The sequence below is a fragment of the Chiloscyllium punctatum genome, chromosome 46 (genome assembly GCF_047496795.1).
Source record: "Chiloscyllium punctatum isolate Juve2018m chromosome 46, sChiPun1.3, whole genome shotgun sequence".
NCBI classification, from domain to species: domain Eukaryota; kingdom Metazoa; phylum Chordata; class Chondrichthyes; order Orectolobiformes; family Hemiscylliidae; genus Chiloscyllium; species Chiloscyllium punctatum.
The window spans coordinates 29074514-29218692 of record NC_092784.1 but is presented as its reverse complement, the minus strand read 5'-3'; positions in this window follow the sequence as shown (position 1 = coordinate 29218692).

The window sequence follows — 144179 nt, the reverse complement described above, 5'->3', positions numbered from 1 at the left end:
CTGAATTAAAAAAGGCGCTCCAAAATACGCCAACACTGGGGATTCCGAATCCAAACAAGCCTTTGTACAAACGGTGGATGAGAAGCGTGGCTGCATGACATCTGTGCTGTTACAGAATCAGGTGGGAAGATTGAGGCCGGTGGCATATTTTTCGACTAAACTACACCCCGTAGCGAGATTTCCGAAATGACTGTGGCCGCAGCTGAAAAAGCTATTGTAGCTTCCATGGATATAGTCGGCTATGATAAATTAACCCTTCTGGTCTGATATGCAGTATCCTTACTGCTTTCAGAGCAAAAGACCGCACACATGTCAGCAACAGGTTTGCTCAGATGTAATACTGTGTTATTGGGAATGCCTAACATTATAATAAACATATGTAAAGTCCTTAATCCTGCTAGTCTTCTCTCCACAGAAGGAGAAGGAGACCCACATAATTGTATCGCTGTAACTAATGATACTTGTAGCCCTAGGCCCGATTTGCAGAACTCACCACTTCAGAATTCAGATATGGAGTTTTTGTGGTCAGGTCAGCATTCAGGAACAAGGAGACAGGCCAGAATTGCGTTGGGTATGCTGTAGTGACTACCTACGAGATAGTCAAAGCGGGATCACTCACTTCCCATCTGTCAGCGCAATCAGCAGAGCTGATTGCCTTGACTGAGGCATGTAAAATGGCTAAAGGAAAGACAGTGCATTTTATACCTGTAGCAGATATACATTCGGGGTTGTACATGATCTTGGAACCCTGTGGAAACACAGGGGCTTCTTGACCTCCATTGGAAAGCCCATCACACGCCGTGGAAGCGGTTCTGTTGCCTAAATCAATCGTTGTGTGTAATTGTAAAGCCCACACAAAAAAATAATCATTTTATTTCTCAAAGCAATGCAAGGGCAGACTCAGCAGCGAAAACAGCAGCCCGGCAGCCAATAAGTAAGCAGATTGACATGTGTACGACAAAAATTTGTACTCTAGCAGTAGATGTACGGGAGTTACAGTCACAGGTCACACCACAAGAAACGTGTAAGTGGACGAAAGCAGGATGCAGTATGAGTGAGGGAGTATGTTGTGGTCCCAATGATAAACCCTGTCTACCACGATAATTATTTCCATTCTATGCCACACTGACACACGGTAAGGACCATGTGTCAAAAGGGCGGATGTACGACAGTATTTCGGCACACTGGTACATGAAGGGATTGACTCATTTCTCCCAGAAATATGGTGGGCGTTGTGTTATCTGCGCCACTAATGATGTGGGGAGGGGAATACAGATGACTCAGGCAGCAGACCACCAACCCCAAAAACTTTTTGAACATTTACAATTGGATTTCATTGAACTAACGCCCAGTGAGGTGAAAATATATTGTCTCTTAACAGTTGATATATTTTCCAAATGGGTGGAAGCGTTCCCCACGTCGAAACAGGATGCCAGTGCAAAAGACAAAGCTTTGCTAACTGAGATGATTCCGAGATGGGGCTAACCTGAAAGTATCTGTAGTGACAATGGGACACCATTTGTTAATAATGCTTTACAGCAGATCAGTGATTACTTGTGAATACACATGAGACAACACAGGGCCTAACACCCAGCGAGAGGTGGTGCAGAGGGAAGAGTAAATGCTACTCTAAAAAATAAATTGACAAAATGTGAGGAACGAGGGGTGACATGGGCAAAGACACTTACAATTGTGCTAATGTATATGAGATCTAGGAGGAGAGGAAGAGCTAATCTTAGCCCGTTAGAGATTTTGTTGGTCAACCGCAAAATACAGGAATTGGCCCAAGACCTAAGGTAAGACAGATAACAGGGCACGGTGAGGATGTGATGTTGTGTAACTGTATAAAACTCTCTACACTTTTATCTCAAATACAGAATCAAGTGAAAGCAGCACTTCACCGACCAGCAGGAGGGAAGTGGCATGATCTAGAACAGGGAGATTGAATCGTGGTGAAATACTTCGGGGCAAATACTGGAAGGCGAAGAGGTCACTTGGACTGTTTTAAGTGCTCATTGCAACACAGACTGCAGTTGAAATCGCAGAAAGAGCCACGTGGACACAAGACAGCCATTGCAAAGTGGAGCTGGTCCTGAGGAGATGTCGCACAGCATTGGAACTAATTAACTGCAAGTAGTGATTAGAAGCCTCATACGAATATCGGGCTGCCCCATCTCACACCTTTAGCAAGCGCCCTTGTAGGACTATTCATAAGGGCAGGGGCATTGCGTGGACCACATCCTATCATGGCTTTGACGAATGGGACGTGTAAACATGGGCTGTGTACCGGTCACACCAGAGCAAGTTACAATCCCACCACAAAGCTGTGTATCGGGTAGGTGGTGTCTGAGGAAAAGGTCTGGTGTTTCCTGAACATTTTCTGATGTATAACTATTCTGGCTCTGTCTTTTTTTTATTGTTGCTGCAGTTTTCCTTGTTGTCATAAAATGACATAAAGGTGGAATCGGAAAGGAAAATTATCAATTTACTGTGAAATTAATTATCCATTTACTGTGAAAAATAAAGTGCCAATTTTCAACCAATGCTGTGATAAGCTTTGCAAAACGATGCTTTGATGAGGGTTTGCAGCTAACTTATCTCTGTTTGAAATCTGTAAACAATTATCTCGACCTTGCAATAGTCGAACTCTGTGAAAGCTGAATAACTGTTATGTCTAGGACCAGAGGATGAGAGGATAACAACTTAAGTTTCCCCAGTCTCTGACCTTGAGAGTGTGATAAGGAATGCTATAAAGGCAGACGGCCATGTAAATTTTCCATTCTCATTGCATTGAGGCATCTGACTTAGTCTAATGAGTCAATCTTGCAAGATTTTTAATAAAGACCGTTGCTTTGCTCTTGCTAATTATTGAGTCAAGTCGTTTTAAATTCCACGACAATGAGTCAGTGAATTCCTTCCCTCAGTGGGATCCCTCTACTGTCTCAGCAGGGTCGATGAGTGAGTTTTTTTGTTTTTCTCACATGGAGCAGGTAAATGCTTTCTGCCCACTGCAAACTACCTGGTGTACAGAGAGTTTAGATGATTGCTTGAAACTATTCCTGGAATAAATACACTTGAAACGTCTCTCACATTGCGAAAATGTCGATGGGACATCAGTTCTACAGAGACTGGAGAGCACATCCCTCATACTGTATATTTGATAGGTCTCTCCTCAATGTGAAGACGTTCATGAGAAACTGTCCCCAGGAATTATATAGTGATTAATGTCTTTCCTCAGTGTGAACGCGTTGATGACAATTTAGTCTCCAGGAACATGTGGAGCACTTCCGCAGTGAGGGCATTTAGAAAGACCTGTTAATACATTCAGCAAGGTGATGAGCCATCCGGTAGCTTGGACTTTTACAGCATGTCTCACAGATTTGGAACTGAAGATGTCTCTCTTCCGGGTGAGCACCTGGTTCAGACTTCAGGTCTCGAGAATTCTTAAAGGTTTCTCATTCATGTCAGAATATTTCTCAGAGATGAAGCACATAGAGGTTTGATAACATTTTCCAAAGTCTGGAATGATAAAATGTTACTCATTAGTATGATCGTGATGTTCGGTTATCCAATCACTGGATGTTTAAAAGCATTTTTCACAATCCAGACATTGAAATGGTTCCTCCTCATTTTGAACGAGCAGGTGTCGCAGCAGGTCAGAGAGAGTGAATCCCTTCCCACACTCTGAGCAGGTGAATGGCTTGTTCCTGGTATCATTGCGTCCATTGAAATTCTGCTCAGATAAGAAAATGAATCCCCACTTTCCACAGTCTTTCCTCAGTATGACTGTAATTGTGGTTTGTGAGCTCTGATGATGGGGGGAAACCTTGGACACACATACAATAAGTTAACGATTTCTCTCCCACTGTAACCAGATAATTTTTTTCTTTCCTGTTCCAAATCTGATCATGTTCTATTTGTGACAAAATGCGCGACTTCATCAGAGCACGGCGGAGAGGTTGGTTTGCAAATCTTCCCCTTCTAATATCCTTCGAAATTGTTGTTGTCCAAAAATGAGAGTGGGAAAGCGTCTTTCATAAGACTCTGGATTCTATCTGAAGATATGGTCTGAGGGTAAGGGATTTTGGAACGTGACCAGAATTTTGTTAAAATATTTCATGCACACAATGTCCAACGCATACAGCGGGCAGGTCAGCAGGTGGATATGAAGACGACCACATCCCTGTTACCTCCAGGTCAAACGCTGTCCTGACTTGTCTGACATCCAGTTGTGTCGGAGCAGACAGTTCTTACAATTGAATCATGACAAAACTGAGGCTTCTGTCTTCAGTCCCTAACTCAAAATCCACTGCCTTGGTAATGAGTCAAAAGTGCGATGCTGGAAATGCACAGCACGACAGGCAACATCCAAAGAGTAGGAGCATCGACGTTTCTGGCAAGAGCCTTCATCAGTAAAGAGGCTTGTGAACCAAGGGGGTAAAGAGCCAAATACAAAGGGATGGGGCTGGTACAAGGTAGCTGAGAGTGTGATAGGTGGAAGGAGGTGGTGGTAATGGTGATAGGTCATAAAGCAGAGTGAGCGGATAGGTGGGAAGGAAGATGGACAGGCAGGACAGTTCATGAGCCCGGTGAAAACCCAGGATCTGGGTGAAGTTAGCTGAGTGGGTGCGAGAGTTGACGTGTTCGACAAGGGGCAAGTGGTGTTGTTTGGTGTGCGTGTCCCGGAGATTTTTCTGAAGCGGTCTGTAATTAGGCATCCTGTCTCCTCAATGTAGAGGAGACTGCATCGGGAGCAATGGTTACATTAAATGACATGTGTAGAAATGCAGGTAAAATTCTGATGTATGTGCAAGGTTCTTTTGGACAGAGTTGAGGGCAGAGGTGCGGGTGGAGGTTTTGCAAATTTCGTGTTGGAATGAAAAGGTGCTGGGAGGGGAGGGTGGTTTGGTGGGGGGCGTGCACTTGACAAGGGAGTCGAAGAGGGAATGCTCTTTCCAGAAAGCGAAAAAGGGGTGGGGAGAGAAACACATATTTGCTGGTGGGATTCTTTTGCAGGTGACCGAAATGTCGGAGGATGACATGATGTCCACGGAGTTGGCGGAGTTTGGAGTGATGAATAAGGGCGTTGTGTCCTTGTCATAGATGGAGGGGTGGTTATTGAGAGCGGAGTTGCGGGAAATTGATGAGATTAGCTGGAAGGCATCATCGATCAAGTGCAAGGAGAAAATTCCTCGCCACTGGCTCAATATTCGCCATGGCAATTGTCTTGAGTCTGAAGGAGACACGTCATAAACAAAGTGGCATCCTTTACCTCGTGATGTGTTTTCAACCACATATCCCCACAATCACTATGTCAGCCTACTTGCACCACATTAACATCATTAACTCTTCCACGTCTGCTCCTCTGCAACTCAAACTCTCATCCATTTTTTTGGACGAAACGGTGGCAATACACTGCACCCCGTCCTCTCAAATTCCCTCTCAGGTCTGTCTATTTCCCTCTGTCTCTATTCAAGGGTGTTCTTGCGTTCTGTTCAGTGTTCATGTTCCTTATCTGAAAGACATTTTTACCACAGCCCATTTTCCAAACGGGCGCTGCGGCCTTCGCAGCTTTATCTTCCCACACGGGCTCCCACGTGGTGGAAGGCAGGAATTGCGGGTGATTCACCGGGCAGTTAAATTCCAAAGATTTCGTAATTTTCTGCAAATCACTTGACTGTCTTCGCTCTATCTTTCACTGTCATGTCCTCCAGCCCACTCAAGAGCAATTAGAACTGTTCAATAGATGCCAACCTAGCCAGCGGACACGACACCCAAGATGTTGTTTTAAAATGCACTCTCAGATACCTGCATTCCTTCGAAATCCGAACTCCGGAGTGTCTTCTATTTGAACTTTTTCACGTTTGGTGCCTAAACGTCATCTACCAAGGCCATAAGTTTTGAAATCTCTTCACTATGTAAATTGCACCATGCTATAGGAAAGGAATTACTCACCAAAGGATGAAGAAAAACTGTAATGCATGCTGAAATCAAGGGAATTTAAACAAATTTTGATCTCAGTCACATAATGAGACATTGGGAAGCTGACATAGTGTTATTTCAAACAAGTGATCAAAGAAGTTGGTTTCAAGTCATATATTTAAAGACAAAACGAATCTTGCATCACAAACTTCGGATAACCGAATTTGTTCTACTCGAGGTCATCATTTTTTGCCAGTCTTAAAAGGGGTCTCTTGTCGATCGCTCGGTAACTCAGTGGTTAGAGCCGGGGTCTTGTGTTCGTTTTTTACTGATACCTTGCTGAATTTTCGTAGAAGTATTGCAGCAAACATCCAAAGGTGCATTCTCCATGTTGTTTCAAATTATTTCTGAATGAACATCGTGAAGTCATTTTCCCCGAGACCAGGCCTCATCTGCTTGAAATTTGAAGTCCACATCCGTGTTTCTCCTTCGATTAACATGAGGATGACAAGCTTCTCATGCAAAGAATGCTCTAGTTTGGCAGGAAGAACAACGTGACTCACAGAAGCAGTAAAGTAACAGTGAAAAAGTGGAGGAGGAAAACGTAGAGGGAAGCAGCTGAATGCTTCCGTTCATTGTGTAGAGACAGGAATCTGCTGGAATCCAAATTAAACAGGTAGGAGGCTGGAAGCGCACAGCTGGCCAGGCTGCCTCAATAGGTGGAGAAGTCAACGTTTAGAATGTACCAATTATTCACGACTGGGCTAGTCCTCGAAGGACAGCCTCCTGCCTATTTACCCCTTTGCTAATTTAAAACAAAGACTCGGGTTTTAAAGCTTGAAGTGAAGAAAGAAGAGGTCAAACGGTTCAATTCGTCATTTTATGAAAGTTGGGCTCACCTGAGGTCTTTAACATCTCACAAGATATGTCTGTATATTTCCCTCAATGCGTGAAAATGAGGTTCAGTTCTCCCGTAGATCATGAAAAAATTTAATGGTATTTAACTTTAGTCTCATTCGTTGGTTCATTTCAGATAAAAACTTTGCAGGGAAAGTCTCATTGAAGTGAACACTTCAGACCTCAGGCTGCGGACCAAGTACTCGAAACTGGAAATGAGAATGGAAGACTGTTTGGTGACTGATATTGGCATAATGCATTATTCTGTTATGTAAAAGCTTGATGTCACGAACATTTTTTTTGGAAGAAACTTCTCTCCGCAGGAAACAAAAAGCTATGCATTAAAGAGAAGATGATATTGCACATGTCGTCCTAAATGTCAACTAGTGCTTATGATTCAGCGCTTTCACCGCTATGGTTTGAATTCATTGCGTGGTCTGATAAGGACAATAACAAAAGCAGAGCATCTCTGACAGTCATTACATTTCACACGCATCTGCATGTGCCTTGCAATATGGCTGCAGGGCCGCAAGGTGCCTCACTGGTTAGCACTGCTGCCTCACAGTGCAAGAGATATGGTTTGACTCCAAAGGGGTCGACTGTCAGTAAGGTGCCTTATTCAGGAGCAAATTAAGAGTAATAGGGTATGGAATTGTTCTTGAGGGTTTATCCCTGGAGGGTCGGTGTGAATTTGTTGCATCAAATGTCCAGTTTCTCAACTGTAGGCATTCTGTGCTCCCAGACTGTGTTGCTTTTGCACATGTTCAGAGAGGGGAGAAAAGTGAGGAAAAACTGTCATTACCCATTGAGGGATTGATCCACTGTGTGGCAACCAACGGATCCACCTGTGACTGAACTAGCTCCCATCTTCCCTACACTGGTAATAGCAGTATACAACATTCGAGCGGGTTTTCATGTGTTGCTTTGGACCAGCATCCTTTATCAAGATGGACTTTACTGGAATATAAAGAGATGATAAAACAAACGGGTGGCGATGACAGCAATCAAAATACGTCAGGAAGAATGGACAGCGTTTACTTGGAAACAAAAAATATGGAAAGTAAGTTCACGAGGTACTGGGGAATAACGCTATTCGAAAAGACAAGGTTGAGTTTATTGGGATGGTGGAAGAGACAAATAGATCATGTGGCGTGAAACCAGGTAAAACTGAGTTGTGTCCATATGAAAATGTTCCAAATGATGTGTATTTGGTGAGATTACATAGGAGGGAAATTCCCTCATTCAGATGGATCTATAACTGGACTTTCTAACATCAAAACCAATGAAGAAGGACAATGAAAATTTTGGAGCACGGTTTTTTTTTCATTGTACAGTTACTGAAATCGAAAATGATTTTTTTTTCAGGAAAAATGTTTCAGAAGCTGATTCAAAAATATTTGTAAAGACGCATGCAGCCACACAATGAGTGAATTCACTGGGCGGCCGGTATGAGTACACGTTAGGTGCACACTCTCTAATTGGTTAGCGTTAATTGGAAAGAAACCACATAACACCTGCAACCGAGTACGACTAAGATTTGAAAGAGCTGATTGTGAGGAAAAGTTTACCAACTTGTTGTATGTGAACTTCTCCAAATTGTAACATAACTGAGCTGTTTGTGTCAGCTCAGCATTAAAGGGAAGCCTGTTAGCTCAGTCCGTTGCATGACTGGTTTATGATCTAAAGTGATGCCAACAATGTGGGATTAATTCTCTCAATGTCTCAGATTATCATCAGGATCTTCATCTCCCCACTCAGCTAACCCTTCATACGATAGTGACAAAGCGTAATTATATTACAGTGAGTTGGAACTGACCTGTCATTGGAATGCACCTTTTTTTTATCTGTTGCCTTGCACTTGTTACTGCAATCACAGAGATGGGAGTAAGTCGATTTGCTGCTCACCCATCTCCCCCAAAATTATCCAGTGACAAGATTCGAAAAATGCACCTGTACGAATCCTGTAATCTTCATAGCAGTATTTTTAAAAAATCTTTATCATTTCGATTCCAGCATTTCCAACAGCACTCAAATTGTCCAATTAGATAAACCTGATACTTTTTGGATTGTATCAATGCCCTGTGCGAGGTTGTAGCAAAATCAGTAATACGAAATGAGCTAAACATCATTTCCAGAACATAATGCAGCGCAGGATCAGAGATATGACAAACGTCTTCAACTTCAAATGTCACCTCTGTATCTCTTTGAGAGATGGATATTCAGTCAGGCAGTATTTCGAGCTAGTCGTAAGTAACTGATGTATTTCCTAAGAACAGAACACTCCACAAAATTATAAATTGTTTTTTTAAGAATAAATGCCCTTTAACTCAACGTTCTTTTGCAACTTTTAAATATATATGCATACACACATACATGCAAGCGCATACACATTTTTATATATATACATGCATGTGTGCATATATGTGTGTGTGTGTGTGTGTGCATGTGGAGAACATTAGGAATGGATGGTCGGACATTTGAATATTCTTCCTGTAGAATGTGGGAGCTCAGAGTCTTCAATAAAGTCCCTGATATCCGCATCTGCGGGAAGTGCACGCAACTCCAGTTCCTCCGCAGCTGCATCAGGGAACTGGAGCTGGATATCAGATCATTCGGGTGTCTGAGGGGAATTCACATGATTTAGGAAGGCACTAATACTTCAGGAACCAGAAAAAGGTCGATGGCAGAACAGGCAGACAGGCAGTCAGTGCAGGCATCCACTCTGACCGTGTCCCTCAGTAATAAGTATACCATATTTGCTAAATTTGGAGGCGATGACTTACGAGAGGTAAGCCAAAGTGTACAGGTCTCTGGCACAGTGTTTGTCCCTTTTGCTCAGAGGGTATGTGAGAGAGGAGGAGAGCATTAGTTACTGGGGACTCCATATTGAGGAGCACAGATTACAGATTCTGTGGGTACAGGGCAGACTTATGATTGGTGTGTTGTCTCCCAGCGACCAGGGTTTGTGATGTTTCACATCGTGTTTCACGATTCTTAAGGTGGACGGGGAGCAGCCCCAAGTCATGGTCCACACATGCACCACCAACATAGGTAAGAAAAGAAATGAGAATGTATGGTAGAAACTCAGGGATCTAGCGTGGCATCTTATATCTAGATCACGCAGAGCCGTCCTCTCTGATTTGTTACCCATGCCACATCGTAGTGAGTTGAAGAATAGGGAGAGAACAGTTGAAAACGTGGCTACAAAAATGGTGCAGGAGGGAGGGATTCGGATACCTGGATAGTTGACCCTCATTCTGGAGTCGGTGGAATCTCGCCAACCAGGATGATCTTCAGCTGAAACAGAAGAGTATCCATATCCTGAGGGGATAATTTGATAATGCTCTTCAGGAGGGTTTAAACGAATTCAGCAGCAGAGTGGAAACCTGAATTATAGACCCAGATTGCAGGAGGTTGTGAGTGGTTAGGTCATAAATAGCTTTTCAGGTTTGCAAGAGTGCACTGGCACGGATGAAGTTGATTTTAAAGTGTGCCTATATCAACGCCAGGCGCATCTGGGATAAGGTAGGCATCATGGGTTGTTACCTGGGACTTCGATGTTATGGCCATTTCAGAGACATGAGTGGAGCACTGAAAGGAATGGTTGTTCCTGTTATCTCCATTTCGATTTTTCAGTAAGAACATGAAGGTCGTTTCAGAGGGGGAGATGTGGCATTATTGGTAAAAGACAGTAATATGGCAGCAGAAAGAATATTTGCTGAGGACTCTACTGAATTTGCTGAGCTAGAATGGGCTCTAGGGATATGAAGGAAAAGATTGAGAAGATGATCCTGGATAGGAACGAAAGTAACAGGGTAGCTGTTATGGGGAACATTAGCTTTCCAAATATTGATTGAACATGTTATCGTTTGAGTACCTCTGATCTGCCAGATTTTGCCCAATGCGTGCTTAAGAGTTTCCTGACACGGCATGCAGACAGGCCAACAAGAGGCAGAGCCGCATTGGATTTGGTACTGGGTAATAAACCAAGCCAGCTTTTCGATTTGGAGGTAAGTGAGCACTTTGGTGATAATGACCACAATTCGGTTATGTTTATTTAGTGATTGATAGGAATAGGTATATTTTGCAGAGCATGAGATATCGCTGGGCGAAAGGCCATTATGATGCGATTAGGCAAGAGTTAGTTTGCACTGGATGGAGAAAGTAACTGTAGGGGTTGTGAGCAACTGAAATATGGAGCCTGTTCAGGGAAGAGCTATTGCATGTCTTTGATAAGTATGTATGCGTCATGCAGGGAATAAGAGGTCGAGACAAGGAGCTGGGTTTACTGAAGAAGTTGAATGTCGTCTCAAAAGTGGGAAGGAGGCGTATGTAAACATGAGATGTGAAGGCTGAGGTCGGCCGATTGAGAATTAAAAGCTAGCCAGGAAGGGCCTGAAGAGAGAGCTACTTAGAGCTAAGAGGGGACATGAGAAGTCTTTTGCTGGCAGGATCAATGAAAACCTTAAAGCTTTCTATTGGTAATTAAAGAATAAAATACTGTCTAGGATATGATTAGGGCCCGTCAAAAACAGCAGTAGGAGGTTGTAAGCGGAGTCCAAGTGTAGGATAGGCGCTGAAAGGATATTTTTTCATCATATCACAATCGAAAAAGACAATGCTGTCGAAGAGAATATTGAGATGCAACGTATTAGAATAAACGAAATTGATATTCATAAAGAGGAGTTGTTAGCAATTCTTGAAAGACTGAAAATAGATCACTTACAGTGTGGAAACAGGCCCTTCAAGTCCACACCGACCCACAATTCCTAATACTATGGGCAATTTAGCACGGCCAATTCGCCTAACCTGCATATTGTTGGATTGGGGGAGCAACTGGAGCACCCGGACGAAACCCACGCAGACACGGGGCAAATGTGCAGACTCCACACATTCAGTCGCCTGAGGCGGGATTTAAATCGAGGTTTCTGGCGCTTTGAGGCAGCAGTGGTAAGCAGTGTGTCACCGTTCCAACCATGGCTTTGCCCCCTGGGCTTGATGGAATGTATCTGAAGATTCGCTGCAAATCGTTGGAGGAGATTGCAGAACTTTTGAATATGAACTTTATTTCGTCAGTGTTTATGTGATGAGTGCGAGAAGACTCGAATTGAGCAAAAATTGTCCCCTTCTTCACAAAGGGAATAGAGACAACGCTGGCAATTATAGTACCGTGAGCCTTAGCTTCCTTTTAGGTAAAGTGTTGGGAAAGATGATGAGAGATAGGATTTATGATCATTTAAAAAGGAAGAAGTTGATTCGCGATAGTAAACACAATTTTGTGAATATTAGGTTGTGCCGCACAAACCTTATTGAGCTCTTTGAGAAGGTGAGCAAACAGGTGGATGAGAGTTAAGTGGTTGATGTGGTGGAGATGGTTCTCAGTAAGGCAGTGTCGGCTGCTACAAAAAAAAATACAGAGACTTGGGATTGAGGGTAATTTAGCGGTTTGGATGAAAAATTGGCTCGCTGAATGCAGACAGAGTGTGGTCGTTCATGGGAAATGCACATCCTGAAGTTGAGTTACTCATGGTGTACCGTTTTGGATCCACTGGTGATTTTTATTTTTATAAATGACCTGGATTACGACTTGGAATTATGGATTAGTTAATTTGCAGATGACATTAAACTCGATGGAGTTGTCAACAGTGACAAAGTCTGCTGAAATGTACAGAGGGACATGGATAATCTGCAGAGCTGAGCTCGGAGGTGTCAAATGGAGTTTAATGTGAAAAAGGGTGAGATCATTTACTTTTGAAGGAGCAAGAATAATACGGAGTTCTTGGCTATTTGTAATATTCTTGGAAGTTTAGATGAGCAGAGAGATCTCGGTGCCCATGTACATAAAACTCTGAAAGTTACCACCAACGTCGACAGGTTTGTTTGCAAGAAGCATGGTGTGTTAGTTTTTCCTGGGAGTGGGATTGAGTTTCAGATCCAAGTGATCACCTTGCAGCTCCAGAAATTCCCTGGTGTGGCCGCACTTGTAGAGTTGCGTGCAGTTCTTGTCGCCACATTATAGGAAGGATGTGAAAGCATTGGAACGGGTGCAGAGGAGATTTGCTCGGACGTTGCCTCCTTCAGATTTGTATCACAGATCGGAGCAACATGAGGGCCAAAGAAACTTTACTGCGGTGTAATATTCGGTGTTTTAACTGTTTTTCAGCTTGGAGTTGTTGTCATCTATGGTCACTATCAGTAAAACCAACACCTGGCGAGAATTGAATGTGGATCTGCGTCAGCTCACGGATTTCCATGCTGCCGTGCAAGTGCACCAAACTGACGAATTGCACCACTGGCGCTGCCGTGTAGTGATGACTAACGGCTCCTGATTTTAACACTGGGCCCCACAACACAATTACTCAACTTTTGCAGTGGATCTGAAATGAAACATTGCGCAGAGGAGGTTATACTGATGATGGATCATCGATTATGAAGAATGAGGATCAGGAAAATGACAGAAAAATGTGGTGAAAATAAGCATTATTGAATACGGTGTACATTTACCATGGCTTCCTGCGTTGATCACAGGCAATATTATGTCGCCAGAGTACTGGGAGTTTCTTTCTATCGGCTTCAATTCAACCGGGAATTCGATTCACTGATACTTTACCAACTTCCCTTGGAATGTTCATACGACACAATGACCCACACTTCACACAACGTCAACAATCTCTCGGGCTACTACATCCAACAGCACGTGTCATTTTTAAATATGAATAGTGAAGATTGAATAATGCTATGCAAGGGCAAATTGAATTTCAGTTTAGTTAGTAAAGTCGCAAGAATCCAGAGTAAGATGCAAAATGTCAGAAATTCATTTACATTACCTTGGCTAGAAATCCAACCCATCAAAGGGGAATTCTGTCCCTCAACTCCAGCATCCGTGTAATCACTTGCTTCATGTGTCCAATTGGAAACCGATGTGAAGGAACGTACAGCCTGACAGAGAACTTGTGAGAATCCTCCACTGTTTGATCTAAAGCTGAAACAGGAGCTATCTATTCCAGCTGGGAGGGAGGTGGATTTGGGACCAAAATATTCCTTGGTATAGATTTACATTGTCCTCATTGTGATTGTTTACAAACCTGGGCCAGAAATGGTACTGACAGAAAGGAGCAGAAGGAGGCCATTCTTAACACCGCTCCTATCCCGCCACGACATTCGAAATCATCATGGCTGACACAACGTTTAAAAATATTTTTCCAGCCTATGCACATCATCGTGTTGCCTACTGGCTAACAGATACTTATCGAACGCTATTCTAAATAGACATCGAAATTGTTCAACAGTTGCGTTTCTGCACGAATATTATCGGTTTTGCAGAGGAGCAGACGAGTCTGGTCTTACCACCTTTCAAACGATAAAGTAAACTCGGATGGGATGCGGCTCCCCAACCTTTGAATAGTGTCTGAGAAGGCTAAGGTGGAGGTGGGCAGCCCACAAGTTACAGGTAAACCTCTTTGCTTTCTGCTTGGCAACAAAGACTCCCTGATGCTAACCTCTTCAACTAACCTTACAGGCACTGAAACGTCCCAGCTTTAAATTGAGCTCTGAGATTGTGAAGCGTGGATCATATTTTCAGTATAATGATGATGCATATAAGTCAATGCCTACCTCTATATTACATGAGGAAGGTGCCCCAGTTACCTTTTTGGCTGATACAGGGGCAATATATTCAGACTTTAAATCATGGCAGTTCAAAGAGTCGGTGCAAATAAAGATGAGTGGAAGGTTCCTGAACTCTGTGGGTGCATCAGGAGTTGTGATACGACAGAGATTAACCGCAACCCTATTGTGCGAAACCAGTAATGGGGAAATATTCCAATTCCCATTTCTGTTATCGGAATTCTGTTCGGTAAATCTGATGGCTCGAGATCTCATAGTGAGTCTGTGGTTGGATTTGCGCACTTCTCCGACGGGCTTGCAGGCAATACAAAAAGAGGATTTACCAGTGCGGACTGTAAAATACGACACACGACAACTGATGCATGTCTATGCAAGGCGATTAAGTCAGAGAGTGATAAGTTCAGTGAGCGATTTACTCGCCCAGGAAGCAAGTAACCATGTTAATCCCACTAACACGGAATTTCTTGCTGAGGATATGCTGCACTGCACAGCAAACATACACCACGATGCCCCTGACAAATCATATGAGAAGGATTGGTTCAGGAGATTGGTGAAACCAGATCAGTTGTTATTGTGCGAATTTTATTGGAATGATCACAGATGTACAGTCAGACAACACTTATCTAAAGTATCTGTGACGGCAAGTCGACCCTGTCTTTCTGATGTAGAAGGCTACATTCCTCATGTATCATTGGCAAAGACATCCAGCGACAGGCGGCAGGATTTGGGACCATGGACATAAAAGGCACAAAAAACGAAATATTGTGGCTTCAGGGTCGATGTGGGTATCTGCTTCAATGCGGATATAAGGACATATAGGAAGAAACTATATTGGCTAACTCAAGTGGATGGGCAGTCCAGGAAACCCTCGCCAGGAGAGTAGTCTGGTGTTTACCGATGGAAGATGTCTCGGCCCCAAGATTAAGAAGGGTTCCTGCTGAGTTCAGGGCAAAAATCAAACGTAATCTAGGCATCATACCAAGCAGTGAACCCATAAGAATAACACCGAAGTTTGAGTATCATCCTCGCAGAGCACAAGACCCGTTAAAACCCGAGGCTGTGGAAGGAATTACTTCAGTATTTGAATCCCTCCTAAAGTCTGGTGTGATAATCCCCTGTGGATAATCACCAGTGAGAACCCAGATTTTTCTGGTCAAAATGGCAAACATTCCAAGTGAATTGGTGGAATGGAGGTGTGTTCAAGACCTGCAGGTAGTCGGTAACGCTGTTGTTCCACGCACCCCAAATGTTTACAAACCCTATAGGAAATTGACTCAATTTCCACTAGACAGTAAATGGTTCTCTGTTATGAACTTAGCAAATGCCTTCTTTAGTGTACCGGTACACCCAGAAAGTCAATTATAGTTCACTTTTTCATTCAAAGGCAAATTGTATACTTTCATGCGACTTTGTCAAGATTATTATGATTCCCCCATCATACATAATGATGCTCTACGCAGGAGTCTGGAGTCTCTTGTTTTAACCCCGGGATCAGCGCTTCTGCAGTCTGTAGATGAATGCTTAATAACAGCACCAACAGAGGAACAATGTGCAAAAGACACGCTTGTGTTGCTCTGCCATCTCGCTAGGGATGGGCACAAAGCTAGTCTCGCAAAACTTCAATTTGTGCAACAGCAGGTGAAGCTCTTAGGTCACTTAGTATCTGAACAAGGGAAGGCCATTGGTCAAGACAGTGTTCAAACAATCCAGCAAATTCCAAAGCCTCAGGCGAAGAAACAATTGCTATTTTTTTTGGTCATGCGCTCCTACTGAAGAAAGTTAATCCCACATTACGCAAGCATTCAGGCATATCAAATGGCTAAGAGTTGCAGAGCCAGAGTCCGTTAGAGTGAACCCAGAGGCCGGTAGTGCCATTGTTGAATTGAAAATGGCTCTCCAAACTACACCTACACTGGGGATTCCGAATCCAAACAAGCGTTTTTTACAAACGGTAGATGAGAAGCGTGGCTGGAAGACATCTGTGCTGATGCAGGATAATGTGGGAAAATTGAGGCCGGTAGTTTATTTTTCAGTTAAACTTAGGCCCCGAGGCGGCAAGATTGCCGAAATGACTGCGAGCCGTGGATGCAGCTGGAAAGCCTGTTGTAGCAATCATGGACACCGCCGGCTATGGTGAATTAACCTTACTGGTCCCACATGCGTATCCATAATGTTTCCCGAGCAAAACAAAACACACATGTCGATAGCACGTTGGCTCAGATACAATACGATGATTTTGGAGATACCTAACATGGAGAAAGTGAGGACTGCAGATGCTGGAGATCAGAGCTGAAAATGTGTTGCTGAAAAAGTGCAGCAGGTCAGGCAGCATCCAAGGAGCAGTAGAATCGACGTTTCGGGCATGAGCCCTTCTTCAGGAATCTTCAGTTTCCTGAAGAAGGGCTCATGCCCAAAACGTCGATTCTCCTGCTCCTTGGATGCTGCCTGACCTGCTGCACTTTTCAAGCAACACATTTTCAGTGGAGATACCTAACATTGCAATAAAGCGATTTAACGTCCTTAATGGTACTCGCCTTCTCCCCACAGAAGGGGAAGGAGAGCCACATGACTGTCCCTGTAATTAATGACATTTGCAGCCCTAGACCAGACGTGCAGGATTCACCGATTCAGAATCAGAATATTGCATTTTGGTGTGAGGGACGAGGGGTGACATGAACAAAGGCACTTCCATTTGTGTTAATATATATGAGATCGAGAAGGAGAGAAAGAACAAATCGTAGCCCGTTTGAGATTTTGTTTGGGAGGCCGCCCAATACAGGAATTAGCCCAAGACCTAAGGTAAGACAGATAACAGACCACTGTGAGGGTGAGATTTTCTGTTACAGCATAAAACTCTCTACACTTCTGTCTTAAATACAGAATCAAGTGAAGGCAGCACTACCCCACTCAGCAGAAGGGAAGATGCACGACAGAGAACATGGAGACTCTATAGTGGTTAAAGTATTCAGGAGGAAAAGCTGGAAGGCGAAGAGGTGTCTGGGTACGTTTTAAGGGCTCCTTATAGCACAGGCAGCTGTTAAGTTCGCTGCAAGAGCCACGTTGATGCACGCCAACCATTGCAAACGTGTCGGTGGACTTCAGGAGACATCGGACAACACCAGAACCAAATAAGTGTAAGTGGTGATTAGAAGGCTCATACAAATATGGGGCTGCCCTGGCAGGACGATTTTGGAAGTCAGGGGCGTCTGGTATACAGCTGCAGACGGTAATCTTAACCAAGGATGCTAAGTTGTTCTTTACATGCGACCCATGGCCGTTTCGTAACGAAGACGATTATAAATGGGACAATAACTATTTATGTAGGGATCTTTGTGGTCCCAGTGACTGTGAATTAGTAGTAGCCACCACGGATACATGGACATGTCACACAGGATATAGGTATTCTATTATCAAGGAATGATTATAACCGAAACTCAGAAGCGGGATGAGGAAGCCTGGTGGCGTGGAATGCATTGACCTTCTGAGGAAAGGTCTGGTGCTTAGTAAGCAGTTTGATGTATAACTATGTGGCGGTGTACATGTCTATTTATTTTTGTCATAAAATGACAAAAACGGGGAAATGTAATGGAAAATTAACATTTCCTGTGAAATCTATAAAAGCATCGAGGAAACAAAGAAGTAATGGCCTGATTGAAATTAAGGGCAGGTATTGCACACAGACAGAAAAAAAATGTAAAGGCAACCCGACCTAACAGCAGACTTACAAGGCCAGTTAAACCAAAATAACACCAGACTTACAAGGCCAGTCAACCGGCCATGTTAACAGTCAATGAATGAGAAAAACAGCTCCATATCTCGAAAGGAGATGGAATGTTTCACGGTACTGACCTTGATGTGTTGACAAGGATAAGCATTGTGAACCTAATCTAACCCAGATTGCAATTGGTAATCTTTGCTTGATAATGTCATTGAATAAAAGGAATATGGGAAAGCTATCAGGCGCCCCTTACGTGAGGCATCTTGCCAATGTCTCGGGTCCATTTGCAAAGATCTAAAATAAACGTTTTCTTTGCTCTTGCTAGCATTTGATTCGAGTCGATTTAATTACCATGACATCACAACTGAGACGCTTCAGTGGCGAACAACAGCTTGAATAGTTAGCATTTTTGAAGGTGGTTGGTTGGAAACCAACCAGAGGTTAAGGTTTTCCAAACTTTTCCAAAGTTTGGTGTCAAAGATCTTGGCTGCAGAAAATGCATCACAAATGGTGTTACCCCCTTAGCTCTCCAGCGTATCCAATAAATGAGAGCTATTGACGTGGAATAGAAACAGAACTGGTAAAGATATATTATTTCCTGACACACCGAAACATGAATGCTTTCTGGGAGCTGTTGAGTTATCTGGATCACGAACTGCTCGCACAAATGGCAGCGAGCCAATTCCAAACGGTGCTCACAAACTCACTGGAGACTTCGTGCACCACCGTTACCTGGAAAGTGCTAAAGTAATATAAAACAGAACAGACGAGCAGTGCGCCACGAAACGTGAAGGTTACCAATTGCAATCTGTTTTATAAGAGGTTCACAATGTGCTGGTGCCTCCCCCAGAACAAGAGGGACGATCACCAGCCGCCCTCATCTGGACAGATGTGAAGGAAATGAGAGGAATGGAAGTCAGTTCCACATTGCGATTGCCCTTCTTTTCGCCACAACAAAAAACAGTGAGCGGATTCAGTGCAGGATCTGGTTTCCCAACAACGGTGAAATTACGACCTCTATTCACTTTCAGAGAAAACGGTGAACCACGCAAAACACCTGGAATATGACGCGGATATCTGGGTCCCGCATTATGCTGGGGGCCTTTCTAGCTGGAGGCTGAGGTGAAAACCACAGCAGCAGGGGAACACAGCGAGAATACTGACACGTTAGTGGCTATGTGCGACTCCACATTATAGCGTGGTTTAGAAGAAATGATTACGTTTCATTCTGTTCAACTTCAAGACAGCTCATCCCTACCAAGCTTTGCCAGCTTCATCCATTAACACAAGTGGCAACGCTGGAATTCAAGCCTCAGCCTTCTTAAGAACTGGGACCTGAAAGGCAGCATCTCAGCTTGCTCAGTGACCGTGGCAGACAGGCTAAAAGCGGAAAGCGAAGACCGTGTGCCTGACCATAGCCTGCAGAATGCTCACAGTGAGTACGCCTTTTCTGCAGAATAAGCAGCAGAAAGGTATTCCGCCACCTGAAAACCTATGTTCAATCAGGAATCCGAGAATGGCAGACCACGGAGTGAGGTTATTCGAAACGCGGTGCCATAACGAGCTGCAACTTTCCTTGTCTTTCGCATTAACCGTGCACTTTCCAGCAGAGACATGAACAACTGCCAACTGGCTGCCAGCTGATTTGGAAACCTGTGTGGGAATTGAGGAGATGCGACTTACTTGCTGCTATTAAATTATACGGTTCTTTCTTTGAGATGTACAAAACTCAGTCTGTACACATATTGAGGAAAGGTCAAAGGCGATCTGAGATGTGGAAGCGGTGCTAACTGTACATGATTATTCTTTGTACAATATGTGAAATGGTCTCCCTCAGTGGTCTTATTCATGTCTCTAGTTTATGACTGAATTTCACCAGAGTTTCATTTGACTTGCATTCCTCCCTCTCCCTGGTCAGACTTTTCTGCACCTCTGTGATATCAAAAAAAAACAAAATGGCTACAATGTGATTCGGCACCCTGCCCGTAGTTTCCTCAATTTCAGTGGATTGATTTGAGACCACACGGTAATATTAGTGACTGTATGAGAGTGTGAGTCAAGCAGTTCACCTGAGTCTGTATTCCTCTTTTTATTCCTCTTCATGACTGAATGAGGTATAAGATGTCCAGTGCTTCAACACTCGAATGTATGATTTGCTGTTCATTACCGATATCCACATTGGCACACAACAAAATCATTTTCCTTGTGAATTGGGAAACTTCCAGGGAGAGCTCCCTTCGCTTTCCATCAGAACATTCTGAATGAGTTAATTTTGATTCAGGACCATCTGACATGGAACCATCACTCTCAGTGCCCCCAACAAGAGGCCATTCCCATTCAGTGTCTCTGAGCACTTTGGGTGTTGTACGGCTGGAGTGGAACATCACGTTTTGAAACGGTCACTGATATACTTGTCTCAGGCACTTCCAGTAAATTGGAGATAATTATCACTCAGAAAGCGACGTGTGATCAAAAACAGCGGGACCGACGTGGCAACATAAGTGCCACTCTGTTGTCACACTGCAAGTGGAATGGAGGGCAAGAAATACACCACAGAAGCACACGTAAGTATGCCCGCGTGCACACGCGCGCGCGCGCGCGCACACACACACACACACAAACACACACACACACACACACACACACACACACACACACACACACATTCTCGATTGTTATTCAAGAGGATTTCCATTTTCAGTGAAAAGAGATTGATTACAGAACTTCATTTCAGAGTTCTTTACTTGATTTTTTCCGTTCAGTTTGGATTCCCAATTAGATTCCTGAATTGTAAAATCCCCATGGACAGTTTTCCTCATCCCATGTGCTATGTCCTGGTCACAAACACTACATTTGATACCAATACCGTCTGTTGTTTCATGCAAGAACCTTCCATTTTCGGGGGATTGAACCTTGTGTCTGACCCAGGTGTGTGAATGTCCTGTTTATCTGACATCTAGGATTGTTTAATGAAGTTTGGAAGTTTGGAAATCCCAATGTTATTTTGTCTATAGTCCATTAGTAGAACTGTATTTGTTTTCAGTCAAGTAATCCTTGACTCTTGGTCTTATTAATTTATTCAACATCATTGTCCACAGGCTTGTACACAAAGCCGGAGAGTGATGGCATCATCAAATATTTGGATGGTTTGGCAATTACTACGAGGGCTTGTGTCTAGGGAGGTGAGGAAGGTTTATTGTGATCGTACAGGGGATATGGATACCATAAAGTATCTCCAAAAGGCTAACCGATGAATGTGGCAATTCACAGATATTCTGGGCGAGCAGAGCGAAACAGGCAGACATCCTGAATAAGGAACAGAGCGTGTCAGGATGATATTGGGATTCCCAACAGGCATAGTTCAAGTCAGTCTTGATTTATAAATTGAGTATATTATTGGTGAACAAGTAAAATGTGAAGTGGAAGTAAACTGCGTCACATAGATCGATGGAGCGATGGTAAGTGAATGGGCAAAGCATTGCCCTTTACAATATAAATTGGAGAGTGTGATGTTTGTCAGGGAGAATCGACAATGAGATTTTAGTCTAAATGGGGAGATGTTATAGGACTCTGACGTAGAGAGGGATCTATATTTACTGGGATATTAAAACACATTGAGTTACTCTGCATGGGCAGCAAGGCATTAGCAAGGCAAAGGGATGATGTTTTCGTTTGTTCATTGGATGTGAGCATCACTGGCTGGGCACAGCATTTATCCCTCATTCCCATCAGGCCTTGAGAAGCTGGTGGTGAACTGCCTTATTGAACTGGTGTACTAAATAAATCTTCGACATGTTCAGGTTCGGTAATATTGGCCATGCAAAATTGCCCATAGTGATCAGAGGATGTGTTGGTTAGGTGCAGTAGTCAGGGAAATATACAGAGATAGGGCAGGGGAATTTCACACCGCGGGGATTATATATTCATTTACTCTACCTGAGTTAGAGACTGGAATTCCATTTGTTGTCAGCGAGCTGATGTACAACAGAACAATGTCTTGAATCTAATTGAGTGGATCAATTCATAGAGCAGGGAGAAAATAGGGAAAAACAGAAATTGTTGATAAAAGCTCAGCAGGTTTGGCAGCATCCGTGCAGAGAAACCAGTTACCACTTCGGATCCGGTCACCCTTTCTCTGAAACAGACATGAAACTATAACTCTGATTCCTCTTCACAGATGCTGCCAGACATGCTGAGGTTTTTCAGTAACCTTTGGTTTTGTTTCTGATTGACAGCATCTGCAGTTCTTTCAGATTGGATTTAGGTAGAGAATGAAGTTAAGTTCAGAGTAAAGCTGTCTCTACACTTCAGCTTTTCAAACTCCCAGACCATGTTCACCGTGGAGTTTAATAATGACTAAGTCCACCCCTATCCCCACAGTGTCCCTATCAAGCACATTTAGCATAGATATATCACTGGCTTAGAGGGAGACTATGTTTCCCAGTACACGTTCTCCACCGAAATCTCTCAGGGTCTGGGAAGAATCGGGTTACATACAGTGTACAGATCGGTCCACAAACGCTCCCATGTCAGCAGAAGCTCTGTTTTAGATTACAGAGTAAAGCTGCCTCTACAGTGTCACTCACAAACTCTTACATAGCTCATACACACAGACACACTGTCATGCAGTCACACATGCTCAGTCACAGACAGATGAGAGCGTTGCAAACTCCCTATCTCAGAATCCCACACTCGAACACAATCCCTCACTCAAACAATCTCAGTCACCAACTCTCAATCAGTCACAGACACCTCAAAACCACACTCGCTCGTTCACATACACAGTTACTCCTTCACAAATATATACTAATGATACACAATCCGAGAGGCTTGTTGAATGGCAAATCAATTTCTTTTTTTTTAGAGAGCACAAAATTTGAAGGCAAATTACGTCAGGCTGGCCCTTGATAAATGCCTGTTTTCTGGATAAAATACATCTTACTCCACGCTAAATCTCTGACAGATTCTGAACAAGACCACGCAACTACTATTCAGTAGCTGACCTGTCATATTCCTACCGTATACTCTTGAAGTTTGCAAATTTAGACAGACTTTTAAAAATCTCAGGGCACGGATTTTAAAAGGATTCTGGAATCTGCATCTTAATCGGTGGAAAATTTGTAACAGAGTTCTCCATATCCTGCTTTTACAGTTTAATTTGTAAATTAACATTTCTACAATTCAGGAATGTCTGAATGGGGAAAAAAAGCTTTTCACTCTTTTGCCCCTCTCCTGTGCTGACAGAATTCAGACTCAAACTGAAGCTTCTCTGCTCCTACACCCAGTTTAACATCGTATCATTTGGTTTAGATTATCCCTCCTCTAACATCGATTCTCATCTCAGTTTATTTCATCTGCAGGAGGCCGAGAGATGATAATTTATAAAGTGTAAGATGTGTTTTAATCTGCCAAAAGAGGACACATGATTCCAAAAGTGTCAGTTAGCCATTTTAGGTTTGTTACAGGCAGCCATTTCATGTTAGCACAGTGCTGAAAGCGACTTTATAAACCGGGAAAGGCCAGAACGGTATGGGGACTTGGGAGTCCATGTGCCAATGAATGCAGAGTATATTCACAGAACTAGAGCTCGACGGCACGGGTTCAATGGCCAGCGAAATGACACAATCACAGGACTGTGTCCCTGGAATTCAGAATGGTCTAAAATGATGAAGGTTTGAGAGTCAATGACAGGAACTGCAGGATTAGATAGGGAGAAAATATCGTTGTTGCTTCTGGAGACTGTAAGTTGGTTCAGTGTCGAGTAATCAAACGTCAGACTGGAACCCTTTGACAACTCAGGCCACGTTCAGCATGAGGTTAGGTTGTGTTTAAATCACCTGACACTGTCCCCAACAAACTCTCAAAGAAAAGCGTCGGTATAGAGTTAAGTACATATTAAAGCCCAATTACACTGTTCTCATCAACAACTCCCAGGGCAGGAACAGTACTGAGTTGGATGAAGAGTAAAGCTCCCTTTACATTTTCCACATCAAACTCTCCCAGGCCAGAGAAAATACTGTGTCTGATAGGAAACAAAACATCGTCCATATGACCATAAAATGACTGCATTCCATCTGCTGCTGCCTTGTTTTGTGTGGGTCACAGAGCGAGCTCCGAAACATCTCCAGGACAATCTTATCCAGTACCTGCGGCTGTGGCTCTCTACCTGTGTCTGTAACTCTCTCTCGGTGTCTGAAATTAACTCGCATTTCCTCGACAATGCTGAATAAATTTCAAAACCGTTCACTTACCTTTAAAACATTTTAGGATAACCTTAAGATTTTTTTTACATTGTTTATAAATATCCATCCTCACGTTACTTGCGGATATCCAGAGTAATTTGTCTACGTTTATATTGTCCGTAAATCACAAAGCAAATTAACATCCAGGGTCCATGAACAATCCGGAATTTTCATGAAGTGTCTGGTTTTATTGCATGCGATTGGCCATTAACAGCATGTGACTGGCCTTCCTATGATTTTTTTTTTCACTGAGACGCTATCAGGAATCATGTGGACCACTTTGAATCTCCGACCCACTGTGCATCGTCAGTGCAAATGAAAATCAAATTTTCAAGATGCAGGAATGTCTGAATGAAAACAATTACTGATGTGCTTCCACAATGTAATCACTGATACCTATTTAGGATGAGATTTTCAGGAGGACATTTAGATGACAGAAACCAGGAGCAGGAAGAAGCCATTCAGCCCTTACAACATGCTCTCCCATTCAATGTGATCATGCCTGATTCTCGATCTCACTGCTCTATTCCCACTTTCTCTCCAAAGGTCGTGATGGAGAATGGTACAATTACAACATTTGGTTCATGTTTGTAGGAGGAATCTAACAGAAACTGAATGACCCTGTTGAAAATAGTGATAAGTTATTAAACATTATCATTCAGGAGGATTTATGGTATCAGAAAATTATTGAGAGTGGAGTCAATGATGTGGACGACAATTGATATAGAACAGTACAGTGCAGGTCCTTCAGCCCTCGATGATATGCTGATCCGTTAATTTACTTTAACATCAAACTAATCTGAATAATTTATCTTCCATGTGCCTTTCCAAGAGTGGCTAAAATATCTCTAATGCATCTGATTCAACTACCACCGCCAAAGAGTCTGGTTGGTGCGTGGAAAGAACTTACCTCTCATCACCCCGTAACCTTCCTCCAATCACCTTTAAATTATGCCCCCTTATAAAGACATTTCTGTACTGGGAAGAAGTTTCTGACTATGCACTCTATTTGTGGCTCTTATCATCTCATACGCCCCATAACAATTCACCTTCTTCACTACTATGAGAAAAGCCCTCGGCCCCTCAATCTTCAGGAAGCATGGTGGTAAATCTTCTTTGCAGCGTCTCAAAAGATTCTGCCTTCAGGATCAATCTACTCACACTGCAGATTTAAAAATCTGTTATCGATTCTGAACAACCTTCACGTGCAATTTGCTTTAAAAATCTCGGTCACTCAGCTAGTTTGAGGGTTTGCTATGTCAGAGTGTGATTTTGATTAAACACTTGAAAGGTCTCCGCCCACGCTCATTGCGTGACTGTTTTGTTCTTTATGACAAACAGAAAGCTCTCGCCTCTCTTGTGTCTGTTTCACTGGAGTTATGTGCTTCATATTAATTCCCCACTAACAATAAGGAAGTCTGGCATTGACTATTTCATTGTGAGCATATCAGGCATCCTCTGGGCCACTTTCATTCTCAGACCGACAGGAAATGGCTTCTGCAAATTCTGCAACTCTTCTTTTCCCTTTTTCCTGCATTGTCAATTTGTTTCATCTGCAAAATCTGGAGACATGTCCTGTTTTATGCAGGTTGACAGTGAGTAAAGCTCGATGTCTACAATAAAGACTCCCAAGCCAAAGGTCAGCATGCTGTCATCCCTTGATGTCAGTGACCAAGTTCTCATTGACAAAGTGGAAGGTTGAGATTCAGAAAGTGAATAACTGTGATCACTGTTCTGTCCATTGACTGTCCACCCCTCAGTGAAATGCAAATAATGATCTAGTTCCCTGGTAAAAGCGTCAGCTGGAGCAGCTTCCACTAGAACCCCACCAGGGCCCTCTGTGAACAAAAAACATCCATTACAATATATCTGTTACTTTTGCAGATAATTTCAGCGTGGTTCTCATTCTTAAACCTTCTGTTCGGGGAACAATTTCTGCCAGAAGTCTCAGGTTTTTGAAAGTCCCCTCAGATCCCCAATGTGAAAAGTCTCATTCTTTCCAATCCATCCCCACAATTGAAGGTGCTGACCCAGGAACAAATGCACACAATATTCCAGTAATCTGTAGTCGTTATGGAAGTGGGCTCACTCAATACCACATTCTCGGGAGGAATATATGACAGCCCAGCCAGTAAAGGCCACATTCTGAATGAATAAAACCAGGTGACCTTGTGACAGCCGTCTTGCTAGCTCATCTTCACTCCCTTCCTGTGGTATTCTTTGCCCCTATAAATGAACTCAATGCTGCAAGCTTTACTGAACTGCACTGCTGGGAATTGTTGTTGTTTTGCCATCTTTCTGAAACTTTGATTAACTGTGATTATCTCTTGCCATCAGACTGAAGTCTGATAAATACAGTGAAACTTTGTCATTTCTTAAGCAAGGCTAAAGAGACAAATGGACAAACCACATCTGATCGGGATGTAAAATAAAGCAGGGTGTAATGTAATGTATTGTCGGGTCATCAGATCATGAAAACAGCATCTATCCAAAAGAGTGATGAAATAAGGAACCTGACCCAGAATATCAAACTGTCCTAACTCTGGTTACCTGCCAATAAGCTTGTTCTGGTAAGACCAGATGCCAGCATTATATCCACAGTCTTTTCGATGTAGGCCCTATCTGCCCATTTACTGCAATGTAGTTTCGAACATGCAGGATATTTACCCCATCAATTCTTTATCTGACATACTCTAGATGTCATGTGCCCTTTCTGCAGTTAAAAATCTCATCGCTCAGTTGAAAATGACACCAATAATAATGTGATAGAATCTGCATTAAGTCCAATGGCCCAGATATTCTGACAGTGATTGCTAATCCAATCACTTTATGTTTTAAAGTGTTAGTGCAGGTCGTGCTGTTACAACATTCTGCTGAAACGTCAACACAATTTTGCAGCACCGATTGACGAATTGGGGATGTTGCTCCGACAGCACAAACTTTTGAAATGTGTGTCTTGACTGTCACACGATTACAACGTCAACACTTTAAGTGGTTGCGAAAGAGCAATTTTTCTATCCCACATGATTGCACAGGAACACAACCATCGTGTAAACGAAGAACTGACTGTACTGAGCTCCAAACGTCCAGCTGGAAATTGGATTCCAGTCCCTTCAAAAATACAAAGTACAATTGAAATGAACACATTTTTCTTTAACTCAGGCGAATTGGGAAAAGGCAAGCCATGTCCTTCTTTGCAGGAGTGTACCGTGTATTCGATTTAAAAACTCAATTCCACAGCCAAACCCTAAGAGCTGCTGTGAAAGAATGCACATCCAGGTAATTGTGGGGACAGGTGGCAGTTTGTTCAGGCGTTAGTGTATCATACAAATGGTTATGGGAGGCTGGAGTTGAGCAGTGTTAGGGATGTGGGGCTGGTGGCTTGGGGTTTTGGGCGAGAGGGAAGAATTAAAAAGGTAGGGTTAGCAGAACGAGATGTTGGGCATGTGTCGAGGGCTGCACCTGGCCAAAGTGACTATTCAAATGTTGTTGGGTCGGAGCATTTTTTGTCTTGCATTTCCTGGACAATTAGTAACTTTCCAAGTGGAACCCTCCAAATGTTCCAAATTTAGTGGATTCTTCAGGAGTCACTCCCCATCAGAGTCTTCAGTTCCCCAGTTGATTACCACAGAGCCTATGTCCAGGTTTTTGCAGGAGCCTGGCATGCAACTCCAGCCTGTGATTCTCCAACAAATACCTGACCACTAGAATGGGTCAATTCTGACTGAGTTAATGCAGAGAAATACTTATACTTTTCAGTGTAATTCTCTGCTTTCACAACCCACTAGAATCTGCTGTCAATGATACTCTCCATTAGATGTTCAGCAGTATATCAAGTCTTAGATATTCGACCTTTTTGAATGGTTGGGTCTAACTCAGTGGAAGAGTTCCTATCATAAACACACGCAGGTTCAATTCCCAAGCAAAGCCACTGGGCACAGGTGTCACATCGGTTCCCTTAAACTGGCTGTCCAAGCTCTGTGTGTAATTGTCACCGTCCCCTGTGCAGCCCATAGTGAGGCCCACAGTGACTCCTTCCTGGTCGTGCCTTTCCCATTGGGGAACACTGAGACCTGGAGATTGTATAGAGGTTGCGCTGTGGGGTCTGGCCCCTGAGACTCATCACCCTGTGGCTGGGTGTTTGCCCTCACAATGGGAGATAAGCCTCTCTCAGCTCGAGCTGGAGATTCAACAACAGCCAATAGTCTTTCACCCTGGAACACGGCCGCTTAAACGGGAAGGAAAGGAAATCAGACAAAGCTGCTCAAATAGAGAGTGCACTGGGGAGAGAAACTGAAGTTCTCACGTATCCAAAATCAGGTTCGGTTGAAATGACTACAGCTCTCTTTTCCCATTTGAACTGAACCGATTGTACTGTGATCTGAAATATGAAAATTAAATCGTGAAAAATACTAACTGTGAATAAGGGGGAAACTGGCGTTTATATTCCAAAATCAATGTGCTAAGCGTAAATTGTAATGAATCTAAATCATACTTTACTTATTATATTGCAAATTTACAAATACTCCCAATCTTACTCTGTCTGAGTTCCATCTGTTTTCGTCAGAAATGAGAAATGCAGCAATTAAAAGGATTTAGTGACAAAGAACAAAAAAGGAGATCCGGAGGAACGAAAACAAAATGGAATTTCAGGAATGATGAGATAACAAAATGATAAGGCTGCAAAACAGAACCTCTGCATCCCAATCTTCTTGCTAAAAGTTGCTTGGAAGCACAAAGTAATAGGTTGGGAATGGAGTTTGTGCTGGAATAGATCATAAGGCCCAAAATATTACTGGAAGCTATGAAATACTGGGACCAGTATTTGGAATCAGGAGGTGTGGCCACCTTGGTAGGGTAGGAAAAGTCTTGAATGCAATATTGTCAGATCTGGTCAATTAACGGTTGGTCAGCAGGGGGTCGTCATTCAATCAATGTGGGCAGAGGAAGGTCCGGTTCAGATAATTCTGCAATCATACTTAAAGGTTGTTACCTATCCTTTCAAACAACAGCTCTGGAGAGACATTGGCTACAAACAAACATTTACCATCAATTAGATTCAGGTTGCTCCCTGATTTATTAATGTTCCTCTAGGCTGCTTGGACACAGGAACAGTCCCTGTTCCATCAAGGCTTGAGAGGATCAATAAATCAACGTTGGTCAAGTTCAGGGAGAGATTGCTGAGGTGGTGACTACGTATGGGGAAACTGGTTGAGTTGACAAAAAGGGATCAGCGAACCGACATGTTCTGGAAGGGTTACAAAGGTAAACTGAAGAACTTGCATGTGGCCAGAGATGAAAGTGAAATTGAAAGCAAAACACATCTCATCCAGCCATTGGCAAATCCACGGCAGCAGACTCTCCTTCCAACAGGTCAGGGTAAGTAGTATCCAGTGTGCCCTGACAGGGAAGATCAGCTGCTGACTGCAGTAACTTGATTATTGAGTTTTCGGGGGAGTGAGGGTTGGGGGCCTCACAGGCACTTCCCGTGACCAAGAGCAGCTGCTCATCACCTCTGAAAATTGCACCAGAATCCGCGCAGAAAGCTCAGGTTGTCGGCACCCTCTCGACTTCAGGCAATTAGAGAGCCAGAATGATGAAAACCAATGGAGAAACCAGATAGCAGCTTGACATCACTTCAGCTGTCAGTGCAGAGGTACAACATCATAGCCCCCGTATTTATTAGGAAGGTCACCTTGAAGACCTTAGATTTCACAAGAATCTACTTTGGTACTGCATGTCGCCGTGGTGTGTCGGAATTTTCAAATAATTCTGGTGGGATGCATGACAATATTGCACCCCACTGGGATTAGGGAGTCAGTAAACTGTCTACAGAAAGGGGCTGTTGGCAACAGGGCAAGGAGCGGTCGAGAAGAGCACAGGTAGTTGGTTTGGTGCATGACCAAGTCTAGCAAAGCTTACCTGGTCAGATGGTTCAGGAATGGGTGCAATTACTGCCCGCAGCATGGAATTATGGACGTCCGGGTTCTCTAACGTGAGACACTCAGAGGAACAGTAGATACTGGCATTCAATTTACACAAGGTCTGCCGGGACAGGAGGGTGAATGGATTAGAGTCTGAATTGGTGGCAGCATCAGTCGCAGTGGCAGGTTCAATACTGAGGTTAATGAGTTAGGAGAGAGGGTCTGTTATGGGTCCTGCCGAAAACCCTACAGTGCAGAGGGTCTTGTAATTCAGGTAATTTTCCGAGTCGGGAGCCTCAGACAATTGGACAGTCCCAGAATCCACCGAAAAACAAAAGAGCCACTCCCCAACACCTTCACATCCATCATCGAATTTCAGACGGGACGTTTAAGAGTCATATTGAGATCGCCTGTGAATCCTCCCTCTCACGATAGCCCTAGTTAGTTTCTGAAGCGTGGGGCAAGGGATCAGCCACAGTGTAGGCAGTCTGTTGAAGCTGCCTCTCTGGTGTGGTGGACTGCTGTCGTGCCTGCGGGGAGAGGGGGAGGGTAGATGGTCCTGGGCGACATTGCCTGGACCAGCACTGTCTCACCCAGTGTTCCAAATTCCCACTGTTCCAGCACTGCCTTCTTTGAATTGCCCCAGTTTGCTGTACTGGCCTGGTGATGTTCCTGTGGTTGTCGGGTTGTGCAAGCAAGTCGAATGACCCCGTCCGTTTTGGAGTAGTGAACATCACATTCCCGTCGAAATTGCTCAGGGCAATTAAAGTGTCCATCTCGCTCTTCGTTTGATTGTGCAACGTGAAAACGTGAGCATATGTAAGGTCTGCACAGCCAACTTTTGGTTCTCTGCTAATGGAATGCCCGACGTGGTGTCCCAGACCTCCCTAAAGTGGACAAGGACATTGAGCAAGTGCTTGGAGGCTCTGCAGACACTGGATAACTGCCCAAAATCGGCGTGCAGTCTTGCACTGGACTTTATTGCATCCTTCATGGTGCTGTCCAGCCATTTTTACCCTGTCTGCAGCGGTGTCCCAGGGTTGGATGGGGATGTCAATAACAGGGCTAATGGTCACACAGTGAGTCATATGCACTAGCTGCAATACGGTCGGCACATCTTGGGGCAGACAGTTGTATATACAGGAAATTTCGAGGACCCAACTGTAGAACCGGAACAGTTACTTCAATGGGTCAGATTCATCTTGGAGCATGGCCCGGACCTCTGCGCAGATCCAGGTCTTATAGAAGGGAGTGGACACAATCATGACGCGGGGATCCTGGCAGTTTGTGCCCTGGTATTTTAGGGAAGCACTCGCGCTACCCGTGAGTCTGCAGTTATCATTTGTGTTGGGCAGCAATGGTGATTCATACTGCCCGGCAACTAATGTGCCCATCGTGGCATTTCTGTACAATGTCCAGAAGAAAAAAATGCAGCCACTTCATTCAGGCCCAACGGGTGTGGCTCTGCAGACTGTGTGGGAAATGTCGGGTACTGTGCAGTATAGGGCGGCGCGGCCGTGTCTGGAGTTATTGAGGTCTCACTGTCGGTTGTTATTGCAGCAGTGTTTCGTCTTCGCGGCCTGATACTGCTGGGCAACCTGTTGAAACTTTGCAAGACACTGCAGCATGTATACCATGTCCCAGGAGGAGTCAACGTGCCCTCCCCTAATGGCCGTGGTCCAGAAATCAAGCTTATCGAATTTAAAGGAACTCCCATATGGCCATTGTCCTTGTGGCTATGTGTGAAAGTCTCCTGCAAAGTGGTTAAATCAACCGCCGTCCCCTGTCTCTTTTATCACAGTGTCTGCCAGTGAACAAGGTGTAACAAGGGAATCTCCGATTTTTATTTTGAAATTCACATATTTACAGGGCGGCGTGGTCAGCACTGCTGCCACACAGCGCCAGGATCCCAGGTTCGAATTCAGCCTTGGGCGACTGTCTGTGTGCAGTTTGCACATTCACCCCATGTCTGCGTGGGACTCCTCCGTCTGCTCCGGTTTCCTCCCACAATCATAAAGTTGTGCAAGCCAGGTGAAATGGCCGTGATAAATTGCTCTTAGTTTCAGTTGCATTAGTGGGAAAGAAATGGGTCTGCGTGGGTTACTCTTCCGAGGGTCGGTGTGGACTGGTTGGGCCGACGGGCCTGTTTCTACCCCGTAGGGAATCTAATCTCACATCCCTCCCCAATAATGTTTTGTTCAACTTCGGTCCTGGGCTGTTCTCACTACGTGGGTTGGCGTTGCCAGCTAGCACATCCTAGCAGTGAGTGGATTTCCCTGCCCCCATGGCGTAGTGGACTTCCTGCATTGACTGCTAAGCACTGCACTTCGGCTTTCGAGGAAAGACAGAGGGAGCACTCACAGAACACACAAGCAGAGAGTGATTGACGGATCAAGCAATAAAGGATTACTGAGCGTATCATCGCTGACCGCACTGGAAACAAACACTTGTCTGTTGGATAAACACACTTAGATGAGACACCTGAAACTGGCAAGACATGCAGTCAGCAACCGCAAAACAAACAGACACATCCACAGGAAATACTCAGAAACCACAAGACATAAAAAAGTGAACTGGTGGAGCCAGTGTCAATTTCCTTCCAGCTGAGGAATCTGTTTGAATTGATTCGAAAATTTTAATCTGCAGTTTCTCATTCTATTTTGCCCGGCTTCCCTTGCCCGTCCGGCTTTCCCATGGCTGTATCCGGATCACGGCACAAGCCCTGGCCGTGAATGATACAATCAAGATCCAATCAAGCATTCAGCAGCATCAATCAGTTCTAGAATGGACTTGGAATTGGGGGTTCCAGCTCTCTTCGTGTGTATGTGAAAATGCCCCTTTCCTGGACAGTAAGCTGTTACCATTGTTGATCTCCAAAGATAAGCAAGGTATTCTGGTACATCTCCGGATGAGCTGAGCTTCATGTGGCTTTGATGTCACTGGGGTACTAGACTACCCTTTGGACTTTGGAACAGTGGTGTTTATAGGGTCCAGGAAGCTTATTGGTAGTTTGTCTTGGGAAGTGTATTCCCTTGTTTGTTAATGACTGTGGTCATGTATGGTTTCCCTTGTCAGACTGTTTGGTCAATGCTGAGGCATTCTGGGTGTTTGTTCTATGGCTTGGACAGGCTTGATTTTCTGTTTTCTTATTGGCCATGCTGTGTGTAGGCAGGCTTGCAAGTCATTTCCCATACTGTTGAAAAATAAACTTTAAGATCTGCAAAGGTTGTAAATTCAAAATCTTAATCCGACATCAACCTGTTCACATGGGAACAAGCCACTCATCAGTTCCATGGACGGGAAGGTATTCACTCAGGGATCAATCCTAATGGCACGCAAACGACTTCAACAAAGGGACAGAAAGTTTGTCTGCTCTCTTTGGTAAGTGATTATCTTCACAACCCCGCCTAATGTCACCCGATCGACATGACACTGGAGAGACATCGTTCGTCTGCTCTGTGTATGAGAAGGAATTTATTAATCAGCAAAGTATCAGATAAACAAGAATGGGCACACGATAGAGAGGCCTGCACTGAGTGTGGAAAGAGTTCCACCTGGTCATCTCTATTCAGTGAGCACGAGCATTCTCACACATTTACTTGCTCCTTGTCAGGGAAGTGACTCATTCGGGTCTCAAATCTCAGCAGATATGAACTTGTTCCCACAACTGAGAGAAAATTTTAATGGTCTGACTTTGGAAAGAGCTTTAGGAGTAGCAATGATGTGAGAAACACCAGAAAACATATAAAAATCCTTGCAGTGCAGAAACTGGCAAATTCCACACCGACAGGCCTCCGAGGATGGATTCGAAGTCAACCCCTCATGCTCTGAGGCAGCAGTGCTAAACACTGAGCCACCATGCGTGGAGAGGCAGTTAATTTGCACTGTGGGTGGCAGGGGACTCAATTACTCATTCGCATGTGGGACAGTTCAGTCTGGTGAAATCTGTTTCGCTCAGTGGCTGGTTTCTTGGCTTATAAACCAGTGTGATGCTCACAGCATGGTTCCAATTCCCATCACTGGTTTGAGATTAATTTAAAGATTGTCCTTCACTAAATCTTCCCTTACCTGAGGATTAGTAGTGCCCTGGTTAAATCACCACCAGCCCCTTCTTCCTCAAATGAAGGCAGCAGCCACTAAGGTTGGGTAAGACGGTGATAGTACAAACATTCCAGTGAGGTCGCATGTAAATGCGTTATGGTGTTATCGCATCAAGAATTGAACTGTGTTCATTCTGTCAGCAGGGGTTTACTTAATTGCATGCATTTAAGCTCTTTAATTGATTTGGTGTATAATTGTTCAGTTTTCAATCACATCAAATTCAAAGATTTTTTCCATTTATTTCTCTACAATTGGAGGAGACTGGTAGATATCCATTGACCGCCCTTTCCTTCATTGTTAAGTCTGGATTCGTACTTAAAAATATTTCGATGCATTCAGCATTTTTGAATGCTCTTCACATAATATATCAAAGATACAGCAGTCCTACAGTGAAAGCACAAGATTGCGTTCTCGGCAGCTTGACCATTTCGATGGGACCTCAATTCCTGGGAACTTATAAAGCATTTCCCACACTGTGTCAGTAAAACAATTTATTGTCACTGTGAACCCGTTGGTGTATCAGGGCGATGGATGATTTAAGTGCATCCTTTCCCCAATTCAGAATATATGAATGTCCTCTCGCCAACATGAATTCGCTAGTATTTCAGTAGGTTTGAGAAATGTATGAACAGGTGAATAGTCTTTTTCCAGTATGAACTCGCTTGTATTTCAACAGATTGCCGGAATCAATTAATTACTTCAAATCGCAGCGGACGAATCGTCTATCCTCTGTGTGAACTCGCTGATATCTCAGCAGACTGAATGACTGAATGGATCCTTGCCCATTCTCCGATCCAGTGAACGGCCTCTTTCCACTGAGTTCTCATGCGTAAAGTGAAATCAACTGACGGCCTGAACCCACTCTCTCTGTGAGAACACTTGAATGGTTTCTCACATTGATGGTACAGCAGTTCGTGAGAAATTTTAATGCGTTTTCCATATCTGGACAATGAAATGGTTTCTTCTCCGTGTAAACCCACTGGTGAGTCAGCAAGTTAGAAAAATGAACAAATGCCTTTCCACACTCAGAATAGTTGAATGGCTTTTCCCCGGTGTGGTTTCACTGCTGAATTTTCAGGGCAGGCAAGCAATTGAATCGTCACCACATTACAGCAGTTTCTCTCCAGCGTCCCGCCAATTACGCCTCGATAGTTCAGATAGTGAATAGTTTCACTCCACTGTGAATGTAGATTTCTCCTTTCATTTTCAAAAGTCGGTGAGGTTCTGGCTACATTGAACAAAGTAACTCCATCAAATTCTGATGTGATGTTTCGTTTCAATTTTCCAACCGCAAGTCCTCTTCTTTGCTATCGCTCAAATAAAATCACAAATATCTCAGTCAGACAGACCTTCTCAAAACACCAAAGCAGATGATTTTCATTCTTCGCCGGATGTGGGTATTCCAGAAGAGGTCAGCATTTATTGTTTAGTCCTGATTTGACTGTACATGGTGATGATGAGCTGCCTTCTTGAACCATCGTTTCCATGTGTTTTCGGTAGACCCAAATTATAGGGGAGTGAAATCCACAATTTTGACCCATTGATTCTGGAGGCACGGCAACATATTTCCAGATCAGGATGGTAAGTGGGTTCTCGGTCTTTCCTATCTATCGACTACCCTTTTCCTTTTAGATGGAAGTGATTGTGAGTTTGTAATGTACTGTTTAAGGAGCCTTGGTGAATATCTGTAAAGCATCGTGAGGATGGTGCAGACTCCATGTATGAGCGTTTGGTTTTGGAGGGAATGGATGTTTGTCGATGTTTTGTTAGTTGTGTGTGGCTGCTCAATTTAGCTGCTCTGTTCTGGCCTGTGTTGAGCTTTTCAGAATTGCTGCGACTGCGGTCAGGAATCCTCAAGAAAGTTATGATTTAAACATCTCTTGCTACTCAGATGCTGACTAATCTGTTGTGCTTCTCCTGTGTATTGTTTCTTTAACACTGCAATCATCCAGGCGACCAGGAACTATTCCATCATGTCTCATTTAGTATTGTAAAGGAGTAAACAGTTGGTCAGGAAAGAACAAAAGAAAGAGAAGAACATTTGGACAATGAGGTCAATAATGCTCTTGCTAGGAGAGTGAATAGCTGTTAATGGAGACTGCCGGTGGTAAATCATAAGTGGCGTGTAATCGCAGGCTATGTGATAGACAGGTTTCAGGGAGTCAAGAAAATCCCTGACTATTACCCTCTCTTGTTGCCACAATGCTATGTGGCTGCTGAAGTTAGTATCTCAAAGACATTGTGACTTTTACAGCACCAAAGAAGGACTTAGGACCCATCTTGCAAATGTCCATCATCAAGTAACGATCCATTCTGATCCCATTCTTTACAGAAATTGGTCTGGGACCTTAATCGCTATGGTACTCCAAGTGATTAGTGAAATATTTTTCTAATTCTACCACCTTTAGCGAAATACTATTATCAAACATATGTTCCCCTCGCCGGCCTTGTCTGCATTCCATAGAAAGCATTCCCTCCAGAGCACCGTGGTGCACTGTGTCTTCACTCTCAACACCTCACCCACAGCCCCATCGAAGCTTTCTCTAAAATCGCGGAAGATGTGACACATACATTCATATATCATGAGAAGTAGGAGCAAGACTATGCGTTATGGGCCTTCGAGACTGCTTCGCCATTCAATGAGATCATGCCTGATCTTTGCATGGACATAACCACCCTCGAAAGATAATCTTTACTTCCTTTATTGTTCAAACAAAAATCAGCCCTAGCTTTAAAAACATTGAGTGATGCAGATTCAACAACTTTGTTGGACAAGCAGTTCTATCGAGTAACAACCCTCTGGTTGAAGAATTTCCTTCTCAATTTAGTCCTTCTAATCTTGAGGCTGTGCCCTATTGTCCTGGTTTCATCTTCCAATGGAAGCATGCTCTCTACTTCTATCTCACTCACCCCCTTCATAATTTTATATGTTTCCATAAGATTCTGAATTTTTCTGAATTCTTCTGAATTTTCGATATAATCTTATTCCACATAGTCTCCTGTCATCAGCAAACACCTTCAAACCCGGAATCAACCTCGTGAAACTCCTCTGCTCTGCCTCCATTTCAATATATCCTTTGTCAAGTAAGGATAATAAAACTGCACACAGTACCGCAGTGTGAGCTTCACTCGCACATTGTACAGCTGTAAAATAACGTTTCTGCTTTTAAGCTCAATCTATTCAACAATTAAAGATGACATTATATTTCGTTGCTTGTAACTCGTCGCTCCTGCAGTCCAACCTTGTGATACTCGTATAAGTATACCCAGTTCCCTTTGCATGGTAGCATGCCGCAACCTTTTGCCATTCACATAACAAGATTTTTTTTAACTTTCATTTATACAAAAATTTGCGATTTCACATTTATTAATATTGTATTCCCTCCGCCAGAATATTGCCCATTAATCCAAGATTTCAATGTTCCTCTGCACACTTTGCTCTGCTACTCACTTTTATATCAACTGCAAACCTTGACTCTTAACTCCAAATCATCCATGTAAGTTGTAAGTAATTGCAGTCCCAGTACCAATCCCTGAGGCCCACCAGTGATGGTCAATAGAATAACACTCATTTATTCTCGCACTTCGCTTCCTGTTGGGCAAACAATCCTCAATCGATGCTCATGCTTTGCACTTACCAGCATACACCCGTTTGCTGCAAGTCCCTGTGCGGCTCCTTGTCAAGGGCATTTTGAAAATCTAGGTACACCAATTCACTGGGTCCCATTACACACCATGCTCATAATGCCATCATAGAATTCTAAAAGGTTTTGCAGGCATGACCTGTCCTTCATTAACCCATGCTACGTCTGTCCAATTTCTGTCAAGTTGTCCTACTATTTATTCCTTGATAATACACTCAAGAAATATCCGCACTACAGAGGTTAAACAAACTCGTCTATAATGTAGGGGAATGGGTCTGGGTGGGTTGCACTTCGTTGGTCAGTGTGGGCTTGTTGGGCAGAAGGGCCTGTTTCCACACTGTAAGTAATCTAATCTAATTCCTCATATCTTGTCTGCCTCCCTTTTTAAACAGTTACGTCATATTTGTGTTTTCCAGTCTGCTGGGACTGCCCCAGAGACAAACGAATTTTGGAAAATTACTGCAATCACACTTCTTTTTCACACACCATCGCATTTTGTACCCTGCGGTGCACTCAATCAGGGCCTGAAGACGTAAATATCCTTTGCTAATTTAGCTCCAACAATCCAACACTAGCTCTGTTGTTATAATGACTGTTCCCAGGTCGTCACCACTTTGTCAATTACTCGCATGTTATTAATGTCCTCCACTGTGAAGACCGATGCAAATGCCTGTTCAATGTCTCGACTATTTCCTCTTATCCAAGAAGTAAATGCCCTTTCTTATCCATGAATGGATCAACGTTTACTTTTGTCACTCTTGTTCACTTTATATTTTAATAGAAACTTCTGCTATCGATTTTTATATTCTGTGCTAATTTTAAATGCCATGTTCTGTGTCGCATTTTTCTGCAATAAATTGCACGTGCCAACTCTCAGCCCAGTTCTGCAGCATAACTGTATCCCTATGTTACACACAATATCCTTCAGCACTATCCACAACTGTACCGAACTTAGTATCGTCCGCAAATTTACTAACCCATCCTTCTACGCCCCCATCCAGGTCCTTTATAAAAAGTGACAAAAAGCAGTGAACCCAAAACAGATCGTTGCAGTACACCGCTAGCAACTGAATTCCAGGATGAAGTTTTCCCATCAAGTAACTCCCGCTGTCTTCTGTCAGCTCGCTAATGTCTGATCCAAAACACGAAATCGCCCTCAAGGCCATATCTCAGTATTTAGTGCAGTCACCTACCATGGCAACATTTATCAAACGGCTAACTGAAATATATACGTGCATAACATGAACTGCGTTATCCTCATCCATCTGTTTCGCAACCCGGCGAGTTTTGAAAAGATTTGTAGCTCAGGTTTAGCTTCCAGATGAAATTTTGCTCGCTGAGCTGGAAGGCTCATTTCAAGACGTTTCGTTATCTACTGGGTAACATCTTCAGTCCACCTTCGGGTGACGCACTGTTCATGATTTCTGCTTTCTATTTATTTGTTTGGGTTTTTTTGGGTTGGTGATGCCATTTCTTGCAGTGATATCATTTCCCGTTCTTTTTGTCAGGGGGTGGTAGATGGGGTCTAACTCGACGTGGTTTTTGATCGAGTACCGGTTGGAATGCCACACTTCTAGGATTTCTCGTGTGTGTTTCTATTTCACTTGTGCTCGGATGGGTGGGTCGTGTCAGGATACCAGTGAGAGAGGGTCATGTCATTTTGTGGTTCATGTATCCTGGTGGCTCGTTTTCTGCCTATTTTTCCATATGCAAAAACTAATGACATTCACAAAATTACGTGCAAGAACTGTAACAAACACGATATCAGACAAACATTACATTCGACTGAGACAGCACATCCATCCTAGGACAAGCCAAACAGATCCATGCAGGAGAATTCCTCGAAGCATGGCATCCCAACCAACATGCTCTGAGAAAACACTTCGAGTTCGATGCCATGGACTACCCCCGAGAAAAAAAGAACAGAAAATGACATCACCACGGGAAATGACATCGCCAACACAAAGAATCCCAAACATATAAATTGAAAGCAGGATTCATGAACAGTGCTTCGCCCGGAGACCCACTGAAATTGTCACCTAGTAGAGTGACGAAACATCTGGAAATGAACTTTCCAATCCAGTGAGGAAACCGACATCCAGTTTAATGACCTACTGTAAGAACTCAATAATGTTTGTGAGTCACGACCTCCCATTCAGAAAACCGTCTTAACATTCCCTCATAAAATTATTCCATTCGAGATGATTACAAATCTTATCTCGTAGAACATTTCCAACACTTTACCCACAACCGATCGAAGGGTCAATTGTCTATAATAACCAGGGTTTTCTCTACTCCACTTCTTGAATGAGGGATCAACTTTTGCTATCCTGTAGTATTGTGGTACTAGACCTTTGGACAATGACAACATAAATATCAATGCCGAAGTCTCGGAAATCTGATTCTTGGCTTCCCAAACAATTCTGGGATAAATCTCATCCGGCCCAGCGGAATTATTATATTTTCACAGTTTTAAAATTTGTAACACCTCGTCCTTGGGAACTTCAATCCTATCTCGTCTAGTAGCCTGTTTCTCAGTAATCTCCTCTGCAACATTTTGTTTTTCCAGTGCAAATACTGACGAAAGATATTGCTTTAGTCCTTCTCCTACCGCTTCTGACTCCACGCACTACTTACCACGACTGCCCTTAATTGGCCATATTTTATTCCATTCATTCTTTTATCCCTTACATCACAATGGAAAGCTTCAGGATTTTCGATATCCTATCTGTCAACAAATTCTCAGTTCCCCTCCTGGCTCGTCTTCAGTCTCTCTTCAGGTCTTTCCTGTTTAACTTGTAACTCTCAATCGCCCTAACTGATCCTTCACATCTCATGCCAACACAAGCCTTCTTCATCTTAACAACTTCCTTAGGAATCTTGAGTCATGCGCTTGACAATTTTGTCCCTCTCTGCCAGGTACATACTTATCAAAGACAACTGAACCTGCTCTTTGAATAAGCTCCACATTCATTTTCTGGCAATTCCCTGCCATTTCCCTGCCCAACCTGTGCATGCGTAATCTTACTTAATCGCAATGCTATTTTCTTTCCCACAGCAGTCGCGTTTGCCCTCCGGTATATACCTATCCATTTGAAAAGCTAAAGTAAACATAACTGAGTTTTGATAACTATCATCAAAGTGCTCACCTACCGCCAAATCTAATACCTTACCGTGTTCGTTAGCCAGTAGCAAATCTAATTTAGCCTCTCCCCTTGTTGACCTGTACCATTACGCAGTATTTAAGGAATTTATCGCAGACACACTCAACACTCTCTTGACTAACGCTACCCTGACTGAGCTGCTTCGACCGATCGACATGTTGATTAACATCCCGAATGATAATTGCCATACCATTTTTTTCAGGTGTTATTTAGTTATTTGTTTACTGCCCTCCCCAATGTGATCTTAAAATAAGGAGGCGGATAGACTACAACAATCAGTGACATTTTCTTCTTAGAACTTCTAATTTCCTCCCAAACGGATTCAAACTCATTCTCTATTGAACCGATATCATCTGTCAGCATCGGTCTGCGGTTGTCCTTGAATGTTTGAGTTGCACCACCTTCATTACCATCCTTTCTGTCGTTCCAAATTGTCTCAAGCCCGTGAATATTTACCCTCCCAAGTCTTGACTATGCTGTCTCCATGTCTCTGCAATATCTACTAAATCGTATTTGTTCGTGATGATTTATGCCGTTATTTCTCCAGCCTTGTTCTGAAAAGTACGAGCATTCAAGCATAGTGCCTTTACGGTCGCTTTCTTACACAATGATTAACAACATCTCTAATAATATCTTCTACGTTATCCTTCCTTCTTGCTTCTTGCTTCTGCTCACTTGTCCATTTTTGACCTCATTGTTTAGTACACAAGTGCTAAAGTACACCTTCCAGGTGAAGCAACACTTTCCTTACTCTTTGCACAATCCAGTCTACTCGATTCACTGCATGTATTGTGGTCGCCTCTACCTTGGGAAACGAAGTGTTGACTGGATGACCGTTTTGCAGAATGCCAAGTTCTATATCCAAAAATGTCCCTGAGCTTCTAGTTGACTGCTCCTTTAGCACAGTACCATGTTTCCGAGCAAATGTCCCTAACTCAGGCTTACTGCAGTGTTCGAACACGGCTCAGTGCGTGCTGAAAATGAAATAGACCATTTTCTGCTTGACGAACCCGCAACCCTGCATATCAATTTCAATCATTTTAGAGGCCTGAAATCTCCCATGCCCTTGTCCCCTACACACCCACCAGGCCGAGTTCTAGCATAGCAGCCATTACGCACTACCTGTGGTTAGTCACTCACAGTTTTTGTGAAGTTATTAATGCTCTAAACAGATCATTATCAATTCCTATGACCAACCATTAGTTTCTCTATTTCGGCTGTATCCCCATAACTCGTTTCCTCCTAATCACTGCGCCTCCACATATCTTCAGCATGTAGACTAAAATTTTCCTGGAAACCACCTGTGCTAAGGAAGGGGTCACTGGACAGAAAATGTGAACTTCGGTTTCTCTTTCCAGCATCTTTTGACCTTGCCCCTGAGGAAACCTGATACTGTGCTTGCGTAATGACCCCTGCACATAAGACAAAACTGTGTTATTCCTGAAAAGTTCTCTTGTTGATGAATCCCATTGCAATGTAAGCCAATGGCATCGACTTCGTCGGTCATTGAATATAGAAATCAAGTGCTTGGGATTTGTGCCACAGTTCTGTTCTGGATATGATAAACAACAGAGAGCAAAATTTCCGTCATGTCAGATGTGAACAGATAGAAATCTCCACAAGAGGTGGAATCAAGTGAATGTTTTTCATCCAGAGAAAATTCAAATCATTTCTCACTGTAACACCCTGTAGCCATCGAAGCAAAATATTTTATAGCCACAAAGGCTGAATACAGCAGTTTCCATTTAAATTCCTGAATGATCTCCCTGCAGTGTGACAGTACAGTTGTGTTAGTAAATGGGAAAACTGAGTGAATCACTTTACTTTGTCAGCTGGCGAACAGTCCTCTTGTCGTAAGATAAAGGGGCAGAATGCATGAAGAGGGATGAAGAGGTTCTTCAGCATAGGGACTGGGGAAGTGTTCGAGGTTCGAGAAGGTCGGCTGGAAGTGGACATATTCCCAATTCAGGACGGACTGTAACTTACGGTCCTCTCTGTGACAAGGGAGGAAATTGCAGGTGTTCTGAGCAATGCTTTACATTCCTCTTTGGGTTGGTAGTAGACTGGACTAACGCAGTTCCACTTTTCAGCAAGATTGGGAGAGATAAACCAGAGAATCACACAGCAGTGAGTCTCACATCAGTTGAAGGGAAACTTTTGGAGCAGTCCCTGAAGTAGAGAGTTAACTGCCACTTGTCCAGGCAAGGTTTCATCAGGGAGAATCATCAAAGTTTGTTACAGAATGTCATGCCTAACACATTGGATTAAATACATCTTTTTGACAATTGATCAGGCTTTTTTAACGAGGTTAGTGAAGTTCATGACGTTTGTGTGGATTTCAACAAAACCTTAAACAAGACACCACACTGGAGACTGGTAAGAGAATAGAAGTGAAAAGAGATTTAAGGTCCCCTGGCAAGTTGGATCCAAACTTAATTTGGTGGTGGTAGGAGACACAGGATGGTGATAGAAGGCTACTTGTATGACTGGAACTGGTATTCAATGGTGTACCAGAATGATGAATACTGGGAAACATGTCGTTTGTGAATGTGTGTAAAGAATATAGAACAAATTAGGGGAAAATGATAAGCAGAGTTGCCGATGATTGGAATGTTGTCAAAGTGGTGAACAGTGATGAGAAGAACGTAGGTTGGATGAACTCAGAGATGGATTTATCAAATGTCAAATGCCAATAGGGTATGTTGAAACTAACCAAAGAAAACATGAGGTGATGCACATTGGAAGTAACACGTCAATGGATGACGCAATGAATGGCAGCACACGAGGAAACCCAGAGGAACAGAGAGACTGTGCATGTTGGGCCACATATCCGTGAAGGCAGCAGAACATAATAGTTAAGGAGACAATCACAACTTTATCAGTCAAGGCAAAATTTGTAGAAACAGATAAAGTGTTGTCACAAGTAGAAAAGGTGGTGAGGAAAGTACTTAGACAAGAGACAATAGACAATAGGTGCAGGAGTAGGCCATTCTGGCTTTCGAGCCTGCACCACCATTCAATATGATCATGGCTGATCATCCTTAATCAGTATCCTGTTCCTGCCTTATCTCCATAACCCTTGATTCCACAATCGTTGATAGCTCTATCCAACTCTTCCTTAAATGAATCCAGAGACTGGGCCTCCACTGCCCTCGGGGGCAGAACATTCCAGACAGCCAACACTCTCTGGGTGAAGACGTTTCTCCTCATCTCTTTCCTAAATGGTCTAACCCGTATTTTTAAGCTGTGTCCTCTGGTTCGGCACTCACCCACCAGCGGAAACACGTTTCCTGCCTACAGAGTGTCCAATCCTTTAATAATCTCTTATGTCTCAATCAGATCCCCTCTCAGTCTTTTAAACCCAAGGGTATACAAACCTAGACGCTCCAGTCTTTCAGTGCAAGGTAATCCCGCCATTCCAGGAATTGACCACTTGAACCTACGCTGCACTTCCTCAATAGCCAGAATGTCTTTCCTCAAATTTGGATACCAGAACTGCACACAGTACACCAGGTGTGGTCTCGCCAGGGCCCTGTCGAGCTGCAGATGCACCTCTTTGCTTCTATACTCATTCCCTCTTGTTATGAAGGCCAGCATGTATTAGTCTTCTTCACAACCTGTTGTGCCTGCATGCTTACCTTCATTGACTGGTGTACAAGAACACCCAGATTTCTCTGCACTGCCCCTTCACCTAAATTGATTGCATTAAGGGAGTAATCTGCCTTCCTGTTCTTGCCACCAAAGTGGATAACTCTAAACTTATCCACATTAAACTGCATCTGCCATGCATCTGACCACTCACCTAACTTGTCCAGGACTCCCTGTAATCTCCTAACATCCTCATCACATTTCACCCTGCCACCCAGCTTAGTATCATATGCAAATTTGCTAATGTTATTGCTAATACGTGGCACACTTTAGCTCGTTTTTCAGAAAGTCAATTACCCAAGTTGGAATGTCATGTTGTGGCTATGTAGAGCATTGGTGAGATCACATTTTGAATACTGCTTGCAATTATGGTCAATTTCTACAAGAAGGATTTTGTGAAAATTGAAACTGTGCACAAATGATTTACAGGGATGTTGCGGGGACCTGAGGGCTTGAGTTAAGCGTGGAGACGGGGTATGCACGGACTTTTTCGCTGGAATGTTCCAGGCAGCACGTAACGTTTTCACGGTTTGTAAAATCATGAGGGGCATGGATAGGCAATTGGCCTAAATCGTTTGTGCAGGATGGTGAAGTTCAGAACTAGAGGGCACACGTTTAAGGTGACAGACACTGAAACACACTAAACAAAGTATAGAGAGTAACAGAATGATGTTTGATTTCCAACAGGCTCAGTCTTCGGTATTAAAATAACCATTTTCTTCGTGAAAGTAGTTTGGTAGTTAAATCGTGAATGGAGCGTTAGGGCCACTAAAATTGAATGATGTACCGATGATTAAGTGATTGGATAAAATGTAGAATGCCATATTTATAAACAACAATCAATAATGATCTTTTAAAATAAATGTGATTTTCCAGGACACTGAAATACACACCTATCTGGCTGTACTGTGATATGAAATACATTGACTTTTCTGCAGGAGCATCAACTAAGTCGGAAGGCAAAATGATATTTTTCCTCAGTTAAGCAGTGACGAAGCCAATATATATTCCTCCATTCCGATCAGCAATTGACAAGGTGAGCATGCAATTCCTGATCAAAACATTCCACTTCATGAAACTCGGTTTTCTTTTGAGAAACTAAATGTAGCAGTTGTTAACTGCAGCTTTCTCTTTTCCTACACAAATTTTAATATTCAACCATTCAGTTCAACTGAGAGAATGCTGAATTCCACAACAATTACTGCTTTTCTCTCAGATATTCAGCGTCTGCAGTTTCCCTTTCTTTAGTGACCTGAATGATCTAATATTTATGGCGAAAAGAATGTCGCAGTTTGTCTCGCATGTGACAGAAGAATCAACTGAGTGTTGACAGGTGTATTACTTAATTTTTTAAAGAAGATGAGCTGAGGTGGTGTCGAGTTAAAAGTGTGGATCCGGAAAAGTACACCTGGTAAGGCAGCATCCATGGAGTAGGAAAGTCGTTGTTTCGAGCTTAACTTTTTCATCAGGAATGTTCGAACCATTAACTCTCCTGGTCCTCAGATGTTACCTAACCACGTGCTTTTCTAGAGCCACACTTCCTGACTCTGATCTCTCGCAACTGCAATCCCCGCCTTCTCCTAAAGTGGGGTAGTGTCAGATACTGTTCCTGAGATGCAACAACATGTTCATAATGATAGTTTGGGTATGAATTTGGAAGCTCAGCATTGATGCAAATCATTCTCCCCTCCCAATCCTTTAACACCTGACGCCTGAGAGAAGACGGCATCATCTTCTGCTTGGGATCTTGATGCCACATGGGACCACCAGTTTACTCATTTTCCCTCCCCTCACATTATTCTAATTCCATGACTCCAGCTCAACTGTGGGCGGCACGATTGTACAGTGGTTAGCACTGCTGCCTCTAGCGCCAGAGACCCGGGTTCAATTTCTGCCTCAGGCGACTGACTAATGTGGAGTTTGCACATTCTTCCCGTATCTGCGTGGGTTTCCTCCGGGTGCTCCGGTTTCCTCCCACAGTCCCAAGATGCGCAGGTCAGGTGAATTGGCCATGCTAAATTGTCCGCAGTATTAGGTAAGGGGTAAATGTAGAGGTATGGGTGGGCTGCGCTTTGGCGGATCGGTGTGGACTTGTTGGGCCAAAGGGCCTGTTTCCACACTGTAAAGTAATCTAATCTAACATTGCCATCATGACCTGCCCATCAACTTTCCAATCTACCCGCTCCACCTTCTCTCTGAACGAGTATCTTATTTTCCACCTTCATTTACTCATCGCATTCTCAGGCATCACGCCCCCAACCCCCAAACCACCCATTTATCTCTTAGCCTCCGCGGCCACAAACCTCGTTCCTGATGTGGGGTTTATGCCCAAAACGTCAATTCTCCCACTCGTCGCATGCTGCCTGACCTATCACCACACTGTCGACTCTAATTTCTAGCACCTGCAGTTTCTCCACAGCGCAGTATTGTGTAAAAGTCACTTTATTGGAAAAGTCCACTTTCTGTGTTTTTCTACGTCGTTAATTTCATTTGCTCAATCGTCTATAGCTGGAGTATTGTGTGTCTTTCTGCAATTATCAGGGATGTGATAGCATTGGAAACGGTGCAGAACAGATTTACCGGGATATCAATCTGTTCGAAGAGTTTAACTTATGAAGAGAGCTTGAACGGACTGGGCTCTCACAAAGATGTTCTTTGTTTTCAAAAAAACGGAGCTGTACTTTTTCTCAAGGATACTGTGTCTTGATTTTTTTTAATCAAAGGCGTTGGAAAACTGTTCAGACTCCGAATCAGATGAAGTGTTACAGAGATGAAAGTGTTCGCTGTGAGGCTTTTCATTTTTCCGTCAACAGCTGAGGCTTGAGGCCAAAGATTTTATGTTGTAGAAATGAACTGTATAATGGTAAAAGAGTGGTCATTCCAGACAGCTGAATTCCGGTTATTAGATTTTGCAGCAGTGGTGCACGAATTAAAAACCTCACTCCTTCTGCCCTTCAAATTTTTACCTATAAGCTTCTATTTCATTTTTACTGTGTTTAAGGTGCTTCTTTTGGGATTGTTGTGTATTTTAAGAACAGCACAATTAAGTCTACTTTGGATGGACTAGATTCTGTGGGTATTCTATATTCTGTTTCTTGTTTTTCAATCCCTCATTTTGTGAATTTCTTTAAACTAGCTTACTCCGGTAAATTCACTGTACACTTAACGAAACAAAATATAATGTTACGGTCTGTGTTGTCTTCTTAATAACGTTTTGAATGGTTTAGTCTAGTCCATAACAAATTGGGAGGTACTTGATAAATTAAAAGAGCGACTGAGACGTGCAAGCGTCTTTATTTCGGGTGTTCATTTGGCCGGGGGTCGACAATGCTTGGGAAAGCAATCTCTCATTTAGGTGCAAAGAGTTGTCTGGCTATGGACGATTTAAAGTTGGTAGTTTTACAAAAAATGATTCAGGTCAGGCTTCTGGAATTAGCAGGCATGCTGGGTTTGCATTTGCCTCTTTCTGTGAGGAAAGGAGAGATCTTTCCCGCAGGAGGTCAGCATTTAACTAAGCTGGAAAATCCATGAGAATCTGTCAAATTTAATTGAAAATGAAGCAACTTGAGTTAGACTCGAGAGATAGGGAATGGACAACAGATTTGAAGCAGTTTGAGATATGATTCGAAGCAGAGACAGGGAAGAAGAGAGATCAGAACAGCAGAGAGAAAGGGAGACAGAGTTTGAACTTCAGAAATTGGCAATTATTAAAGGAATTCACCTTAAAAGGCTGGAGATAAAGGCTGAAGATAAGCTTAGTCTGGAAGAGCATAATGTTAAAACGACAACGTTAGCAGCTGAAATGGCTGATTGTTATGAACTGATCCAAAAAAGATGGATGGGCTTCCAGAATCATTTTAAGTCTGTGGGATAGAAATTGCGGCAAACACAAATCCTCACGTGGAAAGGGAAAGTTAAATCTCGGTGAAGATAATTAGGATAACGTACCACAGGGTAACTGGGAAACCTTGAACGGAACAAGATCTGAGGTTTTCATTGCAATAAAGCAGGCCACATGAAATCAGTGTGGGAGAACTGGGGAAAACACTGGAAAGCCAGATGCAGGAAAACAAAACAAGCCTGGTTGTTTTGTTGGCATGGTAATACAAAGCACAGTGGAGGTTGGAAAGCTGCATCAGAATGTACAATACGATCAGAGGTTGGTAAGGGGGAAGTGCCAGATCTGCTTTAAAAATATACCTGCAAAGTTAAAGTTTATTAACCTTGGCCAGGAGTAGATGATATTAAGTAACAATATTAAGGGACACAGGATCGTCTCAGTCTGTGGTGCAGAAGCATGGGGAAATATGTACTCCTGAAGAACTATGTGTAGGAGAATTCATGTTGGGATCAAAAATTGCTCAGTTATGTACAGTGAGGATACGTGAGCAGAAAAGAATGGCGACTTTGTGGTGGGAGCTCGGGACAAACTCACAGCCCCAAGAATACAATTTGTGCTTGCAAATGATATCGCTCAATCAGCGGTAATCGTGCTGCCTACTCCAGTTGAAAAGCCAGTCGAGATGCAGGCAAGTGTAGCAATGCAGGAAGTTTCACAAGGAATTTTCCCAGATTGTGACTTAACACGATCACAGAGTCACAAGCTAAAGCAAGAGAAATCAAAATGCACGGATAAGGAAGCTGAAATATGAGTACTTTTTTTTATCAGATAAGTGGGACACAAGGGGACAAACGTTAAAAATGCAATTATAGTCAGCTCTGCTCTGCTACTGAATTACAGCATAAAGATGAAAAATGATAGTAGATGGATCAGAAGACAGATACTTGGAAGCAGAGTGAATGCATCCCTGTGTGATATTACTTAACAAATGATTTGTCAAGGAGGAAATGGAGACCAACACATATACAGCACGTGAGAAATGGGAAGATTTTTTTTCCCAGTAGGGTACAGAAAAGTGGTGCTGCGAGTGCCACATGTGCTACAAATTGGAGGTAATTTAGTCGTTAGGAAAACGGAGGCTAAATTACAAAGACATGTTTACTGGCCTGGATTGCACAGGAATGTAGTTGAATTTTTTCATACATTTCAACTAATCAGAAAACCATGGGAAATAATAAAGCCTGCAATTTTAATACCTGTTACAGCGTTCGAGCAATCTTTGTTAAGTGTCTTGATTCATTGTGTAGGTTCCCGACATCCAATAAAAGATGGCAATAAGTATTAATTAACATAAATCGATGTATTGACGAGATTTCCAAAATGTTGCTTAATTTTGCAATACGACAGCTAAAAGGATTGTGGAACAATTACGATTTTAATAAAAACTAGATTAAGATTACCATCAGAGATACATTTAGATCAAGTGTCAAACTTCACATCCAAACTTTTCAAGAAATATATAGATAGCTTGGGAATAAAAGCATTCAAATCTACTGTGTACCATCCAGAATCACAGGGTACACTGTAAAGGTGACGTCAAATATTAAAGACTATGTTAAGGTTTTATGGTTAGGAAGAGCCAGATTCTTTCCATAAGGGAGTTGCGTCAGTCCTGTTTGCAATCTGAGATGTACCGACGAATCCACCAAACTAAGTCCATCTGAAACCATTTTTGAGCATAAAGTAAGAGGACCATTAAAATTTGTTAAGGAAAAATGGATAAGTCAGATTACAGAGACCACGCATTTCAACGATGTGTCAAATTTTGGACGAAATAATTTTGAGGAATTGTCTAGACAGCATTTAAAATTGTCGCAGCATATGGTGGAGCTGGAAGTGTATGACAAAAAAAACCTCATAATTTTGCCACTGGAATAATGTATTTTTTTAAATTTCATGACGGTGGAACTTTAAATCAAGGTTTAGAAGACCTTATCGAACTGAGAGGAAATTGAGTGTGGTTAGCTACTTGATTGGGACTCCAGGCATGAAGGAATCTCACAGAATGTCGTGTGGGAATATGCTTGAACGGTATTTTGGCAGAGAACGAACGCAAGACGAGAATGTGTTATTGACGACAACACACTGGGAAGAACCAATGTCATGGATTTCTGCATTGGACGTTCCTGAAATAAAATTGGACAATGCAAAATTAGTCCAATATTTGTATAATTATTCAGTTGTCCTCCATAAACTGGGAATTGATAACCTAATTGTAGATGATGTAAATATTGAAGATGCTGTTCTGATTTTGTAACAAACTTGAAAGGCATACCCCTCTAAATTTGGTACAAGTTCATGATGAGATAGCACGTATGCTCCAAGATGGCATAATCGAAGTGAGTTTGAACGAATGGAGTTCACCTATCATCATGGTGCCAAAGCCAGATCGGACCCAACAGTTATGTGTCGACTGTCACAAAGTCAATGTTGTCAGAAAGACTGATGCATATACATGTCTGGAGTGTGGAAAAGATTGGGAGAGCAACTTACCTTGTGGGCGGCACGGTGGCACAGTGGCACAGTGGTTAGCACTGCTGCCTCACAGTGCTAGAGGTCCGGGTTCAATTCCCGCCTCAAGCGACTCTCTGTGTGGAGTTTTCACATTCTCCCCGTGTCTGCGTGGGTTTCCTCCGGGTACTCCGGTTTTCTCCCACAGTCCAAAGATGTGCAGGTCAGGTGAATTGGCCATGCTAAATTGCCCGTGGTGTGAGGTAAGGGGTAGATGTAGGGGTATGGGTGGGTTGCTCTTTGGCGGGTCGGTGTGGACTTGTTGGGCCGAAGGGCCTCTTTCCACACTGTAAGTAATCTAAACCTTTCTAAGTTGGACTTCCTCAACGGTTACTGGCAGTGAACTTTGTCAGAATGATCAAAGGCAATTTTATAACGCCAAAAATTTTGTAACGTCATATTTCTAACTGCAGAAATTTAAATTAATGTCGTTTGTATGAAAAACACTTCAGCCACATTTCTGAGATTAACTGACAAGGTCATTGCCGGATACTCAACTGTGTGGTGTATATTGTGCCTGGTGACTTTCAGTCACTCATGGATTGAATATTTACAGCATTTATCGGGCTTGGTTGATCGAATTCGGAAGTCAAACTGGTTTGTAAACCTAGCTGAAATTGAATCTACCAAAGCCCAAGCCACCTTCCTGGGCTATGTCATTGAACACGGAGATATAGCCCACGGGATGCGAAAACGAAAGTTACAGGGGACTTTTTCACGTTGTTGAAGAAAAGAGAATTGCTACGTTTCCCCGGATTGAGTGGCTTTTACGAAAGTTTGTGCTGAATGTTAGCAGTGGGAGTGCTCCACACACTGAATTGTTAAAAACAGGCAAGACGTTTCAGTGAACACAAGACTTTCAAAAGGTATTTGACAGCCTAAGTACTATGTTAACCATTGGCAAAGTATCAGCCACACCTAATTACACGAAGGCTTTCAAGATGCCTATCGATGCCAGTGATGTGCGTGTCTCTCTTCTTCTGACCCTCTAATTTTGACATGTAAACCTGTTTCATTTCACTCTGTGTTTATGGGGTTTGTTTATTAGGATTGATGCGTTTTTTTTGGAAAAGCATTATTAATTCTAGTTTGGATAGATGCGTTCTGTGGGCATTCTATATTCTGTTTATTGTGTTTCATTCCTTAATTTTATGAATAATTTTCTCTCTGTTTTAAAACTGGAAGTCAACCTAGCTAAAGTATTCCGAGTAAATTTGACTGTACAAATATCAAATAAAATGGTGACGTTACGCTCTGGATTGCATGCATAAGAATGTTTTGAGTGGTCTGGCCTCGGCAAAACAGGGGTTGTTTTTCTCAGACCAGTGTTGATTGCGAGGAGACATGATTGACGTATACGAAATAATGAGGAACATGGAATTACAGATTGAAGGAAACTTTTGCTCTTGATTGATCACCAGAGATTGTAGATTTCAGATTAAATGCAGAAAGCTTTGAATAGATTTGTCTGAAAACTTTATCAGTCAGCGCGTGGTAGTCTCTGGAACTCACTCTCTATAAGGATCAGTTGGACAGTTAACCCTTCATTCTCCTCTGATACCGCTGGCCAAAGAGGTTTGAAAAATGCTCAAAGCTGAGACTGGGCGAATTAGATTGTTTCCTTAGCATTCCCGCGAGCAATAGTGATTGAATTCGTAGCGTTGTGGAATGGAAAGATGCCCATGAGCAACGTGTGATACTATTCGGCTTCCCTCCTCTGATGACACTAGAGCATTGACTCGCAGTTCTCGGGGATATTTAATGAAGGCATTCTCGTTCCTGCCGATTAGGAAAACTCATACATAATTTCGGCTTCAGAACAATAATCTGGATGCGTAATAAAAGCCAGCATCGCCCACGAGCTAGGTAGGACTCGAACATACAATCACTTAGTCGATTGTCAGGCGCGTTACCCATTACACCACTGGCTCTCTGCATGCTTCCGGCCTTTAAAGCTGTGATGTTCGCACGGACATGATTAAAAGCAGTCATGTTCACCAGTTGAACAAGCAAAAAGGTAATCACTGTCACCGCTTCAGTCCAATCTTCATCAACTTGCAAAGCAGCGAATTTTCCAAAATAAAAACCACATATGTCCTCATGAAGCTTTCATTCACCATCTATCTGCTCAGTCATTCAATGGAATCACTCCTGATCTGATTAAATTCGAATCCACTTCATCAGCATAACTGACGTGAACTTGAGCCGAATCACCGCATCATATCGACCAGTTACTTTTCAGAGTTTTTGATTTTGCGAATATGCAGGGAAGTGAATTCTGTGAACCGAGCAAAAAACTCCCTTCATGGAAATTAATCCAGTGCAAAGTCAACCGTATAAGGACGAGTACATGACGTAAAAAATCCTCTGCTTCTCTCTGCACAGATGCTTCTTCAAGAATTGACTCTTTGCAGAATTCTCCTTTGTAATTTAGACTTTCCGAGTTGCATATATTCCGTTAATCCACAAACAAGTGTCCTGCTGAAAACTATTTCACTAAAGATTAAAATAGTTGACTATCTTTTCGCCCAGCTGATGTCCCAATGTTCCCTGCTCCATGTCAATAGAAGTTCTTGCAGGTCAAATTGGAGCTCCCAGCTTTCGGTAAGGTTGGAGCTTTTATCCTCGATATTTAACGCGCCACTGCATCATCAGAGAATGGCATTCCGCTCACTGATTGCATTTTTGCAGCTACATGCTCGCGCTCATCACCGTCACCATTTGCAATTAGTTTTGAGTGCAGTGCGACTCAATTTCTCTTATTCCACGCATGGGAACTGGGGTTATATGCCATTATATGATTACGTCAACGAGTGAGGAAATTTGTGAAGTAACTGATGTTAAAATACAGTGTTATTGAGAAATACTTTCCAGCAATACCCTGCAGGATTGCATGACCCTTTGAAGTTTTGTAAATATCTCGCAAACAAATCTCCTACAACCTCAGTGTTGCAATCTCAACAGTCTCTCGGGACATTAAAGTTAAAGATTCAACCGAATCTGAGTTCCCACATCTCAGTCACTTTTTGACAAGTATTCCTTTGTAAGTGTTGTTCTGTTCCTGACATAACCTCTGACCAGATTCTTATTGCTTTTTGCATCGTGCTTTCCCATGTGGCGCCAGGATCATGAAATGATTCTTCCTTGGCATTGTGGCCACAGCACAGTGACAGAAATTGGCAGTTTTCCAGTTTTACTCCATGTAATATGTGCTTAGCATGCGGTGGGAAAGTCAATCCTTTTTTACAAACAAATACTCTTCGTGGTGATAAATTTGCTTCTTCAAACACCCGCTGTCTCACATCTTTGCGTTTCAAATACCATAACCACCCTTTATCGGAAGTGTCTCTCCATCCCACAAGAACCAACTCTCCTATATGTCACTGAGGTATTGCACAATATAATATTCACATTTACACTGTTCATTCGGTCCTGCTGCAGTATCTGTTTTGGGTGAAAGTGCCCCAATCCCATGGTCGGCACATTCAAGCAATTCAATCCATTTAGATGCAGCTTTTCTGTGATTAATCCTCTTGTAGCAGCTTTTACTTACACGGACAAGAGATTACGGGAGCATCAGGCTCAGGGTAAGTGCACAGCGCAGTATTGAGCAAAAGATCATTGGAAAAGACAAGTTTCTGTGGATTTTTCCAGTCATTTAATTCATTTGTTCGTTCGGTTCCCCCGAAATATTGCGTGCAGTTCTGCTATTCACATTACAGTGATCATGTCATCGCGCTGGAAACCGTGCAGAAATTTACGGAATTGAAAGGTTTCGGTTATGAAGACAGATTAATTTGACTGGGGTTGCTTTCTTAAAGCAGAGCAGATTGTGAGAATACTAATTTCATAATCAGCGACATGGACAATGCAAACTAAAAGATACGTTTCCCCTTGGCCTATCAACAGGGACGTAGACTGAAGTTTTGAGGTGGAATGCGTTGAGGAGATATGCAGAAAGATTTCATCAGCAAGTCGATGGTTAAATCTGGAGTTCACTGTCTGCACGGATTCGCAGAGACGAACCCACATAACCTTCAGAAATACTCGGATCTGAACTTGAGATGTTAATGCATACAAGGCCAATGATGAAAATGAATAAAGATAGACAAGCGATTTCTTCTGACGAAAGCATGTACAACGAGCTTGAGGGCTGTCATTCTACACATATGTGATATTCGTGTAGGTGTCCCTGGTGGACTAGCAGTTCCATTTTTTTTTTCGCTTTCTTCGCTGTGACCCAGCTTTGATTCTCAGGCAGTTGAGGTTTGTTTTGATCCTGACAGAGACATCAGTAAAAGCAGATCAACTGCAAGTGGAGTGTTTTTGGTACCTCGGATCAATTAATGACATCGAGAAATGAGAGACAATGTCCCAGCCTCTTAAAGAAGGGGACGGTGGCTCGGCAGTCTCTGCTCATTCAGATTATTCACTCTCTAATTCTCTTCTGATTCTGCTTCGCAAAGATTTTCCCAAGATTGTCAAAGTTGAGATTTGGCTCTGTGTCTTGTTCCCTTGCCAAACACAGGTGCTGCAGTGAACCTCGGAAAGTTGACATGGGTAATGGGCAGCGTGAGCGACGAATTTAGATTTCCCTCCCGTGATGACTCTCGGATTTTGACTCTCACGTTCGCAGGGACATACAATGAAGGGACTCTTGTCCCTGCAGTTCGAGGTGCAAACATCATTTCGGCTTCAGAACAGTCAACTGTAAGTGCAATAAAGTCAGCGCTGCCAGCAAGCCAGGTTGGAGTCGAAACCCCACTTATCAAATCTGTCGTTGGGCCCTTTATCCATTGTGCCACTGGCCCAATAAATGCGCGCAGGTTTCAGTGTTATGATATTATCACTGACACGAGCAATCGTTGTCATGCTCAAAAGTTGAACAACCAATAAAGATAATCACTTTTACTGTTTCAGTCCAATGTTCCTCACTTTGCAAAGCAGCGAGTTTCTCAAAGAAAACATAAATGTCCTCATGAAGCTTCTATTCACCCACTGTCTGCTCAGCCATTCAATGTGATCAGATGAATTTCGAATCCACTTTCCTGCTGTTCCTCCAGAACTGAAGTGAACACGAGCCTAATCACCACATCGTATATACCAGCTAATTTTCGGAGGTTTAGATTACTTTAACGATCTGTGCGACTATGTGTGAAATTATCTACTTTGAAACAAGCTAAAGCTAAACATTTCTTGATGCAGTATAATCCAGTGCAGAGTCATCCATAGAAAAACGGTCAGATAACGCAAACATTCCATCTACTTCTCTCTGCACATGTAGTTCTACAAGAGTTGAATCTCTGCAGAAGTTTTCTTTGTAATTGAAGCATTTCTCTGTGACATTTCTTCCTCAATCCAGAAGCATGTGTCCTGCTACAAAATTACTTCACATAAGATTAAAATAGCTGAGAAGCCTTTCCCCCAGTCTGATGACGCAAGGTCCCCTGCTCCATGTCAATAGAAGCTGCCCAAGGTGAAGTAGGAGCTCACATTTCATGCGCCGCTGTACCATCAGCGAAGGACATTGCACTCACCGATTGCATCACAGCAGCCACATTCTCACGCTCATCATCATCTCCATTTCCTATGCATCATTCAATTTCTCTGACTCCACGCATTTGAAAGTTGGGTAATATGATATCGCACAGCAGTGATAACTCTTTGAGTGGAGAAATTATCGAATTAACCGATGTTAAACCGATGTTAGAGAAGTAAGAAAACAAGGTTGGGGATATTACAGAAAGAGGAAAGCAGGCCTGGAGACCTTGCAGAGAGAGGAAAGCAAGGCTGGAGACGTAACATGGATGGAAAAGCAAGGCTAGAGATATTACAGACATGGCAATGATCGGCTGGAGATGAAAAAAGAGTGAGGTAAATAAGGCTGGAGATATTACAGAGCAAGGAATGCAAGGTTGGAGATGTTACGGAGAGAGGTAAGCAAGGCTGGAGATTTTAGAGAAATAAGGAAACAAGGCTGCAGATGTTACAGAGATGAGAAAGCCAGGCTTGAAATTTTTCAGAGATAGGAAAGCAAGGCTGGAGATGTTATAGTGATAGAAACTCAATTCTGGAGATGCTACAGAAATAGGGATGCAAGGCTGGAAATGTTACAGAGATAGGAAAGCGAATATACAGATGTACCAGCTGGAGGAAAGAAAGACGACAGATATTATAGTGTTAGAAACACAATGCTGGAGATGCTAAAGAAATAGTGACGTAAGTCTGGAGATGTTGCAGAGAAAGGAAAGCAAGACTGGAGATGTAATTTAAATAAGAAAACAAGGCTGCAAATGTAACAGGGAGAGGAAAGCAAGGCTGGAGATGTTACAGGGAAAGCAAGGTTGGAGATGTTAGTGAAATAAGAAAACAAGGCGGGAGATGCAATAGAGAGAGGAAAGCAGGGCTGGGATGATGCAGCAAGAGGAAACCAAGGCTGGAGCTGTTACAGAGAAATGCCAGCACGGCTGAGGATGTTGCACATGAAGGAAACCAAAACAGCAGATGTAACACAGAGGGGAAAGCAAGGCTGGAGATATTACAGTGACAGGAAAGCGAAACTGGAGATGCTGCAGAGAGAGGAAAGCAAGGCTGAAGATGTTACAGAGAGAGAAAAGTAGGCTGGAAAGGGCACACAGAATGGTAAGTAATGCCGCAGATGTTACAGAAATAGGAAAAAAACGTCTGGAGGTGTGAGAGAATTAAGAAAACAAGGCTGTAGATATTACAGAGAGAGGAAAGCAGGTCTGGAGAATATGTAGAGAGAGGAAAGCAAGGATGGAGTTGTGATAGAGAATGGAAAACAAGGGTGGAGATGCTATAGAAAGAGCAATTAAAGGCTGGAGATGTTACAGAGAGAAGACAGGAAGACTAGTGATATTGCAAAGATACGAAAGTAAGACTGAAGATGTTACGAAGAAAGGAAAGCAAGACTGAAGATATTACAAAACAAGGAACGCAACACTATTGATGTTACAGAGATAGGAAAGCCAGGCTGGGAGTTTTAGAGGAATAAGAAAACAAGGCTGTCGATGTTAAAGAGAGGGGAAAGCAGGGCTGGAGAGGTTGTAGAGAGAGGAAAGCAAGGCTGGAGATGTTACAAAGGTTAGAAAGTAAGACTGCATATGTTACAGAGAGTGGTAAGCAAGGTTGGAGATATTACAGAGCAAGGAATGCAAGGCTGGGGATGTTATATAGAGAGGAAAACACGGCTGTGGATGATGCAGTGAGAGGAATGCAAGGCTGGTGATGTAACAGAGATAGCGATGCAAGGCTGGAGATGTTACAACGAAAGGAAAGTAAGGCTAGACATGTTACAGAGATATGGAGCAAGGCTGGAGATCTTACAGAGATAGGAAAGGCAGGCAGGAGATTTTAGTGAAATAAGACAACAAGGCTGGAGATGTTACAGAGAGAATTAAGCACGGCTGGGAATGTTGCAGAAACAGGAAAGCAATGCTGGAGATGTAACTGAGAGGGCATTGCAAGGCTGTATATGTTACAGATATATGGAGCATGGCTCGAAGTATTAAAAAGATGGGAAAGCAAGGCTGGAGATGTCAGAGAAATAAGAAAACAAGGCTGGAGATGTTACAGAGAGAGGTAAGCACGGCTGGGAATGTTGCAGAGACAGGAAGGCCAAGCTGGAGATGTAACAGATATAGGAAAGCAAGGCTGGAAATATTATAATGTTAGGAACACAATACTGGATATATTCCGGAGAGAGGGAAGCAAGGCTGGAAATGGTACAGAGGTCGGAATGAGATGATGGCGATGTTACAGAGATGAGAAAGCAAGGCTTGACATGTTACAGAGATAGGAAAGCAAGGCTGGAGATGTCACAGTGTCAGGAACTTAATGCTGGAGGTGTTACAGAGGTAGGGAAGCAAGGCTGGAGATGTTAGAGAATGGAAAGGAAGGCTGGAGATTTTACTAAAATAAGAAAACAAGGCTGGAGATGATACAGAGAGAGGAAAGCACGGTTGGGGATGTTGCAGAGTGAGGAAAGCAAGGCTGAAGATGTAACTAAGAGGGGAATGCTAGACGGGAGATGTTACTGAGAGAGGAAATCACGGCTGGGGATGTTGCAAAGGCAGGAAAGCAAGGCTGGAGATATAACAGAGATAGGAAAGAAAGGCTGGAAATATTGTAATGTTAGGAACACAATACTGGATATACTCCGGAGAGAGGGAAGCAAGGGTGGAAATGTTACAGAGGTCGGAACGCGAGGCTGGCGATGTTACAGAGATGAGAAAGCAAGGCTGGAATTTTTCCAGAGAAAGGAAAGCAAGGCTGGAGATGTCATAGTGAGAGGAAAACAATGCTGGAGATGTTACAGAAATATGGAGCACGGCTGGAGATGTCACAGAGATCGGAAAGCAAGGTTGGAGATTTTCGAGAAATATGAAAACAGAGAGAAGTAAGCACGGCTGGGAATGATGCAGAGACAGGAAAGCAAGGTTTCAGATGTAACCAAGAGGGGAATGCAAGGCTGAGATGTAACAGAGACAAGGAGAACTAGGCTTGAGATGTTACCGAAATAAGAAAACAAGGCCAGAGAACACAAAGAGGATAGCGCGGCTGGGAATGTTGCAGAGAGAGGAAAGCACGCCTGGAGATGTAACAGAGTTAGGAGGACAAGGCTGGACACGTTAAAATGACAGGAACGCAATGCTGGATATATTCCAGGGAGAGGGAAGCAATGCTGGAAATTTTACAGAGATCGTAATGCGTGGCTGGTGATGTTACAATAGATGTGAAAGCAAGGCTTGAAATTTTAAAGAGGAAAGTGAAGCAACGCTGGACCTGTTACAGATATAGGGATGCAAGGCTGGAGATGTTACAGAGCAAGGAATGCAAGTCTGGAGATTTTAGAGAAATTAGAAAACGAGGCTGGAGTTGTTACAGAGAGAAGTAAGCACGGCTGGGAATGATGCAGAGGCAGGAAAACAAGGCTGCAGATGAAACCAAGAGGGGAATTCAAGGCTGGAGTGGTTTCAGAGAGAAGGAAGCAAGGCTGGAGGTGTTACAGAGACAGGAAAGCAAGGCTGCAGATGTCGCAGAGCTAGGAAAACAAGGAAGGAGATGTTACAGAGATAGGAATGCAAGGCTGGAGATGCAATAGAGAAAGGAAAGTTAGGTGGGAGATGTTACGGAAATAAGAAAGCAAGACTGGAAATGTTATTGTGATAGGAAAGCAATGCTGGATATTATCTGGAGACAGGAAAGCAATGCTAGAGATGTTACAGAGATGAGAAACCAAGGCAGGAAATTTTACAGAGATAGGAATGGAAGGGTGGAGATGTCATAGTCAGAGGAACACAATGCTGGAGATGTTACAGAGATATGGAACAAGGCTGGAGATGCGAAAAAGATCGGAAAGCAAGGCTGGAGATTTTAGAGAAATAAGAAATCAAGGCTGGATTTGTTACAGAGAGAAGTAAGTACTGCTGGGAATGATGCAGATACAGGAAAGCAAGGCTGCAGATGTAACCAAGAGGGGAATGGAAGGCTGGAGATGTTACAGAGACAAGAAATCTAGGCTGGAGATGTTACCGCAATAAGAAAACAAGGCCAGAGATGTTACAGAGTGAGGGAAGCCCGGCTGGGGATGTTGCAGAGAGAGGAAGGCACGCCTGGAGATGTAACAGAGTTAGGAGAGCAAGGCTGGAAATGTTAAAGTGATCGGAATGTTGAGCGTCGACCAGGGGACTGCCATTAATATATCTGGGCGGTAGCTGAACCCGAAACACTACACGTGCTGTGTCTCCCACAACCCACTCCCCCTCCTCCAACCAAAAAAAAGACTCTGGTTTGTTAAGGGAAGGATTTTCTATTTCTTTATCAGTGATTGGTTGAAAATTTACTATTTATGGTTTATCTATTAATTGGTTTTTAGAAAAAGACGAGAGCAGACAGGTATCAGAAAGTATTTTAACTAAAATTTATAAAAAGTAATAACGTAATTAACTAATCAGAGATGGTAGGGCAGGTGATGTGCTGTAGCTGTATGATGTGGGAGCTGGCTGATCCCATTGTGAATGGCAGTGACCACATCTGCAGAAAGTGTTGGTTGCTGGAAGAACTCCGGATCAGAGTTGATGATCTGGAATCTGATCTTCAAACACTGCGGCACATCCGGGAGGGGGAGAGTTACCTGGACGCTTTGTTTCAGGAGGCAGTCACACCTGCGAGATTAAGATCACATTCAGTTAGTGATCAGGGACATCAGAGCTGGACTGTAAGTGAGGCAGGTAGGCGGAACCTGAGTTCAGGAGTGCAGGAGCCTCAGCACTTGACCTTGTGCAGCAGGTATGGGATTCTTGCTCCCTGTACCGATGAGGAAAAGGGCTCTGCACAGGATGAGCCAGCTGACCACGGTACCATGGTGCAGAAGGCAATCAAAGAAGGGGGAGCAAAAAGAAAGTAGTTGTTATAGGGGATTCTATAATTAGGTGGACAGATAGTATCCTTTGCAAGCCGGATCCGGAGTCTCGCATGGTGTGTTGCCCCGCCTGCTGCCAAGGTGCGGGACATCTCCGACCGGCTTGAAAGGATATTGGAGCGGGAGGGGAGGATCCAGTTGTTGTGGTCCACGTTGGGACTAACAATATAGGCAAACCTTGGGTGGAGGACCTGTTTGGGGATTATCAAGCACGAGGAAGGAAATTGAAATACAGATCCTCAAGGGTCATAATCTCCGGATTACTTCCCGAGCCACGTGCCAAATGGCATAGGGATAAGAAAGTAAGGGAAGTAAACACGTGGCTAAAGGATTGGTGTGGGAAAGAGGGATTCCATTTCATGGGGCACTGGCATCAGTTTTGGAACCGGGGGGATCTGTACCGTTGGGACGACCTCCACCTGAACTGATCAGGTACCAATGTTCTAGCGGATGATAAATAGGATGAACAGAAGGACTTTAAACTTCTGAGTTGGGGAAAGGAAAAGTGAAAGCGACAGGGAGTATGGAGTTAAATGGAAAGATAAGCAGCAGGATAGCATGTATGCAGGTGGATTTAAACTTGAGGCAGACTAGAATGGCACAAATCATCGTGAATGATTATGATGTGGTAGGCATCACAGAGACGTGGTTGCAGGGGGTTCAGGACTGGCAGTTAAACATCCAAGGATTTGTAACTTATCGAAAAGACAGGGAGGTCGGCAGAGGAGGCGGGGTTGCCTTGTTAGTTAAGAACAAAATTAAATCTATGGCACTGCCAGACATAGCATCAAATGATGTGGAGTCTGTGTGGGTGGAATTGAGGAACCACAAAGACAAAAAAAACATAATGGGACTTATGTACCGACCTCCTAAAGGTAGTCAGGACCAGGAGCACAACATGTACCGGGAAATAGAGAAGGTATGTCAGAAAGGCAAGGTCACAGTGATCATGGGAGACCTCAATATGCAGGTGGACTGGGTAAATAATATTGCCAGTGGATCCAAAGATAGGGAATTCATGGAATGCTTACAGGATGGCTTTTTGGAACAGCTTGTCATGGAGCCCACAAGGGAGCAGGCTATTCTGGCCCTCGTGCTGTATAATGAACCAGCCTTAATAGAAGATCTTAAAGTAAAGGAATACTTAGGAAGCAGCGATGATAATATGGTAGAGTTCAGTCTGCAGTTTGAAAGAGAGAAGGCAAAATCAGATATAATGCAGGTACAGTTAAATAAAGGTAAATATGAGGCATAAGAGAGGAACTGACGAAAATTGACTGGAAGCAGAGCCTAGTGGGGAAGACAGTACAGCAGAAATGGCAGGAGTTTGTGGGTATAATTGAGGACACAGTACAGAGATTCATCCCCAAGGAAAGAAAGATTATCCAGGGAGGGATTAGACAGCCATGGCTGACAAAGGAAGTCAGGAAATGTATCAAAGAAAAAGCGAGATCATAGAAAGTGGGCAAGAGCACTGGGAAATCAGAAGATTGTGAAGTCGAAAAAACCAAACACAAAATAACAAAGAGAGAAATAAGGAAGGAGAGGATCAAATATGAAGGTAGGCTAGCCAGTAATATTAGAAATGATAGTAAAAGTTTCTTTTAATACATAAGAAACAAACGACAGGCAAAAGCAGACATTGGGCCACTTCAAACGGATGCTGGAAGGCTAGTGATGGGAGATAAGGAAATAGCTAGAGAACTTAATAAGTGCTTTGCCTAAGTCTTCACTGTGGAAGACATGAGTAATATCTGAACAATTAAAGTGACTCAGGGGGCTGATTTTGGTATGGTTGACATTACAAAAGAGAAAGTGCTAGAAAAGCTAAAAGGTCTTAAAATTGATAAATCTCCTGGCCCCGATTGGCTACATCCTAGAGTTCTGAGGGGGTGGCTGAGATCTTGCAAAAGTGACTGGAGTCAGGGAAAGTACCGGATGATTGGAAGAAAACTGTTTTAACCCCCGTGTTCGAGAAAGAATCAAGCCAAAAGATGGAAAATTACAGGCCAATTAGCCTAACCTCGGTTGTTGGAAAAATTCTAGAATCCATCGTTCAGGATGATGTTTCTAAATTCTTGGAAGAGCATGGTCGGATTAGAACAAGTCAACATGGATTTAGTAATCATGATTCGGAGATGCCAGTGTTGGGCTGGGGTGTACAAAGTTAAAAATCACACAACACCAGGTTACAGTCCAACCTGTTGGACTATAACCTGGTGTTGTGTGATTTTTTACTTTGGATTTAGTAAGGGAGGGTCGTGCCTGACAAACCAGTCAGAATTCTTTAAAGAGGCGACAAGTAGGTTATACCAGGGAAACCCAGTGGATTGGTCTATCTAGACTTCCAAAAGGCCTTTGATAAGGTGCACACGGGAGGCTGCTGAAGAAGGTGAGGGCCCATGGTGTTCTAGGTGAGCTACTGGCATGGCTGTCTGGCAGAAGGCAGAGATTTGGGAAAAAAGGTTCTTTTTCTGAATAGCAGCCGGTGACATGCGGTGTCCCGCAGGGTTCAGTGTTGGGGCCGCAGCTGTTCACTTTATATATTAATGATCTGGATGAAGGGACTGGGGGCATTCTAGCGAAGTTTGCTGATGATACGAAGTTAAGTGGAACGGCAGGTAGTACTGAAGAAGTGGGGAGGCTGCAGAAGGATTCAGACAGTTTGGGAGAGTAGTCAAGGAAATGGCTGATGAAATTCAATGTGAGCAATTGCGAGGTCTTGCGTTTTGGAAAAAAAGAATACAACCATGGACTACTTTCTAAACGGTGAGAAAATTCACAAAGCCAAAGTACAAAGGTATCTGGGAGTGCTAGTCGAGGATTCTCTAAAGGTAAACATGTAGGTTGGGTCCGTGATTAAGAAAGCGAATGTGATGTTGTCATTTATCTCAAGACGATTGGAATATAAAAGCAGCGATATGCTACTGAGACTTTATAAAGCCCTGGTTCGGCTCCATTTGGAGTACTGTGTCCAGTTTTGGGCCCCACAGCTCAGGAATGACATAATGGCACTGGAGCGTGTCCAGCGAAGATTCACATGGATGATCCCTGGAATGGGAGGTCTAACATACGAGGAACAGCTGAGGATCCTGGGATTGTATTCATTGGAGTTTCGAAGGTTATGGGGGATCGAATAGAAACTGACAATTCAATACATGGTTTGGAAAGTGTGGTCGCTAGGAAGTTGTTTCCGTTGTGCGAGGAGATTAGGACCTGTGGGCATAGCCTTAAAATTAGAGGGGGACAATTCAGAACAGAAATGCGGAGACTTTTCTTCTGCCAGAGAGTGGTGGGCCTGTGGAATGCATTGCCGCGGAGTGCAGTGGAGGCCAGGACGCTAAATGTCTTCAAGGCAGAGATCGATAAATTCTTGATGTCACAAGGAATTAAGGTTTACGGGGAGAATGCGGGTAAGTGGAGTTGAAATGCCCATCAGCCATGCCTAAATGACGGAGTGGACTCGATGGGCCTAATGGCCTTACTTCCACTGCTAAGTCTTATGGTCTTATGGAACGCAATGCTGGTTATATTCCAGAGACAAGGAAGCAAGGCTGGAAATTTTACAGAGATCGGACTGCGAGGCTGGTGTTGTCACAGAGATGTGAAAGCAAGGCTTGAAATTTTAAAGAGGTGGGGAAGCAAGGCTGGACTTGCTACAGAGATAGGGATGCAAGACTGGAGATGTTACAGAGCAAGAAAAGCAAGTCTGGAGATTTTAGTGAAATAAGAAAACAAGGCTGGAGATATTACAGAAAGAGGAAAGCACGGCTGGGAACGTTGCAGAAAGAGGAAAGCAAGGCTGGAGATATAACAGAGAGAGGGGAAACCAAAGCTGGAGATGTTACATAGATCGCTATGCAAGGCTGGAGGTGTTAGAGAGACAGGAAAGCGAGGCTGGAGATGTTACAGCGAGAAGTAAGCAAGGCTGGAGATGTGGTAAAAGCAATAACTGCAGATTCTGGAAAGCAAATACTGGATTAGTGGTGCTGGAAGAGCACAGCAGTTCAGGCAGCATCCAAAGAGCAGCGAAATCGACGTTTCGGGCAAAAGCCCTTCATCAGCAAGGCTGAAGATGTTACAAGGAGAGAAGGCAAGGCTGGACAGGGTACAGAGAATAGAAAGCAAAGCTCCAGATCTTACAGAGTCAGGAAAGCAAGGCTGGATATCACACAGAGATAAGAAAACAAGGCTGAAGATGTTACAGAGAGAGTAAGCACGGCTGGGAATGTTTCAGAGAAATGAACGCAAGGCTGGAGGTGTAACCGAGTGGGAAATGCAAGGCTAGAAATGTTCCAGAGACAGGAAAGCGAGGCTAGAGATCTCACAGACATAAGAAAACAAGGCCAGAGATGTTACAGAGAGAGGAAAGCAAGGCCAGAAATGTTAAAGTGATAGGAATGCAATGCTGGATATATTCCAGAGACAGCGAAGCAAGGCTGGAAATGTTACATAGATGAGAAAGCAAGGCTTGAAATTTTACAGAGATAGGATAGCAAGGCTGGTCATTTTCGAGAAATAAGAAAACACGTCTGCAGAGGTTATAGAGAGAGGTAAGCACGGCTGGCGATGTTGCAGAGACAGGAAAGCAAGACTGGAGATGTTGCAGAGAGTGGAACGTGAGGCTAGAGATGTTACAGAGATTGGAAAGCAATGCTGCAGAAGTTACACAAGTAAGAAAATAAGGCTGGAGATGTTACAGAGATTGGAAAGCAAGTCTGAGAACGGTGCAGAGACAGGAAAGCACAGCGGGAGAAGTTACAGAGATAGGAAGGCAAGGTTTACAATTTTAAAACGATCAGAAAGCCAGCCTGGAGATATTATAGTGATAGGAACATAAAGCGGAAGATTTTACAGAGATCGGGGAGCACGGCTGGAGACGCTGCAGAGACAGGAAAGCAAGGCTGGAGTTGTCAGCGTGGTAGGAACACAATTCTGGTGATGTTACAGAGTTCGGAAAGTATGGATGGGGATGTTACAGAAGTAAGAAAACAAGGCTGGAGATGTTACAGAGGGAGGAGTACACGGGGTGGGGGGAATGTTGCAGAGACAGGTAAGCAAGGCTGGACTTGTAAAAGCGAGGGGAATGCAAGGCTGGAGATGTTACAGAGACAGGAAAGTGTGGCTGGAGGTGCTCCAGAGATAGGAACTCACGGATGGAGATATTACAGAAAAAAATACAAGACTGCAGATGTTACAGAGAGAGGCAATCACAACTGGGAATGGTATCGTGATAAGAAAACATTACTGGAAATATTCCAGAAATAGGGAGCAAGGCTGAAGAAGTTACAGAGATAGGAATGCGAGGCTGGCGATATTACAGAGACAGGAAATTAAGGCTGGAGATGTTACAGAGACAGGAAGGTAAGGCATCTCCAGTGATACGAAAGTAATGCTGGCGATGCTACAAAGAGAGGAAAGCACGGCAGGGAATGTAGTAGAGAGAGGAAAGCAAGGCTGGAGATCGTAAAGAGAGGGGAAAACAAGGCTGGAAATGATACAGAGATAGGAAAGCAATGCTGGAGTTGTTACATAGGGAGGACAGGAATGCTGGTGTTGTTGCAGAGATAAGAAAGTAACGCTGGAGATGTTATGAAGAGTGATAAGCAAGACTTGAGATATTACAGAGAAAGGAAAGCAAGGCTGGAGATGATACAGAAATAGGAAAGCACTGCTGGGGATTTTGCACAGACACGAAACCAAGGCTGCAGATGTAACAGAGAGGGGGGAGTGATGCTGGAGATGTTATGGAGAGAGGAAAGCAAGGTTGGCGATGATAGATAAATGAGAAAGCAAAGCTGGAGATTTTACAGAGAGAGGAAAGCAGTGCTGGATATGTCACAGAGATAAGAACGCAAGGCTGGAGGTGTTACAGGGAGAAGAGATCAAGGCTGGAGATGTTACTGAAATAAGAAAACAACGCAGGAGATATGATAGAAAGAGAAAAGCAAGGATGGAGATGTTACAGAGGGAGAAAAGGAAATATGGACATGTTGCAAAGATAGGAAAGTGAGTCTAGAGCTGTTGCTGACATAAGAAAGCAAGTATGGAGATTTTACAGAGAAAGGAAAGCAAGGCTGGCGAGGTTACAGAGAGGATGGAAAGGCTGGTTATGTTGCAGAGATAATAAAGTAAGGCTGGAGATGTTACAGAGAGACAAAAGCAAGGCTGGAGATGTTAGAGAAACAAGAAAACAAGTCTGCAGATGTTACAGAGAAAGGGAAGCACGGCTGGCGATGTTACAGAGACAGGAAAGCAAGACTGGAAATGCAACAGAGAAGGTAAAGCAAGGCTGGAGATGTTACAGAGATAGGAATGCAAGACTGGAGATGGTACAAAGAGAGGACCGGAAGCCTGGTGATGTAACAGAGATAAATAGGTTACGCTGGAGATGTTACAGAGAGAGATAAGCAAGCCTTGAGATGTTACAGCGAAAGGAAAGCAAGGCTGGAGTAGTTACAGAGATACGAAAGAAACTTCTGGGGAATTTCCGCAGACAGGAAACCACGGCTGCAGATGAAACAGAGAGGGGAAGCAATCCTGGAGATGTTACAGAGATAGGAATGCAAGGGTGGAGATGTTACAGAGACAGGAAAGCGAAACTGGAGATGTTGCTGAGATAGGAAAGCACGGCTGGAGAGGGTGCATAGAATGGAAAGTACGACTGGAGATGTTACAGAGATAGGAAAGCATTGCTGCAGACGTTGAAGAGAGAGGAAAGCAAGGCTGGCGATATTAGAGAAAAAAGAAAACAAAGCTGGAGATTTTACGGAGATAGGAACGCATTTCTGGAGATGTTGCAAAGAGAGGAAAGCAAGGCTGGAGAAATAAAAGAGATAGCAATGCAAGGTTGGAGATGTTACATAGAGAGGACAGGAAGGCTGGAGATGTTGCAGAGATAAGAAATCAAGGCTAGAAATTTTACAGTGATAGGAAAGCAAGGCTGGAGATGTCAACGTGATAGGAAAACAATTCTTGAAATGTTACAGAGATAGGGAGCAAGGCTGGAGACGTTACAGAGATCGGAAAGCATAGCTGGAGATACTAGAGAAGAAACAAAACAAGGCTGGAGATGTTACAGAATGAAGGAAGAACGGCTGGGAATGTTGCAACACTAGGTGTGTTGCAAAGACAGGGAAGAAAGGTTGGAGATGTATAAGAGAGGGGAAAGAAAGGCTGGAGATGTTACAGTGATGGGAATGCAAGGCTAGAGATGTTTGTGAAAATTGAAAACAAGGCTGGAGAGGTTACCGAAGTTGGAAAGCAAGGCTGGAAATGTTGCAGAGACAGGAAATCGATGCTGGCGATGTTTCAGAGATGAGAATGCAAGGCTTGAAATTTAACAGACATAGGAATGCAAGTTTGGAGATGTTAGCATGATAGGAACACAATGCTGGAGATGTCGCAGAGACAGGGAAATACGCTGGAGATGTTACAGAGATCAGAAAGCATGGCTGGAGATGTTAGAGTGAGAGGAATGCGAGGTTGGCAATTTTACAGAGATGAGTGAGAAAGGCTTGACATTTTACAGAGATAGTAAATCAAAGCTGGAGACGTCATCCTGATAGGTAAGCAAGACTGGAGATGTTAGTGAATAAGACAACAAAGCTGGAGATGTTAGAGTGAGAGGAATGCGAGGTTGGCAATTTTACAGAGATGAGTGAGAAAGGCTTGACATTTTACAGAGATAGTAAATCAAAGCTGGAGACGTCATCCTGATAGGTAAGCAAGACTGGAGATGTTAGTGAATAAGACAACAAGGCTGGAGATGTTACAGAGAGGGGAAAACATGGCTGGGGGCGTTGACGAGAAAGGAAAGCAGGGCTGGATATGTAACAGAGAGGTGGAAGCAAGGCTGCAGATGAACATAGATAGAAAAGTAAGGCTGGAGGTGTTACAGAAATAAGAAATCAACGATGGCGATATTACAGAGAGAGGAAAGCAAAGATGGGGATGTTGCAGAGAGAGGAATGCAAAACTGGAGATGTTACAGACGGGAAAACAAAGCTGGAGATGTTACAGAAATAGATGTAAGAGGAATAAGAAATCAAAGTTGGAAAGTTTACAGAGAGAGAAATTCCGGGCTGGCGATATTCCAGAGAGAGATCAGGAAGTCTGGTGATGATGCAGAGATGAGAAAGTAAGACTGGACATGTTACACAGCGAGATGTGCACGGCTGCAGGTATTACAGAGAAAGGAATGCAAGCCTGGAGATTTTACAGAGATAAGAAAGCAAGGCTGGAGATGTTAGAGAAATATGAAAACAACTCTGCAGATGTTACAGAGAGAGGGAAGCACAGCTGGCGATGTTGCAGAGACAGGAAAACAAGGCTGCAGTTGTAACAGAGTGGGTAAAGCAAGGCTGGAGATGTTTGAAAGAGAGGACAGGAAGAATGGTGAAGGTACAGAGATATGAAAGAAACGCTGGCGATGTTACAGAGTGAGATACGCAAGCCTTGAGATATTACACAGATAGGAAAGCAAGGCTGGAGAAGTTACAGAGATAAGAATGCACTGGTGGGGATTTTGCACAGTCAGGAAACAATGGCTACAGATATAACAGTGAGAGGAAGTAATGCTGGAGCTGTTACAGAGACAGAAATGCAATGCTGGAGATGTTGCAACGAGAGGAACGCAAGGCTGCAGCTGTTATAAAGAGAGGAAAGCAAGGCTGGAGTGGGTACATAGAATGGAAAGTAAGGCTGGAGATGTCACAGAGATTGAAAAGCATGGCTGTATATGTTACATAAATATGCAAACAAAGCTGGAGATTGATAGAGAAAGGAAAGCAAGGCTGGAGATGTTACAGGGACTGGAAATTAATGCTGGAGCTGTTACAGTGATACGAAAGCAAGGCTGGATATGTTGCAGGAGATGTCATAGAGAGAGGAAAGCACGGCCGGGGGTGTTACAGAGACAGGAAAGCGAGGCATCTCCAGTGATAGGACAGCAATGATGGCGATGTTTTATGAGTGAGGAAAGCAAGGCTGGATATGTTACAGAGATAAGATGGATAGGCTGGAGATGTTACAGAGCGAGGAAAGCATGGCTGGGGATGTTGCAGAGATCAGAAAGCAAGGCCCGAGATGTTGCAGAAATAAGAAAGCAACGCTGGGGAAATTACAGAGAGAGAACAGCACGGCTGGATAAGTCACAAAGATCAGAATGCAAGGCTGGAGAAGTTAATGAAACAAGAAAACAAGGCTGGAGATCTTACAGAGAGGGGAAGACAAGGCTGGAGATGTGACAGAGATAGGAATGCATGTCTGGAGATGTTAGTGAAATAAGAAAACAGAACTGCAGATTTTAAAGAGATAGGAATGCAAGACTGGCGATACTACCGAGAGAGGACGGTAAGGCTGGTGATGGTGCAGAGAAAATAAAGTAAGGCTGGAGACGTTACAGAGAGAGGATAGCAAGGCTGGAAATTTTAGAGAAATAAGAAAATAAGTCAGCAGATTCTACAGAGGTAGGAAAGCAAGGCTGGAGATGTTACAGATATAAGAAATCAAAGCTGGAGATATTACAGAGAGAGGCTGGGAATGCTGCAAAGATAGGAAAGCAAGGCTGGAGGTTATAAAGAAGTAAGAAAACAAGACTGGAGATATTACAGAGAGAGGAAGGCACGGCTGGGGATTTTGCAGACAGAGGAAACCAAGGCTGGAGATGTAAGAGAAATAGGAAAGCAAAGCTTGAAATAGTATAGTGATAAGAATGCAAGGATGCCGATGTTACAGAGATGAGAGAGGAAGGCTTGAAATTTTACAGAGATATGAAATCAAGGCTGGGGACGTGATCCTGGTAGGACGGCAAGGCAGGAGATGTTACTGAAATAAGAAAACAAGGCTGGAGATGTTGATGAGAAAAGAAAGCAGGGCTGGAGATGTAACAGAGAGGTAAAAACATGTCTGGAGATGTTACAGAGATAGCACAGCAAGGCTGGAGATGTTACATAAATAAGAAAACAAGTCTGTAGATATTATAGAGAGAGGAAAGAATGGCTAGGGTTGTTGCAGAGAGAGGAAAGCAAGGCTGGAGATGTTACAGATATAGGAATGCAAGGCTGGAAATTAAAATTAAATAAGAAAACAAAGTTCGAAAGTTTGCACAGACAGGAAAGCAAGACGAGAAATGAATTAGTGATAAAAAAAAGCAATGCTGGATATATTCCAGTGAGAGGAAAGCGAGGCTGGAGGTTCTACAGAGTTAGGAATTAAAGGCTGGAGATGTTAGAGAAATAAGAAAACAAGGCTGGCGATGTTACGGAGAGAGGAAAGCACGGCTGGGGATGGTGCATAAAGAGGAAAGCAAGGCTGGAGATGTAACAGAGATAGGAAAGCAAGGCTGGAAATGTTATAGTGAAGAAACGCATTGCTGGAAATATTCCAGGCATGGGGAAGCAAGGCTGGAGATGTTACAGAGATAGGAATGCGAGGCTGGCGATGTTACAGAGATGAGACAGAAAAGCTTGAAATTTTACAAAGATAGTAAAGCAAGGCTGCAGACGTTATAGTGATAGGAACGCAATGCTGGAAATGTTGCAGATGTCGAAAAGCAAGGCTGGAGATATTACAGAGTTAGGAAAGCACGGCCGGGGGTGTTACAGAGACAGGAAAGCGAGCGATGCCGGCGATGTTTCATGAGTGAGGAAATCAAGGTTGGATGTGTTACAGAGATAAGAAGGATAGGTTGGAGATGTTACAGAGTGAGGAAAGCATGGCTGGGGATGTTGCAGAGATAAGAAAGCAATGCCCGAGATGTTGCAGAGACTGGAAACCAAGGCTGGAGATGTTGCAGAAATAAGAAAGCAACGCTGGGGAAATTACAGAGAGAGAAAAGCACGGCAGGAGATGTCACAGAGATCGGAATGCAAGGCTGGAGATGTTAATGAAACAAGAAAACAAGGCTGGAGATCTTACAGAGAGGGGAAGACAAGGCTGGAGATGTTACAGAGAGAGGAAAGCAAGGCTGGGGGTGTTACAGAGAGAGGATAGCAAGGCTGGAAATTTTAGAGAAATAAGAGAATAAGTCTGCAGATGCTACAGAGGTAGGAAAGCAAGGCTGGAGATGTTGCAGGTGTAAGAATTCAATGCTGGAGATATTACAGAGAGAGGCTGGGGATGCTGCAGAGAGAGGAAAGCAAGGCTAGAGATGTTACAGACGGGAAAACAAGGCTTGAGATGTTACAGATATAGGAATGCAAAGCTGGAAATGTAAGAGAAATAAGAAAACAGAGTTCGAAATTTTACAGAGAGAGGAAACATGCCTTGATATGTTGCAGAGCGAGGAAAGCAAGGGTAAAGATGTAACACAGAGGGGAAAGCAAGGCTGGAGATATTACAGAGATAGCAATGCAAGACTGGAGATGTTGTAGAGAGAGGACAGGAAATCTGGTAATGATGCAGAGATTAGAAAGCATTATTGAACCTGTTACAGAGAGAGGTATTCAAGGTTGCAGATGTTACAGAGAAAGGAAAGCAAGCGTGGAGATTTTGCAGAGATAGGAACGCTAGGCTGGAGATGTTAGAGACGTAAGAAAGCAAGTCTGCAGATATTACAGAGAGAGGAAAAGGCGGCTGAAAGTGTAGAAGAGAAAAGAAATCAGGGCTGGAGATGTAACAGAGATGTGAAAGCGAGGCTGGAGATGTTATTTAGATAGGAATGCAAGGCAGGAGAGGGTACAGAGAGAGGAAAGCAAGTCTAGAGATGTTGCAGAGATAGGAAAGCAAGGCTCGAGATGTTACAGAAGTTAGAAAGCAACGCTGGAGAAATTACAGATTGAGTGAAAAACACAGCTGGAGATATTGCAGAGATTGGATAGCAAGGCTGGAGATGTTATAGAGATAGGAAAGCAAGGCTGGAGATGTTACAGAAATATAAAACAAGGGTGGAGGTGTTACTGATAGAGGAAAGCACGGCTGGGGATGTTGAAGAGAAAGGATAGCAAGGCTTGAGTCGTAACAGTGAAGTGAAGCACGGCTGGATATATTGTAGAGAGAGGAACGCAAGGCTGGAGTTGTTACAGAGAGAGAAAAGCATGTCTGGAGATGTTAAAGGGACTGGAAATTCATGCTGCAGATGTTACACAGTAACGAAAACAACGCTGGAGATATTACTGAGAGAGAAAAGCGAGCCTGGATATGTTACAGAGAGAGGAAAGGAAAGCTGGACATTTTGCAAAGTTAGGACAGTGACTCTGGAGTGGTTGCAAACATAAGAAAGAAAATCTGGAGATGTTACAAAGAAAGGAAAGCAAGGCTGGCGATGTTACAGAGAGAGGACAAGAATGCTGGTGATGTTGCAGAGACAATAACGTAAGACTTGAGATGCAACAGAGACAGAAACGCAATGCTGGAAAATTTCCAGACTTATGGAAGCAACGCTGTAGATGTTACAGAGATTGGAATGCGAGGTTGGCGATGTTACAGAGATGAGAGAGAAATGCTTGAAATTTTACAGAGATAGGAAAGCAAGGCTGGTGACGTTTTAGCGATTGGAAGGCAAAGTTGGAGATGATACAGAGGTAGAGTTGCAAGGCTGGAAATGTTGTAAAGACAGAAAAGCAAGGCTGGAGATGTTAGTGAAATGAGAAAACAAGGCTGGAGATGTTACAGCGAGAGGAAAACACAGCTGGGGGTGTAGCAGAGAGTTGAAAGCACGGCTGGAGATGTTCAAACGATAGGAAAGCCAGGCTGGAGATGCTGCAGAGACAGGAATGCAAGGTATGTCCAGTGACAGGAACGCAAATCTGGCGCTGTTTCAAAGTGAAGAAAGGAAGGCTGGATATATCACAGAGATAAGAAAGCAAGGCTGGAGGTGATACAGTGAGAGGAAAGCAAGTCGAGAGATGTTCCAGCAATAAGAAAGCAACGCTGGAGATATTACACAGAGAGAAAAGCATGGCTGGAAATGTTCCAGAGATAGGAACGCACGGCTGGGGATGTTGCAGAGAGAGGAAAACAGGCTGTAGATGTAACGGAGACATGAAAGCAATGCTGGACATTTTCGAGAGAGAGGAAAGCAAGTCGGGCGAAGGTACAGAGATAGGAAATAAAGACTGGGGATGTTACAGAGAGGGGAAAACAAGGCTGGAGATATTACAAGGCTGGAAATGTTGCAGAGAGAGGACAGGAACACTTGTGATGTTGCAGAGATAAGGAAGAGAGAAATACGCACGGCTTGTGACGTTACAGAGAAAGGACAGCAAGGCTGGAGACGTAACAGAGATGGGAAAGCAAGGCTTGAGATGTTTCACAGTCAGGAATGCAAGGCTAGAGATGCTAGAGAAAGAAGAAAACTAGGCTGGAGATTCAACAGAGAGTGGAAAGCAGGGCTGGAGATGTTGCAGAGTGGAAAGCAATGCTGGAGATGTAACAGAGAGGTGAAATCAAAGATGGAAATGTCACAGAGATAGCAATCCAAGGTTGGAGATATTACGCAGAGAGGAAAGCAAGAAAGCAAGGCCGGACAGGCTCTAGGGACAGGAAGGCACGCCTGTACTTTTCACAGAGATAGGAAAGCAAGATTGGAGATGCAACAGAGATCGGAAAGCAAGGCCGGGGATGTTTCCGAGACATGAAAGCAAGGCGGGCGATGACACAGAAATAACAAAGCAATGATGAAGATGTCACAGATATAGAAATGAAAGGCTGGAGATGTTACAGAGATAGGAAGCAAGGCTTGAGATGTTCCAGTGATCGGATAACAAGGCCGCAGTGGTTACAGAGACAGTAATGCATGTCTAGAGATGTTGCAGAAACTGGAAAGTAAGGCTGGACATGTCATAGAGGTAGAAAATAAAGGCTGGACAGGCTCTAGTGACAGGAAAGCAGTGCTGTAGATTTCACAGAGATAGGAAAGCAAGGTGGTAGATGTTACAGAAATGAGAAAGCAGCGCTGGAGATGCTTCAGAGATAGTGAGCGATGCAGGAAATGTTACAGACAGAGGAAAGCAAGGGTGGAGATGTTGCAGAGATATTTAAGTAAGTTTGAAGAGGTAACAGATAGAGAGAAACAAGCCTGGAGATGTTTCAAAGAAAAGAAAGCAAGGCTGGAGATGATACAGCGATAGGAAAGCACGGCTGGAGATGTTAGAGAAATAAGAAAACAAGGAAGGAATTGTTACAAACACAGGAAAGCAAGGCTGGAGATGTTACAGTGATTGGAAAACAAGTCTGGAAATGTTACAGAGACAGGAAAGCAAGGCTGGAGATGTTACAGAAGTAAGAAAGCAACGCTAGAAATATTACACAGAGAGGAAAGCAAGGGTAGAGACGTTACCAAGACTGGAAAGCAAGGTTTGGCATGTTACAGAAGCAGGAAAGCAAGGCTGGACAGGATTTAGGAACAGAAAGGCACGGCTGTAGATTTCTCAGAGATGGAAAAGCAAGATTGGAGATGCTACAGAGATCAGAATGCAAGGCTGGATGTGTTACAGAGATAGAGAGCAAGGCTGGAGATGTTACAGAGGAAAGGAAGGCTGATCCTTTTGCAGAGATAAGAAAGTAAGGTTGGAGATGTTACAGAGAGAGGAAAGCAAGCCTGGAGATGTTACAAAGTAAGGAAAGGAAGGCTGGATATGTTACAGCGATAGGAAAGCACGGCTGGAGATGATAGAGAAATAAGAAAACATGGCTTGGGATATTACAGAGAGAGGAAAGCACTGCCGGGGATGTTGCAGAGGCAGGAAAGCAAGGCTGAAGATGTTACAGAGAACGGAATGCCAGGCTGAAAATTATGTAGTGATAGGATCACAATGCTGGATATGTCACAGAGATAGGAAATCAGGTGTGCAGATGTTAGGGAAATAAGGAAACTAGGCTGGAGATCGTACATAGAGAAGAAAGCAGGCCTGGGAATCTTACCGAGACACGAAAGCAAGGCTAGACATGTTATTGTGACAGGAATGTAATGCTGGAAACGTTACATAGATAGGGAAGAAAGGAGGTACATGTTCAAGAGACAGGAAAGCAAGTCTGGACAAGGCTCAAGAGATGGGGAAACAAGGCTGGAAGTGCCACAGCGATTGGAAAGCATGGTTGGAATGTTACACAGAGAGGAAAGCAAGGCTGGAGTGGTTAAAGAGATCGGAAAGCCAGGCTAGAATAGTTACAGGGGGAGGAAAGCAAGGCGGGAGATGTTAACGAGACTGCAAAGCAAAGCTGGAGGTTTTACAGAGGTAGGAAAACTGGGGATAGTATAGAGACAAGAAAGGCTGGGGATGGTACAGAGATAAGAAAGCAAGGATGGAAATCTTACACAGATATGAAAGCAAGACTGGAGGTGTTAGCGAGATCGGGAACCAAGGCTGGAGTTGTTCGTGAAATAAGGAACCAAGTCCGGACTCTTACAAGGAGAGGCAAACAAGGCTGGAGATGATACAGAGAGTACAAGAAGGCTAGTCATGTTGCAGAGATAACGAAGTCAGACTGGCGATGTAGCAGAGAGAGGTAAGTAATGCTGGAGATGTTACAGAGATCGGAAAGTAAAGCTGAAGATGTTACAGAGATAGGAAAGCAAGGCTGGAACTGTTATAGTGACAGGAACACAATGCTGGATATTTTCCAGAGATAGGGAAGAAAGGCTGAAAATGTTACAGAGATGGGAAACCAAGGCTGTTGATGTCACAGAGATGAGAAAGCAAGGCTTGAAATTTTACGGAGATGGCAACGCAAGGCTGGAGATGTTGAGGCGATAGGAACGCAATGCTGGAGATGGTACAGGGAAAGGAAAGCAAGACTGCAATGGATACAGAGAATCGAAAGCAAGGCTGGAGATGTTACGGAGATAGGAAAGCAAGGCTGGCGATGTTAAAGAGATAGCAAAGCAAATCTGGAGAAGTTACAGTAATATGAAAGCAAGACTGCAGTGGTTCCAGACTAATTTGCTTTTTAATTTCTGTAACATCTCTAGACTTGCTTTCCTCTCTCTGTACCCTCTCCTGCCTTGCATTCCTATCTATGTAACATCTCCAGCCTCGCTTTCATATCTCTGTTACATCTACAGCCCTGATTTCTTTTCTCTTCAATACTTCCAGACCCGTTTTTCTCTCTCTGTAATATCTGCAGACTTGCTTTCTTACGTCTCTAACATCTCCAGCCTAGCGTTCCTATCTCTGCAAAATCTCCACGCTTGCTTTCCTTTCTCTGCAAAATCTGCAACCTTGAATACCTCTCTCTGTAACAGGTCCAATCTTGCTTTCTAATCTCTGCATCATCACAAGATTTCCTGTCCTCTCTCTATAACATCTCCAGCCTTGCATTGCTATCTCTGTAATATCTCCAGCCTTGCTTTCCCCTCTGTGTTACATCTTTACCCTTGCTTTCCTCGCTCTGCAACATCTCCAGGCATGTTTCCTCTCTCTGTAAATTTTCGAACTCTGTTTTCTTATTTCTCTTACATTTCCAGCTTTGCATTCCTATATCTGTAACATCCCTTGTTTTCCCGTCTGTAACATCTCTAGCCTTGCTTTCCTCTCTCTGCAGCATCCCCAGCCTCTCTCTGAAATATCTCCAGCGTTGATTTATTATTCTGCAACATCTCCAGCCTTGCTTTCCTACCTCTGTAGCATCTGCAGACTTATTTTCTTATTTCTCTAAAATTTCCAGCCTTGCTATCCTCTCTCTGTAACACCCCCAGCCTTGCTTTCCTCTCTCTGTAACATCTCCAGCCTTGTCTTCCCCTCTCTGTAAGATCTCCAGTATTGTTTTCCTGTTTCATTAACATCTCCAGCCTTGCTTTCCGATCTCTGTGACATCTCCTGCCGTGCTTTTCTCTCTTTGTAATTTCTCCAGCGTTGCTTTCTTATCTCTGCAACATCCCCAGCCATGCTTTCGTCACTCTGTAACATCTCCATCCTATCCTTCTTATCTCTGTAACATATCCAGCCTTGCTTTCCTCACTCATGAAACATCGCCGGCATTGCTTTCCTATCACTGGAGATGCCTCTCTCTATAACATGTCCAATCTTGGTTTCTAATCTCTGCATCATCACAAGATTTCCAGTCCTCTCTCTACAACATCTCCAGACTTGCATTCCTATCTCTGTAATATCTCCAGCCTTGTTTTCCGACCTCTGCAACATTTCCAGCATTGCGTTCCTATCACTATAACGTCTGCAGCCTTGCTTTACTATCTTTGTAAAATTTCAAGCCTTTCTCTCTCATCTATGTAACACCGCCAGCCTCGCATTCCTATCTCCGTAAAATATCCAGCCTTGCTTCCCCATGTCTGGAATATTTCCAGCATTTGCGTTTCTTCACTATAACATTTCCAGCCTTGCTTTCCTATCTCTGTTACATCTCCAGCCTTGCTTTCCTCTTTATGCACCATCTCCAGCCGTGCTTTCCTCTCTCCGTAACGTCGCCAGCCTTGTTTTCTCATTTCTCTAACATCTCCAGCTTTTAATTCCTAACTCTGTAGAACCTCTACCCTCGCTTTACTCTCTCTGGAATATATCCAGCATTGCTTTTTTTTTTATCACTAATACATTTCTAGTCTTGCTTTCCTGTATGTGCAAAATTTCCAACTTTGTTTCCTTATTTAATTTTGATCTCCAGCCTTGCATTCCTATTTCTGTAACATCTCCAGCCTTGCTTCCTCTCTCTGCAACAACCCGAGCCATGCTTTCCTCTCTCTGTAATATCTCCAGACTTGTTTTCTTATTTATGTAACATCTCCAGCCTTGCTGTGCTATCTCTGTAACATCTCCAGACTTGCTTTTACCTCTCTGTTACATCTCCAGCCCTGCTTTCCTTTCTCATCAAAATCTCCAGCCTTGTTTTCTTGTTTCAGTAACATCTCCTGCCTTGACTTCCTATCAGGATCACGTCCCCAGCCTTGTTTTCATATCTTTGTAAAATTTCAAGCCTTCCTCTCTCATCTCTGTAACATCGCCATCCTCGCATTCTTATCACTATGACATTTCCAGCCTTGCTTTCCTATTTCTCTTACAACTCCAGCCTTGCTTTCCTCTGTCTGCAAAATCCCCAGCCGTACCTTCCTCTCTCTGTAATATTTCCAATCTTGTTTTCTTACTTCTCCATAACCTCCAGCCTTGCTTTCCTCTCTTTGCAGAATTCCCAGCCTCTCTCTATAGTCTCTCCAGCGTTGATTTCTTATATCTGTAATATCTCCAGACTTACCTTCCTACATCTGTAGCATCTGCCGACTTATTTTCTTATTTCTATAAAATTTCCAGCCTTGCTATCCTCTCTCTGTAACACCTCCAGCCTTGCTTTCCTCTCTCTGTAACGTCTCCAGCCTTACTTTATTTTCTCTGCACCATCACCAGCCTTACCGTCCTCTCTCCGTAGTATCGTCAGTCTTGCATTCCTATCTCTGTAAAATCTCCAGCTGTTTTCTTGTTTCTCTAACATCTCCAGCTATGTATTCCTATCTCTGTAACATCTCCAGCCTTGTCTTCCCGTCTCTGTCAGATGTCCAGCCTTGTTTTCTTGTTTCATTAACATCTCCAGCCTTGCATTCCTATCTTTGTGACATATCCAGCTGGGCTTTTCTCTCTCTGTAATTTCCCCAGCATTGCTTTCTTATTTCTGCAACATCTCCAGCTATGCTTTCCTCACTCTGTAACATCTCCAGTCGATCCTTCTTATCTCTGTTGCATATCCAGCTTTCCTTTCCTCACTCATAAAACATCGCCAGCATTGCTTTCCAGTCTCCACAACATCTCCGGTCTTGCTTTCTTATCTCTGCAACATCGCCAGCCATGCTTTCCTCACTCTGTAACATCTCCAGCCTATCCATCTTATCTCTGTAACATATCCAGCCTTGCTTTCCACACTCATAAAACATCGCCAGCATTGCTTTCCTATCACTGGAGATGCCTCACTTTCCTGTCTCTGTAACACCCCCGGCTGTGCTTTCCTCTCTCTATGACATCTCCTGCAACATATCCAGCCTTGCTTTCGTATCACTATAACATCTCCGGCATTAATTTCCAGTCCCTGTAACATCTCCAGACTTGCTTTCCTCTCTCTGCAATATATCCAGTCTTGCTTCCCTTCACTCTTATATCTCCAGCCTTGCTTTCTTATCACTGTGAAATCTCCAGCCGTGCATTGTTATCTCTGTACCACCTCCAACATTGCATTCCTGTCACTGTACCATTTCCAGCCTTGCTTTCCTTTCTATGTAAAATTTCCAGCCTTGCTTTCTCATCCCTGCAACATCTCAAGCTTTGCATTCGTTTCTCTGTAACAGTTCCAACCATGCTTCATTATCTCTGGAATATATCCAGCATTGCATTCGAATCGTTATGACATTTTCAGTCTTGATTTCCTGTCTCTGGAACATCTCCAGTCTTGCAATTATTTCTCTGCACCCACTCCCGCCTTGCTTTCCTCTCCCTGTACCATCTCCAGCCTTCCAATCCTCTACCTGTAACATCTCCAGCCTTGTTTCCCTATCACTGTAACGTCTCCAGCATTGAGTTCCTCTCACCATAACATCTCCAGCCTTGCGTTGCCATCTCTGTCAAATGTCAAGCCTTGCATTCTGATCTCTGTGACTTCTACAGCCTTGGTTTACCATCTCTGTAACATTTTCAACCTTGCTTCCTTATCTCTTGAATACATCCAGCATTGTGTTCCTGTCACTATAACATTTCCATCCTTGCTTTCCTATCGCTGTAACATCTCCAGCCTGACTTTCGTATCTCTGTTACATTTCCAGCTTTGCTTGCCTCTCTCTGTGACATCTCCAGTCTGACTTTGTTAGCTCTGCAACATCGCCAACTTTCCAGTCTCTGTACCCACTCCAGCCTCGCTTTCCTCACCCTGCGCCAACTCCAGTCTTGCGTTCCTCTCGCTGTAATAGATCCAGACTCGATTTCCGATCTGTGTAACATCTCCAGGCTTGCTTCCCTATCTCTGCAACATCTCCGACATTGCGTTCCTTTCATGAGAACACCTCTAACCTCTAACCTTGCTTTCCCATCACTGCAAAATTCCAAACTCTGTGACATTTCCAGCCTTGCTTAGCCATCTCTGTAACATTTCCAGACTTCCAGTGAAAAACACAGCTGGAGATGATACAGAGATTGGATAGCTAGGCTGGAGATGTTATAGAGATAGGAAAGCAAGGCTGGAGATGTTATAGAGATAGGAAAGCAAGGCTGGAGATGTTATAGAGATAGGAAAGCAAGGCTGGAGATGTTACAGAAATAAGAAAACACGGGTGGAGGTGTTACTGATAGAGGAAAGCACGGCTGGGGATGTTGAAGAGAAAGGGTAGGAAGGCTTGAGTCGTAACAGTGAAGGGAAGCACGGCTGGATATATTATAGAGAGAGGAACGCAAGGCTGGAGTTGTTACAGAGAGAGAAAAGCATGTCTGGAGATGTTAAAGGGACTGGAAATTCATGCTGCAGATGTTACGAAAACAACGCTGGTGATATTACTGAGAGAGAAAAAGCGAGCCTGGATATGTTACAGAGAGAGGAAAGGAAAGCTGGACATTTTGTAAAGTTAGGACAGTGAGTCTGGAGATGTTGCAGACATCAGAAAGAAAATCTGGAGATGTTACAAAAAAAGGAAAGCAAGGCTGGCGATGTTACAGAGAGAGGACAGGAATGCTAGTGATGTTGCGGAGATAATAAAGTAAGACTTGAGACGTAACAGAGACAGGAACGCAATGCTGGAAAAATTCCAGACTTAGGGAAGCAAGGATGTAGATGTTACAGAGTTTGGAATGCGAGGCTGGCGATGTTACAGAGATGAGAGAGAAACGCTTGAAATTTTACAGAGATATGAAAGCAAGGCTGGTGACGTTTTAGCGATAGGAAGGCAAAGTTGGAGATGATACAGAGGTCGAGTAGCAAGGCTGGAGATGTTGTAAAGACAATAAAGGAAGGCTGGAGATGTTAGTGAAATGAGAAAGCAAGGCTGGAGATGTTACAGAGACGGGAAAACACGGCTGGGGGTGTAGCAGAGAGTTGATAGCACGGCTGGAGATGTTAAATAGATCGGAAAGCCAGGCTGGAGATGTTGCAGAGACAGGAAAGCAAGGTATGTCCAGTGACAGGAACGCAAAGCTGGCGCTGTTTCAGAGTGAAGAAAGCAAGGCTGGATATATCGCAGAGATAAGAAAGCAAGGCTGGAGGGGATACAGTGAGAGGAAAGCAAGTCTGGAGATGTTCCAGCAATAAGAAAGCAACGCTGGAGATATTACACAGAAAGAAAATCATGGCTGGAGATGTTCCAGAGATGGGAACGCACGGCTGGGGATGTTGCAGAGAGAGGAAAACAGGCTGTAGATGTAACAGAGACATGAAAGCAATGCTGGACATTTTCCAGAGAGAGGAAAGCAAGTCGGGAGAAGGTACAGAGATACGAAATAAAGACTGGGGATGTTACAGAGAGGGGAAAACAAGGCTGTAGATATTACAGAGACAGGAATGCAAGACTGGAAATGTTGCAGAGAGAGGACAGGAACACTTGTGATGTTGCAGGGATAAGGAAGAGAGAAATACGCACGGCTTGTGACGTTACAGAGAAAGGATAGCAAGGTTGGAGATGTTACAGAGATGGGAAAGCAAGGCGGGAGATGTTACACAGACAGGAAAGCAAGGTTAGAGATGCTAGAGAAAGAAGAAAACTAGGCTGGAGATTCAACAGAGAGTGGAAAGCAGGGCTGGAGATGTTGCAGAGTGGAAAGTCATGCTGGAGATGTAACAGAGAGGTGAAAGGAAGGATGGAAATGTTACAGAGATAGCAATACAAGGTTGGAGATGTTACGCAGAGAGGACAGGAAGGCTGGAGATGTTACACAGATGGGAAAGCAATAAAGCAAGGCCGGACAGACTCTAGGGACAGGAAGGCACGCCTGTACTTTTCACAGAGATAGGAAAGCAAGATTGGAGATGCAACAGAGATCGGAAAGCAAGGCCGGGGATGTTTCCGAGACATGAAAGCAAGGCGGGCGATGACACAGAAATAACAAAGCAATGATGAAGATGTCACAGATATAGAAATGCAAGGCTGGAGATGTTACAGAGATAAGAAAGCATGGCTTGAGATGTTCCAGTGATCGAATAACATGGCTGCAGTGGTTACAGGGACAGTAATGCATGGCTAGAGATGTTGCAGAGATTGGAAAGCAAGGCTGGACATGTCATAGACGTAGGAAAGAAAGGCTGTACAGGATCTAGGGACAGGAAAGCAGTGCTGTAGATTTCACAGAGATAGGAAAGCAAGGTGGTAGATGATACAGAAATGAGAAAGCAGCGCTGGAGATGCTTCAGAGATAGTGAGCGATGCAGGAGATGTTACAGACAGAGGAAAGCAAGGCTGGAGATGTTGCAGAGATATTTAAGTAAGGGTGAAGTGGTAACTGGTAGAGGTAAACAAGCCTGGAGATGTTTCAAAGAAAAGACAGCAATGCTGGAGATGATACAGGGATAGGAAAGCAAGGCTGGAGATGTAAGAGAAATAAGCAAACAAGGCAGGAAATGTTACAAACAGAGGAAAGCAGGACTGGGGATGTTACAGTGATTTGAAAACAAGTCTGGAAATGTTGCAGAGACAGGGAAGCAAGACTGGAGATGTTACAGAAGTAGGAAAGCAACGCTAGGGATATTACACAGATAGGAAAGCAAGGCTATAGATGTTTCTTCGACTAGAAAGCAAGTTTTGGCATGTTAAAGAGGCAGGAAAGCAAGGCTGGACAGGCTCTAGGGACAGGAAGGAAGGGCTGTAGATTTCACAGAGATAGGAAACCAAGATTGGAGATGCTACAGAGATCGGAAAGCAAGGCTGGGGATGTTACAGAGATAACAAAGCAATGTTTGAGATGTTACAGTGACCGGATACCAAGGCTGCAGTGGTTACAGAGACAGGGATACATGGCTAGAGATGTTGCAGAAACTGGAAGGCAAGGCTGGACATGTTACAAAGGTAGGAAAGAAAGGCTGGACAGTCTCTAGGGACAGGAAAGCACTGCTGTAGATTTCACAGAGATAGGAAAACAAGATGGTAGATGTTACAGAAATCAGAAAGCAGCGCTGCAGATGCTTCAGAGATAGTGAGCAATGCTGGATATGTTATGGACAGAGGAAAACAAGGCTGGAGATGTTGCAGAGATATCTAAGTAAGGGTGAAGAGGTTACAGAGAGAGGTAAACAAGCCCGGAGATGTTTCAAAGAAAAGAAACCAAGGCTGGAAATGATACAAAGATAGGAAAGCACCGCTGGAGATGTTAGCGAAATAAGAAAACAAGGAAGGAATTGTTACAAACACAGGAAAGCAAGGGTGGAGATGTTACAGTGATTGGAAAACAAGTCGGAAATGTTACAGAGACAGGAAAGCAACGCTGGAGATGTTACAGAAGTAAGAAAGCAACGCTAGAAATATTACACAGAGAGGGAAGCAAGGGTAGAGATGTTACCTAGACTGGAAAGCAAGGTTTGGCATGTTAAAGAGGCAGGAAAGCCAGGCTGGACAGGATTTAGGGACAGAAAGGCACGGCTGTAGATTTCTCAGAGATAGGAAAGCAAGATTGGAGATGCTACAGTGATCAGAATGCAAGGCTGGACGTGTTACAGAGATAGAGAGCAAGGCTGGAGATGTTACAGAGGAAAGGAAGGCTGATCATTTTGCAGAGATAAGAAAGTAAGGTTGGAGATGTTACAGAGAGAGGAAAGCAAGCCTGGAGATGTAACAAAGTAAGGAAAGAAAGGCTGGAGATGTTACAGCGATAGGAAAGCACGGCTGGAGATGATAGAGAAATAAGAAAACATGGCTTGGGATATTACAGAGAGGAAAGCACGGCTGGGGATGTTGCAGAGGCAGGAAATCAAGGCTGGAGATGTAACAGAGAACGGAATGCCAGGCTGAAAATTATGTAGTGATAGGATCACAATGCTGGATATGTCACAGAGATAGGAAATCAGGTGTGCAGATGTTAGGGAAATAAGGAAACTAGGCTGGAGATCATACATAGAGAAGAAAGCAGGCCTGGGAATCTTACCGAGACGCGAAAGCAAGGCTCGAGATGTTATTGTGACAGGAATGTAATGCTGGAAACGTTACAGAGATAAGGAAGAAAGGCTGTACATGTTAAAGAGACAGGAAAGCAAGTCTGGACAGGCTCAATAGATGGAGAAACAAGGCTGGAGGTGCAACAGCGATTGGAAAGCATGGTTGGAATGTTACCCAGAGAGGAAAGCAAGGCTGTAGTGATTAAAGAGATCGGAAAGCCAGGCTGGAATAGTTACAGAGAGAGGAAAGCAAGGCGGGAGATGTTAACGAGACTGCAAAGCCAGGCTGGAGAGGTTACAGAGTTAGGAAAACTGGGGACAGTACAGAGACAAGAAAGGCTGGGGATGGTACAGAGATAAGAAAGCAAGGGTGGAAATCTTACACAGATATGAAAGCAAGACTGTAGGTGTTAGCGAGATCGGGAACCAAGGCTGGAGTTGTTCGTGAAATAAGGAAACAAGTCCGGAACTGTTACAAGGAGAGGTAGAAAAGGCTGGAGATGATACAGAGAGTACAAGAAGGCTCGTGATGTTGCAGAGATAACAAAGTCAGACTGGCGATGTAACAGAGAGAGGTAAGTAATGCTGGAGATGTTACAGAGATCGGAAAGTAAAACTGAAGGTGTTACAGAGATAGAAAAGCAAGGCTGGAACTGTTATAGTGACAGGAACACAATGCTAGATATATTCCAGAGATAGAGAAGCAATGCTGAAAATGTTACAGAGATGGGAAACCAAGGCTGTAGATGTCACAGAGATGAGAAAGCAAAGCTTGAAATTTTACAAAGATGGCAACGCAAGGCTGGAGATGTGACAGAGATAGGGAAACAAAGTTGGAGATGTTACAGCGAGAGGAATGCAAGGCTGGAGATGGTACAGGGAAAGGAAAGCAAGACTGCAGTGGATACAGAGAATCGAAAGCAAGGCTGGAGATATTACAGAGATAGCAAAGCAATTCTGGAGATGTTACAGAGATAAGAAAGCACGGCTGGAGAAGATACAGTGATATGAAAGCAAGACTGCAGTGGTTCCAGACTGGGGAAAGCAAGGCATAGTCGTTTCAGAAAGAGGTAAGCACGGTTGTAGATGTCTCAGAGATAGGAAAGCAAGGCTGGCCAGGGTCTCGAGATAGGAACGCATAGCTGTAGATGTCCCAGCGTTAGGAAAGCAAGGCTGTAGATTTTACAGAGAAAGGGAGCAAGGCCGTAGATGTTACAGAGCCAGGACAGGAAGGCTGGTGATGTTGCAGAGATAAGAATGTACGGTTGGAGATGTTACAGAGAGAGGAAAGCAAGGCTTCAGATGTTACGGGGATGGGAAAGCTAGGCTGTAGATGTTAGACAAATAAGAAAACAAGGCTGGAGATATTACAGAAATACGAAAACAAGGCTGAGGATGTAACAGAGATAGCAATGCAAGGCTGGAGATGTTACAGTGATACGAAAGCAAGGCTGGAGATTTTAGAGTGATAGAAAAGCAAGTCTGCAGTGGTTGCAGAAAGAGGAAAGGCGGAGACGTTCCAGAAAGAGGTAAGCAAGGCTGGACATATTACAGAGCTAGGAATGCAAGGCTGGACAGGCTCGAGAGAAAGGAACGTACGGCTGTAGCTGTCACAGAGATGGGAAAACCAGGTTGGAGATGTTACAGAGATCGGAAAGCAAGGCTAGAGATCTTACAGGGAGGGGAAAGCAAGGCTTCGGATGTTACAGAGATCCGAAAGCAAGCCTGTAGCTGTTACAAAATTAAAAAAAAGGCTTAAGATGTTCTGGAGAGAGGAAAGCATGGCTGGGTATGTTGCAGAGACAGGAAAACAAGTCAGGAGACAGTACAGAAAGAGGTAAGCATGGCTGGACATGTTACAGAGAGAGGAAAGCAAGGCTGGACTGGCTCTACAGATAGGAACGCACTTCTGTGATTGTCACAGATGTAGGAAAGCAAGGTTGGAGATGTTACAGAGTTCGGAAAGCAAGTCTGAAGTGGCTACAGTGGGAGAGAGCAAAGCTGGAGATGTTACAGAGGTAGGACAGGAAGGCTGGTGATGTTGCAGAGATAATAAAGTAAGTTTGGAGATTTTACAGAGAGAGGAAAGCAATTCTGGAGTGGATACAGAGAAAGGTAAGCAAGGAATGTGATGTTGCAGAGAGGTTAAAGCAATGATTCAGATGTTACAGTGGTAGGAAAGCAAGGCTGTGGATATTAGAGAAATAAGAAGACAAGGCTTGAGTTGTTACAAAGATGGTAAAGAACGGCTGGGTTTGGTGCGGAGACAGGAAAGCAAAGCTGGCGATATTACAGAGAGGGGAAAGCAAGGTTGGTATATAGCTGAGATAGGAATGCAAGGCTGGAGATGATGCAGAGAGAGTGCAGGAAGGCTAGTGGATGTTGCAGCGTTAAGATATTCAGGCTGGCGATGTCACAGAGAGAAGTACGCAATGCTGGAGTTGTTACAGAGGTAGGAAAGTAAGGCTGGAAATGTTTAGTGACAGGAACGCAATGCTGAGTATATTCCAGAGATAGGAAAGCAAGTCTGCAAATGTTACAGAGATGGCGAAGCAAGGCTGGAAATGTCACAGAGCTTGGAATTTTGCAGTGATGGGAAAGCAAGGTTAGAGGTGTTCTCATGAAAGGAACGCAATGTCGGAGATGTTGCAGAGATAGGGAAGCAAGCCTGGAGATGTTACACAGATCGGAAATCGAGTCTGGAGATGTTACAGCAAGAGGAACGCAAGGCAGGAGTTTGCGCAGGGTGAGGAAAGCGAGGCTGGAGTGCGTACAGAGACTGGAAAGTTGGCGATATTGCAGAGCTAACGAAGTCAGACTGGCGATGTCACAGAGAGAGGCAAGCAAAGCTGGAAATGTAACAGAGATACGAAAGTAAGGCTGGAGATGTTACAGAGATAGGAAAGCAAGGATGGAAATGTTATAGTGACAGGAACACAATGCTGGATGTATTCAGGAGATAAGGAAGCAAGGTTGAAAATGTTACAGAGATGGTAAATCAAGGCTGTAGATGTCACAGAGATGAGAATGCAAAGCTTGAAATTTGACAGAGATGGCAACGCAAGGCTGGAGATTTTATTGCGATAGTATCTCAATGCTGGAAACGTTACAGTGATAGGGAAACAAGGCTGGAGATGTTACAGCGAGAGGATTGGAAGGCTGGAGATGGTACAGGGAGAGGAAAGCAAGGCGGGAGTGGGTGCAGAGAAATAATTGCAAGACTGGAGATGTTCCAGAGAGAGCAAATCAAGACTGGAAATGTCATAACGATTCGAATTCAATGCTGAATGTATTCCAGAGATAGGGAAGCAAGGCTGGAACTGTTACAGAGAAACGAAAGCAAAGCTTGAGATGTTACAGGGATGAGAAAACAAGGCTGGAAATTTTACAGAGAAAGGAAAGCAAGGCTGGAAATGGTATAGTGATAGGAATGCAATGTTGGAGGTGGTACAGAGATAACAATGCACGGCTGGAGATTTCACAGAGATACGAAAGCAAGGCTGGAGATGTCACAGAGATAGGAAAGGCAGTTTGGAGATGTTATGGAGATCAGAAAGCAAGGCTGTAGAAGTTACAGAGATAGGAAAGAAACGCTGGAGATTTTAGAGAAATAAGAAAACAAGGCTGGACATGTTACAAAGATTTGAAAGAACGACTGGGGATGTTGCAGAAACAGGAAGGCATGGCTGGAGATGTTACAGAGATAGGAAAGCAACACTGGAGATGTTAGAGAAATAAGAAAATTACGCTGGACATGTTACAAAGATTGGAATGTAAGGCTGGAGCTGTTCCGGAGACAGGAAAGCGAGGCTGTAGATATTACAGAGAGAGGAATGCAAGGCTGGAGATGTTGCAGACATAAGAAGGCAGGGCTATATTTTTTTTCAGAGGGCGGAAATCGAGGATGGAAATATTATATTGAAAGGTACGCAATGCTGGTGATGTTACAGAGACAGGGAGCAAGGCTGGCCAAGTTACATAGATAGGAAAACAATGCTGGACAGGCTGTAGAGAGAGGAATAAAAGGCTGGAAATGTCACAGGGATAGGAAAGCGAGGCTGGACATGTTATAGAAATAAAAAAACAAGGCTGGAGATGTTACAAAGAGAGGAAAGCAAGGCTGTAGAATTTAACGAGATTGCAAAGCAAGGCTAGAGATGTTACAGAGAGAGGAAAGCAAGGCTGGAAATTTTACAGAGAGAGGGAAGCAATGGTATGGTGATAGGAATGCAATACGAATAGTGATATGCTGGAGATTTTACAGAGATATGAAAGCAAGGCTGGATATGTCACAGAGACAGGAAAGCCAGTTTGGAGATGTTGTAGAGATCGGAAAGCAAGGCTGTCGAAGTTACAGAGAAGGGAAAACAACGCTGGAGATGTTAGAGAAATAAGGAAACAAGACTGGATATGTTAGAGATAGAGGAAAGCACATCTGGGGATGTTGCAGATACAGGAAGACAAGGCTGGAGACATAACAGAGAGGTCAAGGTAAGGTTGGAGATGTTATAGAGATAGCAATGCAAGGATGGAGATGTTACAGAGACAGGAAAGCGATGCTGCAGATGTCACAGAGATAGGAAATCAAGTTTGGAGATGTTATAGACATCGGAAAGCAAGGCTGGAGATGTTACAGAGACAGGAAAGCAACGCTGGAGATGTTTAGAAATAAGAAAACAAGGCTGGAGTTGTTACAGAGAGAGGAAGGCATGACTGGGAATGTTGTAGATACAGGAATGCAAGGCTGGAGATGTTATAGAGACAGGAAAGCGAGGCTAGAGATGTTACAGAGACAGGAAAGCGAGGCTGGAGATGTAGCAAAGATGAGAAATTAAGGCTGGAAATTTTACACAGATAGGAAAGAAAGGCTGGAAATAGTTTCGTGAGGGGAACGCAATGCTGCCGATGTTACAGAAATTGGGAAGCAAGGCTGGCCATGTTTCAGAGATAGGAAAGCAAGGCTAGACAGGCTCTAGACATAGGAATACAAGGCTCGAGATATCACAGTGATACGAAAGCAATGCTGGAAATGTTAGAGAAATAAGAAAACAAGGCTGGAGATGTGACGAAAAGAGGAAACCAAAGCTGGAGAGGGTACAGACAGAGGAAAGCAATGCTGGAAATGTCAAACTGAAGGGGATTCAATGCTGGAGATGCTACAGAGATAGGAATGCAAAGGTGGAGATGTTAGAGATGTGAAAGCAAGACTGGAGTGGCTAGAGAAAGTGGAATGAAAGACTGGAAATGTTGCAGAAACTAATAAGCAAAGCTTTACGTATTACAGAGAAAGGAAAATAAGGCTGTACAGGCACGAGAGATAGGAAAGCGCAGCTGGAGATGTTACAGAGATAGGAATGCAAGGCTGGTTGAGTTACAGGGACAGGAAAGCGAGGCTGGATATGTTAAAGAATCTGGATTAGTGGAGCTGGAAGAGCACAGCAGTTCAGGCAGCATCGGAGGAGCGGTAAAATCGACGTTTCGGGCAAAAGTCCTTCATCAGGAATACAGTCAGAGAGCCTGAAGGGTGGAGAAATAAGTGAGAAGAGGGTGGGGCTGTGGAGAAAGTAGCATAGAGTACAATAGGTCGGGGGGGGGGGGGCAGTGTGGAGTGGATAGGTGTAAAAGATGTTAGACAGGTTGGAAAAATCATGGGGACAGTGCTGAGCTGGAAGTTTGGACCTGGGAGCTGCCGTGGGAGAGGGAATTCCTGTGATTCTTGTAGAGAGAGGATGAAAACGTCTTCAAGGCAGACATCCTTGCAAGAGCATTCGCAGTCGGATTGTCTGATGTTGCAGAGAGTGGAAAGCAAGGCTGGACGTGTTACAGAGAAAAGAAAGCAAGGCTGGACAGTCTGTACAGGAAGGAAAGCACGTCTGGAGATGTTGCAGAGATAGGAATGCAAAGCTGGAGATGTTAAAGGCACAGGAAAACAGGGCTGGAAGTAATACACAATCAGCAAAGCAACGCTGGAGATGTTAAAGGAGACAGCAAGGCAAGTCTGCAGATATTACCAGGATAGGAAAGCAAGGCTGGAGATGCAACAGAGATTGGGATGCATGGCTGGAGATATTTCAGAGATATGAAAGCAATGCAGGAGATGTCACAGAGATATGAAAGCAAGGCTGGAGATGTCACAAAGACATTAAATCAAGGCTGGAGTGGTCACAGAGAGTGGAACGAAAGGCAGGAGATGTTGCAGAGATTGGAAATCTAGGCTTGACGTGTTACGGAGAAAGGGAAGCAACGCTAAATGCGTCTAGAGAAAGGAAAGCGCGGCTGGAGATGTTGCAGAGATAGGAGTAGAAGGCTGGAGATCTTACTGAGACAGAAAAGCGAAGCTGAAAATATTACATAAACTGCAAAGCAAGGCTGGAAATGTTAAAAGAGACAGAAATGTAAGCCTGCAGATATTACCAGGATAGGAAAACAAGGCTGGAGATGTTACAGGGACAGAAAAGCGAGGCTGGAGATGTTGCAGAGACAGGAATGCAAGGCTGGAGATGTTATAGAGATAAGAAAGTAAGGTTGAACATTTTTCAGAGATAGGAAAGCAAGGCTGGAAATGTTACACTGAAAGGAACACAATGCTAGAGATGTTGAACAGATAGGGAAGCAATGCTGGCCATGTCACAGAGATAGGAAAGCATTGCTGAACAGGCTCTAGAAATAGGAAAGCAAGGCTGGAGATGTCACAGAGATAGCAAAGCAAGGCTGGAGATGGTTCAGATAGTGGAATGAAAGGCTGGAGATGTTGCAGAGATTGGGGAGCACGGCTGGACGTGTTACAGAGAAAGGAAAGCAAGGCTAGACAGTCTATACAGATAGGAAAGTCCGTCTGGAGATGTTAAAGAAATAGGAGAGCAACGCTGGAGATGTTAGAGCAATACGTAAACAAGGCTAGAGATGTTATAGAGATATTGGAGCAACCCTGGAGAGGTTAGAGAAATATGAAAACAAGGCTGGAAATGTTGCAGAGATAGGAATGCACGACTGGGGATGCGTAGCAACAGGCAAGCAAGGCTGGAAATGTTACCGAGATAGGAATGCAAGGCTGGTGATGTTACACAGATTGGAACACAAGGCTGGAGATGTTACAGAGATAGGAATGCACGGCTGGAGTTGTCACAGAGACAGGAAAGCTCGGCTGGACACGTTACAGAAACACTAAAGCAAGGCTGGAGATGTTACAAGAGATTGAAATGCAAGGCTGCAGATATTACAGGGATAGGAAAGCAAGGCTAGAGATGCTACAGACATAAGAAACCAAGAAAGCAAGAAATTTTACAAAGATAGGAATGCAAGTCTGGAAATGTTGTAGTGAAAGGAATGCAACGCTGGAGATGTGACAGAGGTAGGGGTGCAAGGCTGGAGATGTTACAAAGATATTAATGCAAGAGTAGAGATTTGACAGAGGTATGAAAGCAAGGTTTGGAGTGGTTACAGAGAGTGGAATGAAAGGCTGGAGATGTTGCAGAGACTGGAAAAGAAGTCTGGAGATTTTTCAGAAAAAGGAAAGCAAGGCTAGTTAGGCTCTAGAGATAGGAAAGCGCGTCTGGAGATGTTACAGAGATAGGAATGCAAGGCTGGAGATGTTACAGAGACAGGAAAGCGAGGCTGGAGATGTCACAGAAACCGGAAAGCAAGGCTGGAGATGATAAAAGGTTTAGAAATGCGAGGCTGCAGATATTACAGGGATATGAAAGCCAGCTGGTAGATGTTACAGAGAGAGGAAAGCAAGGCTGGACGTGTTCCAGAGAAAGGAAAGCAAGGCTGGAAAGTCTCTAGAGATAGTGAAGCATGTCTGGAGATATTACAGAGGTAGGAATGCAAAGCTGAATATTTTAAAGAGACAGGAAAACGGGGCTGAAATATTAAAGAAACAGAAAAGCAAAGCTGGAGATGTAAAAAGAAACAGAAATGCAAGTCTTCAGGTATTACCAGGATAGGAAATCAAGGCAGAAGACATTGCATAGATAGGAACGCAAGGTTGGAAATTTTACAAAGAAAGGACAGCAAGGCTGGAAATTCCCCAGTGATAGGGATGCAATGCTCGAGATGTTACAGAGAACAGAAGGCACGGCTGGAGATGTGATGGAGATCTGAATGCAAGACTTTAGGTGTCACAGACATATGAAAGCAAGTTTGGAGATGTTATAGAGATCGGAAAGCGAGGCTGGAGATGTTAAAGTGAAAGGAAAGCAATGCTGGAGATGTTGGGGAAATAAGAATACAAGGGTAGAGATGTTACACAGCGAGGAAAGCATGACTGAGGATGTTGCAGAGATAGGAATGCAAGGCTGGTGATGTTACAGAAATTAGACAGCGAGGCTGGAGATGTTACAGAGATCGGGTAGCAAAGCTGACCATGTTGCAGAGATAGGAACGTAATACTGGACAGGCTCAAGAAATAGGAATACAAGGCTTCAGATATCACAGAGATAGGAAAGCAAGCCAGCACATGTTAGAGAAATAAGAAAACAAGGCTGAGGATGTTGCAAACAGAGGAAAGCGATGCTGGAGTTGTCACAAAGATAGGGAAGCAACCCTGTCTAGGTAACATCCTCAGTGCTTGGGAGCCTCCTCTGTAGGGCTTCTGTGATCTTTCCTCCGGCATTTGCAGTGGTTTTAATCTGCCGCTTACGGTTGTCAGTTCCAACTGTCCGTTGCGGAGGTCAGTACATTGGGTCCAGATCGATGTGCTTATTGATTGAATCTGTTGATGAATGCCATGTCTCTAGGAATTCCCCAGCTGTTCTCTATTTGGCTTGTCCTATAATAGTAGTGTTGTCCCCTTCGAATTCATGTTGCTTGTCATCTGGGTGCGTGGCTACTAAGGATAGCTGGTCGTGTCATTTCGTGGCTAGTTTGTGTTCATGGATGCGGATCGTTAGCTGTCTTCCTGTTTGTCTTATGTCGTGTTTTGTACAGTCATTGCCTGGGATTTTGTACACTACATTGGTTTTCCTCATGCTGAGTATCGTTTCCTTCATTCTGTTGTGTTGTCTGATTTCAAAAACCACCAATCAGGAATGGACCCGAACTATAGAACAGGCCGTCACCATAGGACTGAACAGCACCACACACCACAAAAAAAACGGCACCCAAAGACAAAATGGCCAAACTAACACACAAACAGTGTCGGGAATACACAAACCACAGTGGGAAATTTAGCTGTCGGGACACAGAACTGGCTGTTTGACAGAAGACAGCGATTGGTAGTGGAAGGAAAGTATTCTGCCTGGAAGTCAGTCCTGAGTGGTATTCCACTGGGCTCTGTTCTTGGGCCTCTACTGTTTGTAATTTTTATTAATGACTTGGATGAGGGGATTGAAGGATGGGTTAGTAGCTTTGCAGACGACACAAAGATTGGAGGTGTCGTTGACAGAAAAGAGGGCTGTTGGAGGCTGCAGCGGGACATTGAGAGGATGCAGAATTGGATTGAGAGGTGGCAGGGGGACTAGTTTAAGAGTCGCGAGATCTTGTTGCAGCTCTATAAAATTTTGGTTAGACTGCACTTGGAATACTATGTCCAGTTCTGGTCGCCCGATTATAGGAAAGATGTGGATGCTTTGGAGAGGGTTCAGAGGAGGTTTACCAGGATTCTGCCTTGAATGGAGGGCTTAACTTCCGAAGAGAGGTTGACTGAGATCGGACTTTTTTCATTGGAAAAAAGAAGGAAGAGAGGGGACCTAATTGAGTTTTACAAGATAATGAGAGGTATAGATAGAGTTGAAAACTTTTCCCAGGGCAGAAATTGTTAAAACGAGGGGTTATAGTTTTAATCTGTTTGGCGGAAAGTATAGAGAGGACATCATAGGCGGGTTCTTTACGCAGAGACTTTTGAGAGCATGGAATTCGTTGCCAGCAGCAGTTCTGGAATCGAGGTCAGTAGGGATATTTAAGAGACTGTTGGGCATGCATAAGGTCACAGAAAGTTGAGAATTCGTACATTATGTTTATTTCACATGAGGATCAATGGTTAGCACAATATTGTGGGCTGAAGGGCCTGTTCTGTGCTGCACTGTTCAATGTTTTATGTACTGTACTTTTAAGAAAGAGTGAACGCTGTTCTGAACTGAGAGCTTACAAGCTCCTGTGACATGAGAGGATGGCACACAGAGTGTCAAGGACAACTGAAAATATGTAACATTTGATTGTGAAATAGATCCTTGAGTTGGTTCCTCTTTGGACAACAATTCGATTTTACCAATCAGTTTAAATTATACCACAGGATACCAAAATGAAATCAAGTTTGAATTTGTTGTTTTTCAAAAATTCAACCAATGAGATAATCCAATGTCGTGAATATGAAAAATGCAGGCATTTTGAAAATTGCAGTCAGAACAAATGCCATCAACACTGATCCAAGAAATTAAGCAATAGTCTCTATCATAGGTACCTTCTCATATGAAACATATCTGCAGTAAACAGAAAGAAGATAACCCAGGGAGATCCACAGCCAGTAGAAGACACAAAACAACAGCTGCTGCGTGGTTATGAAATTACATTGATGTGATTTTGCTAAGTGTCTTATTGAAAGTGTATATTGTTATAGAAGTGGAGTGTGGTAATAAGCAATTAAGAATTTGGGGGTATCAGAGTTGAGAAGAGTTGATGTAAAATGTTCACTTTGCGAGTTAAAAAAATAAATTGATGTTTTTTATTTAAACAGTGGAATTTGGGAGTTCTCTTTCACTCATATTTTAACAGGTAACGAGGCAAATTGAGCTTTTCTTGGTGTTTTGTTTAAATTACCAGATGAGCTTCATGCTGTGTCCTAACAATTGCTCAGTGTGTCTCTGTGTGGGAATGGTCTGGAAGTCTCTGTGTTGCTTAAAGTGATGCAATGCCACCCTCTGCTGGCCTCGCCATGCCACTACACAGGCATTGGCAGAGGGTGAAAACCAACAAGGATTCATTCAGAAAAGGGGAGGGAGAGGGCAGCTGCTCACAGCACCATCCAAACTGATGTCTTATCCATGTAATGTTCTAAATATCCTTTAAATGTTGTAACTGCCCCTGCATTCACCACTTCCTCTGGAAGTTCATTCCACAAACATGCCAGCTTCTGTCTAAAATAATTAACCCTCATGACCTTTGCAAACCTTTCTCCTCTGACCTTAAAACATCACTCAGTATTGAACCCTCGACTTTAGGCAAAAGACATTGGCCCTTCAGCTTTTCTGTACACCTCATGATTTTATAAACCTCCGTAACGTCTAACCCTCAGCCTCATAATCCCCAGTGAAAAAAGACCCAGCTTATCCAGCCTCCCCTTATAGCTCACTCCCTCCTTTCCCAGCAACATTCAGGTTACTCTCTTCTGAACCCTCTCCAGCTTAATAATATCAAGGTCAATAATATCAAAGTGAATAGTCAAGGTATTTTCTAAGAGTAGGGGAGACAAAAACTAAAGGGCATAGGTTTAAAGTGAGTGGGGAAAATGTATATTAGACTAGATTACTTACAGTATGAAAACAGGCCCTTCGGTCCAACAAATCCACACCGATCCGCCGAAGCGTAACCCACCAAGACCCATTGCCCTACATTTACCCCTTCACCTAACACTACGGACAATTTAGCATGGCCAATGCACCTAACTTGCACGTTTTTGGATTGTGGGAGGAAACCTGAGCACCCGGAGGAAACCCAAGCACACACGGGGAGAACGTGCAAGCTCCACACAGACAGTAACCTGAGGTAGGGAGTAGAACCCGGGTCTCTAGCGCTGTGAACAGCAGTGCTACCCGCTGTGCCACCTAGCCGCCCACACGTGACCTCAGGAGCAACGTTTTTACTCAGAGGGTGGTGTGCCTATGGAATGAGCGGGACGGATGACCAGACTGGACACAGTATTCCAGAACAGGCCCCACCAATATCCTGTAAAATCTCAACATTGACGACCAAATTTCGATATTCAAAGGTCTAACAATGAAGACAAGTGTGTTAAACACCTTCTTATCCACACGATCTATATGAGATGCAAATTCTAAATAATTATACCTGTCAGCCTAGGGCTCTGTCCTACAAAACTGCCAAAGGTCCTATTTTTAATTGTATAGGTCCTGCTCTTTTTTGATTTACCAAATCCAATACCTCACATTAACCAAATTAAAAGCCATCTGCCACCCGTCAGCCCAGTGAGTGATACTACTGCCTCCTCCCCATCCCCCTTCAATTTTAAAATACCGATTCCCTCTGCAGGAGGCCTGCACACTTCGGCCTTGATTTTCACAAAGACCCTGAGCTTGGTTTGCCTTGTGTGGTTAGGGGGAGGAGGGACAGATTGCAGACACAGTCAATGGGGAGGAGAGGCTGGACAATAATCAGCGGCCTGGTATCATTTCATGGCTTTGGATTAGATTAGATTAGTGTGGAAACAGGCCCTTCAGCCCAACAAGTCCGCACAGATCCTCTGAAAAGCAACCCATCCAGACCCATTCGCCTACATTTACCCCTTCATCTAACACTATGTGCAATTTAGCAATGTCAATTCACCTCACCTGTACATTTGCACCAACACATTGAATGGTTTGAATCCAGCTAATGACCACATGTAGACATTTGTCACAAAACTGCTAATCATTAGGCAGCACGGTGGCACAGTGGTTAGCACTGCTGCCTCACAGTGCCAGACACCCGGGTTCAGTGCCTGCCTCAGGTGAGTGACTGTGTGGAGCTTGCACATTCTCCCCATAGCTGCGTGGGTTTCCTCCGGGTTCTCTGGTTTCCTCCGACAATCCACAAATGTGCAGGTTAGGTGAATTGGCCATACTAAATTGCACATAATGTTAGGTGAAGGAGTAAATGTAAAGGAATGCGTCTGGGTGGGTTGCGCTTCAGTAGGTCCGTGTGGACTTGTTGGGCCAAAGGGCCTGTTTCCACACGGTAAGTAATCTAATCATGGAAAATATATCAAAGGTTTTGAAATCAAAGTAATCACTGCAAATAGAGCCATAAGATGGTCTTCAAGGCCACCTCATAATTGTTCAGTGAAAAATCTGTTGTCAGAATCATATTGTTCTCAGGATAAGTAAACACAGCAGACATCACACGATCACATCATCCCAAAGATATGCAAGAGATACCTTCTTATAATTTACACACCAGATATTCCCATGCCAATAATCACACTTCATTATTTGTGACTGAGGATGCTGATAGTAACACGTATCGAGATGAAGGAATTCCTAAATATAGGCGAGTTTTCTGTTAAGTTCCCTCCAGTCATCTTGTTAAGAAAATGTAATTGTGGCTCAGTACATTGTGAACAGATCCCCATTAAACCTTTTCACTTGTTTACTCAGAGACACTATTGAAAAATTTCATTTATAAATGCTGTTGACTGTATTTCGCTATAATAACCAAGTTGCTTATCGATTTGTTTTCTTTGTAATGCTGAAATAAATATCTGAATATTGATGGCATGGAAAATTGAATGGATTATATATTGTATTTCTACAGAAGAAAAGCTGAGACAGCAAATACAGATTGCAGGAGTATCTGAGAATGCTGAATGACAAAACAGTTCTGATCAATAATCACTGCGTATCAAATGCATTTTCCAAACCATCATGCCAGCATTCTAGTTCTCAGTTCACCGATACTAATTACTGTGTAATCAATATCAGAGCAAACTCGTTTGGAAATATTGAATCATTTAATGTGTCAGTGTTCTAAAATAAATTACCAATTCATTGTTAGACCAACATCACACAATAATTCTGTTTAGGTTTAGTAACAAATATCATAAGGTTCACATTTCAATTTAAACCATTATTTCTTCGTGCCAATTTTACAAAGGAAAATTGATCTTTTTTTCAGGTCAACACAACCATGAACCAAGCAATGATTTCTCATCCAACACTCACAGGAAATATCTGATGCCTTTTCATTTGAATGTTCATAGAAATTATTGGATTAATATTCGGCATTACAAATGAAGATTTGTAATTGTCTAATTGTTATGGACCCCAATAATTAATGTTCATTTCTACATATTACAGATAGCGATATGAAGTTTCTAATTATTTTAAGTTTGCAGTGACCAATTTTAAGACTATTTTTTCCTTATATCTAATATTTAAACATTGATAAAATCCAGTATATTTGGCTTTAAGTGTGGAATTAAGTCTCAGTGATGTAGGCATATTGCACGGTACTGTTCCCTAATGCGAGCGAATGCAGATTTTTATTTAATACTGAAGTACTGGTTGATTTGATGTTGTTGGGGTGCCCTGCCTCATCTGGAATAGAATGGCCTACGTTGGCTCATACGAAATGTCCGAAAAACAAAAAGATGCAGCCTGCCTTAGAATTAAAACACAAGATGGTGGAGGAGAGAGAAACTAGCAGTCTGTTCCAATCTTGATGAAAGAAAATAATATTTTGTAAAATCTTACTCAAAGTCCATAGGTATGCCAGTCCAGACAGTTATATTCTAGACAGTAATAAGAACCTGCCACATACAGAACAACGACCAACCCTGACCTTCATTAATGAAAGAATAATTGTCCCAGTGAATGAATAAACACAAGCTGCAGGATACAGCCCAGTTAACTTTCACAACAGCAGACAGGGTTCATTTGTCAGAAACTGTTACTATTTTAAAGTTGCTCAGAACATTAAAAAAAACTTCTAATTGCAGATTCTTGAGAATCGTGGACAAGGCAAAGTGCGAGGCTGGAAGGATTGTAATAGTTAACTTTGTAAACTGAAGAAATAAGATACATTGAGAGATACCAATGCCAGGAGATTTTAGGACCTTTTAAACATCATGAAACAATAGGAAGCTGGGACTATCCATAACAATGTCCATCTGAGATTAGGTGTTCTACAGGATCAGGTGTCTGTATAAGGAGGTAAGGACTGTAACCACATTGCATGTGGCCGTTGTAATAGAGCAAGTGTTTAAAATTAATGCTTTTTACTGTACACGTTACAGTGTGTCATGGACCTACATTCTGAGATTGGCCTTGGGGGATGATCCCTGCAAGGCATTCAAAAAGGTACCCCACAGTAGGCTATTGTACAAAATGCAGAGGAATGGGATTGTGGGCGATACAGCACTTTGGATCAGTAATTGGCTTGCTAAAAGAAGACAGAGGGTGGTGGTTGATGGGAAATGTTCATCCTGGAGTCCAGTTACCAGTGGTGTACCGCAAGGGTCAGTGTTGGGTCCACTGCTGTTCGTCTTTTGTATAAATGACCTGGATGAGGGGATAGAAGGGTGGGTTAGTAAATTTGCAGACGACACTAAGGTAGGTGGAGTTGTGGATAATGACGAAGGATGTTGTATGTTACAGAGAGATATAGATAAGCTACAGAGCTGGGCTGAGAGGTGGAAGATGGAGTTTAATGTGGACAAGTGTGAGGTGATTCACTTTGGTTGGTGTAACTGTTATGCAAAGTACTGGGCTAATGGTAAGGTTGTTGGTCGTGTAGATGAGCAGAGAGATCTCAGTGTCCAGGTACACAGATCCTTGAAATTTGTCACCGAGGTTGACAGGGTTGTTAAGAAGGCATACAGTGTTTTAGCTTTTATTAATAGAGGGATTGAGTTCCGGAACCATGAGGTTATGCTGCAGTTGCACAAAATTCTGGTGTGGCCGCACTTGGAGTATTGTGTACAGTTCTGGTCACTGCATTATAAGAAGGATGTGGAAGCTTTGGAAAGCGTGCAGAGGAGATTTAGTAGGGTGTTGCCTGGTATGGAGGGAAGCTCTTACGAGGAAAGGCTGAGGGACTTGAGGCTGTTTTCGTTGGAGAGAAGAAGGTTGAGAGGTGAATTAATAGGGACATATAAGATAAGCAGAGGGTTAGATAGTGTGGGCCGGGAGAGCGTTTTTCCAAGTATGGTGATGGGGAGCACAAGGGGCCATAGCTTGAAATTGAGGGGTGATAGATATAGGACAGATGTCAGAGGTAGTTTCTTTACTCAGAGAGTAGTAAGGGTATGGAATGCTTTTTCACCACCTCCAAACAGACGCGACCATCAGGGATATATTTCCCTCCCCTACCCTATCAGAATTCAGAAAAGACCACTCCCTCCGTGACTCCATCGTCAGGTCCACATCCCCCACCAGCCCAACCTCCACTCCCGGCACCTTGCCCTGCAACCGCAAGAAATGCAAAACTTGTGCCCACACCTTCCCCCTTACTTCCCTCCAAGGCCCCAAGGGATCCTTCCATATCCGCCACAAATTCACCTGCACCTCCACACACATCATTTATTGCATCCGCTGCACCCAATGTGGCCTCCTCTATATTGGGGAGACAGGCCGCCTACTTGTGGAACATTTCAGAGAACACCTCTGGGACACCTGGAACAACCAACCCAACCAACCCGTGGCTCAACACTCCAACTCCCCCTCCCAGTCCATCAAAGGCATGCAGGTCCTTGGACTCCTCCATCGCTAGACCATAGCAACACGACGGTTGGAGGAAGAGCACCTCATCTTCCGCCGAGGAGCATTCCAACCACAAGGGATAAACTCAGATTTCTCCAGATTCCTCATTTCCTCTCCCCCCAGCTTGTCTCAGTCAAATCCCTCAAACGCAGCACCGCCTTCCTAACCTACAATCTTCTTCCTGACCTCTCCGCTCCCACCTCACTCTGGCCTATCACCGTCACCTTGACCTCCTTCCACCTATCGCATTTCAAACGCCCCTCCCCCAAATCCCTCCTCCCTGCTTTTATCTTAGCCTGCTGGAAACATTTCCTCATTCCTGAAGAAGGGCTTATGCCCGAAAATTCGATTCTCCAGTTCCTTGGATGCTGCCTGACCTGCTGCGCTTTTCCAGCAACACATTTTCAGCTCTGATCTCCAGCATCTGCAGTCCTCACTTTCTCCTATGGAATGCTTTGCCTGCAACGGTAGTAGATTCGCCAACTTTAAGTACATTTAAGTCGTCATTGCACAAGCATATGGACGTACATGGAATAGTGTAGGTTGGATTGGTTTCAGATTGGTATGACAGGTCGGCGCAACATCGAGGCCCGAAGGGCCTGTACTGCACTGTAATATTCTATGTTCTATGTTAACTGGTTGCAGCATAGGTAAACATCTTCCACTTCCCAGAGTTCTGCCTGCCTTCTGTGTCTTCATTCAGTGGAAAACACTCCTGCAGCTATGATGACACTTCAGTTCAATACAAACACTTACTTTGTGTGAAATTATTACTTTCAGAGCAATATAATTTCCATATTAAAATTGTTTTACTTTTTATGTGCGCAAGAAAACAATGTAGGTACATCATTTGTTCTTTAGTTCAACTAACACTAAATTTTAATTTTTTGAAATCACTACACTGGGGTGAAAAGAATGAATCTTCAGCTCAAATCTCACATTAAATGGCTGTTTCTATAACCTCCAAAACAAGATTTATTTAATTTCATAAGAAGAAAAATAAACTGCTTTTGAAATGTTGAGATAGTTTCTTTTTCTTCCAACATTAGTTTTCAATGAACAATAATTCCACAATTATCAGTCATTTGGTACAAAATGACTTCTGGTGCCAAATGTCATTAACTCGACCTTTCCTTCTCAATAATACTCACTTTCCTGGCCTAATTATTTTATTCCTAATTCTGACATAAATGTCTAAACATCTCTCACGGTAAAAATTACATTAATAAAATAGACATGACTCTACAAAAAAAAATCAATTGTTGCTGAGTGTTTTTTAATTATTAAAGCCACCTTTTACATTTTCATTTTCAGTTTATTAGTATTAATCAATATACAATCGACATCAGAGCAAAGTGCATTCAAATTATGAAGTCAATTTATCTATCAGGATTTTAGAAACAATTATGAATTACAGTAATTACACAACACTTTAACCTAGAATTTGTAACAAGCATGTGATTGTCGCTCTGCCCATGATGGTTGGGAACATTATGAAGGAATCTTATGCAGTTCTGTTACTATCTCAGCTACCAGACCAGTAGGCACAGTTTCAATTCCCACCTTGTACAGAATTCTGATTCGAAAATATCGAAGAATCAATTGAATTGCCTTTCAATTCAATATTCGATATGCTTCCATCTGTTGTTAATTCCAATAATCACAGTATTTGTTATTTACTTTCTTCAGGTCACTAATAACAGAATGTATCTAATTCCACTCATTCAATATTCCTTGGAAAATATTTGAGAATGTTGCAGTCATAAAGATGAAATATACGAAGTAATTATATTCATTGATTTTGTTTTGTTCAGAAGAGCTTAGTTCGGACCACACATAGAACTTGATGGTCCAGTGTTACAAATATTCGAAAATAATATTGTTTTTCTTCAGTAAGATAAGCAACTGCCACTTGCTATTATTTATCAATTTTTAATTATTGATCTGTTTGGGAATTGTGTGAAATGTTTAGTTTTCCACTCACCTATTTATGTTGAATGTAAGATTCAAATGTTGTGAAAATATCAGGGTGTGTTCATTTGAAAATTGACTTTGCATATTACTCACTTACCTCATTTATTGCATGATGTCTTAAGTGTGTTTTGCTCAGCAATTCTAGTAAATATTTAAAAATGTCTAATCTTAAATAAGATCCTTCACACCAAATATTAGTCTGTTCCTAATTCATGTAAATACCTCAATTTTATTGAAATCAATGTTAACACAAAACAGTGCACATAAAGCAACACAAAGGTCCTTATCACCACCTGATTACTGAGTAAATACCTTATTGTTCCTGAGACTAATAACAACAGTAAGCATTTGTCTACTATTCCCTGCAGTAAGTGCAATTGATATCTTATATTTCAGTTCAGTCGTCAATGATGATTTATATTGTTTAAACCAATAATTCTACTTTATCATGGACATTGACTGTAATACAAGAACATTGGTAACAAAAGTTTTGTCATTCTAACAATTTTTAATTTTTTGTTGTGTGCAACAGACAATTCAAATTATAACCATTTTTGTTGCAAATTCAACAAACGCTTCATTTCAAATTCGTGAAATTCCTACATTTTTGCAAAAAAAGGTTAGTTGCCACTGTATGTTTCATATTAAAGGACGGCTTTTTCAAATCATGTGTGCTTCAAAATGATTATTGCTTTCATTTCATTGTAACAAAAGAACAGCGTTGATCACGTCGATTGTTTTTTGCCGTTTCTATTCCGACGTTTTTCATCATTGTACATTAATGACAAAATTATTAAAATTGCTTTATGTACCACATGTTGTTGACTAGATTGTTTGTTCAATTTCCTGTTTAATTTCATGATCTACTAATTCTCTTCTAATTCTGACACAAAAGTTCATCATAATATTAATCATAAAAATCAATGTAACACACCTCTACAAGGAGTTCAGTGGATGGAAATTCACAATTCTTGTATAATGTGTATTTTTGTGTTAGAAAAGAAGAATTTTGTTCAATAATCACTGCATGGCTCATTTTTTTTCTTCAATCCATAAAACTAGGTACTATTCCTCAGTTTACTGACCTTAATAAATATTTAATCAACATCACAGTAAAGTGCTTTTGAAATATTGAATCATTTTAATTCTTCATGTCCAACACTAATTTATCAAGACATTGTCATGACAATAATGGCACAATTTTTAAGAAAGCCTTTTGAACAAATATAGTAAGATTCACATTTAAATTTAATCCATTGTTTCTTAGTACTAATACTACAGTGTGAAAATGTATTTATTTTGCAGGTCACCTATCCCACAACAGAACCAATGACTTCCCATCCAACATGATTGCAAATATCTGATGTTTGCTCATTAGAATGATCAGCCTTAACCTCAGCCTTAAAATACAGGGAACTGTAATTACTCTTCACTGAATTAATTCCAGTTCATTTCCAGACATCGCTCAGTCCCATAGCAAAATGAGGTTTCTCGTTATTACTTAATACATTGACAGACTTTGACGATTTAATTGTTGTTGTTTATCTAATAATTTTTTAATATTCACTCAATCCAGTACATTGTGCAAATGTGGAATTACGGCACAGTACGAGAACTACTGTAAAGATTTTGCAGTGTATAATGTCACAATCATTGTTAATATCAATTTTTATTTTACCTGTGGAAACAGTTGAATTCATTTAATTATATTTCACTTCAATGCTAAGATTTATCGTGTTTGTAATCACAATAAGAGTTAAGGATTTTTCATGCAACAAAGTCAAATTATAATGAATTAACATCTTTTTATTGTTTCGGTCAAAACTAACAATAAATTTTGAATTTTTGTAAGTTGTATATTTTTGGCAAGAAAGATTGTCTTCAGTCGAATGCTCGCATTGAATCACTAATTCACAGTATCTGCTGTTTATTCTCTTCGAGTTCTCAAGAAAAGAACTTAACTAGTTCTGCTGGTTCTAATATCATGGGAAATATTTGAGAATGTTGTTGTCTTAAAGGTGAAAAGGCTAAGTGATCATAAGTGATCATTTTTTTTTTGTTCAAAAGAGCTTGATTCAAAATTTCGAACACATACGTTGTCATTCTGCAGTATTTCGAACGTGTAAAACAAGTCGCTTTCTTCATTTGTAAAATAAATATATGCCACTTCCAATTATTCATTAGTCTGCTAATTACCTATGTTTGTTATTAAAAATTGCAATTCGTCTAAATATTGTTATGACCTTTGATCAAATTAAATGTCTAATTAATGCACATTCGTGAATTTTCTTTTTTTTTGTTTTCCATTCACCTCTTCATATTAAATGCAAATTTGACATGCTTTGACAATATCGGAGTGTGTTCATTTGAAATATATCTTTGCATATGTTTCACTGATTTGCTTATTGCATATGGTTGCATGGTGGCTCAGTGGTTAGCATTGCTGCCTCACAGCAGCTGAGACGTCAGTTTGATTCCATTCTCGGGTGACTGTCTGTGTGGAATTTTCATGTTATCCCCATGTCGATCTGACGTTGCTGTAGTTTCATCCCACATTCCAAAGATGTGCAGCTGGTTGATCGAGCCATGCTAAATTGCGCATTCTATTCAGGGATGTGTGTATTAGTCAGCAGGAAATGTCGAGGAATATGGTCTGGAAATGTGTTTGGCTGGGTTATTCTTTGGAGAGTCTTTTTTTTCGACCAAATAGCCTGTTACCACACTGTGCTAACAGGGATTGTACAATAGTTTAATTGTGTTTCTCTAATCAATTCTAACATTTTTTTTCAAAATTTGACTTTAGTTAATATGTTTAATACTTGATTACCAATGTGTTCCTAAATCTTGTAAAATATCTCAATGTTTTTTGAATCAGTGCTCACACAAAACACTAAACATGAGGCCACACAAAGGTCCCCATGACTAGCTAATTACGGATCAGGGGAATAATCAGAGTATCTATCTGATTGTTCCTGTGATCAATCCCCACCACCACAGTAAGGATCTGTTATCATTCCTTCCAATAAATGCAATAGTTGTCCTCTGGTATTTCAGTTCAGTAATTACACACGATACTGGTTGATCAAAGCAGTGGTTATTCTTTATTATGAATGGCCAAGAATTCTAACGGAAGAGATGTTCATATGTCCTGATGTGTTGCATGATCACAAACAATATTCAGTCCAAATATTGCAAAAAGAAAGTGTAAATTTGTTTTTGTTCAACTGCCAAGGCTAACATTTTCTGTTCATGTCCATTACAAATATTTGGAGAAAGTGAGGGAAAGCAGATGCTGGAGATCAGAGTCAAGAATGTGGTGCTGGAAGAGCAAAGTATGTCAGGCAGCATCTGAGGAGCAGCAGAAACCTCGTTTCAGGCATAAGCCTTCATCGTCTGATTGAATTATTTGAGGAGGTGAACAAGCACGTGGATGAGGGTAGAGCAGTGGATGTAGTGTACATGGATTTTAGTAAGGCATTTGATAGGTTTTCCCATGGGAGGCTTACGCAGAATGTCAGGAGGCATGGGATAGAGGGAAATTTGGCCAGTTGGATATAAAACTGGCTAACCAGTCGAAGTCAGAGAATGGTGGTAGATGGTAAATATTCAGCCTGGAGCCCAGTTACAAGTGGAGTTGCGTCGGGATCAGTTCTGGGTCCTCTGCTGTTTGTAATTTTTATTAATGACTTGAAGGAGGAGGTCGAAGGGTGGGTCAGTAAATTTGCAGATGATACGAAGATTGGTAGAGTTGTGGACAGTGAGGAGAGCTGTTGTCGGCTGCAAAGGGACTTAGATATGATGCAGAGCTGGGCTGAGGAGTGGCAGATGGATTTCATACCTGTCAAGTGTGAGGTTGTCCATTTTGGAAGGACAAACAAGAATGTGGAATACAGGGTTAACGGGAGGGTTCTTAGTAAGGTGTAGAAGCAGAGGGAGCTTGGTGTCTATGTTCATAGATCTTTGAAAGTTGCCACTCAGGTGGATAGAGTTTGTAAGAAGGCCTATGGTGTATTAGCGTTCATTAGCAGAGGGATTGAATTCAAGAGCTGTGAAGTGATGTTGCAGCTGGACAGAATTTTGGTTAGGCCACATTTGGAGTACTGTGTGCAGTTCTGATCGCCTCACTTTAGGAAAGATGTGGAAGCTTTGGAGAGGGTGCAGAGAAGATTTACCAGGATGTTGTCTGGAATGGAGAATAGGTGGTACGAGGATAGGTTGAGAGTGCTCGGCCTTTTCCTATTGGAACAGCAAAGGACGAGGGGTGACTTGATAGAGGTTTATAAGATGAACAGAGGAATAGATAGAGTCAACAGTCAGAGACTTTTTCCTCGGGTACAACAGAGTGTTACAAGGAGACATCAATTTAAAATGAAGGGTGTAAGGTATGGGGGGATGTCAGTGGTAGGTTCTTTACCCAAAGAGTGGTGGGAGCATGGAATGCGCTGCCTGTGGGAATGGCAGAGTCAGAATCATTGGTGACCTTTAAGCGGCAATTGGATAGGTACATGGATTGGTGCTTAAGCTAGGACAAATGTTTGGCACAACATCGTGGATGAAGGGCCTGTTCTGTGCTGTATTGTTCTATGTTCTATCGTGAATCTCCAGCTCCATGGATGCTGCCTGGTCTGTTGTGCTTTTCCACCACCACACTTTCGACATAAAAAAATATTTGTCTGCTTATTTGGAGGAAATACACTCTTTCCTCTGTAATTTAAATTTACTGTGCTTTCTATTCACTCAAGTTCTCATAGTAATTGCTCCTCGTTTTCTTCTTAACTTTGAGACAAATCTCAACATTCCAGGCACAATAAAAGCGATATGAATTATAAATTAGTATCTGGACAAGAGAACCAATGAACTGCTACATAAACCTCTTGAACAGCCATGATATTTAAATGAAAAAGCAATACCTCCGAAAAAAAATCTCTGCACGTCTGTATCCTTGCTCAATTCAATAATCCTGCAAATAGCTTATAATTGTCAGTTGATCTCTCTTAATGAGTACCTAATCAATGTCATTGTAAACCACAGAAAAAATTGAAACTTTTATTTGTTAAAATGCAAAGATTCATTCTCAATTCGTTATTAAAACAATAAGGGAACCATATTTTACCTATCCACTAAGGTCAAGTGACCTGTCACCCATAATTGAACATTCTAATTATTCCTAATGCTTGAGAAATCAGAGCTAAAAAGGTCAAAACTAAAGCAAACTTTAGACAAAATCACCAGTTCCAAAAAACAGTGGAAAGCCCGGTTAAAGAGCTCACAATGTTTCTGAAGTTCCAGTTACAACCAACCCGAGAGATGAGTTTTGGAGATATTGAAACAGACTTCCTGGCACCTTGACTTCCAGCCTGTGCCTGAGCGTTAGACATCTCACTTTAGAATGACGACAAGTGAAGGGTGTTTGCACGAAATTGAATGCTTAGAATCCATAATTTTGGTAAAATGTTGTGAAACATTTCCCAGATCATGGAAATCAGCTCAATATTATTGAAATCAAAGTACTTGTAATGGTCTTCAAGACCACCTAATTACTGTTCGGTGAAAAACACTTTGTACATGCCTTATTGTTCTCAGGATGAATAATCACAGCAAACATCACAGTCTCATCGGATCCAAAGATATGTAAGAGACACCTTGTTATGATTTACACACTACATCTTTCCAAGACCAATGATGACACCTTATTACTTCTGACTGAGGATACCATATGTAACATGTATCTTGATGAAACAAGTCCTGAATATAGGAATCATTTTCAGATAGGTTTCCAGTCCAAACATTATGATAAAAATGGAATTGTGACTCATTACATTGTCAACAGATTCCCCATTCAACGTAATTATCTGTTTATTCAGAGAAATTATTGAAACAAATACCTTGATAAATGCTGTTGACTGTATGCTTCTGTGAAAATAAATCTTCCTTATTGACTTATTTTCTTCATAATTCTGACTCAAATGTCTAAATATTGATGATGTGAAAAATTACATGAATTAAATACAATGCAGAATTTGTTCTTATTATATATTATATTTCTCCAAAAGAAAAGTAGAGAAACCAAGTATAGAAATCTTGAAGATCTGAGAATTTTGAATGACAAACCATTTCTGATCAACGTTCACTGAATGTCTAATATCTTTTCATATCATCATGCCAGAAATTGCATTCTCAGATGACAGATTAAGAAATATCTCGTCAACATCAGAGCAAACCCGTTTGGAAATATTGAATCATTTACTTTGCAAAAGTTCTAAAATTAATTATCAATTCATTGTCTCTCCAAGAATCACACAGTAATTCAGTTTAGGTTTTGTAACAAACATCGTCTAATTCACATTTTAATTTAATCCATTAACACAAACACAAACTAACTAATGATTCCCTATCCAACACTCACAGATAATATCTGTTCCTTTCTAATTTGAATGTTCACAGAAATCATTGGATTAATATTCTATCTTACATATTAAGTGACGTCTGATTTTTTTAGATTAGATTACTTACAGTGTGGAAACAGGCTCTTCGGCCTAACAAGTCCACACCGACCCGCCGAAGCGCAACCCACCCAGACCCATTCCCCTACATTTACCCCTGCCCCAAACACGACGGGCAATTTAGCATAGCCCATTCACCTAATCTGCATATTTTTGGACTGTGGGAGGAAATTCACGCAGACACCGGGACAATATGCAAATTCCACACAGTCCGTCGCCTGAGGCGGGAATTGAAGCCGGGTCTCTGGTTCTGTGAGACAGCAGTGCTAACCACTGTGCCACCGTGCCGCCCATTACACTCCATTCACTCCATGCTATTCATTTCTGCATATGACGGGCAGATATATGAGATTTCTAATCAGCTGTCGCGACAATAGAAGAGTTCGTTTGTCAGAAATAGTTATTATCTTAAAGTTACTAAGAATATTAAACAAAGGTTCTAATTACAGATTCCTGAGAATCATAGGGTTAATTTGTAACATAATTAGATACATGTAACCAATGCCAATAAAAAAAATATAGAAAAGCATTTAGACTTAGATGTGCAGTTAGCTAGTTTTATGAATTAACTTCAAGGTTTGATGTTGACTGCCCATTAATTATAAAGTCCTGACAGTAAGAGTAGCTGGATAACTTCACACAATGTAACAAACATTATAACACAAATCATATAACTAATCTTATATCAAGTAAGTTAAAACTAACTGGCTTTTGTATTTCTTTGTACATATATAATTAGGACAGTGAACAATATGAGAAGTAATTGACTTTGATAAAATAAAATATAATGAGTAGCAGAATTCAAAATGTCCCAATTGATAAGGCATCCTGAGAGGGCCGAGGGTGTGCAGGAATAATTTTGGAATCTGAATTAATAAGATGTGTGGAAAGATCCCAAAGCCTGGAGATTATCCGACCTGTTAAACAACATGAGATGAAAGGAATTTGGAAATGATCATTACAATGTCCATCTGCGATTAAGTGCTTGAATTAGGTGAGGAGGAGAGGGCTGTAACCACAGTGCATGTGGCCATTGTGATGCAGAAAGTCCATAAAAATGCTGATTTTTATTGAACATGTTACAGTGTGTCATGGATCTCCCTTCCGAGATTGGCCTTGGGGGATGATCCCTTCATTAACTGATTGCTGCATGATTAAATATCTTCCACATGCCTGAGCTCAGCCTGCCTCCAGAGTCTTCATTCCCTGTCAGGTGAAAAAACTTCTACAGCTATGATGACATTTCAATTCATTGCATACATTTATTGTGTGTGAAATTATTACATTCAAAGTGATATAATTTTCATGATAAAATTGATTTACATTTGTTTTTTTTGATGTACAAGAAAACAATTTGATTATATCCATTTGTTCTTTAGTTCAACCAACAATAAGTTTTAAATTATTGTGAAGACGACAATCGAGCAAACGGGAACTCGTCTTCAGCTCAAATGTCACATGATGTGACTGTTTCTTTTTTTCAAACCATGTGCCCTCCAAAACGATTTTTATTTTCATTTCATTATAAGAAAAGAAAGCTTGGAAATGTTGACAATTTCCCTTTTCCTTCTATGTTAGTTGGCAGTGAATAATAATCACACAATTATGAGTATTCCTTCCTGTATCAAATGTCATTGACACTACAGTTTGTTCACAATAATAGTCATTTTTCATGGCCTAAAACCTTTCCTCCTAATTCTGAAATAAATATTGAAACCTTTATTGTGATAAAAATTACATTAACAAAATTAACATGACTCTTTAAGAAAGGTATTGGAAGCATATAACTCTTGCATTGCTTGCATTTTTGAACAAAATCTTTTTTTTATTGCTGCTGAATGATTTTTTTCACACCATCCAGCTAAGTTTTATGCTTTAATTTTCAGTTTCTTAACATTAATGAATTTCCAATCAACATCAGAGCAAAGTGCTTTCAAAATATTAAGTCAATTTACCTGCCAGGATTATAAAGGCATTTATCAAGTACAATAATTACATAGCAATTTAACTTATTCTTTGTAAACATGCAGTGTTTTTAAAAATTTCTTTCATTATTTCTTATTGTCAATGCTATCATATTAATACCTATTTATTCAGGCCAATCCAAATACAAAACGACCAGTAATATCCCTTGCAAAATTCTTTGTAAATATCTGATTTTTGCTCATTTGAAAGATTACAATTATCTCAGCCTGTGAAATTCAGAGAGCTCCAATTATGTTTCCCTGCAATATTATTCTTCATTACTACATATTACTCAGTCTAATATCGATGAGATATCTCATTATTCTCAAATTCACAAATATAATTTTTAAAATCCCTTTGTTGCTAATATATATTATATATAATAATTGTGCAATCCAGTAAGAGGTACAAATGTGGGATTTTGCTTCCGTACAATAAGTACTGCAAGGACATTGCAAAGTGCAATCTCTCAATCATTGTGAATATTGTATTTATTTTAAACTTGGAAACATTTTTGTACTGATTTGATTATAATTTACTTCGATGCTGACATATAATGTATATCCAAACACAATATCAGTAGATTATAAGTATCATCGCTCATTCCAATAATCACAGTATCTGCTATATACTTTTTTCTGGTCACTAATAGCAAGATGTATCTAATTCGACTCAATCCATATTCCTCGGAAAATGTTTGTGAATGTTATAGTCATAAAGCTGAAATATACAAAGACATGACAATCATTAATTTTCTCTTGTTCTGTAGCTCTTAGTTAAAACAACACATAGAATTTTATGTTCCAGTGCTATAAATATGCGAAAAGATCAATTAATTCTTCAGTAAAATAAACAAATGTCATAAGATATCATTTATCAGTTTTTAAATTACTGATCAGGTTATGAATTGCGTGAGATTTGATTTTAGCTTTGCAGTCATCTATTTATATTGAATGTGATATTGTAATGGTGTGAAAATATCAGGTTGTGTTCATTTGAAAGTTGGATTTGCCAACTCTCACTTATCGCATTGATTGAATGATGGTTTAAGAACGTTTCACTCAGCAATCGTAGTAAATATTTTAAAAAACTGTCAGATTTTAAATCAGATCATTCACATCCAATTATCAATTATCAATCTGTCTCTAATTCATGTAAATATCTCAAATTTGTTGAAGCCAATGTTCACGCTAAACAGTCCACGTGGAGCTACATAAAGACTTTCACCACCATCTGATTATTGTTCAGTAGAATAACCTAATTGCTCCTGAAACCAATGACAACAGTAAGCATTTGTTTACTATTCCATGCAACAAGTGAAACTGATACCTTCTACGTCAGTTTAGTAGTTAAAAATGATTTATGTTGCTTAAAACAATGCTTCTACTTTATCACGGATATTCACTGTAATACAATCATGCAACCAACAAACATTTTGTCATTCTAAAAATCATTAAGTTTACTTATTTTACATTTGTGTGCAAGAGATATTGAATTTGGGAAAGTCTCCATTTCAGTTTACATAACATCGTAAATGACTGTTTTTTTTTCCAAATCACGGGCTCTGCAAAATGATTATTGGTTTCAGTTAATTATAAGAAAGTAACTGCTTTGAACATGTTGATACTTTTTGTTTTTTTCTCTTCCAACATTATTCATCACTGTACAATAATGACATAATTATTATTATCCCTTTAGGTACCATATGTCTTTGACTGCATCATTTGTTCACTTTCATTATCTATTAATGTTCTTCCAAATTTTGACACAAATGTCTGAAGTCTGATCATAATATTAATCATCTGAATTAAAATAAGATATCTCTATGAGGAAACCATTTGATAGAAATTCATATTTCTTGTGTTACCTGAATTTAGTAAAGAAAGAAAAAATGTTCTATAATCACTGAATGGCTCATTTTTTCTTCAATTCATAAAGCTAGTTATTATATTGTATTCCACAATTTACCAACTTTAATAAATATTCAATCAACATCACAGCAAAGTGTTTTTGAAACAGTGAATCATGTTAATAGCTCATATAACAAAATTATCAAGTCATTGTCATTATAAAAATTGCGAAATTATTTAAGAAAGCCTTTGGAACAAGTAAAGTGAGATTCACATTTTAATTTAACCAATTGATTCTGAGTACCAACACTGCAATATGAAACTTTATTTTCAGGTCGTTTCTCACAATGGATCCAAGGTTTTCCCATCCAATATTAATTATGAATGTCTGATGTTTGCTTATTTGAATGATCTCTATCATCACAGACTTTAAATGCACAGACCTGCAATTACTTTTCATTGCAATAATTCCTGTTTGTTTGTTTCCTCAGTTACATAGCAAAACGAGATTTCTAATTATTTCTAAACTCATTGATCCAATTTTATAATCCAGTTGTTGCGCATACCTAATAATCATTCAATCCAAAATTTTCTGTAAATGTGGAATTACAGCATTTTACATAAATACCTAAATATATTGCAGTGTACAATCTCTCAATCATTGTTCATATTAATTAATATTTTACCCGCGGAAACATAGTTGAATTCATTTCAATATGTTTCACTTCGATGCGAACATTTATTGTACGTCTAATCACAATAAGATTTAAATATTTTTCATGCACCAAAATCATGTAAAATTCCTGTGTTTTCTGAACTCAAATGAAAAATAATTAATATCTCTGCATTGTTTCATTAAATAATGACAATGCATTTTGAATTTTTCGAAGTTGAGCATGTTTGCAAAGAAGCGATGTTGTCTTCAGCTGAATAATCACATTGAATGACTAATTCGTAGAATCTGCTGTTTATTCTCTTCGAGTTCCAAAGAAACCAAGTTAACTAATTTTGCTGGTTCTAAATTCCTGGAAAGTGTTTGATAATGTTTGAGTCTTAAAGATGAAGACGTCAATGTGATTGTACTGATTTCTTTTATTAGAAAGAGCTTAATTCAAACATTTCAGGCACAAAAATCACTATTCTGGAGTGATACAAAGATGAAAAGCAAGTCAATTTCTTCATCAGTGAAATAAACAAATGTCACTTCCCGTTACTCATTAGTTAGCTCTTTCCCAAATTTGTAATAGAAAAAAGAACAATAGAACATAGAACATAGAACATAGAACATAGATCATAGAACAATACAGCACAGAACAGCCCTTCAGCCCACGATGTTGTGCCGAACTTCTAACCTAGATTAAGCACCCATCCATGTACCTATCCAAATGCCACTTAAAGGTCGCCAATGATTCTGACAATAATTAAATAATTCAATTCACCTGAATATTGCTGTTTCCTTTGATCATATTAATTTTCTAATTATTGTTCATTCGTGATTTGTTAGAGATTTTGATTTTTTTGTTTTGCACGTCTCTCACTTACCTCACTTCTTGCATGTGGGCTAGGCGTTGAGAACAGAGGATCAGTGGTCAACACTTGTGTCTTACAGTGTTATGCAAATGTGTTTGATTCCATCCTCGGCCACATGTTTGTGTGGTGTTTGCATGTTCTGGTTTTCTCCCACAATCCAAAGATGTGCAGATCAGGTAAATTGGCCATGCTAAACTGCACGTTCTGTTCAGGGATGTGTATGTTAGGTGCATTAGTCAGGGGTAAATGTCCAGTAGTCTGAGAGCAGAATGGTGCTGAGTGAATTATTCTTTGGAACGTCAGTGTAGACTTGTTGGGCCAAATTGCCTGTTTCCACAAAGTCGGATTCCATATAATTAGAATTGTGTTTCGCTAAACAAAACTGACATTTTTTTAAAAAACGTTGCCTTTAAAACTTATCTTTAACAGTCAATTGTCAATCTTGTGAAATACCTCAATGTTACTGAAATCAATGTTCAAACAAAACACTGCACATAAAGCCACACAAAGATCTTCATGACCATCTAATTACTGTTCAGTGGGATAATCACAGTAAATATTTTATTGTTTCTGAGATCAATCACCACTATCACAGTAAGGATCTGGTTATAATTCCCTCCAATAAATGCAATCGTTGTCTTCTGGTATTTCAGTTCAGTAGTTATACACCATACTGGTTGTTCAAAGCATGGTTATACTTTATTATGAATGGGCAAGGGTTCTAAGGAAATAGATGTTGTTCGATCTGATTTGTTGCATGTTCTCAAACAGGTTTTCTCCATAAATATTGCAAAAAAACTTGTTAACTTGGTCTTGTTCAACTGCTGATGCTAACTTTTTCAGTTCACATACATTAAACATATTCGCAGAAAGTGAAGAAAGCTGAAGCTGAAGATCAGAGCCAAGAGTGTGGCATTGGAAAAGGGCAGGCACATCCAAAGAGCAGGAGGATCGACCTTTCGGACATTAGGCCATCATCAGAAAAGATTCCTGATGAAGAGCTTATGCCCAAAAAGTTGATTCTGCTTCTCCTCGAATGCTGCCTGACCTGCTCTGCTTTTCTGGCATCACTGCTCTTGACATTAGAAATATTTGACTGAATATTCATAGATTATGCTAAAGTTGCCTCTGTCAATTTAATTTACTTTGCTTTCTATTCACTAAATTTTCATGTTAATTGTTTCTCCTTTTCTTCGTCAATCTGATACAAATATCAAAATACAGAACACATTAAAATTCACATGAACTATAAATTTGCATTCTCGACAAGAAAACCAATGGAAGGCGAGATAGAATTCCTTAACAGCCTACACATTTAAATGAAAAAGCAATAACTTCCAAAAAATGTTTACCCGTCTGTATCTCTCTTTCAATTCAATAATCCTGCAAATAGTTTATAATTGTCAGTTGATCTCTGAATGAGTACCTAATCAATGTCAATGTAATCAGCTGAAATATTAACAACAGATTGATAACTGGGTGTTAAAGATCTTATTTGAAGTCAACAAATGTTTGGTTTTTACTAGAAGAATTCGACCAGAAAACATTCTTGAATCATAATACAAGAAGTGAGATATGTGAGAGATGTGCAAACCTTATTTTTAAATGAACAAACTCCAATATTTTCAAAGCATTTCAATCTTACGGTCAAAATGAACATGTGAATAGACAAATAAAAACAAGTTTCTGACAATTCATAAACTGAACAACAATTACAAATTCACTTTGATCAAAGGACAGAGTAATATTTAGATGAATCACAACATTTAGTTACAAAGTAGGTAACCACCTGACTGACAAGTAATAGGTGGTAGCATTTGTTAGTTTACAGAACATAGAACATAGAACATAGAACATAGAACATAGAACATAGAACATAGAACATAGAACATAGAAGAATACAGCGCAGTACAGGCCCTTCGGCCCTCGATGTTGCGCCGATCAAAGCCCACCTAACCTACACTAACCCACTATCCTCCATATACCTATCCAATGCCCGCTTAAATACCCATAAAGAGGGAGAGTCCACTACTGCTACTGGCAGGGCATTCCATGAACTTACGACTCGCTCAGTGAAGAACCTACCCCTAACATCAGTCCTATATCTACCCCCCCTTAATTTAAAGCTATGCCCCCTTGTAATAGCTGACTCCATACGTGGAAAAAGGTTCTCACTGTCAACCCTATCTAACCCCCTAAACATCTTGTACACCTCTATCAAATCACCCCTAAACCTTCTTTTCTCCAAAGAAAACAACCCCAAGTGCCTCAGCCTTTCCTCATAGGATCTTCCTACCATACCAGGCAACATCCTGGTAAACTTCCTCTGCACCCGTTCGAGTGCCTCCACATCCTTCCTATAGTATGGCGACCAAAACTGCACACAATATTCCAGATGCGGCCGCACCAGAGTCTTATACAACTGCAGCATGACCTCAGGACTCCGGAACTCAATTCCTCTACTAATAAAAGCCAGTACGCCATATGCCTTCTTCACTGCACTATTTACCTGGGTGGCAACTTTCAGAGATCTGTGTACATGGACACCAAGATCCCTCTGCTCTTCCACACTACCAAGTAGTCTACCATTAGCCCAGTAATCCATCTTTTTATTACTCTTACCAAAGTGAATCACTTCACACTTAGCTCATTGAACTCCATTTGCCTTTCTGCCCAGCTCTGCAGCTTCTCTATATCCCGCTGTAACCTGCCATATCCTTCCTCACTGTCTACATCTCCTCCGACTTTCGTATCATCCGCAAACTTGCTCACCCAACCTTCTAACCCTTCCTCCAGGTCATTTATAAAAATGACAAACAGCAATGGTCCCAAAACAGATCCTTGCGGAACACCGCTAGTGACGGCACTCCAAGATGAACCTTTGCCATCAACTACTACCCTCTGTCTTCTTCCAGAGAGCCAATTCCTAATCCAAACCTCCAACTCACCCTCAATGCCATATCTCTGTATTTTCTGCAGTAGCCTACCATGGGGGACCTAATCAAACGCCTTACTAAAATCCATATATACCACATCTACCGCTTTCCCCTCATCTGCCTCCTTCGTCACCTTCTCAAAGCATTCAATAAGGTTTGTGAGGCACGACCTGCCCTTCACAAAACCATGCTGACTATCCTTGATCACATCATTCTTATCCAGATGTGCATAAATCCTATCCCTTACAATTCTCTCTAAGACTTTGCCCACAACCGAAGTGAGACTCACTGGCCTATAGTTACTAGGATTATCCCTACTCCCCTTCTTGAACAAGGGAACCACGTTTGCTAGCCTCCAGTCCTCTGGCACTACTCCTGTCGACAAAGAGGACACAAAAATCAAGGCCAATGGCTCTGCAATCTCCTCCCTTGCTTCCCAGAGAATCCTAGGATAAATGCCATCAGGCCCAGGGGACTTATCTATTTTCACCCTTGCCAGAATTTCCAACACCTCTTCTCTACATATCTCAAAGCCATCCATTCTACTTATTCGTGCCTCAGTATTCATATCGACAACAATGTCCTGTTCCTGAGTGAATACTGACGAAAAGTATTCATTCAGCGCCTCCCCAATCTCTTCAGCCTCCACACGCAACTTCCCATTACTATCCTTGATTGGACCTATTCCTTCCCTAGTCATTCTTTTATTCCTAACATACCTATAGAAAGCCTTAGGGTTTTCCCTAATCCTACCAACTAAGGACCTTTCATGTCCCCTCCTTGCTGCTCTTAGCTCTCTCTTGAGGTCCTTCCGGGCTACCTTATAACTCTCAATCGCCCCTATTGAACCTTCACGCCTCATCTTTACAAAGTCCGCCCTCTTCCATTTAACAAGGGATTCCAACTCCTTATTAAACCACGGCTCCCTCACACGACCCTTTCCTCCCTGCCTGATAGGTACGTACTTATCAAGGACACTCAATAGTTGCTCCTTGAACAAGTTCCACATATCAATTACGCTCTTGCCTTGGAATCTACTTTTCCAATCCACACATCCTAAGTCATGCCTCAACGCATCATAATTTCCCTGCCCCCAGCTATAACTCTTGCCCTGTAGTACACACTTATCCCTCTCCATCACTAAAGTAAAAATCACCGAATTGTGGTCACTGTCCCCAAAGTGCTCACCTACCTCTAGTTCTAATACCTGGCCTGGTTCGTTACCCAGAACCAAATCCAGTATGGCCTCACCTCTTGTTGGCTTATCTACATATTGTGTCAGGAAACTCTCCTGCACACATTGCACAAACACTGACCCATCTAACGAACTTGAGCTATAGCTTTCCCAATCAATATCAGGAAAGTTAAAGTCTCCCATAACAATCACCCTATTACTGTCACTCTTCTCCTGAATCATCTTCGCAATCCTTTCTTCAACGATTCTAGGACGATGAGGAGGCCTGTAAAAGACTCCTAACATGGTGACCTCACCTCTCCTATGCCTAACCTCAACCCAAACTACCTCAGATGGCAAATCTTCGTCCATATTCCTTTCCACCGCTGTAATACTATCTTTGACAAGCAAAGCCACACCCCGCCCCCCTCTTTTACCCCCACCTCTGACCCTACTAAAACATTTAAACCCTGGAACCTGCAACAGCCAGTCCTGTCCCTGATCTAGCCACGTCTCCGTAATAGCCACAACATCGAAGTCCCAGGTACCAACCCATGCTGCGAGTTCACCTACCTTATTTCGTATACTTCTGGCATTAAAGTATACACACTTCAAGCCACTCTTCTGTTTACAGGCACCATCCTTTAAGATTGATGCCATATTCCTAACCTCCCTACACTCCAGGTCCTGCACCCTAAAGCTACAGTCTGGCTTCCCATGCCCCTGCAGAGTTAGTTTAAACCCCCCCCAAGAGCACGAGCAAACCTCCCCCCAAGGATACTGGTGCCCCTCAGGTTCAGGTGCAGACCATCCTGTTTATAGAGGTCCCACCTTCCCCAGAAAGAACCCCAGTTATCCAAGTACCAAAATCCCTCCCTCCTGCACCATCCCTGTAGCCACGCATTTAACTCTTCTCTCTCCCTATTCCTCGACTCTCTATCACGTGGCACGGGTAACAAACCAGAGACAACAACTCTGTTCGTTCTAACTCTGAGCTTCCAACCTAGCTCCCTAAAAGCCTGTCTAACATCCTCAGCACTCCTCCTACCTATGTCATTGGTGCCAATATGGACCACGACTTCAGGTTGCTCCCCCTCCCCCTTAAGGACCCGGAAAACACGATCAGAGACATCACGTACCCTTGCACCTGGGAGGCAACATACCAAACGTGAGTCTCTCTCGTTCCCACAAAACCGCCTATCTGTGCCCCGAACCATCGAGTCCCCAATTATTATTGCTCTGCTCTTCTCCACCCTTCCCTTCTGAGTAGCGGGGACAGGCTCCGTGCCAGAGGCCTGAGCCCCGTTACTTACCCCTGGTAAGTCGTCCCCCCCACAAGTATCCAAAACGGTATACTTGTTCTTGAGGGGAACGACCGCAGGGGGTCCCTGCACTGGCTGCTTCCTCCCAGTCCCCCTCACTGTCACCCATCTATCTGCCATCTTTGGAGTTACTACTTCCCTATAGCTCCGATCTATGACCCCCTCTGCCTCCCAAATGATCCGAAGTTCATCCAACTCCAGCTCCAGTTCCCTAACACGGTCTTGGAGGAGCTGGAGATGCGTGCACTTCCTGCAAGTGTAATCAGCAGGGACGTCCATGGCATCCCTCACCTCATACATGTTGCAGGAGGAACATTGCACTGCCTTCACTGCCATCCCTCTAAAGCTAACCTTTATTTTAAACAAAAAACTGAGTCTAAAGAATACAACAAGCAAAATTCGGCACTTACCTCCTTACCACAACGGATCTTATTATTAGGTTAGAGGATTAGGGCGGGTGGGAGGCACTACCTCCGTAGTGCCTCGGGTTCTTCAGCTGCGCGCTTTTAAAGGGGAAACAAACCTACCCAGGTAAGCTTCCGGGTCTCGGCTGCCTCTCTGGTCGTCGTCACTTCCCCCTACTGCTCCCGCTCTTTCTGTGAAGAGAGAGTGAAGAAAAAAACACCGCTGCCCGCTACCGGTAAGTACTTTTAAAACAAACAGTCTTACCTTAGCTGCTGCTCGCACTCAAAATGACCGTTAGCGTCGAAGGGTGAGTATTTATACTCACTGCTTTCCTTCCCGGCTGCCTCTCTGGTCGTCGTCACTTCCCCTACTGCTCCCGCTCTTTCTGTGATGAGAGAGTGAAGAAAAAAACACCGCTGCCCGCTACCGGTAAGTACTTTTAAAACAAACAGTCTTACCTTAGCTGCTACTCGCACTCAAAATGACCGTTAGCGTCGAAGGGTGAGTATTTATACTCACTGCTTTCCTTCCCGGCTGCCTCTCTGGTCGTCGTCACTTACCTTACTGCTCCCGCTCTTTCTGTGAAGAGAGAGTGAAGAAAAAAAAACACCGCTACCGGTAAGTACTTTTAAAACAAACAGTCTTACCTTAGCTGCTGCTCGCAATCAACTTTATTTCCAATTTATAGCACTAGAGAATAATGTTTAATGTGTTTCCATTGTTTGGACTTGCCCCTTTGTAACAAAAAAAAAGAATCTCATTACTTAGACATCGTAATCTTTAATTCTGCAACATTTCCAAATATTCTCCAGGAACTTTTAAGCAACAGAATTAGATACAGGTATCCCCACTATCCGAAAGTCGTGCGTTATTATGAAACCTTTCATAAACTGAAAAGACGTAAATCGAAGAAGCATTAATCTTCTTACTATTTTTCGTAAAAGTGAAAATCCTCTTCAGATTTCTTTCAGTTAAAGAAAGCAGGGACAGATGTTAGTCTTTTGGAAAAGCAAAGTGGCTCATGCAAACTTTCCAAAAGTGGGGGATACTTGTACACGTATTTCTTTGTAACCTGACTCAAATAAGTATCAGATTTTGTGATTGTTGATATAATAGATAAAAGCAGATCAAATGTTGGATTGAAAAGCAATTCAATCTGTGCTTAGGTACTCTCTAATCAGCATTCAGATAACTCTTGATATATTTGTGTCGAAGGTGTGATTTGAAACTTTCCCTTGGGTCTAGTAATAGAGACACTGCCACAACTCAGTAAGCTGCTTTCATAATGTTCCCACTCAGGACAGGCAGTATTGCAATATTATGTTTAATGTGGTATCTCAAATGATAAATTAATCAGCTGTTTATTGCAGTACTTTGAATGGGAATTAATTAGGTAGTTTCTGTGTGTAATGGACTGGAAATTAAACAACATTTTACAACAACAGTAGAATAAAGGAATGACAAATTTAAATAAACAGGAATCTCATGACAATTCTTTGAAAGACAAATTGACAAAACTGCGTGATCATTGTACTTTGATTTTTAAAATGCATCGGTCATTCAATGTGAATATTCAGCTGAAGACAATTTCTCTTCCTTTCAACAATGTACAACTTCCACAAATTCAAAATCAACAAGCATTGAAAACGGAAGGAACAACCAGATGGTAAATTTATTTTCTTTACATAAACGTGCGATTAATTTTAAGTAAGTTTGATATGTGTAAAAAGGTAACTCTCATTGTGGTTCGAAATACAATAAATGTTAGCGTGAAGTGAAATATAATCAAATCAATTCAACTGTGTATTCTCTGTTAAAAAACAGTTCAATATTCAAAGTAATCGAGTGATTGTACACTGCAATATCTATACATTAATTCAGTGCTGAGATATAATTCCACATTTATACCCCTTAAAGAGAAGCAAACCTGTGCCAGGAGTCAGAGGAGGGAGAGGAGGTCCTTAATGAGTACTTTGCTTCAGTATTCACGAGTGAGTGGGACCTTGTCCTTTGTGAGAACAATGTGAAACAGGCTGATATGGTCGGACAGGTCGATATTAAGATGGAGAATGTGCTGAAAATATTGAAAAATCATGGGGATAGATAAGTCCCCTGGGCCAGAAAGGATATAACTTAGGTTGTTATGGGAAGGGAGCCAAGGGATTACTGTGTTTTTGCAATGGTCTTTGCATCCTCATAGTCCACTGGAGTCATATCAGATGATTGGAGTGTGGTAAACGTTATTCCCTTATTCAAGAAAGGCAATTGAGAGAATCCTGGGAATCATCTATGAGTCAGTCTTACATCAGATGTGGGCAAATTATTGGAGAGAATTCTGAGAGACAGGATTGATGATTATTTGGAAAAGCATAGATTGATTAGCGATGGTCAGCATGGCTTTGTGAGCGGCAGGTTATGCCTCACCAACCTTACTGAATTATTTGAAGATGTGACAAACACATTGGTGAGGACAGAGTAGTGGATGTGGTATATCTGGACTTTAGCAAGGTTTTTGATAAGGTTCCCCATGGTAGGCTCATTTAGAAAGTAATTCGGCATGGGATACAGGGAAACCTGCCTGGTTAGATAATAAATTGGCTGGCCCATAGAAGACAGGATGAGATTACATAGATAGTTTTCAGCTTAGAGCACGGTGACCAATGGTATTCTGAAGTGATTAGTTCTGGGAGCTCTGCTCTTTGTGATTTTTCATAAATGACTTGGATGTGGAAGTGGAAGGGTTAGGAAGTTTCCAATGACACGAGAGTTGGTGGAGTTGTGGATAGTGTGGAGAGCTTTTGTAGGTTGCTAGAGGACATTGAGAGTATGCAGAGCTGGGCTGAGAAGTGGCAGATGGAGTTCAACCTGGGAAAATGTGAAGTTATTCATTTTGGAATTTCAAATTTGAGTGCATATTTTCAGATTAAATGCAGGATTCTTGAAAAGAGGGATGTGGTTGAAAATGTGGTTGAAAAGAGGGATTTTGGGATGCATGTCCGTACATTCCTCATAAGCTGACATCCAAGGTGACTGGGTTATTCAGACGTTGTATGGTGTGTTGGCTTCCATTCGCAGGGAGATTGAGTTTAAGAGCCACGTGGTTATGCAGCAGATCTATGGATCCGTGGTGAGAATACCCTTAGAGTATTGTGTTCCGTTCTGATCACCTCATTATACATAGGATGCGGAAGCTTTAGAGAAGGTACAGTTGAGATTTATCAAGATGTTGCCTGGACTGGAAGGCATATCTTATGAAGAAATGTTGAGGGAGCTGGGGCTTTGCTCATTGCAGTGAAAGAGGATGAAAGCTTACTTGATAGCTTGTGTAAGATGATGAGAGGTATAGATAGAGTGGATAATGAAAGACTTTTCCCCACAAAGTGGCATAATTTTAAGGTGAATGGGGAAAGTTGTGGGGACATGTCAGAGATAGTTTCATTACAGATAGTGGTGGGCGCTGGAAAGTACTGCCAGTGGTGGGAGTAGATTCAGATCCATCAGGGACATCTAAGCAACTCTTGGATAGGCACATGAATGATAGTAAATGTTGGTTAGTTTGATCTTAGAGTAGGATAAAAGGTCGGAACAACATCGTGGCCGAAGGGCCTGTACTGTGCTGTACTGTTCTATATTCTATGGACTGAAATGAACAATTATTATATATTAGCAACATGTAGATTTTCAAAATTCTATTAACATTCTTAAGAATAATGATAAATTTCATCTTGCTATTTGACTCTGCTACCTACAAAAATGAACAGGAATTGTTTTCAGGGAAAAGTAATTAGGTCTTTTCTAAATTTATAAGGCTGGGATAACACAGATCATTCAAATGAGCAAAAGTCATATTTTTAAAAGTGCATGTTGCTTCAAAAATAATGGATCCTTTTTTAGGTGTGTTGATTGGAAATAAAATGGATTTTTATATTACTGTATAGGTATTAGGGAAGATTGGATTAAATTCAGATATAAACTTCACTGTAGTTGTTAGCAAGACTAAACTTTTGCATATAATAATTATTATCATTCAAATGACTTAATAATTACTGATAGAATTCTGAAAAAAGATATATTGTAACATTTTTCAAACATTCAATAAATTAAATTGTGAACCTCTGTGTTCTTGTTACCCAGACCGATTATTATGCAATTATTGTAATGGTAATGACTTAATAACTAATGCTAAAACCTAAACAGATAAATTGGTTCAACACTTTGTCAGCCTGTTGCTCTGAAATTGCTTGGATATTTACTAAGATCGGTAAACCGAGGGACAAAATATAATAGCTCGTTTGATAGAATTGAAGAGAAATTAAGACAGTGTTTATTGAACAGGATTGTTTTTGTTTAAAAATGCAGTTGATGCAAGAATAATATATTTTCCTCCATTGGTTGTCTTGTAGAGACAAGATTTTTTTTTAATTTTGTCATGATTCAATGTTGAGACACTTGTGTCAGAGTCTGCAAAGGGGAGAGTGAGAGAGAAAGAAATTTTAAAAAGCAGAAAGGAAAGGAACTGGCGAGCAGAGGAGCTCCAACTGTAGTGTCTCACACTATCAACATCTTATTGGGTGAGCTGGAATGCAGACCATTCAAGGAACAAGCTGACACAGTCATACGCACAGAATGTTAGCTTACAATGTCATAGATACCACCGTCACCATCCCTGTATGTCCTGTCCCACCGGTAGGACATGGGTGTAACTGAAATGCTGGAACATGCAGGGTAATGGGCTAAGATCTGCAGAATGTGATCAATGTGACTTATTTGACAATACTCCAGAATATTAAACTCTAGTCCAATTTGAAACTTATTAGAGTCGTCAGACTTGAACTACAAACGTCAGAAAAAAAAATTATCAGGACGTTTTAGCACAGATCGAGTCCACTTGGCCCATCCTGTATGTGTTGGCTGTAATAGATCTCCCCAGGCTTTACAGCTTTTTGTACTTACCATTGAAAGCAACAATTTTAGACTGTCCTCTGCCCTCTATGCTTGTATAATCTGTTTTTAAAAATGTATTTCTTTGACATCTGCACACCTTGTTTCCTTGTTTCTTTCCCAGCCCTAACTCCATTCCCCGTGGCCTTGAAGGACTACCATTTCTGCTGTTTAATCTCTCCTGCCTTCCCCCCCCCCCCCGTGTGACAGACTGTCTTCATGTCCTTGTCTCACCCCCACCTTGCTCACAACCTGTTGCATTTCGAATTGTTCCCAGACCTCTGTAACTTTCACTGTGCCCCCTGGGTCAATGGCGCGAATTTTGAATTCTCTTCCTCCTGAGATAATCGGAAATTTTTCCGGTTGCAGTTTCCCCCAGATTTTATTTTGAAAAGGAGAGCATTTGTGTCAGAGTCAAGTTTTTGTGAGCTTTCATCCACAATTCCGAGCATTTGGATGTAACTTGTGACCCTCCCACTGATGTGTAACGTTACTGGATTGGCCATGCTAACATGGCCTGCAGTGTGCAATTTAGGTGGGTTGGATTAGCCATGGTTAATGTGGGGTTATAGGGGGTAGGGTGGGTGAAGGGTCATTGCAGACTCGATGGGCCGAATAGACTCTTTCTGCACCCTCTGGATTCTGTGATTCTAAGTAGTTGTGATTGCTGTCATATTTTCGTCATGCCAGATTCATTCAACTCAGATGCATATGATTCTGTGGGTGCTCACTCACTCCTTCCCTTAAGTATTACGTCAATTTCACACTGTATGTGAGAGTGGGAATGGATTTGTAAATATAAATACTCCAACCGAAACCCCTCACAGGTCAGGAACTGTTTCTGCTACTTTCACCACTCACAAGGAACTGGAAAATAAAGGTTCAGTCACAAATCTTACAGGAACATCGCGGTTATAATCACCAGGAAAGACTGAACAGCTCAAAACGACTTTTCTCAAGAAAAGAGGAGGCTCAGATAAATACAAATACTCCAACTGAAACCCCTCACAGGTTAGGAGGTACAAGTAGAAAGCTTTGTGTCTGTGTTTTCAGAGATTTGTCAATGAAATCATTGGGCTGGAAGCATGTTTCATTGCCCCAGATCATCAAAGGTTCTATCTAAATGTGCATCTTTCTGTCTATCTGTCTGAGTTAACAATCAGATGGACAGGTCATTGTCTGAGTGTTTTCCCAAATCACTGTTTGAATCTGCCTCCCACACAATCTCAGGTGCCTCACCACTCACTGGGTCACGGAGAAACTCTGCCGTTACAATGAGAGCTTTATTTTCTGTCACCACTCCTCGTGCTTCTGCCTAATCCCCACTTCCCTTCATTAAATCCCAGCTGCCTCTAGCCCACCCACATGGGTATGTTGAAGACCATGACAGGAGAAAGGATTGAAACCGCGAGTTCAAGAGCCAGAATGAAAGAGGAAGAAGGAAATAAACAGGGTTTGTGGATCCCAGAGGATACAGATTCCAGGATTAGTCCTTGTGGGCATTCCCGCAGTAATACAAGGCAGCATTCCATGATGAGAGTTACACACGGGTGGCAGGACAGCGAGCCATTGAACATTAGCAGGTTTAGTTCAAACACAGGAGATTTGTTGAGTCAGTAACAGTGTGTTCGACATGGAGGTGAAGTGAGCAGTGAGGGGAAATGTCACCACAAGCTGCCGATGGATACCTTTCATTGGAACAGGAGGCCGTTCAGCCCCTCAACACTGCTCTGCCATTCATGATGATCATAGCTGATGTGTGACCTAACGTATAACTTTCAAAACCCTCTAATTTCATCAATAAACTAATCTGCAACAGACAAGATGAGTATTGGAAAACTAAACATCTGCAAATGCTGGGACACCAGAAACAAAATCAGAAATTGCTGGAAAAATTCAGTAGGTCTGGCAGCATCTGTGGAGAATGAACCGATCGTGCCCAGTGATCAGTCAGATAAGCAACTGCAGTTGACCATTCTGCTGATTCTGTAACACTGCAACAGGTTCTGGTGCGAGGGGAGAGATTGTCAATAACAACTGAGAAGACAGGGGGATGTACTCAATTAGAATTAGGAATTTCCATACCCCTCCCAGTGGGACACTCACCGGCACAGTCACACTGCTGAGAGGCCGTTCACCTGCCCCACGTATGGGAAGGGATTTACTCGATCTTACAATCTGCTGAGGCGCCAGAGGTGACACACAGGATTTAAACCCTTCACCTGCTCCATGTGTGATAAAGGATTCATTCAAATTTCTCACCAGTTGATACATCAGTGCATTCCCACTGGGGAGGGGTAATTCACCTGCTCATTGATTCCTAATTCAATCAATGACCTGCTGAAACACCAGAGAGCTCACTCTGGGGAAAGGCCATTCACTTGTTCCCAGTGTAGGGGGAGAGATACACTCAAATACACCACCTGCAGAGACCCCAGTGTGCCCACACAGGGGTGAGGCCATTCAGATGGTCAGTGTGTGAGGAGGGATTCAGTGATTCATCCTGCCCCCAGAGACCCCAGTGAGCCCACGCAGGGGAGAGGCCATTCAGATGCTCAGTGTGTGATAAGGGATTCAGTGATTCAACCTGCCCCCAGAGACCCCAGTGAGCCCACGCAGGGGAGAGGCCATTCAGATGCTCAGTGTGTGAGAAGGGATTCAGTGATTCAACCTGCCCCCAGAGACCCCAGTGAGCCCACACAGGGGAGAGGCCATTCAGATGGTTAGTGTATGAGAAGGGATTCAGATTTTCATCCTGCCCACTGAGACCCCAATGAACCCACAACGGGGGAAGAGCTCATTCAGATGCTCAGTGTTGGAGAAGAGATTCAGTGATTCATCCTGCCCCCGAGACCCCAGCGTGTTCACTCTGGGTTGGAGCTGTTCACTCCTCTGTGTGACAAGGGATTTGCTGCGTCTCCAACACGACTGAAAGACCAGTGAGTGCTCACGGGGAAGTGGTCATCCCCCTGCTCCATGTGGACTGCAGGACTCTGATTCTAATGTTACTGTCCATCAGAGTCAGGAGTGGACCTTGTACATGATGACACTGTTGGAGTATTGATGATGTTGTTGTTAACCACATTAACTGGGCTGGAGGTGACTGAACTTACATTGCCACTACTTTCTGAACCACACGATGCCTCTTTGGGCAGTAAGTCTCCACAAATAGCAATGTGACGATGAGCAGGTATCATCTTTTTTGATTTAAATTGTTATTGTAGCACTGCTGCTTTACAGCACCACGTACAATGTTGGAGTCCAGACTTGGTCAACGGCCTGTATGGAGCTCCTCCATTCTGCCCATGATAGTGTGGGTCCCTACCAGCTGCTCTGGTTTCTTCCCACAGTATCCATGAATGTGCAGACCAGGTGGATCAGCCATGGGAAATGCAGTGTTACAGGGATGGAGTGCTCTGGGTGGAATGTTCTTCAGATGGTTGGTGGGATTTGATGGGCCAATGCTCTCCTTCCACAGTGTAAGGATTCTATTCCATGATTGAGGATAACGGCTACACAGCAGGGTGTCCTTGGAGAAGGAGCATGTGGTATGCATCAACGCTCCCGATGCATTTCGGTAGAGGTGGGCACCGCAGGGGATATAGTGCTTTATCTCCACCGCTGCCCTCCTCCCGACAACTCTACTTTGATTTAGTCCCTTCTCACTCTGTCACTTGTAATGGTTTGCTTGGCCAGGAATGGGCTTTGTTTGGAAATATTGAATTGATTACAGAAATGGTTTATTTCTGTGATTGTATATCTAGATTAGAGTGGTGCTGGAAAAGCACAGCAGATCAGAAGCTGGAAAATCAACATTTTGGCAAAAACCCTTTTCCAGCACCACTCTAATCTAGGCTCTGGTTTCCAGCATCTGCAGTCCTCACCTTTGCACTGCTGGTGATTATATGTTAACCAAAAGCAAAATGGCGTAATGATGATTTTGATGGTGGTAAGGTTGCTGTGATAACATTTCTGGTTAGGAGAAATGGGGAAGAAGAACGCTTCACAGTTCACAGAACGAGAACTGAAAACCGGTTAAATCAAACCAAAGGTTCAGACAGGGAGGGAATTTTTCCCTGGAGTTTGAGTAACTGGAAAGTGATGGCGTCTGGGAATAGACAGGATTTTGTTTTACAAAGGTTGAAAGTTTTAAAACTGTTATATTCAGACAGTTTACATTATTTTCCTTAATTTTATTTGCTGTGCAAAAAACTTTTACAACATTTTAAAACCAAAATTTACAGACCTTGTGTTAAAGATAAATGTGAAATAAAATCCAGCAAACCATCCCTCACTGAAAACAGTTGTGGAAGTGCAATCTCCTGGAGAATCCCTGCCCACTTCTTCCTACCCGTGCTCCATGACGATATACATACCTGGGGGATAGCAGCAGGAGGAGACCATTCAGCCTTTCAATCCTGCTCCACCATTCAATGGGAAACAGCTGACCATCAAGCTCAGTCTCTTGTTCCTGCTGTGTTCCAATCCCCTTTCATGTCTTTACCTCAAGGAACTATATCTAAGTCCTCCTTTGGCTTCACTGCCTTTTATTCCAGTTGCGTTGTTGTGTTACTGTGTGGGTGTAGGCAGGGGTAATGTGATGGTGCTGCCTACTGAAGGATGCACTCAGCATCCCTCATCATCCTGCAGTGATATCAACTGGGTTTCAGCAATGAGAGATAGAAAACTTTTCCAGGATATGGGCATCATGGGCTCAGCCCGCATTTATTCCCCATCTCTAGTTACCCTTGAGAAGATGGTAGTGAGCTGCTGTCTTGTACCATTCTCAGTCCATTTGGCACAGAGAGATCGACAATGCTGGGAGGGAAAGTGTTGCAGGATTTTGGCCGAGTGATTCTCTATCTTTGCTTCTTCAAATGCTGGTTAACTTAATCACAATCTGCACATGACTTTGAGATTTCAGTCTGCAAATCTTCACCATCTAACACCCTGTATAAAGGAATATGCACAGATTAGAAATTCCGAATAGACAATTCTAGTTTCTCTGGAATATCTTTTTCCCATTTCTTCACCCAATACTGTACCACTCCAGCCCACTTACTCTCTCCCACCATTCTGACTCTGCTACTCCTAATGGACACCCTCCACATTCTCAAGGAGTTGTTGATAAACAGATCCATTCCACCATTTCCCATCACTGGTTAGACTCTGCACACTTTCTGGGTTTACTTCCTTTCCCTTCAGTTGCTGCAAGTCAATAATGTAACAGAAGAATGAAACAAATGGAAACAGGTGGCAGATTCTGGTCAGAAGAGGAAGCTTCAGTCTGGAAGAACGGCTCAGATCCTTCTTCGTTCCCCATTAGTTGATTCCTACCATTACAATGAATTCGGGATGGAGAGTGGCCCGACATGCGTGTGGTGACACTTTGACCCCCCCCCCCCCAAACAGGTCAATAGGATAACCAGATACATTACTCCTCCAGCCAATCACAGTGTGAAATACTTTCCACAAAGTATACTTACCCAAAGCACATGCTCCAAAACCCGCCCACATTCTGTGCATGTACAGTGCCGTCTTTCCCCACACACGTGTTGTCCCTGCCTCAGGGATTGTGCGAGTTGTAGTCCCCCTGAAGCCACTGGAGCCCTGTCTCTGGAATGTGAATGAAAATTGTGGACTGGAGGGTATTGTGTATAGGTTCGCCATTCAGGCACACAGAACAATTGGACTGTCTATCGGATTTACTGAGACATCTGCTTCCACAACCTGATTTCTTACGTTAGGAATACAGATTCAGCCAACTGGGGCGTGGGGTGGTTAATAGTTGGAGCAGACTTTAAGCAGAGGTGGCTCAATGGTTAGCACTACTGACTCACAGCATCAGGGACCTGGATTTGATTCCAGCCTTATGTGAATGTGTGGAGTTTACACGTTCTCCCCGTGTCTGTGCGGGTTTCCTCTGGGTGCTCCAGTTTCATCCCACAGTCCAAAGTTGTGCAGTTTAGGTGGATTGGCGATGCCGCATTCCCACAGTGTCCATGCATGTGCAGGTTAAGCCATTAACCATGGGAAATATAGGGAATGGGTAAGTTTGAATGGGATGCTCATTATAGAGTTGGTGTGGACTCCATGGACAAATAGCCTGTTTCTGCACTGTCGGAATTCTATTCAATTCTATTCTATTCTCATGAAGAAGGATGTACTTATCTCAATGTGCTGTGAATCTATGGAATTCCCTATTCAAAATGCAGTGGATGCCAGGACAATGAGCGACTTTACTGAAGAGATAGAGATTTTGAATTTATAATGAGATGAAGGGTGAGAGAGACCAGGCGGAAAGTCCAGCTGAGACCGAGGTGAGCTCAATATCATCGTATTAAATTGTGGATCTGGTTCGAAGGGCTGCATTCGCTCTCCTGTGCCCAGTGCTTCTCTTCTTATATTAAAATCTGGAAAGCTGAATCCAAAGCTCACCACCTTCACAAAAGGAGATTTTAGGAAAAAGCAGGATAGTCCGGTGGATTAGCATTTCAAACTTAGATAGTGAGGAAACATGTGGAAGATAATGATTTTGCAATTTTATCCTGAGATGAGTTAAAAGTCACACAACAACCGGTTATAGTCCAACAGGTTTAATTGGATCATGATGAAGGAGCAACGCTACGAAACCTAGTGTGCTTCCAATTAAACCTGAAGGACTATAACCTGGTGTTGTGTAACTTTTAACTTTGTGCACCCCAGTCCAACACCGGCATCTCCAAATCATATAAACTGAGGGGAGACAGTGATTTATGGTTTTAGACTGTGTAGTACATTCAAACCGTCCAGAATACTCTGTTGTGAATATCTATCCTGTACTTGATTACAAAGCCAAGGTCACTGACAATGAAAACCAAAACACCCAGGTAACATCGTCTCACCTCGTAATCTGATAAAAGACTTGTGATAAATATGGTTGAGTTTAGAAAACAGTTGGAAAGCGGGAAGATTAAATCCAATCCCAAGATTCTGTCCTTAAGCAAAGGAGACTACAATAGGATGAGGCAGGAGTTGGCTAACGTAGACTGGAAGGAAAGACTTTAGGGTGGGATAGTTGATGGACAGTGGAAGAATATCAAAAACGTTTTCAAACTGCTCAGCAAAAGTATATATCAATGAAAAGGAAGGACTGTAGGAAAAGGAGTAATCTGCCATGGGTGGCTCAGGAAATAAGAGAGTCTATCAAATTGAAATAGAAAGCATACAAATTGGCAAAGACCAAGGAGAAACTTGGAGATTAGAAGAACTTTAAATATCAACAGAAAGCAAGATGGGATTGGGGGAGAAAAGTGATGAGTCGCTACCCCCAGGGCCAGAATAGCAGTTTACACTGCTGGAGGGGAACCTATTGTATGGGGAACATATGGCCTCAGAAATTGTTGAAGCACTTAACTGTTACCATAGAGATAATCCTGATCGAGTTAAAAATCACAGCACACTCCAAAAGCTTGTATTTCCAAATAAACCTGTTGGACTATAACCTGGTGATGTGTGGTCTTGAACTTTTCCCACCCCGCTCCAACACCAGTTCTTCCACATCATAATCCTGACAGACAGCCCCACTGAAACTGAAGTGCCTGTCAGATACCTGACTGATCTCCAGGGGCGTGGGGGGAGGGGTATGTGGTTTAACCACAAAGTGTTGAGCTGAACTCTACTTTTTAACTGCCATTGCAATGGAGATAATATTCAGAGACAGCCTCCATTCAAAACCACAAACCACAAAGATATAAGAATGGGAGCCATACATCGGACAGGCGGGGAGTTACCTGATGCTGCCTGGAGGTGTTTTGCATGTACACTATCCAGGTAACTGCCATGTCTCATCAATAAAGACTCAAAGAAGACCTCTCAGAGTTCTGTATGGAGTTATTCCTATCCAGCAGGGCTCAGGAATATGAGTACACAGCAGTCAGTCTTCACAGTGGAGGATACGAAGAACATGCCAGTAATTGATAAGGAGACTGAGGAAGGCGAGGACCATGGAACAATAATTATCACGAAAGTGTTTGAGCTGGGCAAGCTAATGGAGCTAAAGGTAGACAAGTCTCTTTGCCCTGATGGAATACATCCCAGGGTGCTACCAGAGATAGCGGGAGAAATAGTAAATATACTTGGAGTCAGAATCCTACAGCAGAGACAGGCCCTTTGGCCCAAACTGGCCCATGCCGATCAGAATGCCCATTCACCTGATCCCCATTTCCCTGCAGACTTGGCCCATCTGCTTCTGACCCTTTGCTATCCATGTATTTGTCCAAATGTCTTTTACATTTTGTTAATGTACACACCTCAACCACTTCCATTGGCAGCTCAGTTCATATACATACCACCCTCTGTGTAAAACAGTTGCCCATCAGGCTCCCTTTCATAATTTATCCTCTAAACGTAAACTGATGCCCTCCAGTCCTTGATTTCCTCTCATGCCTCTCATGATCTTATACACTTCCAGAAAACATCCCCCCTCTGTTTCCACTGCTCTAAACAAAAAAAAAATCTTCGCTTGTCCAACCTCTCCCTATAACTCAGACCTCTGAGACCTGGCATCATCCTTGTAAATTTCTTCTGCACCTTTTTACAGTTTAATAACTGAAACCTACACTGCATTCATCACATCTCCGGTGTTTCCCCACGGCATTGGAACTGATGTGACAACGCCAATGGATTACCAACCATCATCGAGAATTAACTCCTTTACAACAATCCTGTTTTCATAGTATTTTCCATGGTGCAGGTATCCTTGTGTCTTTCTGGTTGCATGATTAATTTAAAACTTGTCCTCATACAAAACAAATCTGTAGCTTAATTTTTCCTGGGAAATGTGCCATTTTTTCAGACTTTAAAAAGCAAATGAACTCTCTCTCCACAGTCTCCGCACTAACATGGAATTGGCTGTGTGTCAGTATTTTCTTTTCCAAACACACTGACATTTGAAATATCGCCCACGGACAGAATACACACCTTTTGTTACACATGAAAAGGCCAATGATATTCAGATCGGCACGGATCAAGTAACTATCAAAACGGAACTGGAAGTTCAATTTGAATTTCTCATCCACAAATCCGCCCTTTCAGAACACTACGACAGGGAAAACAGGTCACCACTATTAATACAGGATGGAAATTCATTAGACAATTATAGTATTAAATTGTAGTTTATTTGTTTCCCCCAAAGCTTTAAATCTCAGTCTCACAATTTCTCTCTTCTGTGAACTGAAATACAAACCAATCTCCTCACTCCTTCCCCCCACATCCAGTTCTAACACTCTCTCCTCTCTTTGAATTCAGTTTCCAAGCTCCTGTCTGCAGACTAAGAACCAAAAAAAAGGGGCGGCACGATGGCACAGTGGCACAGTAGTTAGCACTGCTGCCTCACAGCACGAGGGTCCCAGATTCGATTCCAGCCTTGGACTCATTCTCTCCGTGACTGCGTGGATTTCTTCCGGGTGCTCCGGTTTCCTCCCAAAATTCAAAGACAGACAGGGCAGGTCAGGTGAATCAGCCATGATAAATTACCCATCGTGTTAGGTGCTTTAGTCAGAGGGAAATGGGTCTTGGTGGGTTGCTCTTCAGAGGGTCGGTATGGACTGGTTGGACCGAACGGCCTGTTTCCACCATGTAGGAAATCTAATCAAATCAATGAGTCTAACTCAGAGCCTCCCGGGTGTTGATGAATCCTCCCCCCACCTCCCATGGTGTCCTTCCTGGTCAGACGCACATTGATCTTTTTCCACCAATCTGGAACCTTTTACTCATTTCCCCCACTCCAACCTCTGATGAGGACCATCCTGCACACACTGGCCAAATCATTTCTGAAGTAAAATGAAACAGATCAGAACTCTAATTACAGGCCCACCCCTGTCCCCTTCCATAACATTCCTGAATCTTCACAAGGGTTCTGATAACGTTCTGCAAAATGCTTCCCCATTGATACTTTGGCCACTCGTCAGGATACCAGGGGAGGGGCCATTCCCCTGGGTCCTGTTTTCAGAGGGAGGAAGCTGCCAATGACAGATTAATTTCACACACCCACAGCCTCCCTGGCACTGACCCACCCTGCACATATGCCACTAATTGCCCAGCACTGCGCCTGTGCACTGTTCTCCCCTCCTACAGCACATACTAATGATCGCACAGGAGCCTGGGTGATTGACAGCAGCTGCTGTCCAATAGGGTGGAGGGGGCGGGGCTGGAGGACTGGGATAATGGGATTGTAACCAATGAATGAATGGGGAGGACACTGGGGGATGGACAGGTCAGTGAGGGACAGGATCAGTGCAGCTGCAGGAGGGGATCCTGGACAAACTGAGCAATGGGAGTATCTGACAGGAGAGAAACTACAGGAAGGTTCTGTTTGGAGGCTCAGGCAGGGACAGCTGGGAGACAGTATGGCCTGGTGGCTTGGGCATGTTTTGCAATCAGCCTCTTCAAAGATGCTGTTACTCAACACTGAACCAGATCCTTCTGGTCCAGGGGTAAGGACACTACCACCATTTCTTGGTGGGCTAGTGGAAAGAAGGGAATAATTTCTCAATCTCACTCACATGGAAATTCCATGAGCTCCTCCCACTTACTGTCTACCGTAGGGGTGGAGGAGACAGAGCAGGTGGGAGGGGTTAGGGATATAGGGACTGACTTTCAAAAGGAACTCACCTGTGTTGGTGATATCAACAAGACTCAATACACAGTCACTATCACAAAGCTGGTGTAAGTGAACATTATCCAGAATATTAACACCCATAACTGGGTGACACAGACCCCAATGTACAGAGTTAAGTCCTGGATATTAATAACGGCTGTATGTGTGAGAAATCAGTCTCGTGAACTTGAGTCAATTGTTTTGAAGGAACAACAAGAGGATTGATGAGGGCAAAGCGGTGGAAATGATCTACGTGGTAAGGCGTTCAACAAGGTTCCCCATGGGAGACTGGTCAGCAAGGTTATTTCTCATGGAATACAGAGAGGACTAGCAATTTGGATACAAAATTTGTTCAAAGGTAGAAGACAGAGGGTGGTGGTGAAAGTTTGGTTTTCAGATTGGAGACCTGTGACCAATGGAGTGTCACAAAGGATCGGTGATGGATCCACTAATTTTCATAATTTATATAAATGATTTGGATGTGAATATAGAAAGTATATTTAGTAAGATGACATCAAAATTGGAGGTGTAGTGGACAGTGAAGAGGATTATCTCAGATTGCAACAGGATCTTGATCAGATGGTTGAGGACTGGCAGATGGAGGTTAATTTAGATAAGTGGGAGTTGCTACATTTTGGAAATGCAAATATTAGCAGGATGTATAAACTTAATGGTTAGGTCCTCGGGAGTGCTGCTGAACAAAGAGACCTTGGAGTGCAGGTTCATAGCTCCTTGAAAGCAGAATCGCAGGTAGATAGGATAGTGAAGAAGGTGTTTAGTATGCTTTCCTTTATTGGTCAGAGCACTGTGTATATGAGTTGGGAGGTCATGTTGCGGCTGTACAGGACAATGATTAGGTCATGCTTGGAATATTGCGTGCAATTCTGGTCTCCTTCCTATCTCAACAATATTGTGAAACTTGAAAGGGGTCAGAAAATTATTACAAGCATGTTGTCAGGGTTGGAGGATTTGAGCTGTAGGGAGAGGATGAATACACCGTTTTCCCTTGAGCGTCAGAGGCTAATGGGTGACTTTATAGTGGTTTATAAAATCAGTAGGGGCATGGATAGGGTAAATACACAAAGTATTTTCCCTGCGGTAGGGAGGAGGCACGATGGGGGGGTGGAGGGGGGGGGGGTGACCATTATTTTGTAGATCTACAACACAACCCTGTTCCTGTTTTCTCCCCATCTACCTTCAATCCCTCTGAAGGGCTCAGAACAAGTGCACAGGCCCTGGAAAGTAGAGTTTCAGGGTGGCCAAGTGCTGAAGGTTGCATTTGGGACGCTGACCTTTATTGGTCTGTGCACTTATCAATAAATGGACCTGGGTTCAATTCCACTGTCCTGGAATCATGTCTGTGGCCACAGACACGCCTGTCTCTGACCCTACTACTGGATCCCCTGTCACTAAAGCTCTGCCATTCTCCTTCCTCCAGTTCTGTGCAGCGGACCTGTCTATGGTGTCATGAACCTGGCTGTTGATTTCCCCCGAGAGTCCACCCCACCTGTTCCCCCCCTTATGGAATCCCATGCGGTGCACAATATCTGTTTGAGAAGGGGAATGATGACTGGGGAGACCTGCACTTCCTTCCTGATCCTTTTACTTGATCTGATTGTCCCCCAATTCCCTTTGTGCCTGTGTAAGCCTCACCTGCAGTGTAACTAACTCACTAAACGTGCTGTCCACTGCGTTCTCAGTATTGCTCCACAGTGAGTCTGCTCTCAGCTCCAGGTCTGAAAAGCAGTTTCCCAGTAGCTGCAGATGGGCACTCTTCCTGCACATATAGCCATCACGGACACTGGAAGTGTCCCTTATTTCCCACATTGTACAAGAGGAGCACACCACGGTCTGAGGTCTCCTGTCACAATGTCTCTCTAGTTTCAGTTAGTTACTCTCATTAGGAGAATTTAAATGAGCTAGCAACTTTCCTTCTCTTCAAACATTTCCGTTATAATCAAAAGCCGCGATCTTTACTTAAGCTGACATTTTATACTTTAAAAACTTTTTTAAAAATTCAGCAGGTATCGCTTACAACTTGCCTGTGCCCATTGGGACCATGTGAATTGCTGAATGGCCTGAACTAAAACTGAAGCTGTGGTTCACCTTCTCCCTGTCTCCCCTCGCTCTGTTTACACCCAACTCCAGAACACTCTCATTGAACCAAGCAGCACTCACAGTGCAGCCCTGTCATTTTCATTGTCTGCTCACACCTACACTGCCCTCAGCCTCCTGTACTGTTCCAATGCATCTCAATGGGAGCTGAGGAACTGCACCTCATCTTTCAATTCAGCCCTTTGTAACTCCAGAGTCTACATGGACGTCAGCAGTTTCTGAATGAACAGACAGTTGTCGGGACCTGGAACATTCCACCTGAAATGGTGCTGGAAGTTGGGTCCATCAGGAATTTTATTGAGAAGTTTGCAGGAAATTGAAAATGAGTAGTTTACAGGTTAACATTATGAAGTGGGTGATTGGGTGTAAATCTGACAGCTCCTATAAAGATACCAGGTGTAATTTGGACAAATGTGCGCTCCCTCTCAGGCCAATACCTCCTTCCATAGCTGCAGGGCCCAGAATTGAGCACAAACCCCAAGGGTGATCCAACCACAAATTTGAACATCTTACTGCTTTTTGCTTGAAAAAAAAGATACTTTCCCACAGACAGAACAGACACACCTGTCTCCTTCCACAGTTAAATGTCAATGGTATTCAGATACTGATGACCCTCCTGACGATAGAAAATTGATTTTGAGATCCCTGTCTCAATTATTGTCAATTAAAATCCTATAAAATGAATTCACAAAATAAAACTATGAGTCAGTGTAGGCTGAACAGTAAAGAATGTATTTCTCTTCGTATATGTTAGATGTGTAATTGCTTCTCTTCAAATCGCCCCGCTCCCCCCAGGCAGGAAGAGGACACGTCCATGCGCCTCACTGTACCTTGCCCCAAATAAAGATGGCGGTCATAACCCAGGACCTATCACCGCCTGAGGGACACAACCACTTTACCATTTGCTGTAAACGTGGGACCAAGAGCTTCTAATTCAGGCCTAACCACCTGTACAGTGTGTAATTAAACCCTCCCAGGATAAATTGGATCCAACTCACCTTTCCCGTTTCCTCCTCCTGCACACACCAAGGCTCATTCTAGGTCCAGTGAGTCGTCCTCAGAACCGACAGCAGCTGGGAAAATTAGAATCCCTACAGTGTGGAAACAGGCCATTCGGCCCAACAAGTTCATACCCACCCTCTGAAGAATTTCTCAACCAAACCCACTCCCCGATCGTATTATTCTACATTTCCCCTGACTAATGCACCTCACCTATACATCCCTGAGCACTACGGGAAATTTAGCTTGGCCAATTCACCTAACCTGCATATCTTTGGACTGCAGGAGATAGGGGTCAAAGAGTAAATAATAGGTGGGGAAGGAGCCCAAAAGAGACAGTAACATTTGGAAAGACAAAGAAGTGGATTACAATCTGGCTGGGAGGGTGCATAGCTGTTAATGGAGGGGACAGGAACCTGTGTCTGGCAGCATCTCAGTGGAGGTGCTGGAAATGGCAGCTGATGATCTACGTTCTGCTGCGAAACAGACCCTGAGCTTCCAGTTGCCTGTCACTTGAGCACAAGAGTCTGTTCACCATCCAACATCTCTGTGTCATGCTTACGGCAGTGTTCCAATGAAGCTTGATGCAACCTGGCAGAACACTCGAGAGCACATCAAAACGACCCGTATTTCAAGGACTGCAATTTCCCCTCCGACGTGGTCAACAACACTCTCCAGTTTATCTCCACCACTTCCCATACCTCTGCCATTGAACCACACCTCTCCAAATGCAACAAGGATAGAACACATCCCCCCCCCGTTCTCACCTTCCACCTGGATCAAACGCATCATCCTCCGCCATTTCTACTACCTACAATCAGATCCCACAGAGATATATTTCCCTCTCCATTCCTTTCAGCATTCGACAGAGACCATTCCCTGTGAATTCCTTGCGGAATGTTTCAGGGAACATTTCTGGGACACATGCACAAACCAACCCCACCATCCTGTGGCCGACCACTTCAATCTCCCCACCCACTCCGCCAAGGACATGCAAGTCCTGGGCCACCTCCACCACCAAATCCCAGCCACACGACACCTGGAGGAAGAAAACCTCATCTTCCACATTGGGACACTTTAGCGACAGAATCAAGGTTTCCTCATCTCCCCTCCCCGACCTTATCCAAGATCCAACCCTCCAACTCGACATCACCCTCTTGAACTGTCCTACCTGTTCAACTTCCTTTCCAATTATCCACTCCACCCTCTCTCCGTTACCCTCCACATACATCTACCTATTGCCTTCCTAGATCCCTTCCCACCAACCCCACACATCCTTCTTATTTATCTCTCAGTCCTTTACTCCCCCCTGCCCCCCCAAATCCAGGCATTCCTGATCAAAGGAATATGCCCAAAACGTCGATTCTCTTGCTGCTGAGATGCTGCCTGACCTGCTGTGCTGTTCCAGCGCCACATGTTAACGCAAGCTGAAAGAACAACACCTCATCTTCTACTTGGGGACCCTGCATCCCTCGAGCCCCAGTATTATATTCAATAATTTTAGGTCCTGAACTCTCCAATGTCCTAGCGCTCTAGTCTCTTAACCCACATACAAGGCCTTGTTATCACATAGCCTGCAATTACACACTACCTATTGTTCGCCACTAACAGTCCCCATAAACAGCTATTCACCATCCCCCAGCCAGATCGTTATCCACTCCTTTGTCCAACTGCTCCCATCTCTTTGAACTCTATCCCCACTTATCATTTACTCCTTAACCCCTACCTTCTGCATATAAACCAACATTTCTCTTCAGTGACATCAGTTCTGAGGAAGGATCAGCGGATCAAAAATGTTAACACTGATTTCTCTGCACAGATGCTGCCAGACCTGCAGAGCTTTACCAGTACCTTTTAATTGTTGTGTGAGATTTACAGCATCCGCAGTTCGTTTGATACTAATTTCCAGAAATTTCTAATTTAGGTCTAGCAGCCTAAAACCGTGCGTTTATAAATCCTCCCAGTCCATAATAACTCAATTTCTTCCCTAGACTTTGCAGTCTCTCCCACTCCCTTCACACTCAAAAGGTCCCCCCTCACCGTGTCACTGCGCCTGCACAGCTCATGGCCACGTGTTAGCCTGCTGGACACACCCCAATTCACTCCCATTGGCTGGAGGATCACGCCAATTCTTTTGGTCTGAAGCTGCGGTCAATCTTCTGGGCCCCATTGTGATGTGAGTGAGCTCCTCCCAAGATCATTGGATGCTGAGGGGTGACCTCATAGAGCTTTATAAGATCATGAGGAGTATGGATGGGAAATATCAACAAGGTCATTTCCATGGGGTGGGGGAGTCTAGAACGAGAGGGTGTAGGTTTAAGGTGAGAGGGGAAAGATTTAAATGGGACCCAAGAGGCAAATTTTTGCACACTGAGATTCTGTGTATGGAATCTTCTGTTTGGGGAAGTGGTGGAGGCTGGTACAATTCTACCATTTGGCATCTGGATGGTATGTGAATATGAAGGTTGTAGAGGGATATGTGCCAAGTGTTAGTAAATGGGACTAGATTAGGTTGGGATATCTGGTCGGCTCGGACCTGTTCGACCAAAGCGTCCAATTCGATGCTGTATGTCTCTGTGACTCTGCCCTGGGATGAGCTTTATCTTTCACGGTGAATGGGTTAGTAAACAGAGCACAGGGGTTTGGGCCTATTCAGCCCATTGGGGCTGTACTCTCCCCCTCTGGAGATGGTGCCAGTCTATACCAGCTCACCTCCCATTTGTCTGTAGCCCTCCAAATCCTTCCTTAAAAAAAGTTAAATTCCAAATTTGTTTTGACAATAACTACTGAATCTGCATCCAGCTGTCGTCAAACTGTTCCAGATGCTCAGAACTTAGTAAGTAAAATAATCTTCACATTTTTAATCTGCATTAATTGCCAGTTACCAGAAGGTAGTTACTAAAAATTGTGGCGTTTATAATTTCTCCATCTGTCTCTCTGTAAATTAAATATCCTGGAAACAAATCTGCTCCTGGTCAAAATCACTGCCTAGCCTCAGCTCCAGAGAATTATCTGACCTTCTGCTAGGTCTCCATAAAAGAGAAACCCATCTTAATTTTAGTAGTGCCATAAAGAAGTATAGCAGAGAAACAGACTCTTCGATTCATCTTGTCCATGCCGACTAGATATCCTAAATTAATTTCATCCCATATGCTGGCTCTTGGCCGATATCCTTCTAAACTTTTGCTTATCACGTACGACATCTCAAAGGCTAAAGTATGTAATTGTAGCAGCATCCACACTCCTCTGGCAGCTCATTCCATACACGTACCATGTTCAGCTGGAAATATTGCCCCTTAGATCACTTTTAAATCTTTTCCCTCACGCCTGAAGTCTGTGCCCCAAAGCTTTGGACTTAGATATCCTGGGAATAAGACCCTGGGATTTCACACTACCCATGCCCAATTGTATCCGATGCTCCAGGAAAAACAGCTCCAGCCTATTCACCCTCTACCTATATAGCTCAAACCCTCAATCCTTGCAACATCTTTGCAGATGTTTTCCTTACACTTTCAGGATTTATAATATCATTCCGAGAGCAGGGAGACCAGGACTGAAAGCAGAATTCCAGAAGTGGCTGAATCAATGTGCTGTGCAGCCTCATTTGACGTCCCAACTCCACAACTCAATGCAATGCCCAGTAAAGACAAGTACACCAAACACCATCTTCACTACCCTGGC